The sequence below is a fragment of the Elephas maximus genome, chromosome 21 (genome assembly GCF_024166365.1).
Source record: "Elephas maximus indicus isolate mEleMax1 chromosome 21, mEleMax1 primary haplotype, whole genome shotgun sequence".
Classification (NCBI taxonomy): domain Eukaryota; kingdom Metazoa; phylum Chordata; class Mammalia; order Proboscidea; family Elephantidae; genus Elephas; species Elephas maximus.
The window spans coordinates 15,678,891-15,804,418 of record NC_064839.1 but is presented as its reverse complement, the minus strand read 5'-3'; the positions used below and the strand labels follow the sequence as shown (position 1 = coordinate 15,804,418).

Below are 125,528 nucleotides of genomic sequence, written 5' to 3'. Positions count from 1 at the left end.
CTTACACTGGATATAGATTTCCTTTCTTGCATGCAATGTTTCTGTCAAAACTACCATCTGTGGACTCATAGAATGCTTTTATCCACCCTCATGGTATCACACACAACATTGCCTTGGATCAAGGGACTCACTTCACAGCAAATGAAGTGCAACAGTGGTCCCATGCTCATGGAGTTCACTGGTCTTACCATGTTCCCCAACATCCTGAAGCAGCTGACTTGACAGAACAATGAAAAGGCCTTTTAAAGACACAATGACAGTGCCAGCTATGTGGCAATACCTTGCAGGGTTGGAGCAAATGTTCTCCAGGAGGCTGTATATGCTCTAAACCTGTGTTCAGTATATGGTGCTCTTTCTCCCAGGATTCATGAGTTCAGGAATCAAGGGGCTAGAAAAGGGAATGGCACCACTCACTATTACCCCTAGAGACTGATTTGCAAGATTTTTGCTTTTTGTCCCCAAGACCCTATGCTCTGCAAGTCTAGAGGTCTTAGTTCCAAAGAGAGGAATGCCCCACCTGGAAACACAACATCGATTGCATTGAACTGGAAGTTAAGTATGCCACCTGGCTACTTTGGTCTCCTCATGACTCTGGATCAACAGGCAAAGAAGGGAGATACCGTATTGGCTGGTGTGATTGATCCCGATTACCAAGGGGGAAATTGAATTAACATTACATAGTGGAGGTAAAGAATGTGTCTGAAATACAGGAGATTTCTTAGGATGTCTCTTAGTACTACCATGCCCTATGATTAAAGTCAATGGAAAACTACAGCAACCCAATTCTAACATGACTACTAACGGCCCAGACCCTTCAGGAATGAAAGTTTGGGTCACCCCACCAGGCAAAGAACCACAACCAGCTGAGGTGCCTGCTGAGGGGAAAGGGAATACAGAATGGGTGGTGGAAGAAAGTAGTTCTAAATACTGGCTACAATCATGTGACCAGTTTCAGAAATACACACACACATATATATAAATCCATTACCATGGAGTGAACGCCAATGCATATAAAAAAACATAGCAACCCATATATGTGTGTATGTGTACATCAAATATCTTTTTTTTCTTCCCTCCCTTATTTCATTACTTATTATGGAAATATAAGATGTAAACAGGGGTTAGTGAGTTTTTGGCTGTATACATGTTAGTTGTATTATATTACGTGCAAGTATTACTTTATAATTGTCTTTATTTAGAGATTATGCATGATTTAAGAAGATGTGTACTTGTGCCAAGTTGGCAAGGTGTAAACTATGATGATTAATGTTAGGTGTCAATTTGGCTAGGCCATAATTCTTAGTGGTTTGGTGAAAAAAAATTAGATATTATGTAATCATCCTTCATTTTGTCATCTAATGCGAGCACAAATCATTTGGAAGGGGAGTTTCCTTGGCGATGTGGCCTGCATCCAGTATATATGGATGTTCTGGCAAAGCTCGCTCTCTCAATCCTACATTCGTCTCATCATCCTCTGTTATGGATTGAATTGTGTCCCCCCAAAATATGCCAATTTAGCCAGGCCATGATTTCCAGTATTGTGTGGTTGTCGGCCATTTTGTGATCCGATGTAATTACCCTGTGCTGTAAATCCTAATCTCTATGATGTTAAAGAGGCAGGATTAGAGGCAGTTATGTTAATAAGGCAGGACTCAATCTACAGGATTAGGTTATAAATTGAGTCGGCCTCTTTTGAGACATAAAAGAGAGAATTGAGCAGAGAGGAGAGGGACCTCATGCACTACTATCTATTTTCAGATCTTTTTTTGTCATTATGAACTGGATCTCTATACCCATTAAACAATAACTCCCCATTACCTCCTACCCCTCAGCCCCTGCTAACCTCGATTCTAGTTTTTACCTGGATGAATTTGCTTATTCTAAATACCTTAACTAAGTGCAGTCATATAATATTTGTCCTTTCATGTCTGGTTTATTTCACTTAGCGTGTTTTACTAAGTGTTGTAGCATGTATCAGAACTTCATTTCTTTTATGGCTGAATAATATTCCATTGTAGGTATATTCTACATTTTGTTTATCCATTCATCTGTTGGTGAACATTTGGGTTATTTTCGCCTTTTAGCTGTTGTAAATAATACTGCTATGAACATTGGTGTACAAGTATATGTCTGAGTCCCTGCTTTCAAGTCTTTTGGGTACATACCTAGGAGTGGAATTGCTAGGTATCTTAGTTTCTTAGTGCTGCTGTAACAGAAATACCACAAGTTGGTGGCTTTAATGAACAGAAATTTATTTTCTCACAGTTTAGGAGGTTAGAAGTCTGAATTCAGGGCCCTGGCTCTAGGGGAAGGCCTTCTTTCTGTCTGCTCTGGGGGAAAATTCTTATCGCAGCTTCTCTAGTGTTCCTTGGTTCCTTGGTGATCTGCAAGTGGTATCTTTCCCCCATTTGTGCTTTTTTCCCCTGTGTCTAATCTACTCTTTTTATATCTCAAAAGTGATTAGGTTTAGGACACACCCTACACTGATTAGACCTTACAAACATATCAAAGAAAACACTATTCCAAATGGGATTATATCCACAGGTATAAGGGTTAGGGTTCCACATGTATTTTTTTTTTTTTTTTTGGCGGGGGGAGGGGGGCGGGCAGGAGAGGACACAATTTAAGCCATAACACTAACTTATAAGGTAGTTCTATGTTTAACTGAGGAACTTCCAGACTTTGTTTTGTAGCAATGGCACGGTTTTACATTCTCACCAGCAATGTACGAGCATTCCAATTTCTTCATATTTTCTTCAACACTTGTTATTTTATTTTTATAATAGCCATCCTAGTAGGTGTGAAGTGGTATATCATTGTGATTTTGATTTGCGTTTTTCTAATTACTGACATCTGTTAGTTTGTCATTCTGTGGCAGCTTCCATGTTGCTATGATGCTGGAAGCTATGCCATTGGTATTTCAGAATCCCCCATGGTGAGAAGATTCCAGTGGAATTTCCAGACTAAGACTGGCTAGGAAGAAGGGCCTGGTGATATACTTCTAAAATTTAGTCAATGAAAATCTTATGAATAACAATAGAATATTGTCTGATATAGTGCTGGAAGACAAACCCTTCAGGTTAGAAGGCACTCAGAATAATGATACAGTGGCTGCAACAGTGGGCTCAAACACACCAGCGATTGTGAGGATGGCACAGGGCCAAACGTTTCGTTCTTTTATATATAAGTTAGCTGTGAGTTGGAGCTGACTCAATGGCAACTAACAACTATAACGATGTTGAGTATCTTTTGTGTGCTTGCCGGTCATTTGTGTAACTTCTTTGCAGAAATGTCCATTCAGGTCCTTTGACCTTTTTTTTTTTTTTAATTTTCATTGTGTGTTAAGTGAAAATTTACAAATCAAGTCTGTCTCTCATACAAAAATTTATATACACCTTGATATACACTCCTAATTGCTCTCCCCTTAATGAGACAACACACTCCTTCTCTCCACTCTCTATTTTCATGTCCATTCAGCCAGCTTCTGACCCCCTCTGCCCCCTCATCTCCCCTCCAGACAGGAGCTGCCCACATAGTCTCATGTGTCTACTTGATCCAAGAAGCTCACTCATTACTATTATCATTTTCTATCCCATAGTCCAGTCCAATCCCTGTCTGAAGAGTTGGCTTTGGGAATGGTTCCTGTCTCGGGCTAACAGAAGGCCTGGGGACCATGACCCCCAGGGTCCTTCTAGTCTCAGTCAGGCCATTAAGTCTGGTCTTTTACGAGAATTTGAGGTCTGCATCCCACTGCTCTCCTGCTCCCTCAGGGGTTCTGTGATGTGTTCCCTGTCAGGGCAGTTATTGGTTGTAGCTGGGCACCATCTAGTTCTTCTGGTCTCAGGATGATGTAGCTCTGGTTTATGTAGCCCTTTCTGTCTCTTGCGCTCATGGTTACCTTGCATCTTTGGTGTTCTTCATTCTCCCTTGCTCCAGGTGGGTTGAAACCAATTGATGAATCTTAGATGGCCGCTTGCTAGTATTTAAGACCCCAGATGCCACTCTCCAAAGTGGGATGCAGAATGTTTTCTTAATAGATTTTATAACGCCAATTGACCTAGGTGTCCCCTGAAACCATGGCCTTTGACCATTTTTTAATTGGGTTGTTTGTTTTTTGTTGTTGTTGAGTTGTGTTATTTATATATTCTGGATTTTAGTCCCTTAACAGATTAATGATTTGAAAATATTTTCTACCCTTACGTGGGTTGTTTTTTACTCTCTTGATCATGTCCTTTGATGCACAAAAGTTATTAATTTTCATAAGGCCCAATTTATCTATTTTTTTCTATTATTGCCTGTGATTTTGGTGTCATACCCAAGAATCTGTTGCCACATCCAAGATCATGAAGCTTTCCCTCTGTGTTATCATGTAAGTGTTTCATAGCTTTAGCTTTTAGATTTAGATCTTTGATCCATTTTGGGTTAATTTTTGAGTATGGTGTAAGGTAAGAATTCAACTTCATTCTTTTTCTTGTGGATATTCAGTTTTCCTAGCACCATTTGTGGAAAAGACTATCCTTTCCCCATTGAATGGTCTTGGCACCATTGTCAATAACCAACTAACCATATAGGTAAGCGTCTATCTCTGGGCTTGCTATTCTATTCCATTGGTCTATATGTCTATCTTTGGGAGCACTGGTGGTGCAGTGGTTAAGAGCTCGGCTGCTAACCAAAAGGCTGGTGGTTTGAATCCACCAGTCACTCCTTGGAAACCCTATGGGGCAGTTCTGTTCTGTCCTATAGGATCGCTATGAGTCAGAACTGGCTCGACAGCAATGGGTTTGTTTTTGGTTTTGGTTTTACATGTCTATCTTTATAAGAGTACAACACTATTTTGATTTATGTAGCTTTGTGATAAGTTTTAAAATCCATAAGTGTGAGTCCTCCAACTTTGTTCTTCTTTTTCAATATTGTTTTGGCTATTTGAGGTCACTTTTAATTCCACAGTAATGGGTTTTTCTGTTTCTGAGAGAAAAGCTGTTGGGATTTTGATGGTATTGCATTGAATCTATATGTAGCTTTGGGTAATATTGTCATCTTAATAATATTATGTCTTCTAATCCATGAACACAGAATGTCTATTTATTTATCCTTTTTTCATTTCTTTCAGCAACATTTTATAGGGTACAGTGAATAAGTTTTGCATCTCCTTTGTTAAATTTGTTTTCAGTATTTTATTCTTTTTGATGCTGTTGTAAATGGAATTATTTTCTTAATTTCGCTTTTGCATTGATTATTGATAATGTATAGAAATATACCTGATTTTTGTGTTTTGATTTTGTACCCTGAAACTTTAAATTTGTTTATTAACTCTAACAGATTTTCATGGATTCTTTAGGATTCTAAAAGATGCTGTAAGATTATGTCATCTGTGAACAGAGATAATTTTACTGTTTTCTTTCAAATCTGGGTGTCTTCTATTTCTTCTTCTTGTTTAATTGCCCTGGCTAGCACTTCCTGTACTATGTTGAATAGAAGTGATGAAAGTGAGCATCCTTGTCTTGCTCCTGATCTTAGGGCAAACTCAGTCTTTCATTGTTGAGTATGGTGTTAGGTGTGGCTTTTTCATATATGGTCTTTATCGTGTTGAGGAAGTATCCTTCTATTCCTAATTTATCGAGTGTTGTTTTTTCTTTATCATGAAAGAGGCTTGGATTTTGTCAAGTGCTTTTTTGCATCAGTCAAGATGATTTTTTTTTTCATTTTATTAATGTGTTGTATTACATTAATTGATTCTAGTGTGTTGAATAACCCTTGCATTCCTGGATAAATTCCACTTGATCATGATATACAACCCTTTTAACATGCTGCTGAATTTGGTTTGCTAGTATTTTATTGGGGGTTTTTGCATCTATGTTCATGGCGATATTGACTTGTAGTTTCGTTGTTGTTGTCGTTGTTTTTCCCCTTGTCATGTCTTTGACTTTGGTATCAAGGTAATCCTGGCCTCATAGAACAAATTAGGAAGTGTCCTATTCTCTCAATTTTTGGAAGAGTTTGAGAAGGATTGATGTTAATTCTTTTTCAAATGTTTGGTAGAATTCACCAGTGAAGCTATCTGGTCCTGGGGTTTTCTTTTTTGGGAGATTTATTTGATTACCGATTTAATCTCCTTACTTGTTATATGTCTATTCAGATTTTGTATTTATTTTTGAGCCAGTGTTCGTAGTTTGTGTGTTAGTAGAAATTTATTCATTTAATTTAAGTTGTCCAGTTTGGTGGCATACAGTAATTTATAGTATTCTCTTACAATTCTTTTTTATTTCTGTAAAATCGGTAGTGAGGTCCCCACTTTCATTCTGATTTTGTAATTTGAATCTTATCTTTCTTTCTATGTCTCTCTTTCCTAGTCAGTTCTAGTTAGAGATTTGTCATTTTGTTGATCTTTTCAAAGAACCAACTTTTGATTTCATTGATATTCTTCATTGTTTTTCTATCCTCTAATTCATTTATCTCCATTTTGGCCTTTATTATTTCCTTTCTTCTGCTAGCTTTGAATTTAGTACTTTTTCTACTTCCTTACTCTGTAATGTTATGTTATGGATTCAGGTATTTATTTTTTTATTGTTATTTAAAAATATATGTAACACAACATTTGCCAATTGATCATTTTGCATGCAAACAATTCAATGATACCAATTACATCCATGATGTGCAACCATCACCAATATCCATTACCAAATTTCCTGTCACTATAAATAGAAACTCATTGCTTTCTAAACAATGACTACCCCTTTCCCCCTTTCTCCTGACCCTGGTGCCTTCTATTAAACTTTTATCTCTATTCATTGCTTATTCTAGCTATTTCATATAAGTGAGATCATACAATATTTGTCCAATATTTGTGATTGACTCACTTTACTCAGCATGTTTTAAAGGTTCATGCATGTTGTAGCATGTATCAGAACTTCATTGCTCTTTATAGCTGAGAAGTATTCCATTGTATGTATATACCACAATTTGTTTATCCATTCATTGTGAATAGTGCTGCAATGAACATTGGTGTACATGTGCATGTTTGTGTTGCTGTTTTCAAGTCTCTTGGGTATATATACCTAGGAGTGTAATTGCTGGGTCATATGATAGCTCTGTGCTCAGCTTTTAGCGCAACCACCAAACTATTTTCCATAGTGGCTGTACTATTATTTTTCATTCGCACCACCAATGGACAAGTGTTCCAGTTTCTTCACATTCTCGCCAACATTTCTTGTTTTCCATTTTTTAAATCTTAGCCTTCCTAGTGGGAATGAAGTGCTATCTTCTTTTGGTTTTGATTTGCGTCTCATTAATGGCTAACCAAGGAGCCCTGATGGGCACAGTGGTTAAGGGATCGGCTGCTAACCAAAAGGTCAGCGGTTTGAACCCACTAGCTGCTCCAGGGGAGAAAGGTGTGGCAATTTGCTTCTGTAAATATTACAGCCTTGGAAAGCCTATGGGGCAATTCTACTCTGTCTTACTGGGAGTCATAATCGACTTGACGGCAACAGAGTTTTTTTAGTGGCTAATGAAGTTGATACTCAAGGTCATACTTTGGCTTGTGTGGGCTTATTTTAATTTTCTTCAGCTTCAACTTGAGCTTGCATACAAGCAATTGATGGTGTTCTGTAGTTAGCCGCTGGCCTTGTTCTGACCGATGATAACAAAATTCTCTGCTGTCTCTTTCCACAGTCAATTTCATTCTTGCGTATTCCCTTTGGTGAGGTTCAGGTGTATAGTCACCATTTATGTTGTTGAAAAAAGGTATTTCCAGTGAACAAGTTGCTGATCTTGCAAAATTCTATCATGGGATCTCCCATGTTGTTTCTATCATCAAGGTCATATTTTTCAATTACTGATCCTTCTTCTTGCCTTTTCCAGCTTCTAGAGGCTACCTGTGTCCCTTGGCACATGACTCCCATCCATCTTCAAAGACTGCAATGGCTGGCCAAGTCTTTCTCATGCTGCACCACTCTGACAGTCTCCTGCCTCTCTCTTTCACCTATAAGAACACTTGTGGTTACCTTGGGCCTAGGCAGGTAACCCAGGGTAATCTCCTGATCTCAAGATCCTTAATTTAATTGCATCTGCAAAGCCCCTTTTATCATGTAAGGTAATATAGTCACAGGTTCCAGGAATAAGGACATGGACATCTTTGGGGAGCTATTTATCTACCATACATGTGTAGATCCATGTCAACCTATTGTTGATTTGAAGTGTACACTTTGCTCTGGAGAATGGCACCCCATCCTTGCAAAGTGTCACCTCTGAGTTGGCACTTTAGCTGTGTTTTCAACAGGCCCTTCAATTGCTTTATCAGACTGGCAGCTGCAGGGTGGTACAGAAGTGATATGACCAGTGCATCTTATGGTCATATGCTCCCCCCTCATCCCTCCTTTGCTGAAAGTGAGTCCCTTTATCTGACACGAAGTTACGTGGGATCCTGTGCCGGTGGTTCAAATACACTGCAACCTCTAGTGGTCTGGCTAAGACTCTGTGGACAGGAAACACAAACCCACATCCACGATATGCATTTATTTTGAAGAAATGAATCACTGCTCCTTCCAGGATGAAAGGGATCCAATGTGGCCAACTTGCCAGCAAGTGACTGGTTGACGTCCTCAAGAAATGGTACTGTATCTGGGGCTTAGGTTTGTCTTTGTTGCTAGAAGACTGGATATTTGGCAGCAGCATAAGCTAGAATGGACTTGGTCATAAAAGCTCCTGTCGTTGGACTTATTCATAACCTCCATCCCTACTGCCATGCCTACATCTTTCGTGTACTCTTTGTAGCAGCGAGTGAAGAGGTCAAAGACAAAAGCTGGTTGAAGCCTGCCTTAATTACCTAGTGCTACTGTAACAAAAATACCACAGGTGGATGGCTTTAAAGAACAAAAATTAATTTTTTCACAGGTCTAGAGGCTGAAAGTCCAAATTGGGTCTCAGATCCCTTCCTTGCTGGTCACTCCAGGTGTTCCTTGGTTCTGGGCAATCCTCTCATAGCATCTGTATTGCCCAGTATGTGCGTACAAATCTGTGCCTGATCTGCTCTTGTTACAACTCAGAAGTGATTAGATTTAGGACACATGTAACATTGTTATGGCCTCCTTAATATAACAAAGGTTACCCTACCTCTAAGCAGGAGTACATGCATAGGTACAGGAGTTAGGATTCCCACACATATTTTGGGGAGGACACAGTTCATCCATAACAATGTCACTTGGCCGAGTTCTCCATGGTTGTTTAGTACCTCTTCCATGATGGTTGATATCTGGTGGGTGTTAACATGCAATACAAATATCTTCATACTTTGTGTCAAGTCCCACCCGTATGTTCATCCATGTGCTTTCTCTAGACAGCCTTGTTCCCTATCTTCTAATTTTTCTCTGTCCAGGTCCCTCATGACCTGGCCAAGCCATTAGCCACTGCCCATGGGGCCATGTAGACTCTAACCTCGGGCTACTTCTCTTTCCACCAAAGTATATGACCAGGCACACTGCCCAAAGTTCCTCCCATTGGGAGGATTTCATTTCACTTTCATCTTTTAGGACCGTCCTTAAGTAGGCTGTAGTGAGACCACAGGCCATGTTTTACTTGCTTCAATATACCAAGCCTAACAACTGTGAACCACGCTCTGGCTTTTTCTTCTTTAATCAGCTAGTTGTATCCCACCCCTATCATGTGGCCATAGGTTAGTTGAGGAAGAGGCCTTGGTGCAACAGTGGTGGATAACAAGGGAGTCTAGGCTACCTACTCATGCATGTAGTTTTGCCCTCTCATTCTGCTCCTACTTGATCCTGAATGCACCACTTCTATCTTACAATGGATGGTGCTGGGTCTGCTTTGACATTTTGACTTGGTGGGTCTGATAAAAGCCAAATCATGATGGACAGTTGTGGCTGTATTAGGGGCATACGTATGTCCCATTATTATATATTCTGCCTCTACCAGGGCCTGGTAACATACAAGGATCTGGTTTTCAGATGGGATGGCCTTGTTTCAGATGCAGATAGCATGCCCTTGCTTCAGAACCCTGTTGTTGTGTGCCATTGAGTTGATTCTGACTTACAGCTATCCTATATGACAGTAGAACTGCCCCACAGGGCATCCTATACTGTAATCTTTATGGGAGCAGATTGTCAGGTCTTTTCTCCTGTGGAGTGGCTGATGGATTTGAACTGCCGACCTCTCGGTTAGGAGCCAAGCACTTAACCATTGTGCCACCAGGGCGCCTTTTCAGAACCCTAGGGGTCTGCATTGTGATTATCTCTTGGGGTTTGCCAAAAGTTCTACATAGTGTCTTTTCCCAATACTGATAGCTCTAATACCATGAGATCCTCTTGGTTATATGGTCCAAGAGTCAGTACCTCTTGCATCAGTTTGGACTTGCTGCAAACCCCTTTCCTGCTCTGGACTGACTCAAACCTGGCAGCTTTTCATACCTCCTGGTATGTGAGTTGGAGTAATATTCCTAGATGTAGAATATTACTGCCTCTAGAAAGAACCCAAAGTGGCCTACAAAGCATTGTGCTGCCTTCTTTGAGGTGGGAGGTACAGGATGCTATTGCTTGTCCTTTACTTTGGAGATGATGTCCTGGAATCCCCGAGACCGCTGGGATCTGTAAAATTTTTACTGATGTGGCAGGCCCCTGAAACCTCATTGGGTTTATCTTCCACTCTCTGGAGTGCACAAGATTACTAAGGCCTATGCTGTACTAGCCACTTCTTACCTGTTCATTCTGATTAGCATGAGATCATTGGTAAGGAGCCCTGGTAGAGCAATGGTTAAGTACTGGGCTGCTAACTGAAAGGTTGGCAGTTTGAACCCACCAGCCACTGTGCAGGAGAAAAGACTTGGTGATCTGCTCTCATAAAGATTACAGACTAGGAAACTTTCTGGGACAATTCTACTCCGTCATTTAGGGTCACTACAACTCAAAGGCACACAAAAAAAACACAACATTGATATGGCATACCAAAATGATATTCTCAGAATGCCTAGTCAGTCCAGGACTTTTTGGACTATGCTTTGACAGAAGGCTGGAGAGTTAACATATTTCTGGGGCAAGACCGTAAAAGCATACCGTTATCCACGCCAAGTGAATGCAAACTGTTTTTGATCATCTTTTCTGGTAGGGATGAAAAGTAACACATTTGCTGGATCAGTGGCCCAACTCCATGTACTGAGAGGATGATAATTTGTTCTAGCAAGGATACCACATTTGGCACACAGCTGTAATTTTCACGACTACTTGGCCGAGTTTGCAGTAGTCAACACTCATCTTCCAGTATGTGTCTGGTTTTTGCAGGGACCAAACTGGTCAATTCAATGGAGATATGATGAGGACCACTACCCTTGTACCTTTTAGGTATTTAAGGGTAGCACCAATTTCTGCCATATCCCCACCTCTACCCCAGAATGTGATATTTTTACTGTCTTGGAAGGGGTTGGAGGAAAGTTTTGGAGGCTTCCTCTTGGCCTTCCCCACTAGGAAACCTCTTATCCTACAGACCAAGGATTCAGTGTTGGGGTGGTACAAAACTACTAAATATGTCTGTCCTAATTATATATTGGGGGACTGGGAAAATGACCACTGGGTGGATATACAGATCCAGTGGACCCACTATAAACCACACCTGGGTCAGGATTCCATTTATTACCCGGCCCTCATATGCCCTACTCTTATGGAGGGCGATGATGATGCATCAGGTCTCAAGGCATCAATATTAACCCAGGCTGTGTTCAATAGTCCTAGATTTGTTTGGGCATTCCTCCTACCTCATGTGCAATTACCTGAGTAAAAGATTATGGGTCCTTTTGGAGAAGGACTGGGGGTGTCATTACTATGTGTATGTGCTTTGGTGTTATAGGATCCTTGGGGACTTGGCCTCTCCTTCAGTCACTGGGCCCCTGGTCTAAAAACTGGCTGAGGTTCAGAAACTTGACAAAGAATCATGACTTGCATACTGGGGTGATTGCCCTAGGCCCCTGGATATCCATTCTTGATTTCTTTTGATGGTAGAGATTGAATAGTACATTTGTTGATTTCCTATCTATTTTCCCCCAGCGAACACCATGTTCTATTACCCACCTTCATAACTCTCTGCAGGTCAGACCACCTTGGCTGTCACTCTGACCCTGCCACTCATTGCAATAATTGCATCTACCTGGTTTCTGATGGTTAGACGACACCGACACCTTTAAGCTTCTATTGTTTCAGGGTTCTCTGGTCCTCATTGCTATCAATGATCTAGGTTCCATGACATCATCCCTGGCCTACGAAGTGAAGCTGGAGCTCCATTCACCGGTGCATTCATTCTTTATTGCTTTGGTAAATGGTGTATCCTCCAGGCCTTCCTGTAGAACATAGTCCTCTGTTGGGTTTTTTGTTTTTTTTTTTTCTGGCCTTACATAGTATGTTCACTCCAGCATGCCCACTTCTGAGTCCTTTAATCTTTTTTTTCCACCATCTAACAGCAATGTTGTCATTTCTACCTCACTCAGTACGGGATATTGTTTTTCCCAGGAAAGTGTTCCCATATTGATAAACTGTCCAATCTATTCCAACTTTATGCTCCACCCCTCTGTGACCAAGGACCGTCAGAATCCAGGCCCACATACGTGCTCCTGGCTCCTGCCAGTGTGTGTTGGCTAGGCTCTGTAACTCCTTTGGGCTATAGCCTCTCTCCTTCCTTATCATGCCTGGCACTCCCTGGCCTGCTTATATTGTGACTTAATCCCTAATTATTTGCCTAATGGCTAGTAGGGGAGGTGGGGGCAGATCAGAACTCTGAAATGGGTTGGCAAGTCTTCATTCCTTCTGGAGGCTGTAGGAAAGAATCCATTTCCTTGTGTTTTTCTGCTTCTAGAGGCCGCCTGCATTCCTTGGCTTATGGCCCCTTCCTCACATCACTCCAAACTCTGTTTCCGCTATCCCATCTCCTTCTCTGACGCCCCTGCCTCTCTCTTGTAAGGACTCTTCTGCTTACATTGGGCCCATTTGGATAATGCAGGGTAACCTCCCTATCTCATGATCCTTAATTATATCAGCAAAGTCCCTTTGCCATGTAAGGTAACATATTCACAGGTTCCAGAGATTAGGATGTGGATATCTTTGGGAGGCCATTATTTTCTCTACTACAGATGCAATCTCAACAAAGGCTTCAACTGGTTGCTTGTGGCACTTTGAAGCTGGGATGATGTTTCAGAATTGTTTCCAGTTGTGGTGAGGGTGCTAGGCCTTTATACTTCCGTGACAGTCATTAGTGGTGGGCGTGATCTTGGGGAGCATCTGTCTTTAGCCCGGCAATCCCCTAAGAGGGTTGACTGTTGAGGGCTGTCTGCCAGCAGGCATCTGCACATTCTCTTCTCTTCCTCTCCCATTTGGCCTTGGATCTCAGCTCCATTGCTGCTTCCTCTGGGAAGCAGTCCTTGTTTTCTCTGGCAAGGCCATTTCTACCATAGCCCTTGTGAAGGACGTGATGCTATGTTTGCAGGTGTTACGATTTTATGAGAGTCAGACTCTCCCAGTAGACCAAGTCCTAAGGCAGAGATGGAGTTTGTTTTGTTCACTGTTGTGTCCTCTTCACTGAACCCAGTGGGTGAGCACTCAGAAAGTACTTGTTGAATAAACGAATGAAAGAGCCTACTGCTTTCTTTTTACTACATTGTATTTGGTAGCACAAATGATGGACCATATTTGTTCATCAATTTTCCTATTGATGGGTTCCTTAGGCTGCTCCCAGTCTTTCGACAGCTCATATAATGCTGCAGTGGACGTTTTCTACCCAGACTTTTGCCTCACTCCCTGCCGTTTCTGTAGGACAGATTTCTTGAGATGGAACTGCTGGGCCCATCAGAGTCTCCCTGGGACAGGGACTAGGAATGGAGAAGGGCTTTCTATGCAGGAGGGACCACGGCATGTCCCCTGAAAGAGTTTCTGGGCACAGCGCAGAGGAGCCAGGCCACAACGGGACAGAGAAGCATGAAGCAGCCAGCAGAGGGAGCTCTGGGAGAGAGTCCTGGTTCCAGAGTTCCCACGGTTCAGCCACGTGTTCTTGTCCTCAGCTTCCACAGGACACCCAGCTACCCCTCAGTGTGGCCCTTCTTTACCTGAAGTGGTGCACACAGGTTTCTTACATCAAAAGAGCCCAGCTGTTACAAGTTCCAGTTCTTGCCACCGTTGTCCAAATATGTGGCTTTTATATCCCTCCTTTGGAAACTTACTGAGATGTGTGTGTGTGTGTGCGTGGCATCACTAGGGGGCGCAGGAGGTGCAGACTGTACTCCCCGACACTGTCAGAGGGGGTGATAGCAAAATGAAGAGGGGCCACCAAGGCAGTGATATTACTAGGGTTGGTATCACCCAGTGTATAACTCATCACCACCCCCCCACCCCCACCCCCACCACCCGCCCAGTCAGGGTGCGGGCAGGTGGGCCACGGAACCAACCATCCCACAGAGAGGAGGGTCTCCGCCTTGGCCAATGGGAGAGGGGAGGAGCCGCAGGGGGTTGGGCTGGGAGGGGTGGTGGGGGGAGAGTGACACCATGAGTTACCGCACAGGGTGACACCAACCCTAGTGACGCCCCCCTGTGTGTGTGTGTATGATCTGTGATAAACTTTTGTATGTAGACCATGGATCCCTGAGAAGACATGCTAAATAGAGACATCACTCAGCCCACTTGTGGGCCCTAGCTGGGCCTGGCAGGGTCTCTGGGCCTGACTCTGACTCAGGCGTGGCTTCAGAGGGTGGAGTGGGTGAGGGAGTCCAGACCCTGTGTGCAGGGCGTTGGTGGACACAGCAGGCAGGAGTCCTAGCCAGCAGGGGTAGGGGTGGGAGTTGCTGCACAAAGGGGCCTGGGGAGGGGTTGGGAGGGAGCAGCTTCAGAGTCTGGAGAGTTGGTTCTGGAGAGTCTTGGGAGACCCCTGCCCCAACCAGTGCTCCTGCGGGAGCAGTGGAAGCTCCAGACGCTAGCTTGGGTGGGGGAGCGCTGTGTGGGGAATCCCGGCACCTTGCTGTGGTCCAGGATGCTGGGCCCTAGAGATTCCCTATGAGAAAGGAGGCCCAGGAAGGGAGCAAAAGTGTCCCATCACCACATGTCTGCTGTGCCTGTCACAACGCTTCACATGTGTGAGCAGTCGGCAAATGTCGAACTGGTGCTTGCTGACGGCCTCCCTGCCTCATCTTGACAATGTCACTCGCCTGTTCAAAGCCCTTTGTTTTCAGCACAAAATCTACAAGGCTGTGGTTGACCTGACATCTGTCCCCTCCCCCCGCCCTAAGTCCCTCCCTGCCCCAAGTGCCCCCCTGCACATACATGCTGCGGGCACCCATGCAGGGGCTCATACCTGCTCAAGCCCGTCCCTCCAACAGGGGTGGTCCTTCCTGCGCGGATGGAGCCAACCCTAAGGTCCACGCCCTCTCAGCTTTCAGGTACCCAGGTGGGGTCTAGAAGGCCCTGCCCCTGTGCTCCCCAAGCCAGGACCCCTCAGCCCCACCCTGAGCCCTGCCCCATGATCAGCATGCAGTCCCTGGGTTCACTCATCACCGACCGCATTAGGCCAGCAACCTCGGCTGCAATTCCCTGGAGAACCTACGCCCTGAAAAATGATGGCAAGCCCTTGTCCCCATGTCATTAATTCTCCTGTGAGGCCTCTCCCCCAAGGGGGCACAGGCCAGGGTGACTGATTGCACCTGCTTGGGCTCAGAGGACTTTTGTCGGTGGGAGGCGGTGACAGCCTTCCCGAGTGAAATGCCAGGTGGAGATGGATGAACCCAGATCTGTGGATTCTGGGTGCGCAAGACCTGAGTGAGGATGTGCTCTGGGCCTGCTAGGCCTGTGGGTGCCACCGCCACCCTGCTCCGCCCAGCCTCTTGGAAGAGCAGAGTGTTCCTTCTTTGCCAGCACCCAGGTTCCCGGGATCTCCCAGAAATGGTTGCCTCAGCTTCATGCCTGAATCCTCAAACACAAATAATTTTCAATTTGCCTGGGAGTTTCAATCGCACAATCCAATGTTAAATAATAGATTAGATGCCTCAGGGAGAGAAACAGGATTTAAGAAGAAGAAATAAATAAAAGGAAAAGTAAAATTCAGCACATTGGTTTGGAGAGCGAGAATGTAACTCTCCCTCCTCTCCCGGATTTGCCTGCCTTGGCCCATCCTGCCTGGTCTGGGTCTCTCTTTCAGGTCTGGAGGCACTGTCCTTCACAGGCCTTGGGCTCCCCAAGAGCAGGCTCCAGTGCTCTGCAGCCTGGGCTGGGCCTGGGCCTGGGCCTGGGGCGGGCTCCTTTCCAGCTGGTGCTGGCCAGCTTTGCTGGCTCCATGCCCCCCTGCTCCCTGGCTCTGCACTCCAGGGAGAGCCTGCTGACTTGTAGCCCTGCCAACCCCCACCCACACAAGCACACAGGCTGGCCCAGACAGGCCAATGCCCACAGGACAGACAGGTGGACACAGGCAGGCAGGTTAGTGGGCAGGTTAGCAGGCAGGTTAGTGGGTAGGTTAGCAGCCAGGTTAGGGGGCAGGTTAGAGGGCAGGTGACAGGCATAGCCTGATGAGGCCAGGTGAGGATGTGGGTGTAGGATGATGGCATCTTTAGGCCCCCGGAGGAGGCTGAAGAGAGTATGTCCCTGGTACATGACATGTCTACAAGCCCTGGAGCTGAGGTGATCTGCATCCAGAGACCTCCCTGCCCTCCCTGGCCGCCCCCTCCCCTGGCCACAGCCTGGCCTTGTCACCATGGGAAACTGCCATCTCCAAAGTCACAGATTCTCAACTGCCTTCTCACCTCCTCCACAGACCCCCATCACCTCTCTCTGCCCATCCGTCCATCCTGTCCTCATGCCCCTCCTCGCCCAGCCTAGATTCCTTGGGTCATTGTTTTCCTGTCCCCTTGCCTCCTTCCATTGCACATGCCCAGAGAAGCCCAGCTCCCCCCTTCCCTGTCCTGCACACAAGCCACCGTATGACATGTTGGCGTCCCCGTGCTTTCACCAAACCTTGCCCCAGTGGCCATTTAATTCCTCCTGTGAAAGCTGCCCCTGTGGAATCCCTACCCACTGGCACACCAGAGAGGCAGTAAGTATACTAGTGGGTAAGAACATGGGCACTGGGGCCAACCCACCAGAGTTTGAATCCTGGAACCTCCATTTCATAGCTGTGTGACCTTGGGCAAATTATTTAATATCTGTGTCTCCATTTCCTCATCTGTAAAAAATGGGGAAGATAATTATTGTATTTATCTCACAGGACCGTAGTGAAGATTAAATACTGAATGCTTAGAGCAGTACCTGGTAAACCAGAAAATACTATATGTTGTTAGCTGCCATTCAGCCAGCCCCTAACTCATGGCAACCCCATACCCTATGGAATATAATGCTGCCCAGTCATGCCCCATCCCCATGATCCGTTCCAAACCAGACAGTTGTGATCCATTAGGTTTTCATCGTCTGATTTCCAGAAGTAGATCACTAGGCCTTCTCTCCTAGTCTGTCTTAGTCCAGAAACCAAAAACAAAACCAAACCCACTGCTGTCAAGTCGATTCCGACTCATAGCGACCCTATAGGACAGGGTAGAACTGCCCCATTGAGTTTCTAAGGAGCGCCTGGTGAATTTGAACTGCTGACCTTTTGGTTAGCAGCCATAGCTCTTAACCACTATGCCACGAGGTTTCCCTTAGTCTGGAAGCTCTGTTAAAACCTGCTCAGCACCACAGCAATACGCAAGACTCTGCTGACAGACGGGCGACAGCTGCGCTGAGGTGCATTGGCTGGGGATAGAACCGAGGTCTCCCACGTGGAAGGTGAGAAGTCTACCACTGAACCACACCTGCGCCCCAAGTGTCATTATTCATCATCACTTAAGGAGCCCAGCTGGGAGATGGCTTAGATTAAGATGAAGGCGCTGGAGAGACAGAAGTAGATGGATTCAGGAAACACTTAAGGCAGAGCGGAAGGGAATTGCGTGTGCAAAATCCAGGGTGGACCCAAGAACCATAGGCTGAGATGGGAGGCCTGGAGAAGGAAAGACTGGGCTGGGAAAGAGGTGTGGCTGCAGGAGTCCAGAGGTCAGGACTGGAGGTGCAAATTCAGGAGTCATTAGCATGGTGGTATTTAGGGCCCCAGGCCCAGTGAGCTCATTCAGGGATGAGCTCACTTAGAGGAGAGTCAAAGACTGGGCCAAGGGGCTCCCCAACTTTCAGAGACAGGATAGAGGAGGAGGAATAAGTGAAGGAGACAGAGAAGGAAAGGCTGAGACCTCCTGGAGGAAAACCAGGGAAGTTGCTGTCTCTGTAATCAAGAGCAGAGAGCCACCAGAAAGAGGGGTGGCCAGTGGCAAATGAGGCTGAGAGGCCACGCAAGATGAGGCGGAGCAGCGTCTGTGGTACTCAGAACATGAGGTAGTCGAGGATGCTGGCGAGAACCTTTCTTTGGGTGGAGGGTTCAAGAATAAAAGGGAGATGAAGGAGTGGAGGCGGCGGGTAGGTTTGACTGGGAAGGAGAGAAGTGGGGCAACTGCTGGAGCGAGTGTGGGGCTAAGGGCTCTTTCATTCTTTAAGATGGGGTTTTACAGCTTGTTTTCTGCTGATGGGAAAACCCAGTGGCCCAAGAGAGAGGGGCAAGTGCATGACTGGAGTCTCTGAGAAGGAGACAAAGAGGCTGGGGTCCAGAGGAGGGCAGAGGGGAGAGGGATTACGGGGCTCAGGTGAAGGTGGGTGAATGTGCTGTGAGACAGCGGGGGACTTGCTGTCGGTCCTTCCCGTTTATCTCAGGGCAGTGAGAGGCCATGTCATTAGCTGTGGAGGTTCCTGGTATGTCTGTGTGAGTGTGTGGCTGTGTGTCTAGCTATCTGTCCAGGTATATCTGGGTCTGAGCCAGGAGTGGATGTGTGGACTTCTGAGTGGATGTGTATGTGTGAGGATGGGTATGTGTGTGTCTGTATGCATGTGTCTCTGTGTGTGTTTGTGTCTGTGTATTTGTGAGGCTGGGTATGTCAGTGTTTGTGAGTTTTTGTGTGTGTGTGTGTGTGTGTGTGAGAGAGGATGGGTATGTACATGTCTGTATGCATGTGTCTTTGTGTGTGTTTGTATCTGTATATTTGTGAGGCTGGGTACATCAGCATGTGTGTGTGTGTACGTGTGTGTGTGCACACACATGCATGCTGTGGTTGAGGTCAGAGAAGGCCTGACCTCACCCTCATGGACAGTAGAGGACGAGCCCCTGAGGTTGTTGATGCCCCTGTGAGCTTTGTGATGATCAGTCTAGAGAAAGCCCAGAGAGCCCTGCAGGTGCTCTGCAGTGCAGGGGGTTAGGCTGGGTGGCGCTGGGGGCAGGCGGGCTGGGGTTTGCCAGGGAATGAGACAGAAGGAGCAATGCCCAAGGTCATGAAAGAGATCAGGAGGCACGCAGTCTAAGCTTTCCAAAGGAGGGCTTGAAGCCAGTGGGGTGATAGCAGCCCCCCCCACCCCCAGTGACACTGACTGGCCTCTTCGTGGCTTGTGTCCTCCTTGCCCACCAGTTTGCACTTGCATGGGATCCCTGGGACCATCTGGCCCCTTTAGGCCGGTGTGAGAGGTGAGGGGTGCAGGGAATGTTTGGGGGCCAGGTGATAGCAGAGCCGGTGAGAACAGGTGGGTCTCCTGGAGCCAGCAGGTTCCAGAGTGAACCCCAGGGTCGGCCAGGGGACAGCTGGAGTCAGAGCCCTCGTGACCTCATGGCTGGGAGCGAGAGGGAGGGCAGAAGACTCGTAGGGTCGGGGAAGGGAGGGTCTCGCTGAGGCTGGGATGTATGGTCTCCTGTGGGTCTTCTAGAGGCGCCACCAACCTGGAGCTGCACCCAGTAGAGGTGTTGCTGCCACCTAGTGGCCCAACGGGGGATGCCTGAGCCGCTGCTCGGGAGCGAGGACTTACCGCCGCCTGGTGGCTGAAAGCAGTCTCTGCGCCTGTGGAGATCTGCCCACTCCCCCTCCCGCTAGCATGATTGACACAGATCCTGGAGTTGGGGGTGGCGGGACGACTGGCAGATGGCTCCCCAGGTGTCTGTTTATTCCTCATCCAGAGGTCATTGTACCCATCAGCCCAGGCCCCCAGAGATGGGGCAGCATTATTCGAGCCCTGGCTGGTCCCAGACCACCCCGCCCACAGCTCCTGGAGACCACCCTGGTGCTGGGCCTCCCTGTACTGTGTGGATGGGAGGTGTCAGGAAGAAACTCCCTCGATTGTTCATGGGTGTCCGCCAGAGAGTAAAGGACCAAGATGAGATGAGGGGGAGTGAGGGAAAGCCACTTAAGGACCTCAGAGTTCCAGGAGACCCACCTGTTCTCACCAACTCCCCTAATACCAGGCCCCAAATATTCCCTGCACCTCTCACCCCTCACATGGGCCTAATGGAGACCAGTCACCAGGGGTTGGGGTCCTGCCATCACCCCACTGGCTTCAAGCCCTTCTTTGGCAAGCTTAGGCTGAGTGCCTCCTGACCCCGGGCATTGCTCCTTCTGTTTCATTCCCTGGCAAACCCATGCAGTGCAGAGCATCCCGCGGGGCCACTGGGTTCTCTCTAGACTCATGATCACAGACCTCACAGAAGCATCAACAATCTCAGAGGCTCGTCCTCTACTGTCCATGAGGGTGACGCCAAGCCTTCTCTGACCTCAACCATAGCATGCCTACGTGCTTGCACGCACACACACACTCAAACTCACACAGGCACAAACACTGACATACCTAGCCTCACAGATACACAGACACAAACACACACAGAGACGCATACAGACACACACATACCCATCCTCACACACACACATCCACTCAGAAGTCCACACATCCACTCCTGGCTCAGACCCAGATACACTTGGACAGATAGCTAGACACACAGCCACACACTCACACAGACATACCAGGAACCTCCACAGCTAATGACATGGCCTCTCACTGCCCTGAGATAAACGGGAAGGACCGACAGCAAGTCCCCCGCTGTCTCACAGCACATTCACCCACCTTCACCTGAGCCCTGTAATCCCCTCACCAAGAGGGCTCACCCCTAAGGACCAAGTGGGGAAATAGGCCTTGCCTGGGAGGGCTGTCCCTTCATCCACCACCTGCCTGTGTCCTGGGCTCCTTAATGTAGACCCTGGCCTCATGGGACAGGGGGAGAGGGAGGGTTTGGCTGTGTCTGAGGCCAGAGGTGTCTGAATCCCATGCCTGACCTCTGCGTGGACCTCATGTTCCATCCCTCCAGGGAGCTCCAGGGCTTCTGGGGCTCACAGACCTGGAGAGGCCTAGACTTTGGGGGCATCATGTTCTCTTGGTCACTCAGAAAGCAGGGCATCTGGGGAGGTCTCAGCCACTCCCAGGGCAAAGGCCTGGCTAGGACTTTACTGGGGACTGCCCCAGAGAGGCCCTCATTTCAGAGACCAAGCAGGAGGAAGGGAACAGGGGTTGGGCTGTTATTCTCCCAACTCCGTGGCCTACTTGACCCCTGCCTGCAGTACCCCCTGCACACACAGAGACATACATGCAAATTTACACGCATATACACACACACATAGGCACTCCCCAGACACACAAGCACATGGAACCTACCACATCACATACACATGCATATGCAGACATATGCATAGACTCACACACTCACACCCACCGCTCCCACAGCTCAAACACCAGCACGGACACATGGACACACACACATGCACACTGTTTCCTGTGTTGGCAGTTCAAGCCACAGTCTGCTCCTCCTAGGCACTAGGGCTATATGAGGCTTGGGGCTGGGGTGGGGGCCAGAGGGGATTCAGGGTCGGGTCTTGGGGCTGGGCCTACTGCCTACAGTTGGAGGTCATGCTAGGGGCCATTGACTGATGACTGAGGTTATTTCCTGGAAGGCTCTCCCAGACGGTGATCTGTATAACATTTGCTGTGAGTTAGGAGTGGAGGTGGGGACAGGAGTCAGGGTATCCCTCCACTTGGCTCCCCCACCCCTAACCTCAACCCACTCATGTACAGCCAGGCCTGCAGACTATTTTACATAAAAAGCACGTTTTTATACAATGAGCCAGGACCCTTATCCAGTTGAAACAAAAGTGCCACGAGGCCTTTCTTATTGTTTCTACTAGTAAGGGATGCTGAATTCCTCCAACAAGCTCCAGTGTTCACACCCCCTGGGCCAGGTGGTGGAGGACCCAGGTCTGCTTCCCTCCCACCCTTGTTTACCGGATTTTGACTATCATAGCAAGAGGAACCCTGGACTTCCTGCCTTCCCTCAGGTGCACAGCACAGCACTGGGCTGGGTGGAAGCTCAGTGAAAATTCTTTAGGCAAGGGGCAAGCCTTGTGGCCTTGCTATTCTTGTCAGCACTGACCTTGCCTCCTGCCACCACCACCCAGAAGGGAAACCCTATTTGATGGGTATGTTGTGTCCACACTGGGAGATCTTCCAACTCAGGCAGTTGTCTCTGAAGAGGTAGCGCAAGCGAAGGTGTCTTTCTCTACCTCCATCTAATGCACATATATACACTGTCATGCACAAACACACACTCATATGTTCACACATGCACACACATGCATGCTCACACATATGCACATGCTCACACATGCACTCTGCTCACACCCTCATGTTCACACATGCACACACATGCACATGTTCACAACACGTTCACACACTCATGTTCACATGTGTACTCATACATGTTCACAAGTCATGTTCACACATGCTCACACACTCATGTTCATACATGCTCACACACTCATATTCACACACATGCACTGTCACACATGCTCACACGTTCACACACACTCATACACTCATGTTCACACATGCATTCACACACACAGTCGTGTTCACACACTCACACACATGCTGTCTTTCACACTCACAGATGCTCACACATACATTGTGGGAATGTCTCCCCAGGGCAATCCTGCTTGTCTCCAAGCGGCAGCAGCAATGGTGGTGGTGGAGGTAGGTAGAGCTGTCCTACAGGCTGCCCTAGCTGGGCTCCCAGGTGTCCACTTTGCTGAGCAGAGGACACTGTGACACTCTGCCTCAGGCTGCACCAGAAGTTCACGACCAGAGACACTTTTTCTGCATCGTGGACCCAGTCTCGCGCTGTGAGCACCAGAGCCCAGGGCAACTGCTTCTGGGTAATTGTCTGTCAGCCCCTCCTGCCTCCTTCACTGACATGGCCTGGCTGAGGCAGGGGTCAGCCTCTCTAGCCCTCCTGCCCTCCACCCATGAGTGCCTTTCCTCTCCCCCTCTGGGTTCCTTCTGTCAGATGGTCCAGGCCACGATCTAGGGAACCCAAGGGGAGGCCTCACACCCACTGAGTTCCTGGGTGCATGTGGCCCCAAGCAGGCAGGAGGCCCCCTTGGCTCTTTGTTCCCTCTTTAAAAGTGTCCAGAGCTTGGAGTGGAGGCAGGAAGGGAGGCGGAGCAGCTCACCACTGTGAGCCTGACCGGGGTTCAGCGGCGCATCCACTCAGGAACTAGCACCTCCCCTAACCTGTGGGAGCAGACACAAACCCATGGGCACATCCGCTCAGGAAGCAGCACCTCCCCTAACATGTGGGAGCAGACACAAACCCATGGACAGACCCACAGACAGATTCAGAGGGTATGCAGCAGGCTTCTGGCAGAGACAGAGACAGAGACACAGAAGCAGGCAGACAGACAGATGGACAGACAGACCCCCAGAAGCAGGCAGCAGTTCCCCATTCACACAAGAGCCGAGCGGAGCTGTAGTCACCCCCGCCCTCGAAGCTCCGCTGGATACTTCCTCTGAGAGCTTTCAACAGTCACCCTGGCTTTTGATAAGTTCGGTGTCAAAATGTGCGCTTCTGGAGAAAGAGCTTCCTCCGCAGCTTCTGCCGGGAGCTCTCAGGTGGCTTCATCAGGTAAATGGAGCCAGGGATGAAGGTCAGGGGATCTGCAGATGACAACTCGGGGTCAAAGCCTGGTTAGTCCAGAGGTTCAAAAAGCCGGGGCTGGCATTACTCCCTGCCTGGAAAGGCCATGCCCACTGAGACCCCTGGGGAGAGCCCCACTGACCCCAGTGGCAGGCCCAATTGGTGGCTTGCCCAGTGAGCTTGGCACTGCTCTGGCAGCCCTCAGGGGCCCCTACAGATTACATGGACAAGAAGGGACCCCAGGGGCCTCCATGTGGACAGATCTCTCTCTCCTTTGAGGGTGAATGTGTAGTACTGAGATGGGAGGGGCCAGACGACTGGGCCCTCAGGCAGCCTGACTGTGAGGTGGGCCTGCTTGTCCCTGAATGGGAGCCACTGGTCCTCTGCCCACCTCATACATGAGGCCACCAGCCCTGGGCTTCCCTACAGCAGGGCCTGTAGGACTTGGCTCAGGCTGCACTGGGGAGGGGACAGCCCCAGACGGCATGTGGAGAAATCAGGTGATCCCACACCACCAGACAGAGTGCAGACCCAGCTGCTCTGGAAACCATGTGCTTTATTTGAAACCTCATTTCAAGGGGAGTTCCCCCTGGATTGTAGAAAAGCGCAAACCACGTGGTTTGGTACAAGGCAATGGTTCAGGGACTGCAGGGCATCCCTCAAGGCTGGGGCCCTCATCCTCTGGGCCTCAGGCTTCCCTGGTCATTGTGAGACTTAGCTGAGCAGAGTGACACTCTAAGGTGTCTAGCCTACCCCCAAGGGCATCTCCTTCAGCCAAGAAGGGAGGGAAGGGGTCTCAGACAAGGGCCAGAGTCCCCATCCAAGGCCTGGGGCTTCTGTCCCCCACCTGCTTCACCTGCAGCCACAGCTCCTCATGTCCTTGGGGCCCTGTTGCTCAGGATACCCCTCAGCTGCTGGACTGGGGGCCGGTGGAGACAGGAGAGCAGGGTGCCTGCGGAGGGGGAGTGGCTGGAGCGGGCCCGCCCCTCAGTACAGGTCAGCGAAGGGCTTGGAGTAGTTGAACATCAGGTAGTCCATGTAGTAGAAGTCGTAGGTGCGCTGTCTCTGCAGGGTGGAGAGCTGGGAGAAGTACTGGTGTGTGATCCTGGCTGTGGTCCGCGCCTCCTGCGAGTGCCGGTCCTTGAACCGAGGGAAGGTCAGGTTTTGTGGTGCATGGATCAGGCTCAGGAAGAAGTTGGCATCGTCCTCCATGCTTTCAAACTTGCCCACAAAGTCGTAGTCGATGAGGCAGGGGCTGCAGAGGCGGCTGACGTGGTCCCAGTGGATGTCCATGCCCACGGGCCGGTGCACGTCCAGCAGGTACTGGACAAACTCGGGGAACCGCACACCGGAGCCTGTCCGCAGCGCCTCCCGCGAGGCGTTGGCCCGGTAGCGGGCCAGGATGGCCTTGCCGAAGACTGGGTGGTAGTAGCTATTGGGGTGCTCGAACTTGTCGCGGAAGGCGGAGACAAGCCTCTCGAAGGGCTCTCGGACGAAGAGCATCTTGGTGTAGGTGCTGAGGCGGTGGAGGATGCCCTGGCGGTCGAAGGTGTCCAGCCGCTTCAGGGCGCTGCCGTAGTGCACGGTGTTGTGCTGGATGTCGGCGGTGGACGAGGCCAGCCCGGCGAGCACCATCAGCACCCGCTTCCAGTTGGAGCAGCCGGCCTTGGGCACCTCGCAGTAGAGGACGCGGTGACGGTCCTCCACGAAGATGCGGGACACGTGGCGCGGCGTGACGGCCCTGCGGCTGCTGCTTGCCCGGTACTTGGCACACGCCTCTCGCATCAGCCTCTTGCGCTCCTGCTGGCTCTCTTGCAGGCTGACCCAGCGGCCGTTCGGGGCCCGGGGGCCCGGCCGTTCCAGGGTGCCGGCTGAGCTGTTGGCTGGGATGGCGGCGGCAGCAGGCATTTTCTTGATCAGCAGCCGCCGCCGCCGCTGCTGGAGTCGCGGGCGAGCCCCCATCTTTAGGTGGGGTCCTGGCTGGTCATGCACCAGAGGCCCCAGGCTGTCCCTCTGGGGGTTGAGGCCCCTGGGAGAGGGACTAAACCCGTCACGGGTGCCCTGCTCTGTGGGCACCTTCAAGTCACCATCCTGGGAACTTCCTAGTGAGAAAGCCTGGGGCAGGAAGAGAAATGGTTACCCGCGTGGGCAGGACAGCTGGACACAGGGTCACACAGGCCAGCCCCTCACCATGGCCAGGGTCCCTGGGTCCTCTGTTGCCTGAGTTCCGCCCTTGAGGGTGAAAGAGAGGGAGACAGTCTGGGCCTGCAGCATGTGACCTCTCTGCGCTGAGCCCTGGCCTGGCCCTCCCCTAGTGCCCTGCCCCCTCATTGCTGGCTAGCGGAAAAGCCTGTCCTCAGCCGGCCGTGGGCTTGCCAGAAGTGTGGGGGCTGAGGTGCACGTGTCCTCTCGGCCACAAGATGGCGCAGGCCTCCCAGGAACCTCTGCCTGGCAAGAGTGGGGCCTGGGGCTGGTGGCCTGCTGGGGGCTGCTTCAGATTTACTCCACCTGTTAGCATAGCCCAGAGCAGCCATCTACCAGGAAAGGGAAATTCATGGACCCAAAGCCCCGAGCTTTGTTCCTAAGGGTCCGAGGATGGGCTGGACACATTTTCTTTCCAAGAATGAATTCAGCCTGAGCTCCAAATTTGCTGCCTGCCCTCCCAAACTCTCCTCAGGCTGCACTGAGATTTATCCGACTCTCAGAACTCACATTGTGGGGCTGCTGCAGCCTGATGTTGAACTTCATTCCTGAAAAGCAAACATAGGAGAGTTAGCAATGAACAACCACAGGGCTCCCAGGGACCTGCTTACAGGCTCCAAGGGTTTCTGTCTGTAGGTGCCCAGCCTAGAGGGGGATTGGGTGGGCTCCGTGAAAAGGCAGCTCTTGGGGGCGAATGGGGGCCACAGCTCACATGGTAGTGCCACGCTAGTGTCATGCTAGGGCCACGCAGAAAATGGGCTGGAGCAGAGGGACAGTTCTATCGTCTCTGAGCTGATGGTCACCTTCTCAGTGTCCCACCTCCTGAAGTGACCTAGGTCCAGAAGAGTGGCCCCAGTCCAGGCGTGCCCACCCACTGCCCAGTGGAGTAGTCAGGACCTCACAGAATTCCACCCCCCACCCTGTCAGGACTTTCCAAAGTCACTGAGTCACAGGGGAAAGGACTCTTGAGAAAACTGTTACCATCTCTCCATACCCCCTTGGCCGTGCCCTCCCTGTTCTAGTCCATGTGGACTCTGCACCTGCAACAACTCACACACACACCTTCGCATGCACAGCACATAGCTTCCCCTCAGACCCGGGCTTCACCCCTTGCTGCAGGAAGTCCCCTGACCTGGCATTAACTTCAGGATTCTGGCCTTCTCAGCCAGCCTTGGGCATCTGGTGCTGAGCTGGGCACATCCTGCTCACCCTGGTCTCCTGAGCAGGGCTCAGGCACAAAATGACTATCCAGCAAGCCCTTCTTGGCTGACTGGGAAGATGGAGAGAGATCAGCACATCCCGGGCCACACTCTGCCCACTAAGGAGGCCCCTTGCCTGGGGGTGGGGTGGTGTTGGGCCACCCAGGATGACAAATTCAGGTGAGACAAACCTCTGGCCCAAGAAGAGAATTATTCCTTATACCTTGTTTGGTCTGTTTTGGAGGAAGGTGCTGCGGGGAGAAGGGGCTTTCCCTTTGGGAGACCTACTTAGGAGTCTGGGTCTCCTCCCCCAGCCCATCAGGCCACTGAGGTACCAGGGCTCTTCCTTCCCCTGTGCCAGGTGGTGGACATCTCTGCTCTGAGGGTTTGCCAAGAGCCGCGGTCACAATCAGATCCACTCACCCCTTAAACAAGCAGAGAGCTAGAACTTCCAACTGGTGTCGTGTGGCACCATGTCCGACCACACCAGACCGGGTGCTGGCTTCTGCCTGTGGCTGGGGGCTGGGTTCTAGAGCCCCAGCACTTCCTCTGCTATCTCTGGGCACCTGGCAGAGGTCCAGCAGCTCCTGCTGGGCACAGCAGGCTGAGGTAGGGCTGGCGCTCAGCTGGTGATGTGACATCCAGATCCCCACCATGGACTTGGAGAGTCCCCAGCTCCCTGTGAGGTCCAGGTTCAGCCCTGGCCTCATACTGAGGATGTGCCTACGCGGCTCCCTCCTTCATTAGTGAGCAAGGAGGGGGCGTGAGGTCACCCCTGAGCTGGAGCGCCTGCGTCTCCTGGGTTTGCTGTGTCCTTATTTGAGCCTCAAGGGACTTGGAGATGAAGACAGACGTGGGCTACCCTGAGTTCATGGACTCGGGCACTATGCCTTTTTCTTCTGCTGCAATGCCATTTTTTTGATCCCTTTGGGCTGGGGACAGGGCTATGTCCTTTCTTGGTCAAAGGGCAGAGTGCCTACCTCCCTGTGTATTCCCAAGTTTGTGTGTGTGTGTGTGTGTGCTTGTGTGCATATGCGGGAGCTCTGAAACAGGTTTCCCAGACTCTCCCACAGAGGATGAGGGGAAGCTCCAGTAAAGCTGGCCGCGCCCCTCAGGGTCACTGTCAACCACACAGCTTGTTTTCCTCCTCACCAGCCAGCCCTTCCTCTTCCCATCTTCACTGTACTGAGCTCCTTTCTTTCTGGCATGTGAGGGTTTTCTTCTGCAGCCAATGATTACAGGTCCCCTCACGAGAAAGGACCCGCTCTAGAGCTCAGTTTTCCTTTATACCGTTGGGTTTCCTTAATTATTTTCTTCTGGTGACAGCAGCTGGCTCTGCTAAATCAACTCTTCTCCTCAGAGTCTCAGATCCAGGAATTTACTCTGCTTGTCACCCCTGTCAACTTGTCAAGGTGTGACGGTGCTTATTTATATTCCTTTTCTGGAGCAAATAACTCATGCCAGGTTTGGCGAAAGTGGGACTGAGGAGCCACCTACAAAAGGCACTCAGCCGGCTGGTGAAGATGGAAGAGGATGTGCCTAAGGAAGTTGCAGCCCCTAAGGCTGTGTGTGACCCCCTACCAGCACTGTCCCCCAGCCTGGGAGGGTTGTGAGCTGTGAGACCTGAACAGACTGGACATAGGGGCACTGTCTCCTGGATCTCTGGGCTCTGAGTCTTAGGCAATGTTATAGATTGAACTGTGTCCCACAAAAAGATATGTTGAATTCCTAACCCCTAGTACCTGTGAGAAGCCCTGGTGGCATAGTGGTTAAGACCTCAGGCTGCAAACCAAAAAGTCAGCAGTTCGGATCCACCACCCACTCCTCGGAAACCCTATGGGGGAGTTCTTCTCTGTCCTATAGGGTTGCTATGAGTCAGAATCGACTTGATGGCAACGCGTTTGGTTTTTGGTTTTTTAAACCCATTGCCAAGGAGTGGCTGGTGGATTTGAACTGCTGACTTTTTTGGTTAGCAGCCTGAGCTCTTAACCACTGTGCCACCAGCCCGTGAAAGTGATCTTGTTTGGAAATAGTACCTTTGAAGATGTTATCAGTTAAGTTAGCATGAGATCATACCAGAGTAGGATGGGTCCTAATCCCATCTGAGTGTTGTCCTTATATTATAAAAGAGGAAAGCAGACACACACATGGGGGAGACAGACAGGTGAAGACTCATTTACAAGCCAAGGAAGGCCAACAAAACCCAGAGCTAGAAGAGACAAGGATGGTTCTTCCCTTAGAGTGGACAGAGAACAAGGTCCGGCTAATGCCCTGAATCCAGACTTCTTCAGAACTGTGAGACAATAAATTTCTGTTATAAGCCATCCAATTTGTATTATGGCAGCCCTAGGAAACCAATATGGGTCATCTCCAAGGTTGGCCCAGTCTAAGGATGGCCAGGCCAGAGCCCTTAGCATGGGACAGGAAAGTTGGTAATGGGGAACCCAAGGTTGAGAAGGGGAGAGTGTTGACATGTTGTGCAGTTGGCAACCAATGTCACAAAATAATATGTGTACTAATTGTTTAATGAGAAACTAATTTGCTCTGTAAACCTTCATCTAAAGCACACACACAAAAAAAGTTATCTGCTCTCTCTTCTCAATATAATGCTAAAAATCTGTAAGGGAGCTCTATTCCCCCGCCTCCCCCCTGCCCCAACACACACGTGAAGAAATAAACCACCACTCTCTCTTTTGGGACAGATGACATTTGTAGAGCAGCTGAAACACACGTCATGCGATAAGAGTGAGCGTGGCTGAGAGTAAACAGGGCGTGAGTTATTGCGGCTGCCAAATGCGTTCCACCCAGTGAACTCCTCATTGGCTGAAGTTTTTCTTCTGAGTGTTTGACTCATGAGCGTCCTTGCTACCCACTAAGGGGAGGCACAGACTGAGGAGCCCGTGTGAGGTCAGTTTCTTAGTAATGAAGCCGAGCAGCTGGGTCTGGAGCAAAGCAGGGAAGAAGACTTCACCGGCCTGTGGGCTGTCAGAGACGGGTCCCTTGTCCGCTTCTCTCCGGCATTGCAGGCGGGCCATCTGCTGGGTACAGCACAAAACTCCAATCCTCGATGCCCAGGATGCAATGGGAGGGGTTGGGGGACCAGCCTTTTGGTCAGGTCATGTAGACAGGCGATGCCAATCCGGGTCAAAATGGGGCTCAAGAGCCTAGAAAGGGCAGGAAGTGCCTCATGAGCCTTTGACCTCCCCCAGCCCCAGGCTGATGATGCCTGAGGGGGACTGCGGCTGAGGCTGCTCAAATCCCAGCCCCAGGCGCTGATGGGGGAGGGTCCTGCCACCCCAAAACTGTGGCCTGGGGGAAGGGCCCCCAAGAGGACAGTGATGGGAACTGAGGGGGGCCAGGAGAGGCCGGGAGGGGACATGGGCTTGGGTCTGAAGTCCCTGCCTCAAGAGGAACTTCAGACTCTTGTGTGGTCCTTGGATCTCCTGGTCCTGGGGTTTCCTGCATCAAGCTCTTTGCTTGGAAACTTTTCAATGTCCTGGATCTTCTGGTGGCTGGACTTCATGCCAGGCTGTCCCACCCCCATCTGCAATGTCCTCTCACATGTCTACTATGCTGCCATCACACTGGCCCTAGCAGGGAGACCACTGAAGGCAGCAGCTCTGAGTTCTGGTCCCCCCGACAAGTGCGGAATCCTGAGCAAGCATCAGCCCCGCCCGATCCCTGGGCAGCAGCGACTGGTGGGAACCGAGCGTGGTTGCCCTGGTTACCTCAGGCCACTGTCCTCTACTCTGCCACCCCACATCTGACTTAGAGAAGAGCTCTGGCACCTAGGGCGTATGCCGCTAGAAAGACTTCTGGCCTGGGGTTGCTGCCCATCCCTGGGCATCTCTGGGTTCCAGTCCTCAGGCCCGCCTAGCTGTGGCCCAGGTCACATTGTGCCCCTGACCTCACAGAGCAGTGCCCAGCCAGACAGTGGCTGCCCAGATGCAGCGACGTCAGCAGGAGAAAATGCAGCCTGGGTGGATGTGCTACCCACCGGGGTCATGGAGAAGGCCCTTAAGGGAAGTTCCAGACCCCACCCCACAGGAGACACTAAGGCTTCTGAAGGAGGGAGTGATGTGTTTTTAGGGGGCTTTAAGAAGTCTCTGGAGATGGGGCGGGGCAGCCTGGAGGAGGGAGGCAATGTTGTGCCTGCTGGGATGGGTGTCCAATCAGGAGCGATGGGCTGTGTACATCTGCTCCCTGTACCTGGGGGAGGGAACATATCTTCTTCATCAGTGTCTGAGTCTGACACAGTGCCTGGTACACAGCAGGAGCTCAACAAATGCTTATAGAAGTGCTGATGCTGCCCAGACAGAACTGGCCCTAGAGGTAGGAGTGGACACTGGGCTACTTCCCAAAGAGCACAGGCCCCCCCACGGTTCTGGCTGGGGCCCACCAAGCTTTCGCAGGGGCATCTCCAGCTCAGCCTTATACCCCGGGAAGGGTCTGCATGTTGGTGGCCACAGGTGCCAGCCCAAGTGGCCAGAAACAGACAGAAGCAGCTGCGGTTATGGGGATCTGTGTGGTCTGCCTGTGAACAGGGTGCACTAAGTCACTTCCCCAGCTCCAACTCCGCTCTGCTGAACTATGGGATGCCTAGCTGGCTGCCCCCCATTTACAGCACCCCAGGCCAAGGGTCTGCTCCCAGGGGGCTGGGGCCTCCCAGTGGGCACACCTCCTCCAGCTCTTCTACCAGCTCAGGATCTGCCCTTTAGAGGTCTCGGCTGGACCATGGGTGCGGGCAAATCACCCCCATCAGCAGGAATTCAATTCCCACTGCCTCTTAGAGAGCTGCTACCTTCCCCTGGGGCAGATTGCTAATTCATGCAGATTAGATGCAAAACCGAAGTTTAAACACACTCAGCAATTAGAGGGCAGCCTGGGCCAGAGACATACAATGCAGACGTCAGACACCTCACTGAAGCACCTGAGGTCACAGGGAAGGTCAACGTACAGGTAGATAGTCCCTGACTTATGGCAGGATTCTGTTGTGACGACTCCTCTTAAATCGATTCTGACGTAAATCAAATATCTCATTTTTTTTTAAAAGCTTTCATTATTGTGGCCTTTTATTGTCAATATGTTTATAAATCCTATCTTTGTCTTTTGGGGTTGGAAACATTACATATAAACTTACAGTTATGTTTTAATTACTAACAATAAGATGCGCACACATACACACACAAAGACGGTCGTAAGCGTGGTTCGTCATAACTTGAATACGTTGTAAGTCAGGGACTGAAACAAACAAAAAAAAAACCTGTTGCCATGGAGTCGATTCCGACTCATAGCAACCCTACAGGACAGAGCAGAACTGCCCCATAGGGTTTCCAAGGACTGGCTGCGGGATTCAAACTGCTGATCTTTTTTTGGTTAGCAGCTGAGCTCTTAACGACTGTGCCCCGAGGGCCCCAGTTGGGGACTACCTGTATTACATTCTCTGCCAAGGGCCAGCCTCTGTCTTAGCCGTGCCCACCCCCGCTGCCCCCGGGGCTTAGCAGCAGGGCTGCCTGGGATACAAGTGCTGGCAGCTCCAGGGCCTGGGAGGTGGCTCTGTGGCTAAGGCCTGGAAGGTGGCTCTGTGGCCAGGGCCTGGGAGGTGGTTCTGTGGCCAGGGCTGAGTGTGGACCTTGGTTGGTCCAGCCAGCCCCGAGCAGTGCACTGGCTGCCACTGCACAGGGCCTGTCCTCTCAGCCTCAGCAGCCTTCCTCCATTTGCTCTCAGACAGCCAAACTTGGCAATGGCCCTGCACTGGCCACGCAGTGACCCTGGCCTTTGGCCCAGACCAGAGAAGAGGCTTCCTCTCCGTGCCAAGCCATAGAATGGAAAGGGCAACACATTTAAAGGAAAAAAAAAAAAAAATATATATATATATATATATATACATAGCATTGCTACATGACCTTGGACAAGTCCCTCGACCTCATGAAAACTTAGTCTCCTCAGCTGTAAAATGGGGTTAAGAATACCCATCCTGCCCGCTAACAAGTGCAAATGAGCCGATGCAATGCCTGCACAGTGCACGCTCGCTGGATTCAAGCTTCCGGGCTTCTGGCGTTGCTATCTCCTGGTAACCCCAGCAGCTGAGGTTCCCAGAGTACAGCTCCTGAGGGCTGGCCCTGCACCCAGGGCAAGGGCTCTGGGACCTGCCTGCAGGGGAGGGAAGCAAGGATCTTCCTGTCTCAGCCGATGGGCACCTGACGGCTCTGAATGCCACAGTTTTGTTTGCCGATCCCATTCCCTCACCTTGTGATTAGCATCCGTGATTCAACTGGGTAGTTCCCTGTCAGCCCAGCCCTGGTGAATTCCCTGGGAGCTGTCAACTAGGCGAGGATCTGTGCTGCCTGTCAGTCAACCAGCCAGCTGATTAGCCTGACTGTGAACCCAACAGCTGCCCCGCCCCCACCTGCCAATCACTCTGTGGGGAAGGGGCATCCTGAGCCCCCACCCCTCCAGTGTGCCCTCCTGGGAGACTGCCCCCATATTTGTGCCCCCAGGAAGCTCTAATTGGTGCAGAAGCCCAGTCCATGCTGGCCACAGCTCTGTAAACGGGGAACTGGCCTGCTTGTGCACAAGGGAGGGGACCTCAGCTCCTTCTTCACAGCTCTCCTGACAGTCTGCAGGGGTGCGTGTGCTGCCCAAACACCCATGCCATGACTGTATCACACTGCGCATGTGTGGATTTGTGCCTGAACTTGGTATGTTTTCTGTGTTATACCATGCATGCTGAGCGGTGCATCCCATGGCGTGTCTGCTCCATGTATGCACGCTTCCCTGCTCAGTGGGGACGGTGGCTTAGAGCCACCTGTGCCTTTTCTTTCCCTCATGTGTTCTTCCAACACAGCTGGGCCAGAGGGCTGGGCAGGAGCTAGTGAACGCCACAGCAGTTGAGAAAGAACCGTCTTCATGATACTCACTGGTCCCTGGCTCCCCCCATCGCTGGCTCTCCTGCAGTTCTTCAGTGACAGCGAGATCAGTCGGCTATCCCTCCTCCACCTGTGGCACACCATGGCAGAACTCAACCATGCTGCCTGCTACCATCTGTCCATTCACTCAACATTGATTGAGCCAGGCAGTGTTTTAGGGACTGGTGACTGTTAGTCCTGAATAGGACAGTGGTGGTCCCTGCCCTCGGGGAGCTTTTATCCTAGCAGGGAAGCCAGGAGCTGAACAAGCAATTTCATATGTGACAGCAACAATAGAAGACATTGCTGGCAATGTGTGAGGGAGGATGTCAGCAAGCCCAGGGCATCAGAAGGTCTTGCTAAGGTTGTGACAATTCATTGGCACCTGAGGGTAGTGGCATATTCCTGGCAGAGCTTGGTAGCCCTGCATCATGACAGAAGGGCTCATGGGATGACAGGATTGAACATCAGTGAGGCTAGGACTTGGAGACTGAAGGGCGTCAAAAGACAGGAGCACAGTGGCTGGCTATTGTCGTTATTAGGTACCGTCAAGTTGGTTCCAACACATAGCAACCCTACGTACAAAAGAACAAAACAGTGCCTGGTCCTGTACCATCCTTACAATCATTGCTATGTTGGAGCCCATTGTTGCAGCCACTGTGTCAGTCCATCTCATTGGGGGTTGTCCTCTTTTTCGCTGACCCTCTACTTTACCAACCATGACGTCCTTCTCCAGGGACTGGTCCCTCCTGATAACATTTCCAAAGTATATAAGATGGAGTCTCACCATCCTCGCTTCTGAGGAGCATTGTGGTTGTACTTCTTCCAAGACAGATTTGTTCGTGGCTGGCAAGGGCCGGCAAACAAAGGGCCCACGGTCTGGCAAAGGACTGGTAAGGACTAGGGGAAACCTAGAAGGGCTGTGAGCTATGGAGAATTAGTCTGCATTTAAGGACCATTCTGGGATGAAAAGCCAAGTACGGAGCAGAAAGGCTGGTTCAGGGGACGCTGCCATTGTCTGGGCGTGTTCTGTCAGGGGCCTGGACCCAGAAGGTAGAGGGAGAAAGGAAGGGAGATGTGTAGGGTATTTCAGGAGGAGTGATCACAGTCATGTGGTGGGGAACGTTTAACAATGGGCTCTCTGGATGGGCGGGAGGAAAGCCCTGATTCACAGTGTCTCCCAGTTGCCACCATTTATGGTCAATACTCCCACCACAGCAGATTTCACACCACTGATGCAAACTCGAGTTGGGAAGAGATGTGCATGACTGGCTCTTGTGAGCCAGTGCAAATCTGTTCCAGCACAAAACAGCAGCAGCTGGACCTGGGGACTGACCAGGAGCAGAGTGAGGAGGGGTCCGGTTGTCTGGTGGACATTGTTGCCATCTCCTGGGAAGGGGGACAGATACTTGTGGAGTCTGAGATGACTGTGGATCCCTCAAGTGTTGATGTCCAGAGCTGGAGGCAGCGGAGTGACACTGGGCAGCGGCTGGTCAGAGAAGCGCGGCAGATGTGTGTGCACAGGAGCACAGTCCACCTCCTCTGGTCCTCCAGGACCAGGTGAGAGGCCAGCGCTTCTCAGAAGAGGAAAGACAGGGCTGAGGCAGCCGCTTCCTGAAGCCCGAGGGCAGTGGGTCTGGGCAAGTCCTGCCCTTTCCCCATGGTTCCCGGGGAGCAACACCAGTGCTCATCGGGTTAAACTGGACGGACGTAACGACACTTCTGCTTGGTTAACAGGGCACCTGGCGGACTGCTCTCTAGCCAGCTCTGCAGGAAGGAGCCTGCCTAATTTGGCCTAAAAATTGATAAATGTCTGCAGTATGGTGACTAGGAAAGAAAAATGAGTGATTCATGCTGGAGCCTCAGGCTAAGGTGGTTCCGCTGAGGGGCTGCCTGTATGCATGAAAAATGCCAACAAAACCAAGAAAACCAACTGCCCAGCTCCACGGCCAGTACGGCAAGGAGGGGGACAGGGTGGTGCGTCCTTCTTCACTGGCACGGAAGCCAGGCTACCGGAGGAGACAGGCGGCCTCGTTAACGCCATGGCTGGGCACAAATAATGATCTGTCCAGTTCTGCCGGCCCCGGATGTGCCGTTCCAGCTGCAGTGCCCATTACTGAGGGGCCTGTGGCTGGCAGACCCACCGCAGCTGCCGCCTGTGACACCCTTAGCAGCAAATCCATTCCAGGGGATGCTTCCTTGAGGTGACTCTGCTGTGAGGACTGCTCTGTCCTAAGAAAGGCACTCAGGCCCCTGGGGAAGCCCTCCTGGGCCCCCAGGGTGATTGGGCTCCCCAGGCCCAAGGTCACACAAGATCTCACTTCCTGCAGGTGAGACTAAACAGGGCTGCCCAGGGACGGGTGTACTGACCCTCAGAAGAGCTCCCCAGGTGGCCGTGTAATGGTGGCCTGCATTATCCAGGAATGGTATGCAGAGCAGCCCCCAGGTTGGGTGGCAGCCCCTCCCGGCTGGTCACTGGAGCTAGCACCACGGATGGGCAGCTCCAGCTCCAGGCCCTTCCATCTCCAGTATCTCCTTTAGCATCACAGAGAACACGGAGGGGCAGCTGCATTTCCAGGGTCATTTTGTGTAGCCCCAAGAGAACAAAGCCTCTGACATCTCACAGGTCCCCAGAGGCAAAGCCAAGGGCTGCTGGAGCCCTGGGCTGGGGCCCTGGTGGTCAGTCTCACTGTCCTCTGCCTCAGGCGTGCAGAGTTGCTTTGCTGTCCACACCTGAGAGGGCAGGTGAATCTCCCAAGGGCAGGGTCTTTAGCCTGGAGTTGGGTGCAGTCCAGGAAGGCTCTGAGCGCAATATCAATCATGGCCTGGACAGGGGCTGAGTGTGGGGATGCCACCTTACCTGAATACCTGGCCAAGAGCCCACTTCCACTCCCTTTGGCTCTGCCCAGCCCAGCACCCTGTAGGAAGCAGCTGACCCCACTGGGCTGTGTAAGCTAACCACAGCAGCCCCAGGCCACAATAGGGGGCAGACAGGAGCCAGGATCTACAGGCAACATCCTACCCTCCACAGCCACATCACAGCTATACTGGCCCTGGGCACCACAGCCTCAGGTAACTTCAGAGCCTGGCACAGCCCTTGGCTCTTAAAAGGTGGCCAATCCTTAGGTTCTGGCCGCATGGATGGAAAAAGGCAGAAGTGGGAGGAAGGCCCAGCTGGCTGCATGTTCAAAGGTCATTCTGGGGGCAACTGAGAAATGGCCTGGAGAAGAGTGAGGTGTAGAAATTAAGATTCTTATGTCATAATGTTGAGGACTGAGCCGTGCCTGACCCAAGCCAGGGTATCTTCAATTGCCTCATATGCATGCAAAAACTGGACAATGTATAAGGAAAACCAAAGAAGAATTGATGTCTTTGAATTACGGTATTGGCTAAAAAAATATTGAATATACCATGGGCTGCCAGAATGAACAAATCTGTCTTGGAAGAAGTACCGCCAGAGTGCTCCTTGGAAGCGAGGATGGTGAGACTTCGTCTCATGTACTTTGGACATGTTATCAGGAGGGACCAGTCCCTGGAAAAGGACATCATGCTTGGTAAAGTCGAGGGTCAGTGAAAGAGAGGAAGACCCTCAATGAGATGGACTGACACAGTGGCTGCAACAATTGGCTCCAACATAGCAATGATTGTGAGGGTGGCACAGGATGGGGCAGTGTATTGTTCTTTTGTACACAGCGTCACTATGAGTCAGAACTGACTTGAGGGTACCTAACAACAACATGTCATAATGTACCTGAGGAGTGGAGAGGCCTGAAGGCAGGCAGGGGAGCTGGAGGGAGGGTAGATTTGGGAAAAGCAAGTGGGAGAGGGCCGGAGGGCTTGGTGAGCCATGGGTATGAGGGTGAGGGTGAGGGAAACATCTGGGGTAGCCCCCATTCATGCCGTTGGAACCCTTTACACAGGGAGGTCTGGGGGAAGAGGGGAGCCAGTAGGCGAGAGGATTCTGACCCTGAGTTTGGCCATCCTGAACCAGACACATAAGACTTAAGTAGTGCCTCCAGGTAGAAGCTCTCAGCTGGAACACCGTATGCAGTTTGGGTAAAATCACCAGCCATTAGCCAGCAGAAAGCTGGGGGCTTCCTTCCCTCTGGTCCTCTGTCTTTGGAGGCAGCACAGACACAAAGCACCCAGCTCAGCCCTGCAGCTTCCAACATCCTCAAAACACGCAGCTTCCCTCGTTAGCTCCGAGCACAAGAATATTAAGTAGAACCAAAAACTGGAATGTCATCTGGAATTTTCACAACTGTCACGTGTACTTAGAAATGCCAACGTCTTCTAAAGCAATCCCTTGGCTAAGATCCCTGGTCCTCGTCCCTCTCCAGCATTTTTGGGTATCTCCTTCATCCATGAGACGTGCCATTTGCAAAGAGCTCTTGGCGGTGTTTGCCTGGGGGAGGAAGGCTCTGAGGTCCCAGGATATTCCTTTCAAGGCTAACAGGGCTCTTCTTGGCCTCTGCCTGCACATCTGCAGACCTGCCAGCTTTGCGAACAGAATACGCTCCCATGTAATGGCTGCTCAAAGGGTGGCTGGGGTGACCGTGAAAGGAGAGCTAAGAAAGATGTTGTGAGCTGTTTTCCTGTTTCCTTTGAAGTCCAACCAGCACAGTGGCCGTCAGCACCAAGAGAGCAGATCACAGGCAGCCATACCCAGCTGCATGCATCTCCTGTGGTGTTAACGCTCCAGTCTGGAGTATCAGACCTGGGTTTGGGGCACCCCTCTGCAGTAAGGAATATGCTACTCCAAGAAGCAAAAGCAGCCTGGCTTGGGCCTTCAGCCTTCCACGCCTGTGTGTGGTGGAGATGAAGGGCTGCCTACATTGCAGGGTAGCAACCTCTCTAGAATTAATGATTGGCTAGCTGGGTGAGAGCCACACAGCCCACCACGGCATCTTCTGTAGGATTAAACATCGTTCCTTCTAATGACCTGATTTATGTTGGGAGGTTTACAGCTCCAAACAAAATATTGTGATGATGGCAATAAATCACCCAGGGATGTTTACAATGGTGACTAACATGCTTCCTGTTCATTCAGGAGGTGATTACAGAGCGAGGGGCTGCCATGAACAACTGCGCAGGGCATGACGAGACCAAGACAAGTGGTGTCAGGTGGGGGCAGGCTGACCAGGTGTGTCAGAAGGGCTTCAGATGCTTGAAGCTTTTCTGAGACTCTGCCATTGGAGATGGCAGGGGTTTCAGAAGAGCCAGGATGCCACAGGAAGGCACCATCCTGTGCTGGGGCAGTGGTGGGTGTGGTGGGCGTCCTGAGGATGTCATTTCCAGCTTTCAGCCACTGTCTGCCCTGCTTCGTTCCCAAGAAAAAGCAGGAGCCAGCTAAGGCCAGGGCCAGGAGTCCACATTTGACTCCTTGAGGACAGGTTCCAGCACATACCAGGGCCACTTTCCAGTCTGCAGCCCAGCCCTGGGTGAGGAGAGAGAGCCACAGGTGGGCCAGGCAAGACTGCTGTACAGGGGTGAGTCCCTTGGGAGAATGAGCACCAGGCTGCAGACAGGCACCCCCTGGGCTGGGATCTCCCACTCAGATAGTTAGCATAAAGTGATCCGTTTCCACCGAGACCTTGTCCTGCAGAGCAAGATTTCAGAGGAATTCAAGTCAGCCTTCTACCACCCATCTATCCCTTTGTAGGACCTCAGTAGCTTGCGTGTTGCTGTGACGCTGGAAGTTAAGCCCGCAGTATTTTAAATACCAGGAGTTTTCAGCAGAGCTTCCAGACTAAGATTAGGAAGAAAGACCTGGCACCAATGAAAACCTTACAGATCACAACAGGACACTGACTCACTTGCTTTGGGCATGTCATCAAGAGATCACTTGCTGGAGGAGGACAACATGTTTGGTGAAGTAGAGGGCCAGCAAAGGTGTGGGCAGCCCTTGGTGAGATGGATTGGCACAAAAGCTGCAACAATGAACTCAAAAACGTCGTCAACTGAGGGGATGATGTAGGAGCGGGCAGTGTTTCGTTTCGTTGTACATAAGGTCGCCATGAGTCAGAGTCGACTCGACAGCAGCTATCTATCTCTATCTATCTAAAGTCAACCTCAAGGCTCACCTCCACAACAGACTGAGATTGGACCCCAACGGGGCTCAGGAAGAAAGTGGCAGTCTTGCCTTCCTAGCAACCATGCTCAGCTGAAGTTCTATCAGAGATGCTGTCACCGACTCCAACCTCTGGGACCAGCTGTCACCATTAGACAAGGTAGAGGCTGGGGGTGTCATGCAGGACAGGTGAACACCCAAGGGGCTGCCACAGAGCAGCCTGGACCGCCCCAGTGAATGCTTCCTTTTGGCCAGAAGTCTACAAGCAAATGAGCCTCCTCGATGGCAAAGTGAATCCTACTCCTGACACCAAAACAGAAGGAAAGGAGATGGAGCAAGGAAAGGTCTGCTCATCCAGGGAAAATGCAGTGGCTCATCCCAGCTGGCCCTTGGCCTCGGTGTCTCCTCAGGGCCCAGCCAGTGGCTTCAGCCCTGGTCCAGACACAGGAGGTGTATCTGGATTCACACAAGCTTGCTGTTTAGATCTTCTGTTGGCATACCCATGTTACCATGCAGAGAGCATAGGCACCATGCGTGGTAGAGGCCACGAGCACACAGCCAGCTTCCAGCCCGAGAAGAGAGCTGCCACATGGCACCAGCGCCTCTGGCCCCCTCCTCGGGTGGGTACCCTGAGGAGTGCTGCTTGTATGGTTGCTTTAAAAGCCAGAGACTCAGCTGTTACATGGAGATCTCCTGGGCAAAAGCTGAGGAGGAAGAGGCTGTATGTTTGAATGAGTTTGGAAAGAAGACACAAATGTTTGAGGGGCTCCTCTGTATCAGCCGCTAGCTGATGACACACCACCCATGTGCCACCATGCTCCACCCATGTGCCATTCACCCTCCTTCCATATACCATCCCACCTGTGATCCATGTGCCACCTACATGCTCTCACAAATCATCTATGTGACATCCCACACACCATCCACATGCCATCCACTCACCATCCGACAACTATCGATGTACCATCCACATCTCATCCCACCCACCATTCCACCCACTATTCACATGCCACCCACGTGCCATCTAACCACCATTCATGTGCCATCATCTGACCTGGAAGACACCATTTGTACAGCACAAACTCTCCCCATCCTGATTCTCTCTGCCACACCTCCCATTTAAGTATGCCATGAGCAGGGCCTGGGGCCACATCCCTGGTAACAGTGGCTTTCCCCTAGTGCCTGGCTTCCCAGAGTTACCCTGTGCCATGACCTCTTATGAGCAAGCTGTCTTTGATACAGCATTTTGAGGCCTCAGGGCTCTTCCAAGAATACATCTCTCTGTCCCAGAAAGAGAGCGTCTCGGTCATGAATCAAAACTCAGCTTCCTGCAGGCCATGGGGAGGAATGGGTAGGGGCTTGGTCTTGGGATGGGGTGAGGCTTGTAAGCAGATGAGGTGAGAGTAGGAGAGTAGCGGGCGAGCGTGAGGGCTCAGGAACTGAGTTTAGGAATGGAGGTCAGGGAAGGGCTGGGGGCAGACAGGTAGGTAGTTGGAGGGGAGATGGCCTGGACCAGAGGCCTGGACCAGGGAGGTCAAGCTACTCGGCCATCAGCAGGCTCCAGCTTGCTCCGTTGGCTGAAGGCGCAGTGCCGCCTCTCGTGCCTTCCTACAGACAAGATGACAGCTCCCTGACCTTCTCTGGCTTCCCTGACGCTCAGCCCAGGTGACAGCGATGGTGGCGGCTCCAAGTCAAAGATAAACAAAGGGGCCCTCAGTGACCCTCTTGAGACTTTACTGTTCAATCCTGGCTGCTAAGAAAGACGCTGCTTCCTCCCACCAAACGCTGAAAGCAATCTCCTATATCAGAAGACAAAAGGCTCTGTCCATCTTTGAATACAACAAAGGCAAAAAAAAAAAAAAAAAATTTTTTTTGTTTGTTTTGTAAAGTCTGGCAGATTTTGATAATGAAATCTTTAGAACATATAATACCAAAACTTTTCTAATTTCAGACAGATAAGGAATAATGGTAGCAGTATTTCAACTTCAGAAGCAAAAAATGACCTTTCATCACCTAATGTAACAATGTTACTGGAAAAATGTGTTAGGAGAATGTAAAATACTATTTAAATGATAAAATGCGCTGTCTTGGATGGCAAGGATTTTAATTGTCACAATCAGAGTCTAAACACACTCCTGTCCCAGCTCAGCAGATGCTCCTAATGACAGGGCGTCCGTATCAAGGAGCAGCGGTAAGGGTCAGCGGTAGCTCCTGCTGCCTCCCCTGAGACCTTCCAAACCCTGACAGCTGCCCTGGTTCTATCTTCCACCGTGCTCATCAGCGTCTTTGCCTCGTGAAGTATGAATCCGTTCAGATATTAATACTAATTGGCCAACGCATTAATATTAATCAGTTAATATATACTTGCCATGACAACAAGAGATAAACCGATCTTATTATGTGGTGGATTAGGGAACACGAGTGTCTAAGTGATTTCCGTAGCATAAAGAAGGCTAAGCCTCTTAGGCGTATCCTCTCTGCAGAGAAAGAAGCCAGGGCTCATGTGTGGGCAAAGTGACAAGCAGAAGCCTCACGGGGTGAATTCCTCTCCATGCCGTTGGTGAGCAGGTTGGTGGGATGCCGGTGGCATGGACGCTGGCATAGCCTCCCTTCTGGGCTCACCATGCCCACGCTCCTGAGAAGAAGGTCTCGAGGCCACTGCATGAAACCTATCCCCAAGCCCCAGAAAGCAGATGAATGGCCAGGCTGGGGCCCCTCAGCCCTGCCTGGAGGACATGAAGACTGCCTCTGGCCCTGGCGGTGGTGGCGGAGGGGCATTGCTTCTGTATTTACTCATTTGGGACCTGCTGGGTGCGGGTTCTGTGCTGAGGACACAGAGTTGACAAAGGAGTGGCCCCGGCTCTCATGGCACTTCAGTAGGTAGATTTTATTACCCTGTTTTGCACGAGAGGAATGAGTCTCAGAAAAGTATCTTTCCCTTGTCCACACTGCTGGTCAGGGTCTAGGCCTAACCAGTACATAGCACTGCCTGCCAGTGCCTGGAGTGGGTGCGAACCCTTTGCCCCACCGTCCCTGACAGGTCAGGGATTGGGCAGGTGGGCAGGAGGTCATGTGGGCCTCCCATTGACAGAACGGGCACCAGGGCTTTGGCCTCCGGCTGCCTACGCTGGGGCTCCTGGGAGGCCAGCCTGCTTGGTGGTGGCAGGAGCGGGGTATGGGGACAGATATGTCTTCAAGTTCCCTCTGCAGAGGATGAAATACGTGTAAGCTCGCTTGCAGACAGCCTCCACAGGCAAAGGCACATCTGAGCACAATTAACATTTTAAGCACTAATTATTTTACTTGGGTGTCTAAGTCTGAGGATCCTTCAACTTCAGTTTAATTGGAGAAAAACGGTCATCAGCTATTGAACAGCGGGCGGGCGGCTCTCTGCTTCCCCAACACCAAGCCGAGCCGTGAATCATCTGAGCAGATGGGTTGCCGCTGTAGCCCAGGGCAGCCGTGCCAGGCAAGGGCGTGGGGTGTGGGCCCAGGGCACCCTGCCGCACCATCCCGACATCTGCTGGGAAGGCTTTTCGGCCGACTTAATCACTCGTCTTTTTTATGTCTTCCATTTTGTTCCGTTTTCTGCAACAGCATCTGTTGCAAACAAACCAACTGCAGGAGGAAATGGGATTCGTTGTGAAAGGAGAGCTTACAATGCCCCCATCACTCCCCCTTGAACTTGATAATAATCTCAGCTCCTGAGGAAATCCTCAAGCCCTCACCAGCCAGGCTGGGAGGTCTGGGAGGTCCGCCGAGGAGTGTGTCTGGGGCTGCTGAGGGACCCAGGGTGCTGTTGTAGAGGGGAGCTCAGACCGAGGGGGACTGACGCTTTGGCCGAGGGGCTCAGGCCTGTGCCCACCACTGCCTCTCCTTGCCCTTGGGTGGGTAGGAGGCTTTGGCTCTCATGCTCATGGAAAACTAAGTGGATTTAAAAAAAAAATTTTATTGTGCTTTAAGTGAAAGTTTACAAATCAAGTCAAGCCTCTCATACAAAAATTTATTCACACCTTTCTATATACTCCTAGTTGCTCTCCCCCTAATGAGACAGCACACTCCTTCCCTCCACTTCTATTTTTGTGTCCATTTGGTCAGCTTCTGACCCCCTCTGCCCTTTCATCTCCCCTCCAGATAGGACCTGCCCACGTAGTTTCACGTGTTTACTTGATCCAAGAAGCTCACTCCTCACCAGTATCACTAAATGAATGTTTTACTTTACTTCCACTATGAGTCTGAATCGACCCAAAGGCAATAGATTTGGTTTTTGGGTATGGGCAATCAGGAGCCCTGGAGGCCCAGTGGTTAAGAGCTCAGCTGCTAACCTAAAGGTCAGCAGTTTGAATCCACCAGCCTCTCCTTGGAAACCCTATAGGGCAGTTCTACTCTGTCCTATAGGGCCACTGTGAGTTGGAACGGACTCGGCAAAGGGTTTGGTTTGGATGGGTTTGGATGGGCAATCAATTAAGAGAATCACAAGCTCTGGACCGAAGACAAGGAGGCTGGGAAGGTGGGTCCCTGGAAGCCTGGCCACTGCTGGATGTGAGGTTGTGGGTCTGTCCTCCGCGGCCCCTAGAGATGGCCTGGCCTGAGGCTTGGGGGTAGGAGGTGGAAAAGGGGTGACCCAGGGCACAGGGAGGCAGCACATGGTGGTGCTAACTCTGGCCTCTTTCTCCTGCCCTTTCTGGTGGCTTTTTCTCAGGAGTGGGCCCCCAGGCCCAGGCCCAGGTCCTGGGGTCCTAGGGGTAAACCCTGGAGAGGAGTAAACAAGAAACTCAGGAAAAAGGTCTCTCTCAAAGAGCTGGCTTTGGGCAAGTGGTCCTCGGTGGGAGGGGGCATCAGACAGGGAACTCTCCATCCACAGGGACCAGGCTCCTCCTCTCCCAGCATCTGCTAGAAGTGTGAATCTGTTAGAAGTGTGAACTTTGCAATCATACCTAGCAGGCAGGTGCCTGCATAGCCAGCCTTCGAGCTGCTTCTGCAGTCTCCCCAAAAAGCCATGCCACATATGTGTCAGTGAATACAACTTTAAAGCTTAAAAGGCTTCCTTAGAATTGAGTTTGTCATGAAACATTTTATTCATGAAAAAGAAAATATATAACATATAATATATACAGTATATGTTGTTGTTGTCCGTAGTGGTTGCTAACTAAGAGGTCAGCAGTTCGAATCCACGAGGCACTCCTTGGAACTCTATGGAGCAGTTCTACTCTGTCCTATAGGGTTGCTATGAGACGGAATTGACTCGATGGCAGTGGCTTTGGTTTTTGGGTGGGTGCTTGTTGGGTGCTGGTGAGTCAGCATCTGGCTCGTGGTGATCCCAGGCACGATGGAACAAAATGACGTCTGGTCCTCCGCCATCCCCATGATTAGCTGTGGGTTAGACCTTTGTGATCCATAGGGTTTTTATTGGCTCCTTTTTGGAAGTAGGTAGCCAGGCCTTTCTTCCTAATTCACCTTAGTCTGGAAGCTCTACTAAAACCTATTCAGCATCATAGCAACACCCGAGCCTCCACTGACAGACATGAAGTGCACTGGCTGAGAATTGAACTCAGGTCTTCTGTACACGAGGTGAGAATTCTACCACGGAACCACCGTTGCCTCTATACACAGTATGCCATTGCTGTCAAGGCCATTCCGACTCATAGCGACCTTATAGGCCAGAGTAGAACTGCCCCATAGGGTTTCCAAGGGGCAGCTGATGCATTTGAACTGCCAAACTTCTGGTTAGCAGCTGAGCTCTTAACCACCACTGCACCACCAGGGCTCCATATACAGTATAAAGAACAATAAAACAAACACCCAGGTTTCCAGCACCCAGTTTTAGAAACAGAGTTTTATCAATGGCACTGAAGCTCCCTTTGTGTTCCTCTCAGACATCCCCCTGCCAGGGGTAACCACTATATTGAAGTCTGTGTTTATCATTCTCTTGCCTTTTAAAGTGCGTTTACTGCATATGTTTATATCCTTAAGCAACTTAGCATTTATTTTTGCACGGTAGCTTGGGATTAGCCACAGTAGAAGTGTTTACACCACAGAAATCAGCAAATGCTATAAATCAGGTCTTTAGGTGTTTTTTTTTTTTTTTTGCTGGTTACCTCCAGGGTCAAGCTGTCACCTTTCAGGAGACGAAGCTCCTCTCAGCTGAGGGCAAATCTCTGGTTGAGGATGTAGGTGTGAGCCATTAGCAACCCACGCTCATGGCAGCCGGGAATGGATGTACCCACCTAGTAAAGCTGGTCTGGGTGGGGTACCTACATCATCTACTACAAGTTATAGCAAGGTCCAGGCTAGAAGCGACCCCACAAATCTGTCCCCTCGTTTTTTATTTCATGGCTCACAGTATTTACAGGCTATCCCCCAGAGTCAAACACTTCCCAGAGCTCTTCCCAACCTGAAATTATTTATGACTTGGCATTCAGGGAGGAAAAGCAATTTTCTCAAAATGTCTCATGTTATGATATATAGTCTGTTTGACATGCATGTGCCAAAACCACTCCTCTGCAGGCCTGCCCCTCAATTACTGTGATCCTGAATTAAAAAGCAGAATTAATACTGCCTGGCAGGCTGCTAACTAAAGCAGCGTTCAAAGAAAATGACCACAGCACCTTCTGGAAAAATACACACCTTGGAAGAAATAACAAAACGCACTATTATTTGGCCAGATTGTTGCTTCCTAGGGGTCTTTTATTAAGCGATGCTGGAGTGAAGTAAACCCCAGTTCATGGAGCCCTCCTCCTACTGACAGCCTCCTGGCTGCATGGCTGGCACACGCCACGTCTCTGCCTGAGCTTCACTTAGGGCCACATGGTCTGTGTCCAATAAACTAAAATAACACATCCATCAACAATTTGTAGATAAACCACTTGTAGTATATCCACACAATGGAACACTACTTGTCAATAAAGGCAAATGGACTACCAATACATAAGAGCATGGACGAATCTCATAAATGTTGTTGGCTGCCATCTGTCGAGTTGGCCCCCGACTCATGGTGACCCCATGTACAATGGGATTAGACTGTTGTGATCCATAGGGTTTTCGTTGGCTGATTTCCAGAAGGAGATCACCAGGCCTTTCTTCCTAGTCCATCTTAGTCCGGAAGCTCCACCGAAACTTGTTCAGCATCACAGCAACATGTAAGCCTCTACTGACAGATAGGCGGTGGCTGCGTGTGAGGTGCACTGGCCAGGAACGGAACCCAGGTCTCCCATGTGGAAGGCGAGAATCCTATCACTGAACCACCACTAACTTCATAGTCAGCCTACAACTCATAACCACCCCATGCACAACGAGATTGGACCATTGTGATTCATAGGGCTTTCAGTGGCTCAATTTTGGCTACAGATCACCAGGCTTTTCTTCCTAGTCTGCCTTAGTCTGGACGCTGCACAGAAACCTGTTCAGCATCACAACAACACAAAAGCCTCTACTGACAGACGAGTGGTAGCTGTGCATGAGATGCACTGGCAGGGAATCAAACCTGTGTCTCCTGCACAGAAAGCGAGAATTCTACCACTGAACCACCAACGCCCCCCTACAAACATTATGCTGAGCAAAATAAGCCAGAGATAACAGAGTACATGCTGTAGGAATATATAAAATTCTAGAAGAGGTAAAACTGATCTCCACTTGGAAACAAGCTTAGGGGTTGCCTGGGGCACAGGTCGCGGTGGGAGGTAAGTGAGCAGAGGCCTGAGGGAATGCTCTGGGGTGATGGAAATGTTGTATATCTTGATTGGAGGTGCGCATTTGTCAAAGCTCACAGTGAATATGTTTTCTTGTATATAATTTATACCCCAATTAAGTTGACAAAAAAAAATTGTGTGAACATATTTTAGAACTCTAAAGTGCCATATTGAAAAAAAAAATGCTATTTTGGTTTGCAGAGATCTTGCTTGTATCTCAGAAGGTAAATAGCAATACCTGGAAGGAAAAGGCTCTTATAAAACTGAAAAAGAAGCTCATTAAATAACATCAGCTGCAGTTAATTTTCAGTCATCCCCAAGTAAGCAAAGCAATTTGGAAAAACTGTCCCCACAAAGGAGGCCTTAGACACTCTTTGTCACATGTGGAATGATGGGGCCAGGTGTGTGTGTGGGGGTGGTGTGAGACGGAGGTGAAGGCTGCAGGGAGGGTGGGCTCAGGTAAGATTCTGAGCATGGCAAACTGTGAAGGGGACGCTGTGGAAACACCGTGACTGACAGCTCACAGTTGAGTCTCCTTCCAGAGCTCACTGTCAGCTGAAGAAAGTTGCCTCATCCAATGTCACACCTCCTTCTCTGGGGCTGCCTGCATCCAGCAACTGGTTGATGCAGGGTATAAAGGCCCGGTCCCCTCGCCCCAGTTCAGAACAACTCTGCAGGGCCATCCTAGCACCAGAGCTCCCTGGAGCACTGGCTGATTAAATCCCAGCATGACTTGTCCCTCCGCCCACTCCTGCTTGCTTCCCTTCTCCCTCAAGGGTTGACTCCAGGGCACCCTAATGCACTTAGAGTCTGCTGCCTGGGCAACCTGTTGGTGCCAGTGGTCCGGAAAGCAGACGCTAAGATGAAAATTCAGAGTTTAATCACCTGCAGACCAGATGGCAATGAGGCCCCCAGAACTGGTGGTAGGTGGAGCACAGAGAGCCCCTGGAAAGAGGTAGCAGTTGTTAGAATGGTTACTTGTGGTGAATTAGAACGCCATCCTCGTGGAAAGAAACACACTGATGGGCCCAAAAAGGTATCAAAAGGTTGAGAAGTATGAGGTAAATAGCAATTTAGGGACACTGGAATTGATTGGCTGTTGTCTCTTAGGCAGCATATGAGGACTCTCATCTTGTGCAGCGAGAGGACCAGTCCCTGGGCTTAATCATAAGAGTAGCAGAGCTTCAGAGAGGTTAAAGGCTCAGCAATGGCAGACACCTAACTGAGAAGGAATGGAACCTTGGGAAATGGAACGGGGACAACTGGGTGGATATAGGTAAAAATCTCAAATCTCACATTCCCCTGAGTCCCACCCACTCCTCCATATTAAAGGCTGATGCTCCTCTTTTAATTGATTACAGAGGTCTCTGTCTTGTAAGACTACACACGCCATCCTCAGGATCTACCCCTACCTCTTCTCCACTAGGCCAGTAACTAGGGTTAAGTCACAACATGACCTACCTGGGCATGTGCTGGATTTGCTAAGGGAGGAAAAGGACTCTACCCTGAAGAAGGTGAAGGACCTAGCAAACAGGGACTGGCAGGAGCAGGAGGGTACATACCGGACTTGATCCCAAGAGTGCCAGGTCATGAGGACAGAACATAAAGTGGGAAAATGAGAAGTAATTGACAGGGAATGCTCTCCTGGCAGGATTTAACAGTATGGCAAGGACCCCAGAAGATGATGTTAACATGCTGCTAGGGTGGTTCTTAGGAACTTGGAGAAAACAATGGTCAGCACCAGATGAAGCAGAAATGACAGAACTGCTGTGGCAGGTAGTAATGGCAGAGATCAAAAGGCTCAAAAGGGTGGTCATGCTGGACTGGATATACCACGTAAGGCGGGAAAATCCACCAGATGACTATGTGTTGTGGAAGAACACGGAGTATGCTAATTCTGTAAAGCAATATAGAATACACTGATGAAAGCAGCACCAGTATCAGTGAGAAACTCGCTTGTGGCTCTCCTCTGTAGGGCAGGGCTGAGGGCAGAACTGGGCCATTGCAGAACTAGACTCCCTGATGTCAATGGGGATGACAAAAACCAAAAACCAAGCCCGCTGCCATCGAGTCAATTCTGACTCATAGCAATGCTATAGGGCATAGTAGAATTGCCCCATAGGACTTCCAAGCAGTGGCTGGTGGATTCGAACTGCCAACCTTTTGGTTAGCAGCCAAGTTCTTAACCACTGTGCCACCTGGGCACCAACGGGGATGATCAAACCTAAAAAAACCAAATCCATTGCTGTTGATTCCAACTCGTACCGAGGCGCATGGAGTACAACTACCTCACAGGGTTTCCAAGGAGTGACTGGTGGTTTCAAACTGCCAACTTTTTGGTTAGCAGCTGAGCTGTTAACCACTGTGCCACTATTATTTCAGGATGCTATCATCATCATCATCATCACCATCATCATCACGGGGATGAGAGGATCCTGAAGTAGTAGAAACCATGTGCCAGTGCTTAACCATCACTAATAGTGTGTGCACAATTATCCTAATGAGCTGCATTGTCAGTGTGGTGGCCAAGAGGGGCTGACCTGCAGAAAGTTAAGGAGACGGTTAACACAGGGAGCACCCCTAAGGGCAAGAAAGATGGGTAGCCAAGGGTATTAACCAACACACATAAGAAAAATAAATCAAGGATGGATGATCAGGAGGCTGAGGGCAGCTGTTCCAATAAAAAGCCTCAATCCTTTTGGACAGTTTTCAGATTCAAAACTTAATGAGAGGACAGGTCCCCAGGAGGAAGAGCCGCACACCATCATGGCAAGTATATACAGTAATGTTTCCCCAGCCTTTCCCCCAAAAGTGATCTATGGCCATTTCCTTGGATAAGTGTATACTGGAATACAAACATTTTTAGGTTTTTGTCCAAGTTGACATTTACACCTCGACACCTGGGGACCTAAAGTGTCACCACAGCCCCCCTGTTAGAATGAGGGCATATGGGGGTAATAATTGGCCCAAGTCTGGCTCACTCTGGGCTCGCAGACCCATCTGATGATCATTTTTCCCCAGTCCCTGGAGGTGTAATTGGAATGGACATACATGATAGCTGGCAGAAGCCTCATGTCCTTGACCTTTGAGATAAGAGCTATCGTAGTGGAAGCCATTGAAAGTGACCCTGTCCTCTGAGTCAAATATTAAATCAAAAGCAAAATTTTTTTCCTGGGGGGATGGCAGAGATTAGTGCAGCCTTTAAAGACCTAAAGAATGTAGTGGTGGTCATCACCATCAAACCTCCATTTAATTCACCAGCCTAATCCCTACAAAAGTCAAATGAGTCCTGGAGGACCGAGAGCATGTTACTGCGACTCTGTACGTTGTAGCCCCAATTGCAACCACTGTGTCAGATGTGACATCTTTGCTACAGAAGATTTCCGTGGCCTCAGATACATGATATGTGACCACTGGTCTGACAAATACGATCTTTTCCATCCCTGTCAAAGAGGAATATCAGAAACAGTTCACACTGGCTTGGAATGGACAACAGTGTACATTTACAGTTTATCTAAAGTTATTTTAACTCCTCCTTCTCTGTCATAATATAATCCCAATAAACTTCCTACACACATATCTCTCTCTGCTTTCCCAGGGAGCCCAACATCTAAGAGGCGGAGACAGAAATGCAGTTTTCCAGCCAGAGGCCAGCTCTGGCGTGGGGGCTGTCAGGACTGAGGCTCCAGGCAGAGCTGATTCAGTCAAGGTCACGCCAGGGACTCACAGCATGATTGCCCTGAGTCATGTGGGGTTGTCTGGTTTTCTAATGGCCAAATTCTGGCTGAGGTCTAAGTTGGACCAAGAGGCAGAGCAATTAGCAATTAGGTCATCAAAACCAGATCGAGGCCTAGAACCACAGACACCTCAGTGACGGCAGTTCAGCCAGTGGAAACGGGAAGCAAGGCTGTTTTCAGGACCACGAACAGCTCTCAGTGCCATCGCTCCCCAGCTCCCCACCCTTAGCTCCCAGTGTTAAGGGCTGGATAGGTTGTTAGCTGCCACGGAGTTGGCCCCAGCTCATGGCGACTCCATGCACAGCAGAACAAAACGCTGCCCAGGCCTGCATCACTCCCATGATCCGTTGCAGATTGAATGGCTGTATTCCATAGGGTTTTTGTTGTTGAGAATATACACATACAGCAATTCGATTGTTTCTATATGTACAATTCAGTGACACTGATTACCTTCTTTGAATTGTGTAACCGTTCTCACTCTCCTTTTCTGAGTTGTTCCTCCCCCATTAACATGAACTCACTGCCCCCTAAGGTTCCCATCTAATCCTACCAGTTGGTCAACATGTAATGGTCTTTAAGGGTCCTTGAACCTCCTGATATGGTGAGCTCTGTGTGTGTGTGTGTGTGTGTGTGTGTGTGTGTGTGTGTGTGTGTGTGGAAAAGAAGGAGATCCCCAAAATGTTCAAGACATTAAGAGCAACTCCTCTGGACCTTCGGCTGAAACTCCTTGCTGTGTTTTAACTTGCAGCAGTCTAAGGGTCTACCTTAAATTCTTACTCTGGCTCTATTTCAAAGTGATTTTCCTCTCTCTGGGGGGAAAGAATTGATGATGGCCAGGGAAGGTATTCCCGCTAATTCTCTGAAGTCACCCAATTCAACAAGGTATCTCTCCCCCAGACTCAATCTCTCATGCCCCATGGCCACTGTTACAGATTGAATTGTGTCCCCAAAGAGATATGCTGAAATTCTATTCCCTGTCCCTATGAATGTGACCTCGTTTGGGAAGATACTACCAGTTAAGTCATACCAGAGTAGGGTGGGTCCTAGTTCTAACCCCCTCTGAGTGGTGTCTTATAAAAGGGGAGAACAAGCACAGAGAGGACCACACAGAAGTGGGAAGATGGCACCTGAAGATACATCTACAAGCCAAGGAACACCAAGAAATGCTCGGGGCTACCAGAAGCTGAAAGACACAAGAAAGGATCTTCCCCTAGAGATGGCAGAGAGAGAACATACCCTGTCAATGTCCTGAATTTGGATTTGTAGTTTCTAGAACGGTAAGACAATAGATTCCTGTTCTTTAAAGCCACCCACTTTGTGGTTATTTTGTTATGAGAGCAATACGAGACAGCCGCATGGGCTACAAGGCCACAAGGTTACAAGGAAACCTGAGGGCCTTCTCAGCCTGACAGGTACTCAAGACTTTGAACTTAGTATGGCACGTGGTTTGCACAAGATACCCAGAGCCCCGAGGAAGGTCTCTGAGGTCAGTGGAGAGGTCCCCTCACCCTCAGGGATTGAGAATTTCCAGCAAGGCATCCCAGAGCCCTTTGTGAGTACCCGCAAGTACTCACATGAGTACTCATGTGAGTACTGCATGAAGTATAGCCCTATGAACCCATTCAGGGCTTTGACAGGTTACTGAATGGTTCCAGCACAGGCTCACAACTGCATTGAATTCTAGGACAAGTTACAGACATCTTTTACAATTTGACTTAGTTAATATTTTAAAATACATACTTTGTTTTTAAAAGTAGTATAAAAGGAATCATAAGGAAAGTGACCTTCATCCCTGGGTCTGAGAGTTGATCTCCTCTAGCCACCCCAGGGAAAACCTGGTGGTGCAGTGGTTAAGAGTTCAGCTGCTAACCAAATGATTGGCAGCTCTGCTCTATCCTGTAGGGTTGCTATGAGTCAGAATCAATTTGATGGCAATGGTTTTTTTGAGGGGGGGGGTAGCCACCCCAGACTAGAGCATTGCAGGAAATGGGGTCATCTTGGTCTGGCTCTCTGGGGCATGCCTTGTTTGTTGGCCTCATCAGGCCCTTTGACCTTCTATTTCCAAGAGATGCCGGAGCCTGCTGTCTGAGGAGAGACATCTCGCTTTGAACTCCTGCCTAAGCATTCAGGGAATACTAGAAGAAATCAATTGTGTTTTTCTGAAAAAAAAAAAAAAAGACGAATATGTATGAACTCCTGGGAATGTCTTGGGGCTGATGGGATGAGTCTTGAATTCCATTTAACACACAAGCAGATACACAGTTACACACCCATGCAGTCACAAATCTGAGTACTGCTTCAGTCTCTCGCCGTGAGTTCAAGCAAAAAGTAAAGAAATGACTTAATTTCTATTTATTAACCAGCTCTGAACACACAGGATAAAAGAAGAATGTCATTTGCGTTGAACAACTGCAAACACATTCTGGGTGCCTCAGGATGATCATACCCTCCATCGGGGAGGAAGACAATTGGTCACCCAGCCCGAATGGAAGGGGAAGGAGGAAGGGAGGGAGTCCTGCTTCAATGACTTCCAGGGGGTGGGTGAAGCCTGCTTGTTAGTGCGCCATCTTGAAGGACTGGGGAAAGGGTCAGGTCAGGCTGGTTACAGTCCGGGCTGGGAGTGGGTGCAGAAGAGATTAGGTGGTTGGAACTAATAGTTAAAATGAGACTGAATCTCCATGAACTCACATTTTCCTTGCTCTCTCTTTCTGCAGGTGGAAAGGGAGGGAGCAAAGTCAACAAATCCTGTAATGTTAAGTGGTAAATGGATCTCTGAAGAAAGGCAGGGTTGGGTGGGGTGTTTTGCCCAGTCTCCTTGGACACGGCTCACACGAGGGAGCCCTTTTGGAAGGCAGAAGAGTCAGGGTGCTCATTGCCTTCGCCAATCCTGGTGATTTCCTCTTCTCCCAGTGCCTCCGTCTCCAGCCAGGGAGTAGTCTGTGCACTCGCCACAGAACGTCTGCCCCCTCTCCAGATGTCAGGAGAAAACTATTCTTTACCGCAGAATTATAGCACAAGGTTCCTGGCTGCCTTTCTGATTCATTTGGACTCTGCGTCTGTGAGGACTGGAGCTTTGAAGTAACGCGGGGATGTGTTTAATGAATCCTGTTCTCCCTGCAGCCAACAGGTGGGCGGCCTTTTGCCAAAAGCCCAGGGAGGGGGGCTCCGAATGACTGCAAGATTCCTTACAAAGGACAAGGGTCCTCCTGCTTCTGCAGTTAGTTCCGTTTTCCCAATTAATAATACGGTGAAGGGCGGAAATCAAATTCTGCACAGATTTTCCAAGCAAACATTTCCAGGGCTGTTTAGCTTGGCCAGTCTATGACCCTGTCCTTATATACAGGCTAATGCGGGGGCGGGGGGTAGGGGTACACAGAATCCCAAAACCAGCCCTGGGAAGTTTTGAGCAGTCAGAGAATATGACATATTTATCTAGCAGAATGTTCTTTAGCTGCATGTCATAGCCTCATCAAGGATAGGAAAAGGGTAATTGGATTTAAATGTCAAGATGTTCCCACTGTAGGGTGGAAGTCACAGATCTATTTTCTCAGCCACAGTTCGGTTTTCTTTTTTTGGTCTTATGACAATGAGAACTGCAACTACTTGTTGCTGAAGATGACAGGAGAAAATTTCCCAGGACTTTGAGATAAATGCTGAGTCACATCCTGGGGGCCAGGTGTGTGGCTATCAGATGCAGAGAGAAAACAACAAGCAGTCAGGCGGAGAGTGAGACGCCCAGGCGTAGGCGTAAGGAGACAGCAGGCAGAGAACAAACGGGAGAAAGTCCAGGGGGAGCCCAAAAGGAGATGGGCTGGGGTGCTCATCCTGGGGAAATAGCTGCCCTTGAGAGCAGAGTTTGACAAGCCCAGGGACGCCCTGGGGACAATTCCCCCTCCCTGGAGTTATGTCCTTGGGCCTTTTCCTGGATTTTGAAAAGCTGACTGTTAGAGTCTAACAGCTTGGGGGTGAGAGGGTGGAAGGATGAACTGTCTCCTTCATTTGTCTCAGCTCTAATCATGGCCACAAAGAACCCTTATCTCTGGCCACCAGAGCAGCCAATTTCCATGCTTGGGATGGCTCCCACATGTCCTCAGCTCTGCCCCTGAGTCTGGAAGGCCAAGGATACAGCCACACAGTCTTTGTTTTATATATGTGGGATGGGGGCAGGTCTGTGGGCTGCATCCTACACGACCACAGACCCCCAACTTCTGCTGTATGCAGGAGGGAGGCAGTGCGTGGCGGCCTCTGTATCTGCTGCTTCAAGGCAACCTCTTCAAGTACAGGAAGGGAATCTGGACAGGACATTTCTTGGCAGCCCCAAGGACATGGGACCCCTCAGGACCCCACATCCCCAAAGCTGCCTTCACACACCAACTGCTACCCATCCCAGTTGACCTGGAATGGGCTGGACTAATCTCTTCTGAGCTCCAACAGACACCCCAGTGCCTAAGAAGGGGGCTCAGAGAGCTCCTTCTCTGTAAAATCAGGCCACAGTTCCGTGGGGAGGGCAGGGCTAGTCCAAGGAAACAGCCTGGGGAGGGGGAGGCGGGCAAGTGGCTTGACCAGAACCAACTGGGAGCTATTCTAAATGCTCACAGGAAGCCGACCCACCCCACCCCTCAATTCTGATTAGGAGGGTCTGGGTGATCTTGATGGGCCTCCAAGGTTGAGGCCCGTGGTTGGACCACAACCTCCTCTTCCCCATTCGTGTTCTTAGGTAATGAAGAAAGGCAGACGGCCCTCAGGTGTTGGGGTCAAATGGGAAAAGCTGGGAGCAGGGAGTCCCTGAGGGCACCTGTGGGAAGCCAAGTAGAAAGCCATGTCCCTGTTGAGTCTTGCTTAATCAATTCCTGGCTAGGTCTCTACTGCCAGCTTCCAGAAAACACCTCAACTGTGGCGTGCTCTAGTCTGTCCCCAAGACTCCTTTCTTGCCTTTCAAGGAGCCAATTCTCAGTTCAGTAAGCAAAACTGACAGTTGCAAGGATGCGAGCAAATCACTCAGCCTAGGAGCAGGGTTTGGGGCGCTGCTGGGCTCCCCAACCTCAGCACAGGGCCTCCTGAGATGGTCCCAGGCTGAGTCCGTAACAGGTGAGTGAGGCAAGAAACCTTTCCTATAGAGGGCTGGGGCTCTGAATCTCAGCTGCTCCCTCCCCCACCCCTCTTTGTCACCACAAATTCTTGGCTGTGTTGGGCTGAGGTCACTCACCCATGGCCCTCAGAGATGCAGTTTCCTTTGTAAGGATGTTGCCAGGTGGAGGAATGGTGCCTTAGAAAACAAGGCATCCTCTAATAGAAACACATGGAGAGAACGCTGAATTCCAGTTACAGGTGTGAGTGATCCTTCTGGTAGGAGGAGGAGCTGGTTTTCAGAATAATATGATTTTCTATGACTGGTGTGAAGAGTGAAGTGTGTGTGTCAGAGATAGAAAGCTCGCAAGAGAGACAGCGCTAGAGCAGACCCCATGCTCTGGCTGCCTTGGGGTGGGAGGCAGAAGGCAGGGGGAGTGCTTGGCTGCAGGCATTGTCCTCCTCACATTCTTAAGCTGCCAGTGGCACATCTGATGCCTTTCCCCATCAATCTGTGAATTCTCTCACTCAACAGCTTACTCTGTCTGGGAGGTGTTGTAAGCCTTGTCTGGATGTGCCCCCTTCACTCCCCACTGAGAAGCAAGGTCAGGACTCAGTGGGTGGGATGCTGCGTGCCAGTGGGAGGAGCTGAAGATGTCCCCACCCCTCCTCTTTCATCTCTCCCTAGTCAGGCTATTTCCAGGGATTGTCTTTGTCTCTGCCAAAGGGTAGGATTTTCTGATCAAAACCCAGGGCTCGCATAGCTGCCTGCCAACAAGCACATGCCTTTAAAGGGTGTCATCCTCTCTGCTGGGCTGGGAGCTTCCCTGTCTGACATTTCTACAGCCTCTGTGCTGGAATGGAAGACCCTCGGACAGAGACCCTGGTCAGCCTCTGCTCAGCTTGATGCCAATGTTTCTGAGGCCAATTTGAGGAGTATGCGCGGCTGTCAACAGACCTCATCCTCAGTTCACCCTGCAGGTCTCCAGCCCCAGGCAGGGAAGGTCCTCAAGGAAGTTAAGTCAGTTCTCTCCGAGCTGTGTGCTGGCAATGGTGGGGAATCAGGAGCTGCTCCGTGACCACCCCACCTGAGAGCAGCACCTCCATGTCTGCTCACAGAGAAAAGGGCTTCACCTTGGAGATTACACAAGGTCAGGGACAGAGCTGACAGAGCGCTCCCTTTACAGCAGGCTGCGGGTATGGAAGCGGGGCCTTGAGAACATGCTCCCGCATGTCAGGTGGGCTGCATAGGGGAACTTTTGGCTGTTACGTTACACTTTCTTTCAGGGCTGGAGCTGCAATGAGTGATCACTTACTTATCAATGCTCTATCCAGAGAGGGTTTAGAAAGGCACACAAGAACACAATAGCATAAATTAAAAGTGAAGATGACAGAAGAAGGGAAAATTAGCTAATGAAAAGTCTATGGAGCACAGAATATTGTCCGACTTGCACACTCTGAATGCATCATCAAGAGGGACCGATTGTTGGAGAAGGACATCATGTTTGGTCAAGTGGAGTGCCAGGAAAGACTAAGGAAACCCTCAATGAGATGGACTGACACAATAGCTGCGACAAGGGACTTAAACATGCCAATGATCGATCAGGAAGATAGCACAGAACCAGGCAATGCTTCATTCTGTTCTACGTGGTGTTGCCATGAATTGGAGACAACTCAGTAGCAACTAACAACAATGACAATCCTCGCACATCTACCTCCTGTTTCCCTGAGGCTGAAATACACTTCAGGTGGAAATGGGGTGCTGGCCATCCTCCTACCTTGCCTTCTGCCCTGGCTCTTCTCAGGTCCCCAGGGAAAAGAACTTGAAACTTGTCTCCAGTCACTGTTCACAGATGCGTATACATATACAGATACAGTCAGTGAATCGGGGAGGGGTATCAACAGACACCAGGCCACAAGGAGAGGCAACAGCACCTCTGAAGGAAAAAAGACCATGCACCTACCTGGTCCATGCCGAGCCCGGTCTCTGTATTTGTTGTTGTTGTTAGTGCTGTTGAGTCAGCCCCTGACCCACGGCGACCCCAGGTACAAAAGAATGAAATGCTGCTCTTCCTCTGATAGGCTGTGGATTGGACCATTGTGATCCACTGGCTGATTTTCAGCAGTAGATCACCAGGCCATTCTTCCTAGTCTGTCTTACTCTGGAAGCTCCACTGAAACCTGTTCGGCGTCATAGGAGGTAAGCCTCCACTGACAGATGGGTTGTAGTCGCGCATGAGGTGCGCTGAACAGGAATCGAACCACCACCGCCCCCATGGTCCCTGTATGACCTCATTTAATTCTCACACTGTTCTATGAGTTAGATACTATTATCCACCCCACCTCATAATGAAGCTACTCTCAGTGAAATAAAAATTTTCCCAATTGGTCTCCTTGCTTCACTCTTACCCACCCCTAGCTATTTCTCCATACATCAGCCACAACAATTCTTTTACATTGTCAGTCAGATCATGTCACTTCCCTATGAAAGCATCTCAGTGGTGTCCCCTCTGTGGTCTTTAGGCAGTCTCCAAGATGGCCCCCGGTGATCCCCACTGCCTGCTTTCACTCCCTTGTATCCCCCTCTTCATGACTGTAGGCTGGACCTAGTGACTAAAAAAAAAATGGCAAAAATGACGGGATGTCACTGGTGAGATAAGTCACAGGCTCTGTGGCTTCTGCCTAGCTTGCCTTGCCCGCTCACTGTGAGAGAGCCCAGCTCCCATGATGTGGGCTGTCCTATGGACGGGTCCATGTGGTGAGGAACTGAAGAAGGCTCTGGCCACAGCATGCGAGGAACTGAACTCTGTCAGTAGGCACCTGGCTGGGCTTGGAAGCAGATCTTCCCTCAGTCAAACTTTCAGATAGACTGCAGCCTCAACCATGCCTGGATTGCAGCATGTGAGAGACCCTGAGCTGGAGGACCCAGCTAAGCTGACCCACAGAAACTGTGAGATAACCAATGTCTGTGTTCTAAAATTTGGAGCAATTTGTTACGCAGCCATAGATAACTAACAGACCATCCCGTTTAGGGAAACAACACCCTGACTTCACAATAGGGCCTATAAGGGATTACATGAACCAGTCCCTGCCAACCTCTTCAATGCCTGCTTGCAGCCAGCTCCCATCGCCTTCTCTCACTTGGCTCCAGCCACATGGCCTTCTCTGATTTTCAAGTGTATCAGTATCCTCCTCCAGATCCCTGCTCATCTCAACTTAGATCAAACGAAGCAAATGTGCACCTTCCCCACTACTCTCTACCATTCAGACCTGCTGATGTCCTTCGTAGCACATATCTTGTCTACTTCCATTCACTTATTTGCTGCTGGCTCCTCCACCACCAGCCCTCTCCCCCACCAGAGAATGTAAGCTTTCAGGGGTGCAGACTTTGTCTTGTACTCACTGCCTCTGGTGGCAGCACATGTCTTCCTGGCTTCAAAGTCCATCTGGCACCCAGGTGCTGACGCTCGGGCACCCCTGCCTCACTCGCACCCTGAGGTAGCCCCTGGTTTGGCCAGAGAGACAGACAGACAGGCAGATGCACTCAAGATGGAGTGAAGAGTGAGGAGTCTGCTAGAGGCTGGCCTGTGGGGGAGGCTGTGAGGTCTGGTGGATGTTGGCCGGGCTGGGACAGGGCAGGGTCTCAGGGAGACTGCAGAGAGAACTGAAGGACTGGAGGTGGTGGCTAGACAGTGGGGCATCAGAGTTGGAGAGTCTGCAGTGGAAGAAGGCTGGGGCACGGCCCCAGGTGTGGGTCGGCTGAGCGCAAGGAAGTGGAAGCTGTGCAGGGGGGTGGCCTTCAGCCTGGGGGTTGCAGAACGGTGCAGGTTTTTCTTCTGAAGTTCTAGGTGAAAGAGCAGCTGCAGAACAGCCCCCATACTGATAAATGTCACAGAGAGAGGCAATAATGCTCTGGCCCTGTTCCAGTCACCACAACAAAGCCAGCGGGGGTGGAGATGAGGAATTGGGTGGGCAGAGAGATGCACAAGCTCAGTCCAGCCACCCTGCCCCTGCCCACCTGCCTCCCTAAAGCTAACAGGATCACTGGACCTGCCAACAGAAATCCCAGCTCAGGATGCTGTGTGGCTCAAGGAAGCAGGTGTACAAACGGAGACAATGAAGAAACAAAGTAGAAATGACACTTGAGAAGTGAACTTGTCTACCATCAGAGCTAGGTAAAGGGGGTGTGTCCTCAGGAGACACGGCCTAGGCCTCCTCACATAGAGATGGATTTCTCTGAGCTTCACCTCACCCTCAGGTAGCAGCCAGGAGGACCTGAAAGCCTGGCTTCTCTCTTCAGGGGAGGCTAGGAGAGCCTCACTGCCCTCTGCAGGGGGGATGGGGGTGCTGCACTCCTTAGTGGGGACAGTACTAGGGACATTTATCTCTTCCTCCCAGTCCCTGGGAACCCAGGGCTCTGCCCACATATGGACACGGGGTGGACATCTGTGGCATGTGCTACCTAGCTTCTATTTAAAATGCACCCTAGAGGTCCCCTCGAAAACCACCCCTTCCCACTCTTGGGCCCCTGCTTCAGGAGTGGCTGACTCTACCCTCGCCTGCAGGGACAAGCCTGTAACTTGGAACAAGCCTTGCCAATCAGAACCTTATGCCCTCCCTGGCCACCATGACCCATCCGGTGACAGAAACAGGACCCACTCAGAACCAAACAGACAGAACAAGCCTGTATGAGAGCAAGCAGGCCCAGCGGGCTACAGGTCATCTCTAGCCAGGGACCATATCCTGCTCACAGCTTACAAGGCCTCCCTCCCTCCCTTGCCTGCTCTGTGCTCCTCCACTGGGGGTCCGTACCTCTCTCTTCTGAGGGTGTCTTAGGCTGGATTCTCTAGAGAAGCAAAATCAGTGAAGCGTGTATATATATAGACAGAAAGAGAAAGAGAGAGATTTATCCCATGGAAATGGCTCATGCAATTGTAGAGTCTGGAAAGTCTCAAGTCCGTGGGTAAGGCCAGAGGCTTCTCCTGACTCACGTAGCTGCAGGGGCTGGCAAACCCCAGATCGGCAGGTCAGACAGCAGACCTCTGGCTCACAGGCTGCAGAGGCTGACGAATCCCAAGATTGGCAGGTAAGCTGCCAGTTCAAGTCCCAAGAACTGGAGGCCAGGCGATGAGCCAGCTGCAGGATCCAGAGTGAGCAAAAGCCCATGAACTTTGCCAGAAAGTCCACCTACATTGGATGCAGACCACACCCCCAAAGAAAATCCCTTTCAACTGACTGGCTGCTCATCACGGAGGTAATTACATTCTATCAGATCTCATTATGGAGGTGATTATATCACCATATAGATGCCAAATTACATCATAACTTCCAAACCACTTAGAATCATGGCCCAGCCAAGTTGACACAACCTTAACCATCACAGAGGTGGTGCCCATCTGGGTGCCCATGGCTCAGGATGCCCATAGGAGAGGCTGGTGATACCAACCCCAAGTGTCAGGGATATACCAAGTTCTCTCCCTGCTGTATGAGGGCTGTAGGGTGTGGCTGTGTGTGGTTCTGCCTGAATGTGCTCCTTTTCTACCCTGGGCACCAGCTGGCGCCACGTCTGGCAGCTAACCTGAACGGCGTCATGGTGTGGAGTCCTGGGCAAAGCCGAAGGGAGAGACACAGCCACCCAGAAGCTGCAGGGCACCACCCCTGCCACTGGAGCTGCCCAGGAGCAGCATCATGCCACCAGAGGCCACCCCTCACCCCAGGCCTGAGCCAGGAGAGAATCTGAACTGGATAAGGCCATGTTAGTTATCTTGAGTTTGTCCAAGAAATCATGAGTTGGACTGAATTTACTCGAAAGAGTCTAGTTAGGACGTCTGACAGGAAGCAGACTGGGGGTCTAGAATTAAAAAAATTCAAATCCATCCCAGAAATGAAGACAGTTCCACCTGCTGTCCAGGGGTGGTGTGGACTGGCAGGAGCGTGCTGGTGAGCCTCGTGGGAGCTAGTGCACTTGCTGGGGCCCGGCACCTGACACCCTTCCCTTGGCCCCCACCCACAGATGGTGCCGTCTGTCTAGCTCAGGGCTCAGCCACGTAGCGGGGGCTAGGACAGGGGGACTCTGGAAGGAAAGATGCGAAGGTTAGTGCCGGCAGCACACAGAGGCTGGCCTGGAGCACAGCCACCAGCCCAAGACTGCAGGAGTCTTCCCCCAGAAGCAGATTCACTTGGCACCCGGTCACGGTAATTACTGCTGAACTTTAAAACCTAACGCAGCAAAACTGCAAATATTTAACGTGCGCTCCTCCTCCCGGGGGGCCCGGAGGAAAGGGGAGCAAACGGCAGGATTCGCAACACGAACTCCCGAGTCTGCTCATAACACAGATTAATAAAGAAGCCAGGCGATGAGATGCACATTCTGAGCAAGCAATGCACACAGCCTCCATACTGCTGGCAGCTCCTTGGGCTGCAGCCCGCACTAGGATGCCGGGGCGCAGACATGGGCTCACTCCGGGGCAAGTACCTACAGGCCTTCAGGGCCCTGAGAGCACACCCACATCCCTGGACCACACGTGGCAGGAACTCCATGGGGAGCATTGAGTCCTGGCACGGGGAGCCTAGCTCCAGCTTCTTGGGCTCCCATGAGTATGTGGTCCTGCCCAGCCTATCCACCCCTGGCCCTGTGGAAGGAGGACTTCGGGGGGGAGATGCCCAAAGTACCACTTTCCCTCTGCCCCAGGAACACAGGGTCAGGAAATGCATGGTTTTGAAAAGAAGGAAGTGGTGTGGCAGGTCACATCTTGTAGGGTCATCTTGCAGCTTTTGAGTTAACTGACCTGGGGAGGTGTCAGTGGCACCTGCATGATTCTGATGAAGCTTATCTTTGGCACAGAAGGGGTCGAACCAACTTTGACAGGAATAGGGCCCTTGAGGGAGAAGTCAGCGCAGGATCAAGCAAGAGGGAGGATGGCAGTGGACAGCTGGGTCTGGACGAGTGGGTGGAGGAAACAGGATGTGAGTGCTAGAAGGGGGTCTGTGGGTCAGGAGCAACCAGGGAGGCAGTAGGCTGGCGGGGGGCTTGTGGGGGGAGGCTGAGGCTGAGCATACTGGAGGGCCCCAATGCCAGGCCTGCTGTCATGTACTTTCCCAGGGCTCCCTTTCCTCACAAATCCCAGCCCGCGTTTCCTAGTCCCCTGCCAGCAGGAGCTCGTTTTATCAAAGCAGTCAGAATGAAGAAGCACACCCCAAAAGGGCCTTTGTCATGTTCTGGGCTTGGTGCCTGTGTCCAGAGGCAGCATATCTGGTTGGTGCTCTCCACGCCTGGGAAACCAACTGAGCTGCATCCTGTGCCATTTTCCACCCAGAGGGGCTGCAGCCTCTCTTCTCACCCCGAAGTCTAATGCCTCATGCTTAAATGGCCCAATGCCAGATCCCGGGGTGGCCAGTCCCATGTTGATCAGGCGGGTAGCTGGCTCTGTCACCTGCCCTGCCCACCATCACACCTTCCACTCTTTCCAGCTAGGCAGCACAGACATCTCGGGAAATCTGTGGCTCAAGGGCCCTCTGCTCAGCTCCACAGAGGCCTCAGGGCAGTCCCTGGACAATGCCACATCCCAGTCAACTGTCCTCTTCCATGTCCAGAGAGGGAGCAAGAGGAAGAGTTCACCCTGCCCCAGTGGACAATGATGACCTTCATGCCCCATTCTGGCTGCTCCTCTTGGCTACAGTGCCCAGGACCACCTCCAGGTAAAAGCCCTGAGTGACCCCATTCTCAGTGCCCCAGGTGGACAAATCCATCCCAGCCCAGAGCATCAGCCACTCAGACCCTGTGGCCAGGCCTCCAGCCCCAGCTAATCTTACCTGAGGCTCCACAAAGCATCTACCACCACCAGACAAGCAGACACAAGGGGAAAGGGGATTCCAGGGCCAGAGATGAGGGGGCAAGAGGCTGGAGGGACCAGTCTTGCTCTCTGGGTCACCCACATACCACCTCCCTATCCCTTTTCTCCTCACCTCTATGCTGAGGGCTCCAGGTCCCAGTCTGGTGAGGACCAGGGAAAGCCCACGGCAAACCAAAACACCTGTTGTCATTGAATCAATTCCAACACATAGTGACCCTACAGGACAGAGTAGAACTGCCCCATGGGGTTTCCTAGGCTGTAATCTTTACAGGGGCAGATTGCCAGGGTTCAAACCGCCAACCTTTGGGTTAGCAGCTGAGCACTTAACCACTGTACCACCAAGGCTTCTTAAAGCCCATGATTGCTGTTGTTAGTGCCCTTGAGTCAGTTCCGACTCATAGCGACCCTACGTACAACAGAACGAAAGGTTGCCTGGTCCTGTGCCATCCTCACAACACAGTAGTCCCCGTTATCTGCAGGTGATACGTTCCAAGACACCCCCCTGGATGCCTGAAACTTCGGATAGTACCGAACCCTATATATACTATGTTTTGTTCTATATATACACACCTGTGATAAAGTTTAATTTATAAATTAGGCACAATAAGAGATTAACATCAATAACTAATAATAAAATAGAACAACTATTAACAATAACCTGTAATAAAAGTTATGTGACTGTGGTCCCGGCCAAGATGAAGCAGGATGGTGTGCGATTTCATCACACTACTTATTTCACATTTTCTGACCTTGGCTGACCGTGGGTAATGGAAACCTTGGGAACTGAAACCGTGGATAAGTGAGGACTACCTATATAGTAGGTATGTTTCAGCCCATTGTTGCAGCCACTGTGTCAATCACACCACCCTATGGAGGGGGGGTGTAAATAGTACCTTATGTTTGTGTGGCATTTTGAACAGATGAGAAGGTGAAGGCAGAACTAGCCAACCATTTTTACTAACAAGGACGCTAAGGCTCACTCAGGAGAGGAGTAGGAGCTACGGTGGAGGGTCCCATAGCGGAGGGCCCCACGCGAGGACACAGCAGGTCCCTGAGCTAGTGCAGCCACAAACCAATTGTGGTCATTGAGTTTTAATTCTCACCTTTCACAAATTTAATTACCATTTCAGGTTTAGAATATTAAGACTTCAGGCTCAAGTCTAAGCATGAGGTTCCAGGAGGAGCCTCCACGTGGGATTTGCCTATTCGGACAAGCCCAGGCACGGGAAGCCCTGGGGGTGCTCCCTGGGGCTCTGGGTGTGTCAGTCCTGGGGCCCAGGGAGATGCTCTTCCGGGATGCTCTTAGTCTTGAAAGAGTCTCTGTGACAGGCAGAGCCATAGATACAGTTATGTCATGTTCCCACAACCACAGACACAAACACACACCTGCCCACACATCCTACACAGTACTGAACACACGCGTGTCCTTCATGACAACATCCTCCTCTCTTACATCTCTCTCCTGATAGGAACTGACTCTCTCTCACACACCCACACCCACACCCACAGCCCGGTCCTCTCCTGATAGAAGCTGAGCTCTGCCCGCCCGGGAATGGCTCCCTGGAGTTCTGGGCCATCACCACCTCTGGCTCTTCCCCCTCCAGGGATATGCCCCGGCCCGGTCTCCAGCTGGGGTCTGCTGATATGGCCTCTCTCTGGGCCCAGCATGCATCTGGAGCAGGCCCTTCAGAGCCCAGGGGACAGGTGCAGAGAGGAGGGGCTGCTGGGGGGTCCCAACATCAATCCTCACCAGGCCCAAAGGCAGCCTTCCTGCCGCCAGCTCTGCTACACTTGCACCTGCAGCAGGCCCTCTGCTGAGCCCTTCCAGAGTCCGGGGCTCTGCAGGTAGGGAGGAAACGGGAGGTGGGGTAGGAGAGGAGGGTCCGCGAGTGGGACAGGGGTCAGGGCCTGGAAGGGCTGGTCTGGGTCTGTCCCTGGCAGATGGGGCCCACCCAGCAGCATTTCCTGGGCTCCTGCTGGCTTGCGGTGGGGGAAGGGCATCCTGCAGGCTGCAGGCACATCTTAAAAAAAAAAAAAAGCTGTCTTCAATTATTCATGGAGACTTGGAGAAGCTGCTGCCTGCCTGGAGCAGCCCTGCAGCCGCGCTTCACAGAAGGGCGCCTGGAGGGTCCTCTGTCTGCGCCTCCTGAGAGGCCCTGGTCTTCTTATCATGGGGGGACCACCAGGGAAGGCAAGCCCCACCCCCAGCTGTAGCTGGCCCCTGGTGGGTGCCTGGCCCCTCCACCTTCTCCTGCTTTTGAGATGCAGCACAGGGCTAGGGGACAGTAGAGATGCCAGCCCCACACCCATGGCATGATGAAGCAGGTCTGCTGGAAAGGGGGGTGGGCAACAGGAGGAGATGGGCTGGGCCTGGCCGGGAGTAGGACTGGGTGTTGAGGCAGGAGCCAGCTCACGGCCTGGGGAGCTGATACAAGAGGAGCTTGGTCAACAGGCACGTGGCCAGAGGCCAGCGTGGTCCCAAGCCTGAAGCCAGAGTGAGTACATCCAGTCAGAGGCTGGATGGTGGTGGCTGGCTGTGCCCCCATGCTGCCTGTGGGACTGGGGCACTGAGAAGCCAGGATCAGTGCCCTTTAGGCTGTGCCTGGGACATGAGACCACATCCGAGAGAGGAATGTAGCCTTGTGCCTGGAGTTCCCATCCACTGCTCTGCCCACCCAGCATCCCCATTCCCTTCCGTGCCAGCACCTGTGTTTCCTCCAGGAAGCCACCTCTCCCTACTCTCAGCTTCTGTGGTTTGGATGAGGTGACCCCCCACACACCAGGGAGGGGCATGGGATCCAGCTGGACTAGCTCAGTCTGTCCCTAGCCATGAGAACTGGCTCAAGGGTGGTTAGGTGGTCAAGCGAGGGTGATAAGGGAGGCCCAGAGAAGCCAGGGCCACTCTGGGGAGCAGGGTAGCCTGGGGGTGAAGCCACCTGGGGAAGGCAGAGGTGAGGAGCGAAGAAGCAGAGCTCCGACGGCACCCAGACAGTGCCTAAATGCAGCCCTACCTGACGGCGCCACTTATAACTGAATGATCTGTCCAACCCAGGATCCTTCTCCCTCCATGCTACCCTCCTTCCTCTGGCACCTCTTTATCCGGCAGAAAGGGGGACAGTGCCCGAGCACAGGACCACCACTCCTCCCTCCCAGGCACTGGCCCAAGGGGTGGGAGGGCTCAGGGTAGGATCCTGGTTGGAGGACTTGGAGGTCTCCAAGTGGGCTGCAGCCTCTGGCATGTACGCCTTTATGGAGGCACACACATGCACACGCACGGACAGGGGGACACGTTCACAGATGCCTGTGTGTGAACACACTCACAGGGACACCCAGGATATGCACGGACGTGCACACATGGACGTGCACACAGACATCCATACGGGTATGGGCATTACATTCTCAAACACATACTCCAGATGTGCACACACTGACAGATGTGCCCCCGGGCCTGCACCCACACCCTCCGGGCCTGCACACACCCTCCTGCTCGCACTCACAGCCACACGTGCATGCACGTGTCCTGGGAACACACACACTCACCTGCTCACACTCACAGGTATGTGCTCATGCACCCTGGGCATGCACACGCCCACCTGCTCACACTCACAGCCATGCATGTGCTCACGTGCCATGGGCTTGCACGCACATCTACAGAGCCCCAACGCTTGCTGCTGGATCACATGTTGGGAGTGGAAACGAGGTTTCCTTCAGGCCTCTGGGCCGAGCTGTGCTTATCTCTGGCAGGGTGAATGGCAGGTGAAAAATGATTACCTGTCACTCATGGCTTGATTGATGCAGATCCCTCCTCCCCTCGCTCTTAGCGGAGAGCTGACAAGTTATCGATCCACTTAGTGCACTCAGATCAGCAGCCAGGGCCAGGACCAGCTCAGGAGCGAAAAAGGCTGTGTGAAGCTGGGCCGCTGGGCCAGCAAACACTTATTTCTCCCCAGAAACCTTGCAGGTTTGTGTCACCGACTGTGAATGCCCAGCCCAAGTTGAAGAGGGAAGAGGTGTAGCCAGGGAACAAGGAGGTGACCTGATGACCAGACCACAGCAATGCTGGCTGTGGGGCTGCATTTGAGCTCTTTTCCTGGAGATTTTGCTCAGCTTTCCCTGTTCCCTGAGAGAGCTGAATCTCCCAGGGATATGGCCTCAGTCTACCAGCACGCCTTTGCTGAGCCTCCTCTGGCACATCCTCCCTTCTCATCATACATTTGCCTACCCACTCAGCAGTCCATCTGTCCACCTGTCCACCCATGCATCCAATTCATTAAGCACCTAGCATTTCGCATGTGTCAGGCTCTGCACCCATTATGGTGATGGAGGTGGGAAGACTTCTGGGGGTGGACAGACACAGGAACAGACTGGGCCCTGTCCTGGGGGTGTCCAGTCTCTGAGGATCAAAGACAGAGGAGTACAGAGGGCAGACTAGGTGCCATGAGCTGGCTCATTGCGCTCTCTGCTGGTGGCAAGGAAAATGCACGCCTGTGGAGCCATCACCTACAGTGTCACTACAAGTCGACGGCAATGGGTTGGGTTGGGAGCCATCACTGGCTCTGGGGACCTTGGAACCAGGCTCCCAGCACCTAAGGTCAGATAGAGCCTTCGCCATCTCTGGGTGGGCCAGGCCTGAACCCTATTCCTCCCTGCTTCCAGGTCGGGCCCAAGAACAGTGCTGGCTGCCACTGTTTTCAGCAACCATGGCTATTCCTGGTGTGGGGCCTCCCTCCCTCCATGCCCCAGGCCCCCAGGCCAGGCTGACTGCTGCAGAGGGAAAGAAACCGAGGGGACGGCCTTTGATAGAGGACTGAGTTCAGCCCATGGAAGCTTCTGACACCGCATACCCTTGCCTGCCCACTCCAGCAGCCTTATGGCCTTGGAGCAGAGAAATCACCCAGCTCTCATCAGTGTGGTTTGTTGCAGTCACCATGGGAGACACAGGTGAAAGGACTGAAATAACGGTAGAATCCTCTCTTTGGTCCTTTGCTGCCCCCTCCACAGTGAGCAGATGCCAGGCTTGGCAAAGGAGTTGCAGTTGGGCGTGACTTTGGTTGGTGAGTTGCTGCCAATGGGACTGGGAGGGGAGGCGCACATCATAGGGCCCAAATAGTCCCTCCCCGCCCCCAAGGTACCAGGAACCCGTTGGCCTCCTCCCTCCTTTGACGGTGGGGTCTCCAGCTGTGGAAGCCCGGCCACGAATTCCCAGCCTCCACGTGCAGGACATGAGCAAGAATTCCCCTGCCTCCAAACACTGTCATGCGGTGAGCACACAGCAGCTGAGGCTGCCATCGCGGGAAGCCGGAGCCCAAGTGTCTTCTCTGTGGCTACAGCCTTTCCATCCAGCCCCTGACACGGTGGGTGTGTGACCACTGCAGTGGCTCTGCCACCAGCCAGACCAGCGTCCCTGGTCAGCTGGGAGCTGCTTGCCTGATCGTTGCCCACTATGCTGGAGCGCAGAGCCCAGGCTGGCCTTGAGCCGCTCCCAGTTGTACTCCACAGGTTTCTGAACGATTTCTAACTCACAGGACACTGCTCCTGGCCCCCATCCTGCCGAGGGGAGTCAGGCTCAGGTACTTTGGGCCCCTCCCCCTCTCTCAAGTCCTGTGAAGCTCCCCGACCTTTGGCCCTGCTTGGTCATTTCAGGCAGGTGGATTGTCCAACCCTGAGGCTGCAGTTCAGCCTCCCCAGGTGTTCCCTACAGTCTTGTCCCCAGAGGTCCTGCCATCTCTGTGGGCCTGCCATGTGCTCCCCAGGGAACCCCAAACACCGACCTCTTCCCAGCTTTAGACAAACTCCTTTTCCTCTCAGCTTTGATATTCTATATCTGCCCCAACTCCTTCAGAGACACCCGCCTCCATCGAGTCTCTCTAGAACATTCCTCGGTGAGCTTAGGCTTTTTGAAAACGGAAGCCAGACGCTTCCCCAACAAGAAAACAGAGGCCTCAGAAGGAAAAAGTCAGGCAGAACTAAACACAAATGACTGTCAACATAGATTATTTTGCAACAGCTACTCAGCCCCTTTCTGCCTGCCCCACAGGTCCCCCTCCCTCTTACAGACACCGCAGCCTGGAGGGACATGACTCAGCCCCATCCTCCACACACCCCGGGGCCTGGGGCTCCCCCCAGGCTTCCTTTTGGCCCTTGGGAGAATCAAGGCGAAGGAGTGCCATGACCCTGCTTCCCCAGGCCCTCGGCTCCCCACCCGACCCACCCCCGGCTGACAGAAGGTATTTGCTTTATATCAAGAGAAGTGTAAACGTTTTAAAAAAAAACATTTTAGCAGCTTCAACAACAGTTTGGAAAACATGTTTTATTTTGGAGGTGGCAGACGGCATGCCATGTCTCTGGCTCTGGGGTGTCACACCCTAAGACATCACTGTAGAACAAGGAGCTGGCAGGCAGGGCAGGTTCCTGGTCCTGTGAACCTGGGTCTGGGGTAGACACCATCCTGTGAACTGACACCTCTCCAGAATCCAGAGACCACGGCCACGCACAGCAAGACCTGGGGAGCCTCCTTTCCTCTCCCTGAGTAACAAGAGGGATTCAGGGCACCCTCAAAGGGTGGAGCCACAATACCCCACTTACAGCCTGTCTCTCTTCCTCCTAAGCCAGAGGTGGCTATAACCTCCCCTTACCTCAACCCCAACCCAACAGGGCCTAGAGAACTCACAGCCAAGCCTGAGCTGCTTCTGTACCCCTGTGGCTTCCACCTCTGCTTGGAGAGAAGACAAGAGGCTTCTGGGTAAGCACAGCGGACTGAACATATACCTTTACCTCATCTCCCTCCAAAGATCCCAGTGGAAATGACAGCAAAGGAGTAAAACTGATAGAGGTCCACAAGAACAAAGAGAACTGGAGAGAGGATGGCAGCAGATGACAGATTCCAACAAATTTTTGGAAGACAAAGCAGATGGAGTATGGTAACAGATTCCAAGGGATGAGGAAGTCACGTTCAAAGAGCCTGCTGAGGCTGGTGTGGACCAGTGATTTGCCCCACAGAATCCAGAGAAGCTCAGGACGTGGGGGTACTAGAGCGGCAGAGGACAGGGAGAAGTGTGGGGGTAAAAATCTAACAGCCTGGCAACTGGGGGGTCCCCTACACCTGCCACTGGCAAGAGGTAGAAGATTTTTACATGCTGATGGGACTACCAACTACTCAGACTCCAGGCTGGGAGCGGAAGGGCAGGGTAGCACTGAAGTAAGAGAATTGATTGGAAGCCTACAGATGGAATGGCCAGAGCTCCTGGCTCACTCCCCATCCTGCACACACCAGGGGTCTCCTCCAGGGGCTACAGATTCCAAGTATCTCCCTTGCAACTGTCCAACAAAAAGGTTGACTCCTCAAGCAAACTCCCTGAAGTAAAGCCCTGCCTACTACTTTATGTCAAACTATCAGGTGTTTCATGCCCACTCTCAACTGTGAATTATAGCCAAGAGTCACTAAGCATCTGAGGATAGTTTTCAATGTGAAAGAGACCAAAAGGAGCAAACAGAAAAAGATGACCCCAGAGGAAAGAGAAATAATTTATGGAATAGCCAAAAACCGGAAACAGCTTCAACATCAATTAGTAGGGACCTGGCTAAATAAATAAATAACGCACCCTTACAATGAAAACCACAAAGCTGTTAAAAGGAATTAGAAAAAACAAACAAACAAACAAACTATATGTACTGACATGGAAACAGGTCCAGCATGCAGTGTTAGGTGAAAGAAAGCAGATTAGAGTATCTGGAGTGTGATTATATTTATGCAAATTATATGTATATAAGAAGGGTCTGGCAGAAGGCGGGAAGACAGACTCAAAATATGTATGTCAAGAATAACTTCTAAATGGGCCCACACATGTGCCAGGTGAAAAATCTGTGCCCTTCCTGACCCCCATGCTTTCCCAGGTGCCGCAGGATCCACAGAGTCATTCTTGTTTGACTCGGAGGGCCAGGAACTCATAGAACTCATGACTGATAGAGCTGGGCCCACAGTACGTGCTCAGAGCTGCTTATTGGACAAACCACCTGTTGCTGTCAAGTGGATTCTGACTCATAATGACCCAACAGAACAGAGTAGAACTGCCCCATCGGGTTTCCAAGGAGCAGCTGGTAGATTCAAATTGCCGGTCTTTATGTTAGCAGCTCAGCTCTTAACCGCTGTGCCACCAGGGCTCCACTGGATAAACAGAGGGATGTATATTTGGATTGGTGGGAGAACGGTAGTGTGGGTGGTGGCTGAACATGATCATATAACCTGGCCAGTGAACCTCACTTTCAGCAAGGAGGTGAAGACCATCCTGGGCTCCAAGTTGCCAGCCCACAGAAGAGCTACATACCCCCAGGGGTCCTGTCACCTCCTGCCTGAGCAGACACCAATGCCCAGAAGAGAAATTTAAACTGTTGAGTTGCCAAGGCAACCAGAAGCATACAGGGATGCAGAGCTGCCAGTCCCAGGGAAGTCTTGTCTTCCATTGCCTAAATCACAGTCCTATCAGCTCTCCCTCAGGGCCTGTTCCCATCAGTTCAGAAACTGGTCACAAACAGTGAAGCCTAGTCAGCCACTGGCCCACTGTGTCAGCGTTTTCTACCCTTTATTCCAGCTTACAGGAGGAGCTGCAGCAGCCCAGTCAAGACCCCAATGTCACCTACACACAGGAATGCAGGAATGTGGGCTGAGGTCTGAGCTCCAGTGGGGGCTCAGATCACACTGCGGCAGCAGGACAAAGCAGCTGACCTGTAGATTGGGAGCTCAGGCCATTCACAGCACATCCGTGGTCTTAACCAAACAGCAGCTGCAGGTGAACAGGAGTTGGGGGCCAGGACTAGGATGAAGAAGTGATTTTCGAGGGCAGGGCTGGAGCTCTTTACAGTCCTTCAAAACAAGAATTTTTCTTCAAGGACCAAGAGCTTCTGGCAATGATGTAGCCAGCACTAGCTGCTCAACCCAAGTGGTGAGACAAGTAGGGTGGACATAGTTACCTAAACTTGACAGGCAAGGAAACTGAGACACAAAGCAGTCAGTGGCTTGCCAAGACCAGATGCAACCCTGTGGCAGGACTGGAACCCAAGATTCCTACCTCCAAGATCAGGGCTCTGTTCTTGTGAGGTTGTAGTGGTTGGGAAGAGAGTTCACACAAGAGGAAGCAACTGAATGAAGGCCCAAGGCCGTGGCTGGGGAAGGTGGGGCAGCTCAAAGGGCAGCAGGGCAAACATGAAACAGAGTAAGGATGAGTCATCCAGAGAAACAAAGCTGAGTGGAAGAAGATGACAGTGGCCTTGATGCTGCGGAGGGAGGAGCCAGGGAGGCAGAGAGGAATTGGCTGGATCTGTACGGGTGGGGAGGAGTGGGGATATGAAGTGTTTTGAGAAATAGTGACCCGGTGGTCAGTAGGTTGGGTCATTCTCCTCCTTGGGTCTAAGTCTCAGAAAGTCTGAGCCAAAGTTCAGCAGACTTGGGGCAGTGTGGAAGACCAGCCCTGGACTTCAGGATCCCACAACAGGATGGGATGAGGAAGGAGGCAGCTGAAGTTGAGCCTTGGAGACAGACAGAGTCACAGCTTCCAGAGTAGACAACCCAAAAGAGAAGAGACAGGAGGAGCAGACACACAGCTATCAGAAGGTGGAAGGACCCAAGTCAGGCTTTGTCATCTGACCAAGGAGAGATGTCCACCTGTGACCCCTAACAGGACCCAGAAATCAACCGCCATCTCTCAGCCTTAATGGGGTACTAAAGTCTTCTAACCAGTATTTCTCAGACTTCAGAAGGTCTTCAAACCACCTGGGAATCTTGTCAAAATGCAGATTCTAATTCAGCGGGTGTGGGGTCAGCCCCAAAGGTCTGCATTTTTAAGACGCTTCCAGTGATGCTGGTGCTGCTGGTCTACTCATGAAACGTTCAGTAAAAAAGGGTTCTAATCTGTCTGTTAGAAATGCAGAATCTTGGGCCCCACCCAGACCTACTGAATCAGAATCTGAATTTTAACAAAATTCCCCAGTGATTTGTTGTTGTTTTTAGGTGTCGTCCAGTCGGTTCCAACTCACAGTGACCCTATTAACAACAGAACGAAACATTGCCAGGTCCTGCACCATCTTCACAATCAACGCTATGCTTGAGCTCATCGTTGTAGCTACTGTGTCAATCCATCTCGTTGAGGGTCTTCCTCTCTTTTGGTGACCTGTTACTTTACCAAGTGTGATGCTCTTCTCTAGGTACTCGTTCTTCCTGGTAACATGTCCAAAGTGTGGGAGCATTCGAGCAGTGCTTCTCCCAAGACAGATTTGTTTGTTCTTCTGGCAGTTCATGGTATATTCAATATTCTTCACCAATACCATAATTCAAAGGCATCAATTCTTCTTCAGTTGTCCTTATTCATTGTACAGCTTTTGCAAGCATATGAAGCAAATAAAAATACCATAGCTTGGGTCACATGTTAAGGTGGACTACACCTTAACATAAAGAAACCAGAAATCTTCACAACTGGACCAATAAACAACATCATGATAAACAGAAAATATTGAAGTTGCCAAGGACTTCATTTTACTTGGATCCACAACCAACACCCATGGAAGCAGCCTTCAAGAGATCAAACGACATATATTGTATCTGGCAAACCTGCAAAAGATCTCTTTAAAGTGTCACTTTGAGGATTAAGGTGCACCTGACCCAAGCCATGGTATTTTTATTTGCCTCATATGCTTTTTTTTTTTTTTTTCATATGCTTGCAAAAGCTGTACAATGAATAAGGACAACTGAAGAATTGATGCCTTTGAATTATGGTATTGGTGAAGAATACTGAATATACCATGAACTGCCAGAAGAACAAACAAATCTGTCTTGGGAGAAGCACTGCTGGAATGCTCCCGCACTGTGGACATGTTACCAGGAAGAACGAGTCCCTAGAGAAGAGCGTGTAGTTTGATCTTCATCAGTAAGTGCTTCACTTTCAGCAAGCAAGGTTGTGTCATCTGCATATCACGGGTTGTTAATAAGCCTTCCTCCAATCCTGATGGCGCATTCTTCCTCATATAGTCCAGCTTCTCAGATTATTTGCTCAGCATACAGATTGAATAAGTATGGTGAAGGGATACAACCCTGCTCATACAATGGAATCACCTAGGGAGCTTTGAAATCTACTGATGGCTCAGTCCCGCCCTAGAGATTCTGATTTGATTGGTCTGGGATGTAGCCAGGACACTGGGATTCTACACGCAGACCAAGTTGAGAGCTGTTATTCTAGCTAGTGCCTACCCCTCCTGGTGCTGGGTGGGAGCTGTGGCATTCGAGCCGCTCTTGCTCAGACCCACATTCCACAGCCAGGCTCTGAAAAGCTCTTTCAAAACCCTGATCGCAGCCTCTCCTGTGATAACAACACAAGATGCTCAGGCTGGGGAGCTGGCGTCATTGTCCCTGGGGAGAAGAGTGATGCCTGGCTGCTGGTCAGAGGGTGAGGACCCACAACATTTTTGAAGGATTCACAAACTAAGCTATGTGGCTGTGAGTTTTTACAGCACGTCGCTGCAAGTGAGAATGGACAGATGGTGGAAAGAGAGGTGGACATAGAAACAGACAGGGTAGGAGGGCAGAAAATGACCAGAGCAGGTGCCAAGCAGGGTTGTAGCACCCTTAGTGGGTGGGGGAAGGGAGTCCTTAGGCTGCGGCAAAAAGCCACCTCTGGCTCAGGGCTGCCGCTCTCAAGGTGAGGCGTTTGCATCATCAGACTCATGTGAAAGTCTGCCACCCACCTCTAGGAGTGAGCTATGCTGAAAGGGGTCAGTGTAGAGGCTCAGAAGTTATACATTATACTTTCAGTGGTTGGCCTTATTTTTAAATAATGTCCAAAGTTTATTACTATCTGAATTTTCTGCCCTCAAAACATAAAGATCCCCATCTAAACTTCCCTGTTATTAATATCCTAGAATCCCTATAAAATTAGTTTATTATTATTTTAAAATAAATATTTTTAACATTTATTTGTATGCTTACAATGTATTTCCTCACCACTATTTCTTTTTTTTTCTTTTTCTCTTATTTCTTACATCCCATTCTTACCAGCTAGTTTTTCATCTTACGGTAATCTACATAATGCCCATATCATTTTACCATCAAAACCAAGCCATTTCTGAAATTGTGCTTTAAGTGAACGTTTACAAATCAGGTGAGTCTCTCATACAAACACTTATATACACCTTGCTATGTACTCCTAGTTGCTGCCCCCCAATGAGACAGCACACTCCTCCTCTCCACCCTGTATTCCCGTGTGTCCATTCAGCCAGCTCCTGTCCCCTTCTGCCTTCTCATCTCGCCTCCAGACAGGAGCTGCCCACATACTCTCATGTGTCTACTTGAACCAAGAAGCTTACTCCTCACCAGTATCATTCTCTGTCTTATAGTCCAGTCCAATCCCTGTCTGAAGAGCTGGCTTTGGGAACAGTTCCAGCCTTGGAGTAACAGAAGGTCTGCGGACCATGGTCTCTGGGGTCCTTCTAGTCTTAGTCAGACCATTAAGTCTGGCCTTTTACGAGAATTTGAGGTCTGCATCCCACTGTTCTCCTGCTCCTTCAGGGATTCTCTGATGTGTTCCCTGTCAGGGCAGTCATGGGTTGTAGCCAGGCACCATCTAGTTCTTCTGGTCTCAGGCTGATGTAGTTTCTGGTTTATGTGGGTGTTTCTGTCTCTTGGGCTCATACTTACCTTGTGTCTTTGGTGTTCTTCATTCTCCTTTGCTCCAGGTGGGTTGAGACCAACTGATGCATCTCAGATGGCTGCTTGCTAGCATTTAAGACCCCAGATGCCACTCACCAAAGTGGGATGCAGAATGTTTTCTTTATACATTGAAACAAAGCCACTTTTGATAGTGAGGGGACACTGATAATTACAGCAGACTACAGGAGTAAAATGAGATTGTCTTAGGCAAACTGGACCAAGAGGCAGAGGTTTTGATGCCTTCTTAGAGCACTATTTACAGAGCAGTTGTATTTGCAACTCAGCCAGAGACTTCACTTCCTGTCTCTGTGGGCATCAAGACCCCAGTCCTGGAGGCAGTACCCCTGGAATGGCTGAATGAGAAGCACAGCAAATTTTCTCCCCAAAAAGAAATGGCAAAATGAGTCTATCTAGTCAATCAATCGACCTAATGTTTTTAGAGTTTCTGTTGTACCTCCTAGTTCAGTAAATAGTGCCCAGGGTCTTAAAAGCTTCACAGTGGCCCCCAAAGATACAATTGGTCTCTATTCACCTGGAACAGCAGAGGAAGAAGGAGACACAAGAATCGGAGAAGGAAGTAGACTGAAGATCTAATTGCCTCCATAAACTACTACCTCCATTACCATGAGACCAGAAGAAACGGATGGTGCCCAGCCACCATTATTGAACATGCTGGTCAAGAACCCAATAGATGAATCCTGATCAAAAGGAGAGAAAGCATGGAACAGAACTTCAAACTCATATGGAAACCAGACTTACTGGATCTATTGAGACGGGGGGAATCCCTAAATCTAAAGCCTGGAAATAATCCTTTTTTTTTTTTTTTTTTTACTCTGCCTGCTTCATCTATTTTTTTTTAAATAATTTTTGTTGTGCTTTAAGTGAAAGTTTACAAATCAAGTCAGTCTGTCACATATAAGCTTATATACACCTTACTCCATACTCCCACTTACTCTCCCCCTAATGAGTCAGCCCGCTCCCTCCTTCCAGTCTCTCCTTTCGTGACGATTTTGCCAGTTTCTAACCCTCTCTACCCTCCCATCTCCCCTCCAGACAGGAGATGCCAACACAGTCTCAAGTGTCCACCTGATACGAGTAGCTCCCTCTTCATCATGGAAATAATCTTTAAACCAGTGCTTTGAACTAGTTTCTGTTTGAACCTCTGCTGAGAATTTGCATTTCCGCCCCAGATATACTGAATCAGAACCAACATTTTAACAAGATCCCCAGGTGATTCTTATGTATAAGAAATTTTGAGAATCATGAATCTACTAGTGGTTCTCAGAACTGGTCCCTAACCAGCAGTATTAGCATCCTCAGGGAACTTGTTAGAAATGCAAATTCTCAGCGAGAGTTCAAACCTGAGCAAACTGGTTCAAAGCTCTGCTGTAAACCTTGAACCAAAACTATCCCATGAAGCCACCATTAAACTACAGTTTAGCCCAATTAATAATGTTTGCCTCAAGCACAGCACTCTTATAAAGAATTATCTATATGAGTATTAACTGACAATAGTTAATCGCTTCTATTTTACTCAGATGGGTGAACACATCAGCTGTCTGCCACACTGTTGGGATTGGCCACACTACCAGCATTTGCTTTCATGGGATTCTGGCATTATCCGTCCAAGTCTGGCAGCTCCCCAAGGAGACCTATGCTTTCCCCTAAGTGAGGCAAGGAAACCCTGGTGGTGCAGTGGTTAAGAGCTACAGCTGCTAACCAAAAGGTCGGCAGTTTGAATCCACCAGGTGCTCCTTGGAAACTCTATGGGGCAGTTCTACTCCGTCCTATAGGGTCGCTATGAGTCAGGACAGAGAGCCTAAATTAATGGTGATGAAATAATACGAATCGTGGCACAATGTGAATTAGGAAATCAACGTTATTGAACTGTTTATCTAGGAATTGCAAATGGGTGTATGTTTGGTTGTGTATATTGCCAACAAAAAAGAAAGAAAGAAATGACAAAATAGGAAAAACTGTCAAAAACAAACATTTAAGAGCTCTGGAAATCAACCAAAGGCATACAACAAATTAAGAAAAATTCATTCACAAAGCTACTGAACCTCAGAAAGAACAGTGTTTTAGTCTGGAGCTGATTTCATTACCCCCACCTAGTTCCCTGCTGGCCGAAGTTCTAAGGTGGAGCACGTCATGAAGACTGATTTGGAAAATTCCATGCCCAGGAGTGTTGTTGAAAATGACAGCCATGTCGGTTGCAAAATCCTCAGCTAGCCTGAGCCCATGATAGTTGCTGAAGGAAGTAAAGACCAGTAGCCCAAACAAAAACCAAACCCCTTGCCATATAGAGTTTATTCCAACTCATAGCAACCCTACCGTACAAAGTAGAACTGCCTCATTGGGTTTCAAGGACAAAGCAGAACCGCCTCATTGGGTTTCCAAGGCCATAATCTTTACTGAAGCAGACTGTCACAACTTTCTCACATGAAGCAGTTGGTGGATTTGAACCACAGACCTTTCAGTTAGCAGCTGAGTGCTTAACGACTGCACCACCAGGGTTCCTTATAAATCAGTAGACTAGATAGAAATTTAATAGAGAGATTTGGGGAAACAAACAGCTAAAGTGGACCTTGATGTGATCCTACTTATCCCTGGTGGTCTGGAGGTCTGTACACATGTTCAAGGCTGCCCTCACAACCAGGAGGGAACAGAGAGGGTCCTAGCAAGCTACTCATCCGTGGCTGAACATGAGATCTTACAGATACAGAAAGTAAAAATTGGGCTGGCTTATAATTGTTCTAAACTTTGAAAGCATTCTCTAAGCTATGCACAGATTCATTGACAAAGCTTGGAAGCCTTACTACCTCAAGATATTTAAGTACAACCTCTGGCCAATCATTGGCTGACAACAAGACTACGCTGACCCGGGGTGACTTCTTGGAAACCAGGCTTAAAAATAAAAACAAGAGTTAAAGTAAAAAAATGGAGTAGAAACCTCAGTAGCCACACAATGTGGGGAAGACAGATTCTATAGAATTAAACCAGGCAAGTCACTAAACAAATAAACCAACCAACCAACCAACAAACAGCAACAACCACGAGGGGGTGGGTGGGTCAGAATCCAGGGTTGCAACAACATATTACCTAAAGTGTTCAGTTTTTAACAAAAAATTAGAAAACATGCAAAGAAACAGAAAAAAGTGACCCATACACGGGAAAAAAGCAATCCACAGACCATTTTAACTGACAAAGATTTCAAAGCAACAAGTATAACACTGTATTGTTGGAATTATAATGTATATAGATGTAACACATAAAAAAAAAAAAAACCCAAAAGGGGAAGAAGTGGGGATAAAGCTACATTGAAGCACGGTCTCTATATTTTACTAGAATTAGATTAGTATGAATCTAGAGTAGATTGCAATAAATTAAGATGTATAATACAATCTCTAGAATAACCACCAAGTAAATAACTAAAAAATACAGTTTTAAAAATGAATAAAGAATTTAAAAGGTAGACTATACCTATTTAATAGAAAAGAAAGTAGTACAGAAGCAGCAGAGGAAAAAACAAGACATGAGACATCTAGAACACAAATAGCAACATTTTTTTTTTATAGGTGCCAGTAAATCCAATTATATCAATGATGACATTAAAAAGAAATGGATTAAAAGCTCCACTCAAATGTCAGAAGTTGTTAGAATGGATTAAAAACAAAACAAAGGCCAACTACATGCTATCTACAAGAGGCATATTTTAGATTCAATGGCACAAATAGGTTGAAAGTAAAAAGATAAAAAATGTATGCCATGCAAACACTAGCCAAGATAGCTGGAGTGGTTGTGTTAATATCAGACAAACTTTTAAAACTTTTCATTTAGAAATAATTTTAGATCCACAGGAAGTTGCAAAGTAGTCCAGAGGGGTCCTGCATATCCTTTACCTAGTTCCCCAAATGGTCACAGCTCACATAAATACAGCATTATATCAAAACCGGGAAGCTGACATTGTTACGATGTGTGTATATAGTTCTTTGTCATTTTATTACATATGTAGATTCATGTAACCACCACTATAACTATTCCATCACCACAAAGATCTCCCTAATGCTATTCCTCTACAGTCATACCCACCCCCTCCTTCAACATCCCTAACCCTTTCTCCATCCAGTTCTCCATTTCTATAATTTTATAATTTCAAGAATGTTATAAAAAATTTTTTCAAAAGAATGTTATACAAATGGAATCATAGGGTATGTGACCTTTTGAGAGCAAAATGCACTTTAAGACACAAAATGTAACTAAAGACAAAAAAAAGATACTTTACAATGAAAAAAGGTAAATTCATCTGGAAGATATAACAATTATAAACACACACACATCTAACAACAAAGCCCCAAAATATAGAAAGCAAAAACTGACAGAATTCAAGGGAAAAAGTGACCACTCAACAATAATAGCTGGAGGTTTCAATACCCCACTCACGATACTGTACAGAACAATGGGACTAAAAATCAGCAAGAATATCAAAGACTTGGAAGACACTATCAACCAAGTTGACATCTTCCACCCAAAACCAGCAGCTGAATATGTATTCTTCTCAAGCGCACGTGGAACATTCTCCAGAATAGTCCATATATTAGGCTATAAAACAAGTCTCAATAAATTTAAAATGATTAAATCATATAAAGTATGCTTTTGAATCCCAATAGAATATAATTAGAAATTAATAAAAGAAAATTTGGGAAATTCACAAGTACTTGGAAATTAAACAGAGTACTTCTAAATAACCCATGGGTCATAAAAGAAATCACAAGAGAAATTAGAAAATACTCTGACCCAAATGAAAACAAAAACACAGCATATCAAAATTTATGGAATACATCTACAGAAGTGCTGAGAGGGAAATTCTTAGCTGTAAAAATCTATATTAGAAAAGATGAAGGCTCTCAGATCAGTAACCTAAGCACCCACTTTAAGAAATTAGGAAAAGGAGAACAAACAAAGACCAAAACAAGCAAAAGGAAGGAAATAATAAAGATTAGAGTGGGCATCAAGGAAACAGAAATTTTTAAAAGATAGACGAAAGCAATGAAACTGAAAGCCGATTCTTTAAAGAGATCAGCAAAATTGACAAAATTTTAGTTAGTTTTTACAAAGGAAAAAAAAAAGAATTACTAAATTCAGGAATGGAAGAGGGGACATCACTATTGATCATTCAGAAATTAAATGGATTAAAGGCAACCCCCAGATTATGAACAAGTTCCATTCCTAAATCTCTTTTTAAGTCAAATTTGTACATAAATTGGAACAGTTAGGTACGGTTTGTACCTAATGTCTGTTAGTCAAATGTTTGTCTTAGTCTATAGTATACAGTGTACTTTTCTATGCATAAAAAACATTAAAGAAACATTTCCAGATACACTAAAACATCCTTAACATAATAATACAGTAATGATAATAATAATGTCTTGACGCACGTCACAAAGTAGCACCTGTTTGTTATTATGAACAACTGTATATACTTTGAATTTTTAATATAATAGGCTTTATGGGGGTTGGTTCATAACTACAGGCTGTACGTAAGTTGGACATTGGTAACCTGGGGACTGCCTTTGTAAGGGAATACTATAAACATCTTTATGTTAACAAGTTAAACAACATGAAGGAAATGAATAAAGTCCTAGAAAGACAGAAATTATAGAAACAGACTCAAGAAGAAATAGAAACTCTGAATAATTCTTGTTATAGATTGAGTTGTGTTCCCCTAAAAATGTGTGTCAATTTGGCTAGTCCGTGATTCCCAGTATTATATGATTGTCCACCATTTTCTCATCTGATGTGATTTTCCTCTGTTGTAAATCCTGCCTCTATGATGTTAATGACATAAGATTACAGGCAGTTATGTGGACAAAGGCCTTATGAGCAAAAAGGGAGGTTTCCCAAGGGAGTACTCTGCCTCCGGACTATAAGTAGACATCTTGTCAGAATTCCTCTGGTTTTCCCACCACCTGACCTATGACCTCTGAGACACAAGACTGCAGGAATTTCCAGTCTGTCGCCTGACCTACGTATTTTGGACTTGCCAGCCCACACAGTCAAGTGAGCCAATTCCTCAAAAATCAATCAATCTCTCCCCGTAGATATAGATACAGATACACCTTACTGGTTCTATTTTTCTAGAGAACTCTGACAAAGACAAAACCACACAATCATCTCCATAGCTGTAGAGCATGCATTAGACAAAATCCAACACCCATTCAGAGGAAAAACTTTCAACAAACTATGAAACTTTTCTTAACTTTCATAAACTAATAAAATTTTTTTTTTACAGCTGCCATCATACTTACTGGTGAAAGACTGAATGATTCCCGCCTAAGATCAGGGCAAATTCCTCACTCTGACCATCTCTATTTCATATTGTACTAGAGGTTCTAGCCAGTGCAATCAGGAAAGAAGAAAAAATAAAAAGCATCTAAATTAGAAATGAAGAATTAAAACTCTCTTTATTCACAGATAACATGGAATGTGGTAGAAAATTCCGTATGTAGAAAAACATGTAGAAAATCCTAAGGAATTCACACACAAAAACAACCTAGTAGAACTAATCAACAAATGGCAGGTTATAAGACTAATATACAAAAATCAATGTATTTACATACACTAGCGAGGAACAATTCAGAAATGAAACTAAGAAAACAATTTCATTCATGACAACATCAAAAAGAATAAAATATTTAGGAATAAATTTAACAAAATAAAGGTAAAACTTGTACACTGAAAGCTACAAAATATTGCTAAGAGAAATTAAAGCTTATCTAAATGGAGAGACATTCCATATTCATGGACTGGAAGACTCAATATTGTTTAGGATGGCAATTCTCTCCAAATGGATCATTGGATTCAATGCAATCCCTATCGAAATCCAGCTATGTTTTTTTTAAATTTTGTTTTGCAGGAATTGACAAGCTGATCCTAAAATTTACATGGAAATGCAAAAGACCCAAAATAGACCAAAAAAAAAAAAAAAAAGCTGGAGGACTTACACTTTCTGATTTTAAAACTTACTACCCTAATCAAGACATTGTAGTATTGGAGTAAGAACAGACATATAGATCATGGAATAGAATTGAGGCTCCAGAAATAAACCCTTACATTTATAGTCAATTTTTTTTTTTACCAAGATGCCAAGATAAGATAGTCTTCAACAAGCAGTACTGGGATAATCAGATATTCACATACAAAAAGATAAGTTTAAACCATTGCCTTACACAATACATGAAAATTACCCCAATATAGATCAGTATGTTGAAAAGCACCTTAAAGACTAAGGTGCAACTGACCCAAGCCATGGTGTTCTCAATCGCCCCATATGCATGCAAAAGCTGGATGACGAATAAGAAAGACCAAAGAAGAATCGACACCTTTGAATTGTGGTGTTGGCAAAGAATATTGAATATATCATGGACTGCCAAAAGAACACACAAACCTGTCTTGGGACGGGTACAGTCAGAATGGTCCTTGGAAGCAAAGATGGTGAGACTATGTCTCATATACTTTGGACATATTATCAGGAGAGATCAGTCTCTGGAAAAGGACATCATGCTTGGTAAAGTAGAGGGCCAGCGAAAAAGAGGAAAACCCTCAACCAGATGGATTGACACAGTGGCTACAACAATGGGCTCAAGCATTAACAATGATTGTGAGGATGGCATGGGGGAAACCCTGGTGGTGTAATGGTTAAGTGCTACAGCTGCTAACCAAAGGGTCAGCAGTTTGAATCCACCAGGCGCTCCTTGGAAACTCTATCCACCAGGCGCTCCTTGGAAACTCTACGGGGCAGTTCTACTCTGTCCTATAGGGTTGCTATGAGTCAGAATCGACTCGACGGCACTGGGTTTGGTTTTTTGGTTTTTGATGAGGATGGCACAGGACCGGGCAGTGTTTTGTTCTGCTGTACACAGGGTCACTATGAGTTGGAACTGACTTGACAGCGCCTAACAACAACAACATGGATCAGAGACACAGATGTAAAAACAAAAACTATAAAACTTTTAGAAGAAAACATAGGAGAAAATCTTCACAAACTTAGGTTAGGCAAAGATCGCTTAGATACACCAAAACACAATCTATAAATGAAAAAATTATATTTCAGAATGTAAAACTTTTGCACTTAAAAGACAACATTAAAGAAAATGAAGGGACAAGCCACAGATGGGGAGAAATATTTGCAAATCTGACAAAGAATTTGTATCTAGAAAAAGAAAGAATTTTTACAACTCAATAAGAAGATGTATAACCCATTTTTGAAACTGGCCAAAAGATCCAAATAAGTATTTCACCAAAGAAGATACTCGAACAGTTAATGAGCACATGAAAATATACTCAACATAATTAATCATTACAGAAATGCAAGTTAAAACCACAATGAGATATCATTTCACACTCACTAGAATGGCTATCATTAAAAAGAAATAATAACTAAGTGTTGATGAGGATGGGGAGGAACTGGAACCCTCAGATACTACTGGTGGGAATGTAAAATGGTGCAGCCACTTTGTAAACAGCTTGGCAGTTTCTTAAAAAATTCAATGTAAATTTACTGTGCAACCCAGCAGTTCTACTCCTCGGTGTCTTACTCGAGAGAAATGAAAATACATGTTCTTACAAAGACTTACACATGAACGTTCATAGCAGCATTAATCCAAATGTCCATTAACTAGTGAATGGCTAAACAAACGAAACCCTGGTGGTGTAGTGGTTAAGTGCTCCGGCTGCTAACCAAAGGGTTTGCAGTTCAAATCCACCAGGTGCTCCTTGGAAACTCTATGAGGCAGTTCTACTCTGTCCTATAGGGTCGCTATGAGTTGGAATCGACGCGACGGCACTGGGTTTTTTTTTTTTTTGGCTGAACGAAAAACTCCATATAACGGAATACTATTCAGCAATAAAGAGGCATGAACTTATGATAAGCTACAACACGATGACCCTCAGATGGATTACGTCAAGTGAAAGAAGCCAGGTAAAAAGACCACATACTGTATGATTACATTGATATCAACTGTCCAGAAAAGGCAAATCTGGAGACAGAAAGTAGATTACTGTTTGTCTGGGGCTGAGATTGGGAACGAGAACAACTACAAATGGTCACGAGGGATCTGGGTGGGGCAAAATACGGAAATATTCTAAAATTGGATTGTGGTGGCAGTTGTACAACTCTATAAATTAACTCACAATCGTACACTAAAAATAGGTGAATTTTATGGCATAGAAATGATACCTCAATAAAGCTGTTTTTAAAAGTTTTGGCAGGTGTCCCCTGGAGCTCACTCAAGGTTTGCTTCTCTTTCCTTTTCTGGCTCCTGAGATTGCTTCTTCAGTTTTAAAGAGGTGTTCGGTTCTATTTTACCCAGATGGGTGAACACATCGGCTGTCTGCCACGCTGCCGGGATTGGCCACGCTACCAGCATTTGCTTTCATGGGATTCTGGCATTATCCATCCAAGTTTGGGAGCTCCTTGCAGAGGGCTATGCCTTCCCCTAAGTGAGGCAAGGAAACCCTGGTGGCATAGTGGTTAAGAGCTACAGCTGCTAACCAAAAGGTCGGCAGTTCGAATCCACCAGGTGCTTCTTGGAAACTCTATGGGGGCAATTCTACTCTGTCCTATAGGGTCACTATGAGTCGGAATCCACTCGACAGCAGTGGGTTTTTTTTTTTAAGTGAGGCAAAGAGAAATCAGAAACTGCCTTGGTGGAGGGATGTCCTGGCCTGGGTGTGAAGGGAAGCCCCATCTTGACCCCTCCTGCTGTTAAGCCTGGCTCCCCTGCCCCTCTCTAGCAGATGAGGACTGGTGAGATGTGAACCAAGCCATGCTAATGGCTCTTCCTTTCTCTTTCTCTGACCATTGGAAAGTCCCAGCACAGGCGCAGGCTCAGATCAAATTCATGGGCCCCAAAGTGGAAGACAAGGCAGTTCCAGGAATGCCCGCTACTCCTGGAAATTCTGCTGCAATGCCTGCTTGGAAAGGAGACAGGATGGAAACCAGGAATTCTTGGCAGCCTACTCATTGTGAGTTCCATGGAACAGGGACCTTGGGGTCCGGTTCTTCACTGAATCCCAGTGCCTGTCCCAGGCGGGTGCTCAATAAATGTTTCTAAAATAAATGAGTGCAAGTGGCAAGGTGCCTCCAGCAGTGAGAACCAGCCTCCTTCTTGCCCATGGTCTTTCTGCTCTTGCTAACTGTCCTCCCCTAGCCCCAGGGAAGGGATGAAACACAGGTGAATTTTGTGAACTCTGTACACCATACATTCTTCACGAGCAGACTTGCTTTAAGCTCAGGAAATCCTTTAATTACCACCATTACTTCTGGCTGGGTTCTGGGGGGGGAACTAATTCAAGCAGTGATCATTCGACCTGAAATATTATGAACGTAATTTCATTATTTGGTCTGTTCGGGTGGAAGGCAGGGGTTATAATATCCGATTTTGCTGAGTTCCTGCTGGAATGGCAATGCCTCACTCACTTCCATGGCTGGCAACCGACAGACGACGCAGCTTTTGGTGCCGAAGTCACCTGTCCCCACTTGGGCCATCATGGTATGTGTCCTAGGCTTGCTGATCCCCCATGAAAATGTCATCGTGGCCCAGAGCAGCCAGCACACTTCACTCTGTGCGTGAAGTGTCTCCCATGGGGGCTGTGAGCCAGAGGCAGGCACACATCTCATGATTGTGCGCTAACACAGAGGTGAGCACACACACTTGCACATGTCCACAATCGTGGAGAAGCCAGGCAAGTTCACATGTTCACAGAGGCCCACATCTCTCGCCAGCACACACACGTGCATACCTGGACCGGAAGAAAGTGTCTGCAACACACCAGAATGAATACACCCCGGACATCAGCGTGGCAGTGCTGTGCAGGGCCCCACAGCTGGCCGTCCTCACTGTGGTCTCAGAGTTCGGTCTTTACAGCTCTGAGTGGTTGTTGGGGTCACCAATAAGATGCTATGTCTTTGGGGTGAAAAGATCCGGGCTCTGGTTTAGGCACTGTCACTGGCAGCGTGTTCCTGGGCAAGTGGCTTCACCTCTCTGTGCACCGGTTTGTGAGGAGTCAGAGAGGGTGTATTTGGAAAGCATGTGCAGCACAGCGCCAGGAGCACAGCAGGTGCTCCACACCTTCAGGTGCCGCCTCCTTGAGGCTGTCTGGGACTCTCCAGTCCCACTTACAACCTCATGACATCGCCCCGATGGAGAGCCAGCAGAGAAGGAAGAATCTGCAAAGTGCCCTGTGCTGGACCAGGCCTGGCCCCTCTCCCAGCACCCTTGGCAAGTGTGACAGCCATGGGAGGTATCCTAGATGGGGAAGAAATGAAGCCAGTGGAGCCGTCCCTCTACCCCCCCACTGTGGGAGAAATCCTTTCCCATCTAAACCCAATCCCACCCCACAGGGCACCCACGGCCTCCCCTCCCGCTGCTCCCTTGCGGGAAAGTTTCTTGAGAAAAGATTTTTCATTTATTCACGGCAATGGAAGCTCGCTGGTGGGTGCAAATGTTTCCACACGAGTAACTGTGTGCAAATGAGGGACAGTTTTAATTATGTGCTCCTCCTCAGAACCCCGACTCCTGATTCTGGCCTCCCCCACAGCTCTGCTGACCACCTTCTGGGCCCCCAGGCCCCCCGTCTGAAAAGTGAACAAGTATCTGAGGCTCCTGGCCCCAAGACCCAGACAGGCGTTCCTCAGGACTCTGTGGGGCCGCTGTCAGTCAGCAGGCACCTGGAGGAGCTCTGCCTGTGACCCATTTGGGGTGGGCTAGATGGGAGTCCAGCCAAGGCTGGAAAAAGTCAGCGGAGTTCCCCTCCCCATCAGAGAGACCTACAGCCTCTGTAGTCCCAGTGGGCACAGGGAGGCTGAGTGTTGAGTCAGTGATGGCCGCAGGGGCCAGGCCTCCCTTAGGAGGGCAGGTTTGGGATATTGCACAGAACCGCTCCATCCAGCCCATCCAATCCAACCAATAGAAGGTGCCAAACGGGACCAATCATCCAACTCTGAAAAACACCTTCTAAAATTTGAGCTGCTATCTAAAAATCAGTCAGACTCACATATGTATACAGATTCCTGACTTCTCTCCACCACCTGCCTGTCAGTTTGTTGTACTGTGGTGGCTTGCGAGGTGACAGAATGCCAGAAGCTATCTACGCCACTGGTATTTCAAATTCCAGCAGGGCCACCCACCGTGAACAGGTTCAGCAGAGCTTCCAGACTAAGACAGACTAGGAATAAGGCCTGGCGGTCTACTTTGGAAAATTAGCCAATGAAAACCTTACAGATCACAACAACACTGTCCATTCTAATGCTGGATGATGGGCCCCCTAGGTTGGAAGGCACTCAAAATACAGTGGCCACAACAACCGACTCAAGCATACCAGAGGTCATGAAGGTGGCACAGGACTGGGCTAAATTTCATTCTGTTATACATGGGGCCACTATGAGTCGGAAATGACTGGATGGCAAATAAGCTTTCCTTTAACAAAAAAAAAAGGGGGGGGGAGATCTGTCCATGCTGGGTCTGCATTCTCACACAGAACTCAGGTGGGGGCTGAGCACCTTTCCTTACCCCCACGACACCATGGTCTCTCCCTCCCTGGCAGTTCAGATACTTTCTGATAGACCCCAATGGTCCCACAGGGTTGTCAGTGACATCCTTTCATGCCTTTTTCTTCCCATTTCCTTCCACCAGGGCAGGTCCAGGCCCCCAGGGCAAAAGTCAAATGCCCTCATAAACGGTTGTAGCCTTTTGAGGAAGTCAAAGGACTCCTTCCTGTGTTGTCATGAGGAGGGAGTGGGGCCATAGGACTGTTTCCAGGATTTGATGACCACCTGCTCGGCCTTCCCAGGACGACGCACATTCAGACACACAACCAAAATTTGGTGAGGGGTCCACAGACCATCCCCTCAATCCAACCCAACCTTAAGACCACCTGAATTGAGAACCACTGACCAGGAACTGGATGGGGCCAGCCCACTCTGTAAGTGGTCTTCAGGCCTCTGAGGGAGTGCCAAGAAATGCCGTGACCAGGTCTCAGGGCAAGGGGAGAGGTACCCCCGACCTCCCGCTCAGACCCCAGTGAACCGGAGCACCCCCAGGTGCTCTTCCAGTTTCATCAGGTGCTAGCAGCCTCAGTGCAGGGCTCCTGAGTTGCAGAGGTCTGGGGCAACTGAGTCAAATTAACCTGAGCTTTTTTCCTCACATAAATAAAATTTAAAGATGAGAGAACTCATCCACTGAGTTCCACCATGATTCGAGTTAAAACTGCAGGCCCACATAGCCTGGGAAATGAGCTTTATCAGGAAAGTATCAGCAGAGAGGTGACGGGTAAACCCCATCAGCCCGGCAATTCCCAACTTCCTGCTAATGTGAGGAGGAGGGGGAGAGGGGCCGCTGCCCCAGAGCCACACTAATGGTGTCACCATAACCAGGAGCTGCAGAACCTTGGGGAAGGCAGGTGGCGCTCAACTAGCTGAGCTTAACACAGGCTTTGCCCCAGGCCACAGGCCTCGGCCCACTCCCGGGCATTCTTGAGAAGGCTGTGCCCTTGATCTGCCTCGAGAACCAGCCCTCCAGCGCTTCCGTTGTCATAACTACCACCCTGACCTTTTCAGGGTTTTAAAAAAACAACCACCTGGTGGCCGTGGAGAACGCCACACCGTAGCAGCAGCCCTGCTCTTGAGCATGTGGTGGGCATAGATCCGTTTCCCCTGCTGCCCATGGCGGAATCGAGGGTTCTTGGAGAATACCAGGAAGGTTGGGGGAAGGGGTCTGGCTAGACACGTGTTTGGACCCCACGGGTCCATTCCCCATGCTGGCAGTGGTGTTGTGTTCGGATTCACTGTGTGTTCTGACCCTGGTCCCCACCACGCCCCCGTGACTCCTGGCCAAGTAAGGCTGAAGGAGGCGGCGGGCCATGCAGCAGGGGCCACCCTGGAGCCTGTGCCACTTTGAGGCTAGAATCTCTCCTGCCTTCCCCCTCTTCTAGGCAGATCTCCTGGGCTGAGAGGTTGGATAATGGGAGTGAGGGTTGGCTCTGATGTCAGGTGACCCCACTGAAGGTGCCTGGTCAGTGAGTGGGGATGGGGCGAGGGGAGGATGGGGTGCAGGTCGGGGAGAGGAAATTCAGCACCATGTGGAAACCTCCCTAATACCCAGGCTAGAGTCCTGCTTGGGCTGAACACCTGGCCTGGGTGCAATACAGCCTTCCAGGCCAGATGTAAACTGGGGACATCTCAGACATGGATCTTGACCTCCTCCTCCTCTTCCTCCCTTTCCCTCCCCCCCGCCAATTCATTCCAGCCAGGCAGAGTGGGAAAGGGATCAGTGCACACCTGAGACCCATGCTGGGCCCCTAAGCCGTGACTCACACGGCAGGTGAACAGAGCCTGATTCACCCCTGTGGGGGCCCCAAGGGAAACAACCGGCTGCTGCAGAGGCACAACCTGAAACCACGGCTTCCTGGGGATGGGGGTGCCTTCAGAAGCGCCCAGGCTGGCACACAATGGGAGACCCAGTTTTCCAGAGGCCTGTAATTTCAGAAGGTGTCTTTGTTGTAACTTTATTAACCACAACAGCTCAGGAGTTTTGGAGCTGGATTCAGGGAGGCCGGCTGCAGCAGAAATCTGCTGAGTGCCGGCAAGAAATGCTGCCTTTTGAAAATAAAGAAATACAGACCATGGCATTAAAAAGTAGCAACAGGCAAGGAGGACAGAGTGGGCTGAGCATGGACACTGGAATCTGAAGGTGTAGGTTCGAATCCTGGCTTAGTCACTCTTCCTGCAGAAGTCTGGGCAACCGACTTAGGCCCAGTGCGTCTGTAAATGGAGGTGATAGTGCCCGCCTCTGAGGGCAGAGGGAGATGAAAGGAAAGCACTTAGGATAGTGCCTGGCACCCAATAAACAATAACTATTACTATGTTTCATGCCCACTGAAGCTTAATTCCATTGTCTTCTTTTTTAAATTATCACCATACACGTGTGTGGAGCTCTGTGGTGTTCACAGCCATTTATGTCTGTTACTTCATTAGACCCACCCAACTATCCTGTTTCTATTTTTAGCATTTTAGTTGAGTTCACTTAAAACCTAAGTCTTGCTCTTATTGGATCTGACTGTCCCAATTTTCCATTCTGCTCTCCTTTTTAATTTCCCCACCCTGAGGAGCCTTTAACTTAACAATTCTGGGACCATTTTCTATTAATATCAATTTTCAGATTACAGCAATATGATGACCGTTTCCTAATTTAATTAGGTGATTCCTGTTATTAGTTCCTATATGCTCGTTATTTTTCATTTAGCATCTCGTGACGCACCAAAGGACAGTGAGGCTCTATCTAGCTGAAGCATCTTCTGCAGGAAGGAGTGAAACATTTCCTCCACGTCCAGGCAGGAACCCAGGAAGTCAGGGCCACACCAGATGCCATATGCAGATGCCAGAGTCATGGGTGGGGCTGCCACAAGGAATGGGGTGGGGGTAGATGAATGCTTTCTGCAGAGATGGGGCCCACAGTGGGCACCCCTGAGATCAGGGTCTCCCAGGGAGAGGGTCCTTTAAGACCCTCCCCCTTCCCCACACACAGGAGATCCAGTGGAGGTTCCAAGCCAGTATCACCAGAGGCCACCAAATCCCTGGGCTCAGGGTGCCCAGACTGGAGGGCTGTGTCCTCTGACCCTCACTTCTGGCACTTGTTGGCCTGTTGACATGTGGGGGCTCCATGCTCTGCCCCTCCATCAGTACTGGCACTTTGTACAACTACGGGGAGCACCATTCACACCCGAGTCTAAGTGAGCCCTGGCCCAGAATTAGCAGAGCACAGCATGACTGGTGCCCTCCCTTCCTGGGTGTTTGTGCAATACAGCAGGCCCTGCTTTGATGCTCCTGCCACGTTATGGCACGGCTCAGCCATCTGTGCCCCTGGACTCTGGACACCTGCCTGGTCCTCCGGTCTCCAATCTTCCATTGTCCACACTGACCCCACTGGCTTCCTTCCCTCCACCTGCACAGCGATGATGCAGCTCGCTGCCCACCCCACAGTACAGAGAGAACTCCCACAAAGACTCTGGAGTTTACAAGGAAAGGTGGGCAGGAAGATAAGGGTCATGCTTGGAAGGAGTGATTTTCCAAGCATGCCCCCATCTCAGCGCTGACTTTGAGAACCTGGGCATTTTCTGATGAGTCTGAAAACCTGGTGGGTAGTTTTTCCCTGGGTCAAAATTTCTTTGCTGTGGACCCAAAAAGGGGAGGCATGGAAGGGTCAGGAGCCCTCGAGAGCCTTCGGTGGGTGGGGTTTGGTAAGAGAGTTTGAAGTTGCTGCACGTGCATTGTTTAGCAACACTGGGTTCTGAGAGTCCCAGCCCTGCTGATTTCGCAATGATACATTGCCAGCTACTTAACAGGATGGATCACTGCAATTACATGTCACTTCTGATATTCACAGTCACAACGAGGATGTGTCAGCCTCGAAAGGTTTGTAGGAAACATATATGATATTCTGCAATGCTGTTAGAAATGGTTTCAGGAAATAGACTCCAGGGGATTCCAATAAAACCCACCTGCCTGGGGAAAGCAAACAGCTCCATGCAAACCCAGGGGCTGCTCCCCAGCCTGGGAAGGAGCGTGGACTGCGACACCGTAGGTGGGTACTTCTCTGAGGCCAGCCTGGCCCGGCTGCCCAGAGGGTGGAGGAAGGAGGACCACACAATTCCACCTACTCAACACCCTCACACCCCTGAGCTGTGAGCCTCTCAGCAGTTTCCCTGTGGCCCTAGCCCTCCCAGAGCTCTTGCCTGGTGGTGTGATCACAGTGCTCCAGGAGGACACACCCGGACAGAGACAATCACTTGGGGAACAAGACAAACTTCCGGCATGGCAGTGGGGCTGCTGGCACCAGCTGGTGAGTGTCCTTGGTGACTCTGGAATGGAGGGTGAGGGCCACACTTTCTCTGGTTGACACAGCCCTGGCTGACCCAGGCCTATCAGATGCCGGTGGGTCTGGATTTTGGCTGTGTCAGCTTCCAGCTGTGAGGTCTTGGGCAAGCCACTCAGCAGTGTACACTAGAGAGACCTCAGGCTCCCAAGAAGCTTCATCCAGGCCCTCTTCAGTGCTGATGCTGCAGGTTAGCCCCACAGCTTGCCTCCTGATCACCTCTTGCATGCTAGAGAAGACAAACAAGCAGCCCACAGCTCCCCTCCTCCAGGAAGCCCTCCCGACTCCTCCAGCTCTCACTGGGAGTTCCTTTCTCAACACTGCAGCAGCTCTCAAGCCTGAGTTCACAGCCTGCCTTGCTCTCTGTCTCCTGCTTGAGTTTTGTTTCCCTCCCCAAGAGCCCCTCCAAGGTAGGGCCAAGTCTCCTCTCCACGGCCCCCAGATTGGAACCCTTAAGGGAAAGACCTGGGTAACCTCCTTCTCTGACCCCACAGATGGTGAGCTCCTGAGAGCTGAGCCCGTCTCTTCCCTGCACTTTCGTTCTTCCTCTGCACCCCGCCTCCGGTATAGCTGAGAGGGCTGGGCTCACACGGGTCTGCACAGATGCGAGAGACCCTGCCCTGGGTCTGTGGTGGGCTTACAGCACGCGTGTGTGCACAGGAAGCAGGGGGCAGGAAGGTGGATTCACAAAGGTGCCATCCAGCCCAACAGGGAGTGCAGGGCGCCATGCAAGGAAGCTTCCTGGTCTGGAAGCATGGAGCAGACACAAGTCTACAGACAACGGCCCCTCACAGGGATGGCTCTCCCAGCCAGGATGGTCCCAGACAGCAGCCCTTTCCTCCCTGTGTGTCTCAGAGGGTCAGCTAAGTGCGCTGCCCAAGGCCCAGCCCTGGTGTACAAGAGTGAAGGAGTGTATGCACCTGTGAGCAGGGGAGGTAGGGCTTCCTGCTTCTCTCATCTGGTCCTGGGGCCTGTGGTTGGTGGAGGAGCTATAGGGCAACTCCACACATCCTGACAAGCATCTCAGGTACCAAGAGCCCAAAGCGGAATGCTTATCTCCCACGCCCTCCCCAAGGCCACTCCCCCTCTGGCATGTATGCCTGGTGAATGGCGCCCCTGGCCTCCATCTGCTGAGCCTGAAACCCCAGAGTTATCCTGTATGGAGACCGCTGCCCTCCTCCACCTCCCCACCCTCTCATCTACCCACATGGTCACCAAGTCTTCACCTGACTTCTGACTTCTTGGATGTCCCTGAATTCCCCCCACCTGCCTATCTGCCCCAGTCCTTGCCACCATTCCTTGGATCACTCAACACCCTCCCAGCTGGTCTCCTTGAGCTTGTCATGTCTCCTCCCCTGCTCCCTGCCCGCAGCTCCAGACGTCTAGCCACTACAGCGAGCTTTCTAGGGAGCCACACCTCCCCTCTGCCTGGGCCAGAGGTTCTTCTGCAATGCTCCGAGGGCTTGCTGGGCCCTGGTTCCAGGTCCCACCCCAGCCCCTTAACACATAGAGCTCTCCACACGCCACTCTCTCATGCCTCCAAACCTTTATCCATGCTGTTCTCTCTGCCCAAGCTCTGCTCCGGGCCCAGACCAGGGAATACACGGTGTCCCAGCTGTTGGGAAGGTAGTACGGTACAGTGGTCAGCCAGCCTGCCAAGGGCAAATCCCAGCTCTGAAGCTGAGAAGTTGTGTGGCCTGGGGCACACCTCTTAACCTCTCTGTACCTCAGTAGTCTCATCTGTGAAATGGTGCAATGACACGTAACTCACAGGGTTTTTAATGTACAAACAAGTATTAAGCACATGCAAGCTGCTTGTGATGATGCCTGGCACGGAATGAGGGCTCTGAAAACATTACCATGATCACTGTTGTTAATGCTGTTCACGTATCCTCCCCAGTGAGTGCCTGGCACCTCATTTTCAAACTGGGGGTGATCATAGTAGTTGCCTATTATGGTTATTATTATTAGAATTATATGTATTAAAATACATAAAGTGCTTAGCCCAGGGCCTGGCCCATGAAATGTTCGATGTTTGCTGTTATTATTATTACCGACTCGATGGCAATGGATTTTTTTTATTATTGTTATTATGGAGCTCTGGTGGCACAATGGTTAAGTGCTCAGCTACTAACTGAAAGGGCAGTGGTTCAAATCCACTAGCGGCTCTGCTGGAGAAAGACCTGGTAATCTGCTCCCGTAAAGATTACAGCCGAGGAAACCCGAAGGGGTAGTTCTACTCTGTCACGTGGGGTCACTACGAGTCGGAATCAACTTGACAGCACATAACAACAATATTGTTATTATCACTGAATGCCCCTGTGCCCGCAAGGCCCCCTGGAAGGCTAGAGACCAAAAATCATCAGGGGCTGTCCACCAGTCCCTTTGTCTGCACTATGGGGTTCCCTGAGAGGGAACTCTGCCGTCAGCCGTGGCTGCCTTCCCCCTTGTCATCCCAGCCCTGGTTCGCAGCACCACCATCCACAACCCCATGACTCCAGGCAAGAGCAAAGACCTAACTTCAGCTCGAACATGAGTGGCCCTACTCCAGAAAACTCACTCTGTAAAAGCCAAAGCTGAAAAAGCAAAAAAAACCATTTACAATGTGCTAACGACAAAATCATATTTTTTATATATTAACAAATAAGCCAATCAATATAAAAATATGACCAAACAAGGTCATATGTTTTTATATATTAATGAATAAACCAATCAATCCACCATTCAGCTTCGTGGGTTACTAACCACAACTCCCCTTGCCCCACTGAAACAAAGTCCATTCCACTTAAAAAAGTGAAGAAGGAATAATAAAATTAGAACATTGCCATTGCGTCACCCCTAATGAGTGTATGGATCTAGGCATGATCATTGGTGGCTAGCGACATCACCAAAAGAGAGCTCAGTGGGTGACACCCTCCAGATGAAGAATATAGCACCCCGCAGGGGGAGTCTTACAAATAAAACAATCTATCTGTCTGTCTATCTATCTATCTATATATCAACTTTTATCTGATCAAGCTGCTACAATTAATTTTCAGGGAATACAGAGACCAGAGGACAAATTAAACTACACCAAAGGGGCACGATCAGCAAATCTCACCAGTGGAAACCTCTACAGGGATAATAACCTGGTTTCTTTAAATAAATTGTTGTCAGCTGCCATCAAGTCAGCCTCTGACTCATGGTGACCCCAAGAGTTGAGATTCCATCCCGTTGTGATCCACAGGGTTTTCAATGGCTGATTTTTCAGAAGTAGAATCATCAGGCCTTTCTTTCTAGTCTGTCTTAGTCTGCAAGCTTTGCTGAAACTTGTTCAGCATCATAGCAACTCACAAGTGTCCACTGACAGACCAGCAGTGGCTGCACATGAGGGGCTTTGGCTGGGAATTGAACCGGGGTCTCCTGTATGGAAGGCAAGAATTCTTCAAACAAATTGCAAGAGAAAAATAAAGATGGAGAGGGAGCCTCTCGTGGGTTGATTTGGGCTCCCCCAAAAGATACGTTGAAGTCTTAGCCACTAGTACCTGTGAAGGTGACCTTATTCAAAAATAGCATCTTTCCAGGTGTAATTGGTTAACATAAGATCATACTAGAATAGGGTGGGCCCAACTCCAATATGCCTGATGTCCTTATAAAAGAGACACAGAGAGACACATAAGGAAGAAGGCCACATGAAGATGGAGGTAGAAGCTGGAGCTGTGTTGCCACAAGCCAAGGAATGCCTAGGACCACCAGAAGCTAGAAACAACAAGAAAGGATTCCTCTCATCGAGCCTTCAGGGAAAGCATGGCCCATTGACACCTTGATTTTGGACTTCTAGCCTCCAGAACTGTGAAGAGATAAATTTCTGTTGTTTCAAGTCACCCAGTTTGTCAGACTTTGGTCTGGCAGCCCTCAGAAACTAAGACAGAACCTATAGATTAACAGACTCATCAACCAGCTGCAATGCGTGGATAGGTTAACAGACTCATCAACCAGCTGCAATGCGTGGATCTTATTTGGATAAAACGAACTGGGGGAAAATATAATATTGTGACGTGATGGATCGTTTTCGTGTGGCCTTTCTTGCCATGGTCTTGTAACTCCCACGTAAGTGATTGGGTGGGATTGTGCAAATAAGGTAATTGTGGCCCACCAAGGTGACTGCTACTTTTGCCATCCCACGAGGCTTAAAATTCCAGAGCAGAGAGAGGATCCCATCACCACCAAGGAAGAACAGCCAGGAAGGGGGCACGACCTTTGGACACAGAAGCTCTGTCCTGGGTGGCTCCTGGACCCAGGAGACGAGAGAGAGAGGGAAAGAGAGAGCTGTGGCACTGAAGACAGCAAGAAGCTGTGGCAGAGAAATGGCGGCAGGAGAGACCAGCAGGAGACGACAAAGTGAGCTTCTAAGTCCTCAGAGCGAGAAAGCTGAGTGCCTTTGGGCAGGAGGCTTGCTGGTGGAATAGGGTGCCTCTGGGCACTTATTGGCAAAGCTAAAAGCTTTTTAACATTTGCCCGAGCAGGAGCAGGCAGAGGGCCAGAGAGGTGTGCCTGTGAGCACAGCTGAGAAGAGGCTGTCTTGATGGAAGAACCACATCCTAAGCATTCCTGAACCTCAACTGTAATAAACCCCATAATTGTGCGTATTGTCCGTGAGTTCTGTGCGGCCACTGCAATGAATTATTGAACCCAGCAGAGAGTGCCGTGGGAGGGACGGTTGGTGTCAGAATTGGTAAAGATGGCCGAGAGAGGAGGCATGTCTGACCTCTGCCTCACAAACCAGCCTTGGGCTGTTGATCTTGATTCTCCTTCCCCTTTGTGAAGTCAGAGGAGGTCAGACACCACCCCCATGCCATTTTTACAAATATTTATGAGACAATTAGAAATTTGATCACTGGTTGTGCATTTAATGATATTAAGGAATTCTTGTTTTTTAGGTTTGATGATAGTATAGCAGTTATGCTAAAAAAAAAAAAAAGGGAGTTCTTTAGGATGAGAAATATATCAAAATGTTTATGGATGGATTGATATGATATCTGGTATATGCTTCAAAATTATACAGAAGGAGGGAGGTGGTGGGGGCCAGCCTAAAGACATTGGGAGTGCTGGGTGACAGGTATGTGGGGTTCACTATACCCTTCTATTCTACTTCTGCATGTCTAAAACTCTGCATACTAAAACATTCATAAAGAAAGTCAGCTCATAAAAGTGCAGCTTGCCCAACCACAGGAAGCCCGCCTTCTGCACCCATCAGAGCCAGCACATTGGGGTTTTTTATTCCCACCTTGAGCCTGGCCTCCAAATCTTCCACCTGGGGAAGGGACAAGTCTCCTGGGCCAAGGAGTGAGCTTCCTGAGGGCAGAAGCCCTGACCTCGGGCAATACTGGGGACTGAGAAATAATTGTAACTGGATAAGAGAACTCTCTGGTGCACAGGAACGTCTAATTTTAGAATGCAGGTAGGTGGTGGTTGTTGTTAGCGGCTGTCAAGTCAGACTCCAACTCATGGTGACCCCATGCACAACGGGATCGGATTGTTGTGGTCAATAGGGTCTTTTCGTTATTGTTGTTTTGTTTTGGTGAAAATATACATAACAAAACATATGCCACCTCAACAGTTTCTACATGTACAATTCAGTGACATTGATTTACATTCTTTAAGTCATGCAACTATTCTCGCTATCCTTTCCCAAATCATTCTGCCACCATTAACAGAAAACTCAATGCCCCCGAGCAAAAAGATCCCCTTTCCCTTCCCTCACACCCCAGGTAACCACCGATAATCTCTGATTTCTATATATTTCATGTAAGTGAGATCATGCAATATTTGTCCTTTTGCGATTGACTGATTTCACTCGGCCTAATGTTTTCAAGCTTCTTCCATGCAGCCCCATGCATCAGAACTTCACTTCTTTTTATGGCTGAGTAGTATTCCATTGTGTGTATATACCACATTTTGTTTATCCATTCATCTAGTGACGGACACATTGGGGATACATAGGGCTTTCACGGGCTGATTTTTTGGAAGGAGATGACCAGGTCTTTCTTTTTAGTCTGTCTTAGTCCAGAAGCTCTGCCGAAACCTACTCGGCATCATAGCAACGCCAAAGGCTCCACTGACAGATAGCTGGTGGCTGCACATGAGGCGCATTGGCAGGGAATCAAACCTGGGTCTCCGTCATGGAAGGCAAGAATTCTACCACTGAACCACCACTACTCCCACAGGTAAATTAATAGGTAGCTGTTTAGGTTTCAGAAAGTTTAATTTAATATTGCGAAACTTTTTGAAAACATGGCTTGATTTACAAAACTGGGCAATCTCATAAGATTCCATTTAATGAGTGAAGCCAGGTGAGGTTTGCTGACTGGCCCATTGTATATGCAGGTGCTGCTGCTTCCTGTTAACACCTGGTGGTGCACGGGAGAAATATAAAATATAAATAATATAAAATATAAAAGTCCAGACCCCAAGGGATCGATCACAAGCATCTAAGAACTCCCACCTGCCCTCTCAAGCCGGTCCTCGCTCATCCGGCCTGCATCAGTAACACCAGCAGCAGAGCCCAGGGAACTTGGTTCCCAGGAAATTTTCCACCACAGTGAAAGCCAGAGTGGCCCATGCGGAGTTTCCTCTGCAGGCCAGGGCCCCTGACAGGCCTTTCCTGACCCAGATGGCAGGGAAGACTTCCGTGTCTGCCCCTCCCACGGCAAAAATCCACCGGGACAAGGCTTGTCAGGGGCCCTGGGGGCCACCCAGCCGTGCAACTGGACACGTATACTTTGTAAGCATTGGTTACCAACAGATAAATGTAATCAAGGTTTATATGCTCAGAGAAGCCAACAGGATGGGATTGTTTCACTTGAAAGATCTGAAGAAAATTGTAACTAATGTTGTGGAAAATTACTTTGATATTGCTTTCTTGGTACCGAATCACAATTAGGCTGCTGCTAGAAGTACAGGGGCAGGATAAATGAATAGTAACAAATCAACACAAACAGCCTGTGTCAGGAGTACTTTGCTGAGGGAGAGTAACGTAAGCATTACTTAAAGTTTTATGGCCATGGTTTGATGTGACTTACAGAGAACATGGAGGTCTGCCCATCACCTGGCACAAGCTGAGGGCAGTCCAGCACCACTCACAGCCACAGGGTGTGGCTCAGGACCCAAGTGTGCTCCTCACCTGGTTCTGCAAGGCTGGTGCCACCCTGCTGCAGAGGGTGGTCACCTCAGCTTTAGGCCATCCCAGACACTTGCCCCACCAGAGGCTCCTGACCTCTCCAAGCACGGTGCTCCCCTCAGGAATCCCAGTAATGGGGAGAGAGGTGGGCACAGGTGTGCATTCAGAGATGCTAGCCATTGTGAGGGGCGGGATCCCTCTACCTGCAGAAGGAGGGGCCAATGCTCTGCTTGGCCAGCTGGCTGCAGTGCACCAAGACACTCTCTCTCACCCAGGAATGTCCCGCCTGCACCTGGCGTGCACTGCAGATGGGCGCATGGTCCCCATACTAGGGGGCACCACAGACACACCCCTCCTTCTCTCCCAGGTTTCCACAGTAGACACTGACGCTAACATCAATGCATGTGGCCCCTCTGCCCATGTGTCCCCAGCACCACCCAAACCTCACGCTCAGGCACGCACCTAGGGCACACAGACCCCAGCACCACTCAAACCTCACACTCATGCAGGCACCTAGGACACACAGACCCCCAGCACCACCCAAACCTCGCACTCAGGCACGTACCTAGGGCACACAGACCCCAGCACCACTCAAACCTCACACTCAGGCACGCACCTAGGGCACACAGACCCCCAGCACCACCCAAACCTCGCACTCAGGCACGCACCTAGGGCACTCAGACCCCCAGCACCACCCAAACCTCACACTCATGCAGGCACCTAGGGCACACAGACCCCCAGCACCACCCAAACCTCGCACTCAGGCACGTACCTAGGGCACTCAGACCCCCAGCACCACCCAAACCTCACACTCAGGCACGCACCTAGGGCACACAGACCCCAGCACCACTCAAACCTCACACTCAGGCACGCACCTAGGGCACTCAGACCCCCAGCACCACCCAAACCTCGCGCTCAGGCAGGCACCTAGGGCACACAAACCCCCAGAACCACCCAAACCTCGCGCTCAGGCACACACCTGGGGCACACAAACCCCCAGCACCATCCAAACCTCGCGCTCAGGCACGCACCTAGGGCACACAGACCCCCAGCACCACTCAAACCTCGCGCTCAGGCAGGCACCTAGGGCACACAGACCCCCAGCACCACCCAAACCTCGCGCTCAGGCACGTACCTAGGGCACTCAGACCCCCAGCACCATCCAAACCTCACACTCAGGCACGCACCTAGGGCACACAGCCCCCAGCACCATCCAAACCTCACACTCAGGCACGCACCTAGGGCACACAGCCCCCAGCACCATCCAAACCTCACACTCAGGCACGCACCTAGGGCACACAGACCCCAGCACCATCCAAACCTCACACTCAGGCACGCACCTAGGGCACACAGCCCCCAGCACCACTCAAACCTCGCGCTCAGGCAGGCACCTAGGGCACACAGACCCCCAGCACCACCCAAACCTCGCGCTCAGGCACGTACCTAGGGCACTCAGACCCCCAGCACCATCCAAACCTCACACTCAGGCATGCACCTAGGGCACACAGCCCCCAGCACCATCCAAACCTCACACTCAGGCACGCACCTAGGGCACACAGCCCCCAGCACCATCCAAACCTCACACTCAGGCATGCACCTAGGGCACACAGACCCCAGCACCATCCAAACCTCACACTCAGGCACGCACCTAGGGCACACAGCCCCCAGCACCATCCAAACCTCACACTCAGGCACGCACCTAGGGCACACAGCCCCCAGCACCATCCAAACTTCACACTCAGGCACGCACCTAGGGCACACAGCCCCCAGCACCATCCAAACTTCACACTCAGGCACGCACCTAGGGCACACAGCCCCCAGCACCATCCAAACCTCGCGCTCAGGCACGCACCTAGGGCACACAGACACCATTTGTCCCAGCAGTGTTTAAGCACCACTTTTCTGGAGTTTGCTTTAGTGCAGCTAACACACAACCAGCTCTCTCCTCCACCCTGATGGCGCTGCCCTGTGGGGCTTGGGGGTCAGCAGTGCTGGTTCTGCTGACACAGTGGATGTCGTTGGCTACTCCAGGGGCCTGGCAGGAGGCTGCAGAGTCCCCGCACAGTAGCCAGCTCGGTCATGCGTGCTGGCTTCTTCAGAAGCCTGGGGAGCAGACAGACCCACTTCTGACAGCTATAACTTGAGAGGGTTCGGCCCAGACGTGAATCAGCAGTGATGACTCGCCCGCAGTCCCCTGGGGGTCGCCTGGCTGCCTTGGCTGCCTCTGACCCATTCTCTGTGATGAAAGCATCAACTCATTGGCCTCGCCCACACAGGGCCTGTGGTGGCAGCTGCCAGGCCCAGGAGCGGGGGAAGGGGAGCCCTGTTTCTGGCTTCCTGGTGTTCCTTCTGCCTTCCCTCCTGTGCATCTGGGCCCCTGATCTGTACTAGGGCCACACAGCACGCCTCTGGGCCCCTGATCTGCATCAGGGCCACACAGCATGGGCAAGTACACCTCTTTGCAGCAGCAAAACAATCGGGAGCAGAGACAGGGGGCAGCACCACGGGGTGAGTGGGTAAGAGCTGAGGGCACAGTTGGAGGGAGCCTGCAGGCCAGCGTACCTGCCACAGATTGTCCCCAGGTATTTATGTTGAAGTCCTAACACCTGGCGCTTGTGCACATGATTTGTGAACATGGTCTCTGGAGATTGTTCTCAGTTAATATCAGGCCTTAATAAGTCCTAATCCAATCTGAGTGATGCCTTTGTCAGATAGAAGAGACACAGAGAAGACGGCCACGTGTCTATGGAGTTACGGTGCAGCTGCAAGCCAAGGACACCATGGCTACTGGAAGCTGGGAGAGACAAGAAAGGACTTTCCCCTAGAGCCTCCCAAGAGAACATGACCCTGCTAACACCCTGCTTTGGACTCCTAGCCTCCAAAACTGTGAGACAACACATTTTGGTGCTTCTAAGCCATCCGATTTGAGGAACCTTTTGACAACTGTTGTTGTTGTTAGCTGTCGTCGAGTTGATTCTGACTAGTGGTGACTTGATGTGTACAGAGTAGAACTGCTCCATAGGATTTTCCAGGCTGCAACCTTTCAGAAGCAGATCACTCAGGCCTGCTTCTGAGGAGCCTCTGGGTGGGCTCAAACCACGAACCTTTCGGCTAGTAGTCGAGCACTTAACCATGTGTGCTGCCCAGGAGCCTTCAGTTACAGCAGCCCTGGGAAACAGGACGGGCCACATGCCCATGTGGTGCCCACCATCCTGTGCTGCGTGAGGCAGGCAGGACAGCCCAGGAATCCCCAGGCCTGCACCTCTGGTCTCTGCTGCCCTTTTCTAGCTGCGCTGGCTCATAGCACTGAGCAAGAGTGTGTGTGTGTGTATGTGTGTGCATGCGCGCACACATCCCTGGGGAGAAGGGCGCCTCCAGGGATGCGCAAGCATATCCGTGAAATGGAGCACATGGGCTGTAAGCAGGTATCTTCAAGGACCACAACAAGGTCCACAGGGCTACTGCTGAAAGACACTGCCACTCTGGCCTGGGAATGATCCTTTTCCCACTCTTCAAAGCAGAGTGATCCTTGGCCTTGGCCCCATGCCTGCTGACCTCCAACCCTACCATACTCGGAGGGGGCTGTGTGCCAGCAGTGTCAGCGGGTGCCTCAGGGCAGGAAGCTTGCCCGAGCCCCCTCTCCATATTTCATCTGCCCCAAGGCAACAGAACCGCCCATTCAGCCTTCACTTCCCTGCACTCCCAGCAAACCCATCTGCCCCCAGCCGACTGCAGCCTCTGTGAAGGAACGGAAGGAGAGGTAAGCAGGTGTGGGACAAGCAGGAGCGGCTCTCGGCCTCACAGAGCCAGGAGGACCCCAATCCCTTTGCCCTGGCTGGAAGTGCTGAACGCAAGGGATCCTCAGGGCTGGGCAGGAAAATTAAGTCACATGGTGTCATGGATTGAATTGTGTCCCCCTAGAAGTGTGTGTCAGCTTGGCTAGCCCATGATTCCCGATATTGTGTGATTGTCCACCATTTTGTCATCTGATATGATTTTCCCATGTGTTATAAATCCTACTTATGATGTTAATGAGGCAGGATTAGAGGCACTTTGTTAATGAGGCAGGACTCAATCTACAATATTAGGTTGTGTCTTCAGTCAATCTCTTTTGAGATATAAAAAAGAGAAGCAAGCAGAGAGAGAGGGGACCTCATACCACCAAGAAAGTAGTGCCAGGAGCAGAGCAAGTCCTTTGGACCCATGATCCCTGCACTGAGAAGCTCCTAGACCAGGGCAGGACTGATGACAAGGACCTTCTTCCAGAGCTAACTGAGAGAGAAAGACTTCCCCTGGAGTTGGCACCCTGAATTTGGGATTCTAGCCTCCTAGCCTGTGAGGGAATAAATTTCTCTTTGTTAAAGCCATCCACTTGTGGTATTTGTTATAGCAGCCTTAGATGACTAAGACACTTGGGAATCGTGGGCTCAGGGAGATGTTCCAGACAATGCAGAACAGGTCTTAAGAGGTGGCATGATCCTCCTTAAATCTGAGTTCCACCAAAGGGGAGCAACTGCTGAGCAGACAGTCAGGCTCCCCATCAAATAGCACTCCCAAGAGGGGCTGTCCTGTTGCAACATGCCCATTGGAGGTCACAGGCCCGAGCCCAGAGGCTGGTGGTCTGGCTTCAGACACATCATTGCCACCCTGAGGCTGAAGCCTCCCAGTCGGAGGCCAAGACCTCTCCTCTGCATGCTAGGGGTCTTGGCACACACTTGGCCTTGTGTCCTCCACCTGGAGGGTCTGTGCTCAGCTTGCCAGTCTGCACCCTCTTGGGGAAGGTAGGGCTCACCTGGCACCTGCTGGGGGGCGAGCTCTGTGGGGTCCTGCAGGCTGATGAAGAGAAGGAGGCCTGCAGCTCCAAACAGGAGGATGGAGGAGAACATGCAGGCCAGGCGCATGGTTCTGGGTCGCAAGGGCATCCAGGGCTCGCTCCAGGGTCACCTCTGGGGTGTGGGAGGCATGTTCTTCCCTCATCGTCCACACCAGGCGTCCATCAGGCCACGTCTACAGAAGAAGGGGAGAAAGACTGTCCATCACCAAGTTACAGGGCACCCCCAGGGCTCCATCACGTCACGCGATCCCCCTGGAGGCTTCTCGGGTGTGTTCCTTCCAGCTTTTCAAGCCCAGGAAGAGGCAGAGGGAAGTCTTGTCACCACCTGTGCCAGAAAACCAGCTGCCTGCCAGGGACTCCTGTATCTGCACTCCCAGAAAACCACAGAGGGGGACACTCTCCAGATCCTCCTGGGGGAAGCCAAGCGTGGGGCCCTGAGGACCACAGCCAGTTGACCAGTGGCCGCTTTCACACTTGCCCAGGCTCTCTGAGCCTCCAGATAAGCATGAGTGCTCCTGGTACAGGGTCTACGGCACAGGCAGGAATTTGGCCCTTAGCCTTCAAAATGGCCTTGTGGATACAGAGGCCCTTGGATCTCTCTCTGCTGTGACTCTTTCCTGGGAATGCTGGGGACCAGGGTCTCCATGGAGCAGGAGGCCTTGAGAATGAGCCTCCCAGCCCCAGAGGATGTTCAGGGACAGACTGACTCTCCCCACCCCAGTCACTCTCCCCACACCAGCCAGAGCTGTCATTACTGACAGGCCAACGGGCTGGCGGATGGAAGCCCCACCGGAGGCTGGGTGTGATGTTCAGCCGTAGTGTTGGGCCCTGATGCTGCGGCCACTGCAGACCCAGGGAGCCTGCTCTCCCGGATTCCTCCTAAAGGGCTGAGCAAGAAATTCCAAATACCAACCAAACCGCCCAAAGAACAAACCCATTGCTGTCAAATTGATTCCGACTCATGATGACCCCATGTGTGTCAGAGTAGATCTGTGCTCCATACAGTTTTCAAGGTTGTGATCTTTCAAAAGCAGATCACAAGGCCTGTCTTCCAAGGTGCATCTGGGTGGATTTGAACCACCAACCTTTGGTTAGCAGCCTAGCACTTAACCATTAGCTCCACCTAAATGCCAACCAAAACAAACAAACAAACAAAAAAAACCCATTATCATCGAGTCAATTCTGATTTGTAGTGACCCTACAGGACAAAGTAGAACGGCCTCATAGAGTTTCTAAGGAGCAGATGGTGGATTCCAACTGCCAACTTTTTGGTTAGCAGCCGAACTCTTAACCACTGCACCACCAGGGTCCAAATACCAACCAGTGACCCCCATTTGGGCCAGGCTGTGGGTCAAGAAAGGGGTCCTTAAAGCCATTTGCCCAAGGAAGGACAGGCGTTTCTGCTGTGGGTGGTGTGTGGAGTAGCAGGGGTGAGCTGCTGAGGAGGAGTGTGCGTGGGAAGCCTGTGCTGGACAGGCAGCAGGTACCCAAGGGACCTCCCCTTTGAGAGACAGCCACTCTGTTCCCTTACCTTTATCCAGCCCTACTAGCCCAGGTCCAGGGACACCACCCTCTTTCCACCCAAGGAACCCTTGTGAAGGCCCCCCAAGCTGACACAGGCAGTGCCCAAGAGAGGCTGAGGCCAGGTGGCAGCTCCCAGCAGCTTCTGTGACTGCATACCTCCGGTCCAGGTGTGCTGCTCTAAATGAGAACGCAGAAGCTTGGCCAGGGGCCTGTCCCTGACCTGCCACCCGGACACTGAGGTAGGACACCCCAGCTACCGGCCCAGTGCCTCTAGCGTTCAGGGCAGGAAGTGATGAAGAGAGAAGCCCCTCCCTCCCTGGCCCAGAAAAAATTTCGAGGACTAGCTTGCTTCTCAGAAAAGCTCAGGGGCTGAGAAGTGTTAAATTGCAGGTTTGGGTTTCTCCCCTCTGCAGTCTCTGTAATTATTTTTTCACTCAGTTAACTTTAATTAGTCTGCCCCAGGCCTCTACGCACGGGGATGTGACTGAACGTGGGCTCTCTGGGCTGTGCTGAGCAGGTGGTTCCCATGACCTCCAGCGTTGCTGTGAGAAGTGGCACGGAGCCAGCCTCGGTGTCGTCTGAAACTGGCTCAGAGTTCAGGGCTGGCACAGAACTCACTGCCATGGCCCTGGCCCCAGAGAAGGGCTTACCAGGGCTGTGGGACCACAAAGGACACCTGTGCCCTGGGATGGCTAATGGATGACAATGTGTGGCCACATGTCCCCAAACGCTCAGACCTTGAAGCCCCTTTCTCCATGGCTACTCTGGAAGGGACTGTCCTGGGGGCCTGGCTCACTGTCCTCAGAAGACACGGATGCAGTGCAGGTCCCGGGCCCCACTGGAGGACCCGGATGCTCTCAATGCTGCCCAGAGATGGTGTCCTGGTCTCCCCAGCACTGCTGAGTGCCAACAGGCCCTGCACCCAGAGACCCTGCTGGGCCCACAGGTGCCAGCTCTGAGCTCCTGCGGTCCTGGGGAGGAGTGAGTGACTGATGCAGAGGTGGGCTGTCCACCCACGGCAGTTGGCTTTACCCCTTCCCAGGCAGGCATGGGAAGGAGTTAGGAGAGTAGGAATGGCATTACACCCCAAGGCAGTGGGGGCAAGGCTCTGGATGAGGGAGTCCAGGATTTTCTGCAGCAGTTGCTGCTGCGTGGACATGGTCACACATGCACGCACATGTACACACGGGCCTGGTGCACAGTGGCAGGTGCCTACACGCTCACGCCACTGGGGGTCTTGGCAAGGACCCCAGCTGTAAAGACGCCTTCGTGAGCCCCTATTCATGCTGGCCATGGTGCAGCCACACCCACCTCCTGAGGCAGAGGCCAGAAGGCCAGTATGATCCAGGGTGGCCTCTAACACCAAGACATCCCATAAGGAGGGACAAAACGTGGGAGAGGAGAGAAGAAAGGATGACAATTCTGTGGCTAGAGCATATCGCTGCCTGGTAAAATGGCCAATAAAATGCCACCAAAGAAAGGCCCAAAGCATCTTCATGGACCAACAAAGGAGACTCAAGCAGCTGTGATCGTGGTGTTGTTTACACAGAAGCTGGTGCTGCAGAAGTGACTACAGAAGGGTGGGTGGTCCCTTCTCCTCCCCTTTTTGCCTCGACTGTCCCCGCCCCAGCCAACTCAGACCTCGTCCGTCAAAGAGTCAACCACCCTGCAGCCACGCCCGTCCTTACCTGCTTCTGCCCAAACCAAGCCCACAAAGACACCAGCAGGCTCTAGTTGACCATGTACCTGGCAGCCAGGGACCACACTCTGGCCCCAAATCTGATGGAGAGAACACAGCCACAGGGCTGTACCTTCCTGGTGCCAGGAACTTCAGTCTCCCAACCTGATGCCAAGAGCTGTTTCTTTTTTCAGAGATCCACCTCCCTTTGTTGGTCCCTGAGAGAATACAAGGCCCTCTCCCATGTCCAAGGAAGCTGGCTTTAGAGCCATGCCTGCTTTCCCTCGCCCACCCTGAAGCACCAGACCCCAGTCTTTGCCTGTGGGACCCTCCTCTCAGTTTTTGCTTCCGCTAGAGACAGAGTCCACCTGATCAGCTAACTTTCTATTCTACACAAATGGGCATCAAAAGGCTCACCTACCTCCCCTCCGGGGTAACTGGTTACAGTCTGGCTGGGTCTGCAACACCCCAGGACGGGGCTCACATCACAGGGTCCGGAGGAACCTCCTTTCCCCAAAGATGGAGGTGAATAAGAGATCGCCAACAGGCCACCAGACACACTCCAGTGTGTGTACATCGGGGGCCCTATTGTTCCCACAAGGGTCCTTTTCATCAGGTCATACACTATTTTCAAGGAAAATAGGGGAGATGCTGGTCCAAGGGCTGTGTGTCTCCCTCTCCTGGGAGTGGAGCTGCTGCCCGGGGAGTGGACACCATGACCTGTCATAGGCCAGGGCCTGGCTGCCCAGGGCCCGGAAAACAAATGCAGAGGCCTCCCCACCCGGGACCACCCGACCTGGGACCATCCCAGTCTCATCACCTGCAGCATCACGCTCAGCTCCAAAGACAAGTGCAAAGCCCTCCCCTCCCGCATCCTTCCCAAGATGGACAGGTAAGAAGAAAATTCAAATTACTGGGGTGCAGAAGGGGGTGAGGGTTAAAGCAAGAAAAACAAACAGCCCGCTGAGTTTTCAGAAGGCCCTGCTCTCCTCACAACCCCTGGTCCTCCCAGCGGCTTCTCTCCCTGAGGCCTGAATGGCGTCACCAATTTTTACTTTGGAAAAAAAAAAATCCAATTAATCTTGTCAACACCCCCTGGGACACAGGGCAGGGCCAAGAATTCATCCCATTTTATTTATATAATTTAAAAATCCATCTCTGGGATATTCACTTCAGGGCATAGGCAAGGGTTTGGGAATTCAGCCAAAACACACGCACCTCCGGAGACGATGGGCCAGCAGGCGGGCGGACGGACAGCTCCAAGGACACACTGGGCTGCAGCTGGTCCAGGGCCTGGATTCTCCCCCAAATCACCCAGAGGACCCCTCTGGCTCTGGGGACTTGCCCCCGTGCCCCGTTTGAGGCAACAAGAGGCTTCCGGCTCTGTGCCCATGGAAGCACCCACTGGGTCTCTGCTGCCAGGGCCCAGGCAAGTTGTCCGTCCAGTCAGTCCCCTTCTTGTACAGGCAGGAGTGAAACAATGACGTCCCTCCCGGCTAAGGGCTCCAGGAGAAGCTGTTCATCGGAAGAGAGGCTGCTATGGCAACTTGAGAATGGAGCCAGGCACTGCCGTCACCTTGAATCTGGCACCATGCATTGTCACGGCAGTGAGGGGCTGCAGGCCTCCATCTCTCCCTGCGCCGCGGACGGCGGCTGGCGTCTGACCTCCAGCTTCCCTCCTCAGCCTCCTGGCCTCAGCAACTAATCTGCTTCTCACTGAAACGGAGCTCACAGCCCAGTCCCCCGAGAATACCACCTCCATCTGTTTTGCCAGACTCCTTCTTACGTGTGTGCAGCTCCCGCTTACTTCTGAGATGGGGCTCTTCTTGATTTCAGCTCATTAAAATCCTGCAGCTAATTAAAACAGTTTAATGGCAGCAGCGGCAGCAGCAGCAAACTCTGGGACGAGTCCCTCCAGTTTCTATGCGTTGGCATAAAGTTGCAATGCTTGGTGAGGATGACAAATGGCCGCAAGTGCTCAGACTCAAGACTTGAGGCCAGGCTCAGGATTGCTCCTGCCCTGACCGCTGAGACCCCAGGACGCTGACCTGGGTCCTGAAGTTCCAGGACCCAGTCCTGACACATCCAGGTCCATGCAGCCACAGCCCACCCCTGGGGAAAGCAACTTGCCTGCTATCCACTCCCCTCTTACAACGCAGGGATCTTTCCAATTCCCATGCCCCCCGTGGAGGAGGGGAAGAAGGGCCCCCCCAGGCGGAGACCAAGGCGTAAATCAGGTTCAAACGGCCCCACTAGAACATCTCAGCCCAGCCTCCACCGCTGCATCCATAGAGAAGGGCTGTGGCGGGGCGCGGGGGGGGGGGAGTGCTGAGAAGCCTGCAAACACATAGCTGCAGCGAGGGGCTCACTGGCCACAAGGCCCTTCATTGCTGTTAGGCATAGGACCACCCCACAGATACCAGCTGGGCCCAGAACTTACATTTTGGGGGCATCTTATGCCAACGATGCAGGATGCTGTTGTTGTTAGGTGCCAGGGAGTCAATTTCAATTCAGAGCTACCCACGTGTCAGAGTGGAACTGCCCCATAGGGTTTTCTAGGCTGTAATCTTTACAAGAGCAGATCACCAGGCCTTTTTCCTGCTGAGCACTTAACCATTGAGCTACCAGGGCTTCTTAATGAGGCAGGGTAAAGGGGAGTAATTTTGCAGGTGGAGAAACTGAGTACCTCCCCACCCTGCCCTGGCAGAGTCCAGAACGCCAAATCTGTGAACATGTGAACCTCCCTATAGCCCTTTTTCCATAACGTGGAGTGTTAACGTGCCCGTCTCCAGCTTTCAGGGCCTTAGAAGCAGTGTCATGTCCCCATTTTTGTATTCCCAGCACTTAGCACAGTGCCTGGCACAGGGAAGAGGATCAATACACTTGGCTGCATACTGAACAAGCCCAAGTTAATAGGTGGATGTATTGGGGGCCATCTGGAGAAAGGCACTCTATGAACCTGGAATTTTAAAAAGGTCATTTATGTTTCAGGGAGCAGTGAGTTTGTTTTTGATGAAGTCTCAGTTAGAATCAGGTCCAAAGAGAAGCCCTATCCTTCGAGAGCAGGAAAGGCAAGGAAGTAAAGCTCCATCAGGGAACAGAAAGGAGCCAGTCAGCTCACAAATACTCAGGTGCAGTCACCACTGGGCAGCACTTGTGTATCATCATGTTGGTATGACAGACTTCAGATCACGGGGCTTGAGGACTAATATACTTCTGTAGGAAAATGTCCTATCCCAACCTACCCCAGTGTATAGACATATACAAACAAAATGTGGAATATATCATAAAGAGAAATGGGAGCCCTGGTGGCACAGTGGTTAAGAGCTCAGGCTTCTGATCAAAAGGCTGGCAGTTCGAATCCACCAGCTGCTCCTTGGAAACCCTATGGGGCAGTTCTACTCTGTCCTATAGAGTCACTATGAGTTGGATTCAACTTGACAGCAGTGTTTTTTTTGTTTGTTTGCTTTTGTTGTTTTAAGAGAAATGAAGCTCTGATACATGCCATCCAATGAATGAGCCTGGAAAATATGCTCAGTGAAATAAGCCAGATAAAAAAGTGGGATACTGCATGATCCCACTTATATGAAATATCTACGAACTTATACAAAATATCTCGAACAGGCAAATGCATAGAGACAAAAGTTTATTCGTGGTTACCAGGAACGGGTGGGCGACAGAAAAGAGGGCATTGCTTAAGGGACACTGAGTTTCTGTTGAGAGAGATGAGAAACATTTGGAAACGGATCGTGGTGATGGTGGCACACCACGGTGAATGTAATTAATGTCACTGCATCATATACGTGAAAATAGTTGAAATGCCAAATTTTTTGCTTTACATATTTTACCACAATAAAAAAATTATATACATGTATGTTAATACGTATAATACATACACAAATACACAAGTCATTATGTCACCAAGCCCCCAAAAAATCAAACCCAGTGCCGTCGAGTCGATTCCGACTCACAGCGACCCTATCGGACAGAGTAGAACTGCCCCATAGTTTCCAAGGAGCACCTAGCACATTCGAACTGCCGACCCTTTGGTTAGGAGCTGTAGCACTTAACCACTACACCATCGGGGTTTCCATTTAAGTCACCAGATCTTTGAAATGTAACATGATGCTAGGACACCCTGAAATAAAATTGTTTCAAATGTGTTGATTAAAAATCAAAGAAAGCAAACTTTAAAAGTATTTATTAAAGATTGATATTGAACAGAAATCACTTCCCACCTATTAGTTTCATCCATCTCCCATATGACCAGATGTGGCACCCTGTGCAATAAAGGGCCCCTGAACCAACGAAGACCAGAGCTGTCAACTCCATGCCCATGTGAAACATGACTAGCGAACAGAAGAACTGGGTTTGTAACCCCAGGCAGACAAGTGTTGTGGGATGGATACCAGGCTCAGAATGGGGAGCCCAGGGTTTGGGCCTGACTTCTCCTCATTTTCTCCTCCAATCAGCTGTGTGACCCTCAGGAGTCAATTTTTCTTACTCAGAATCATCCCCCACCCAAAATATCTACTGTGGATGAGTCCTGAACTTCCTAGCAGTTCTAGTGTGAGACAAATGTCCTGGAGAAAAGAAAGGTATCTTGTGAATTTCATTTGCATAAGGTCACACCTACGTGGCCCTCTGGTGAGGGCGTCCCTGACCCATACCTGCCACCTGCCCCTTGCCACAGATCTGGGGCACTGCCAAGCCTCAGCCTCAGGGAAGCTGCCTCCCACCAGTGTAAGACTCAGAGTTCTACACCCTTGGCAGTGATTTCTGGAGATAGCTGGGCCCCTATGAACCAAACAAGCCCTGCCAAACTATTTCCCTTCCAGACAACTCTGACTGTCCTTGTTCGATGGATCAAAGCCTCTCCATAGCCAAGTGTCAAACTGGAAATTGTTTTCTTGGGGTTTTCCTAATCTGTAAAACCATGCTCCCCTGAGGCCTTCCTGGCTGGCTGAAGGGAGTCCCACCTGAAAGCACTTACTACCTGGTGACCACTATTCTGTATTTGAGCCTGTGATGAAATGAGCTCCTTTAAGTGGCCTTTTGCCTGGGTTCTTTGGAAAAACAGCTTGATTTTTCCCCGTAAGGCCTAAGGAGTTACCTTTACCCTAGTTTTCTACCCCAGAGGGTTTGTTACTTTTGTCCAGGTTGACTGACATTTCCTGGGCAAGTTGTAAATAACTTGGTTTGATACATTTTATCTGGTTCTGGCCCACAGCCTGCCCTGTAATTGGTATGCACCTTTCAGGGATTGGTCAATAGACTATGAAGAAGAGGTGCGTTGTATCCTATATGCAAATGAAGTGTCTGTGGCCTGTCGAGAGGGGACTGGTCAGTTCATGGTCCTGGTGGGAGTGCCATGCTTTGAAATTGTTGTGGAGTTGGATATTTAAGTCAGCCAGCCCCACAGAGGTTTTTCAGACAGAAAGAAGCAGGAAGAGAAAAGAAAGAGCCAGAAAGAAAAGAGGCAAGGAATCTCCTACAAAAAGCTATAACTCAGGTCAACTGAAGATGGTGACAGGCTTAGAAGGGGCCCAGTGGCAGAGTTGGCAGCAACAGATAGCAGAGCGAAGAGTTAATCTATTCTCAGGGGGTCAAGAGGAGGCTTGCATAGCTGAGAGAGCTGTCCTGCACTGAAGAAGGGAGGCTTTGCCTCCATGCTTCCTGACCCTGAGTTGTACCCTGTTACTTTGTTAATAAACTACTTAACTGTAAGTATGGTTTGTGAGTTCTGTGTGGTCACTGCAATGGATTATCAAACCCAGTAGAGAAGTAGAGAGTGCTAAGGGGAGGGTGGCCGGTGTCAGAATTGGTAAAAAGGTTGGAGTGGAGGTATATTTGACTTGCACCTCCTAGGGATCAGCCTTGGGCTGATCTTAACTTGCTGTATTCACCCTGAAGTAAGACAGGTCCTGACTGTGGTGTTACTACAATTATTACTCCACCATTTTAAAGAACCCCTGCACTGAGCCCACCTGGGATGGCTCCCCATTTAATGATAAAAGATTATTTCAAGACAGAAAGCTAAACAGGGATAGTAATGGGGATCCCCCTGTATCTATAGTCACCTTTTTCATTTAAAAATCAAAACTTAAAAAGGCAACATGAGGGCTCCTTGTGGTGATGAAAATGTTCTATATCTTGACTGTATCAGTGTCAATATCCTAGTTGTAGTATTTTCCTAGAGTTTTGTAAGATGTTACCTTTGGGAAAAAAGTATAAAAGGGTACAGAGAATCTCTCTCTACTGTTTCTTAAAACTGCATATGAATCTATAATTATTGCAAAATAAAGTTTAATTTTAAAATTGAGAACTTAAAAAATAAAAGTTACTGGCCTTTGAGCCTTTCAGTCAGTATAAGGGAAGCAAATTCTCATTTTGTGCATGTAGATAATAGAAAACCATTTTAATGGATCAGCACCATCCCCTTTTCTATAAGAAACATTTTAACGTTAGGGGACTATGCCTTTAATAAGAAAACTTGATGTGTTGGCAACTACTGGTTGATCTTTGTGCATTTTTCAATTGTACTTTAAAAATGCAAACAATTATTAATATTGATGTGGACTAAAACAATATTGAATTCCAATATATTTCCAGGTCTTTTATGAATTACCCTGTAGATATGGGGTGATTATGATAAAAGAATATTTGCATGCTCAATTTCTTTTCAGTGAGGAACCTTGAAGAGGGCTGACATGCTCCATAGAAAATGAACTTCACAGGGACAAGTCTGGCCCCAGAGTCCTTGGCCAAGACCTCAGACTTAGCAGCTGGCACAGACTTTCCGTTCCACTTTGCTTGCTGTGCTTTATTCAAACTGAGATTGTACAGCACAGGTATGAACACCTGCTCAAGGTCTGGAATGGGATTTTTTAGGGGGAGGGAAAAAAAAAGGAACAGATATTTATCATGCTTTTTTTAATGTTGTGTTGTAAGCACTATGTAGGGTACTATATAAACATCCCATTTAACTTTCCACAACACTCTCTGGAAATCAGGGCTCTGAATCAGTTTGAATTGGTTCAGTCATGTCCAGTGAAGCAAAGCTGGAGCAGATTTCGAGTTTTAAAAACTTGGGTGATCTGGAATGATAACCAGAATGGGAAAAAGTACTGGTCTAAGCCCTGGAATGGGAGACTCAGAAGAGGCATAATGAGCCCCTCTTGAGGAGCCTGATGCATTAGATTGAATTACTGGCAGGACTGTGAAGAGCGACACACGTTTAAAGCGGCATGGTCAGCTGCCATCTTTGAGCGGGGCACCTCCGTTTCCAATTCTGCCAGGCAGGAGATTTAGTTGCTATGCAACACATATGCTGCCCTTGTTTTCTAAGAGGGAGATTAGGTTTCTAACAGGGCTTTGATCCATAATTTTTCCCGTTGCAGTTATTGTTCTGATTCACCCAAATTTTAAAAAATTTTAAAATTTTGGTCTGTTCCAGTTTTACTTCCTTGGCCATGACTGAACCAGTAAGAACTGGTTTGAACCCCTACCAGAAATAAATATCATTGTCCCTTTTTGTCCCAGGCTTGATGCTCTGAAAGCAGATACTGAGATGAGGCTTGAGGTGCAAGATGCTTGTTAAGGATCTATACCTGTGAAGGGAAGAAGGCAGAAAGCAGAACCAGTCAGAGAAGTTGAACAGTGATGCGGACCCAGCCATTCCTCGATGGGGAGCTCTGGCATGGGCCTAGCGTGCCAGAGCGCCCTGCAGCAGGCTGAGATGACTGGACCTCAATACCTCCACCTTACTCAGGAATGTGGGTTACCAAGGAAGGGAGTGACCTCAGATAGGGCAGTGTGCTGTAGCTGGAAGAGCTGACAGCTGGAGGCTGACTGCCTACCACGTGCCCTGTGGCTAATCAGCAAGTCCATACTTGAAGGGGCATCTTGGCAGCCTATCTCCATGTCCACCTCCTTATTTTACAGTTGATGAAGTTTAGATCCAGAGAGACTAACTATGGCCAAGGTTACACAGTAAATAAAAATCTTCTTCCATCTCTGAGTCAAATCCTGCCTCTCCTCACCTTATTCGTACTTTCTCCCACATAAAAGCTTAGATCAGATGTTCTGACCTTCAGTTACTGAGACAGGAAGGTTTGAAAAGCTCCAGAGGAACGTATAGAAAGTAAGTGTAAATACACTCACCTTACCTCCTCTAGTGGCATCCCTGCAAAACACAAACACTCAAACACATGCACGCACACACACTCACTTACACAACACCTTTTTGGCAATCATCTGCCTGCTAATGGAGGACAGGGGCAAGGATTATTTGGGTTAAAGGTTACCCTGATGGTACAGCCTGGAGAGTGACTTCCCCAGCATAGCCACTGGATCTCGCCAAAGAACAGCAGAGAATGTGTGAAAACGTGTGAGGCTGCACAGCCTTGGTTTACTTTTAGAAAACACTGAGCTGTTCACATTTTCCAGCTGCTCTGACATCCACAGCAGGGAAAATTACAGGAAGGAAAAAATTGCATATTTACTACTCAAAACTGAAAGTTGGAGTATAATACGGACAGAGAGGAGTGTGTAAGTAAACCCAGAATGCCCTGGCCCCTGGCAGGGTGCAGCTGCTTCCAAGCTGAAAACAGCAATCTAGATCCTAGAGGAAAGAATAGTAAGGTTTGGCTTCCTTCCAGGGAATCCCTCTCCCTCTGGCTGGCACGAGGAGGCCCCAGTGGATTTGCCTTTGTGCTCCCAGCTGCCAACAGTGCCTGGCACAGAGTAGATGCTCAGGCAATGTGCAGTGAGCAAAGGGGGAATCACAGGAGGAGTGAGGAGGGGAAGGGATGCTTGCACAAGAGGGCCAGTCGGGCCCTTTGGGTTAAGGTCACGTGGAGCCCAGCAGGTGTGCCCTGAGGTGTGGACAGGACACATGTACCACCATCCCTGTTGGGTGCAGACTAGCCTAAGTTGCCTGCAAGAATGACCACCACATTCTTGACCCCCACTAGTCCAGCATGATTTTCCTTGGAGCCATCCACAGAACAAGGTGGTCTCTTCCAATCTAAGGACTCACAGGCTAAGAATATGGCTGTACAGTCGAGTCTGTTGGCCCTATCTTTTTTGCTATATGGAGAATCAGGTCTCCCTCAGGCTACCCTGGGGGCAGAGCTGTGAACAGTCTGGAAGTTCTAATGCGCAGCTGTGCGCCTTACAGGAGCCTCCCTCCTCTGTGAGCCTCTGCCCCACGTCTCCTTCCAGCTGATATCCTGTGCCTCAAGTCTTCTCTATTCCACTGGCCCCACAGTGCCTCCTCCCTCTTTCCCCACAAGGTGTTGGGAAGACAGAAATTTGAGCCACCCCTCACCCTTTCTGCTCTTTCATCCCATACCCAACCTGCAGACTTGGCTCCTGTCTAGCTTTTCCAGTTCCTTTGTGCTGCTCTGATTCAGCACTGTTGCCTGGACAGCTCCTCACCCCTGCACTGGTGTCTTCAGTGTATTTGCGGTCATTTCCCTGCTCTAACCATCCGAGGGTCCCTCACTGCCCAGTGGCCCATGTCCAAATGTCTCTGCATGACTCACAAGGGTCCTGAGGACAGTCCCTGCCAGCCCCACCCCCAGCCTCATCTCACCATTCTCTGACAGCTCCCAGGCCAAATGAGGGACCCTTGTCTGTCTTCCCAGAGCTCCTGGGCTTTCCTCCAGCGTAGGTAATAGAGGCTAGTGTAGTCCCTGGGTGGTAAAAAGTGGTACAAGGTTTTAATACACTTGACTGTTAACTAAAGGCTGGAGGTTCAAGCTCACCCAGAGCCCCCTCAGAAGAAAGACTTGGCAATCTACTTCTGAAAAATCAGCCACCGAAAACCCTATGGAGCACAGTTGTACTCTGACATACATGGGGTGGCCATGAGTTGGAGTCAAATTGGCGGCACCTGATTTGGTTTAATGTAGAGGAAAGAGCACTGGGCCCGAGCCTACTTCCTCCTTTTACATCTCTGAGCTTTAGTTTTCCCAACCAGTATGCAGGCCCCTGGGGGACTGATACCACAGGACTGTGTGTGCAGGTGCCTGCTATGATGAGACTTCGTCCTGGAGGGAAGGGAAGTGCTCAGGGGGGCCAGGTGGTGGTCCTTTTCCTGCAGGGTGTGTGCTTTTCCAGTTGGTCTTTTTCTCTTTCCAAATGTCTTTGCTGAGTTTCTACTTAGCTTGAACGAAACACACAGCGACCTGGTTTCTCTCTCTTAGCCTCGAGGACACAGGCAGAAAAGCTGCTAAACCTTGAGGATCCCTGGACATGGCGCTCCACAGCATCTGCTAGCCAGCCTAGGGTGGTGGGCCAAGGATGTAGGCAGCACTCCGTGGACTGGGAGATTCACTGAATGGCACACACCGGCCCCATGCTGTGCTGCCCTGCCTGCTGACCCTGCTAAGGATCACTTACGCCCTGAATTCTTACATGACTGCAGAAAAGAGGAAGACACCGGTGGAAATATGCATTTTTATGATGGGACCCAAAGCGGTCTTCAGTGACCACTTGTTTGAAGCAGCCCATTTTCTCAATAACCATGTTACTTTTATAATGAAAATTATTTTGTAAATGACACATCCACTGACCCTCGGTAGCAGACCCAGACCTTCAAATCTTCTGATTTGCAAATCTGGGTATTAACTGGAAATTTCTTGACTCTTAAATTGGCAAGCAATGTACATTTTAAAAACTTCCTTAGACAAAACAAAGCTTGTATTGGAACTGGATTTGGCTCGTGGTTCACCAGTCACTACCCCTGCCATGGAAAGTGCAGCCTGGGTTGGGAAAAGTGACACCTAGAGTAAAATGATGCCCAAAGGTTCGGGGAGTTTTGTGCAAAATCAGCAGAGGGGAGAAGCCTGTGCGGTGAGGCTGCCGCAGCCTCGCTGGCCACGAGCGATTCCTACAGCTCTGTAAGCAGATGGAATTCTCAGCCACACGGTCTCCCAGTGCAGGGCACCTGCCTTGGCCTGGAGGACAGTCACGGCAGGCAGGGGAGCAGCAGCACAGGATGTAGAGTGTCCCGCCCAGCACTGCCCCCCCCCCCCCCGCAGCAGGCCATGCCCAACATGCACCCAGATGCACCTGTGGCAGGGGTGCTTCACCCTGACCAGCAGGGCAGCTGCATCAGTGGGATGGGCGGGGGCTGGGGTATTGCCAGGAGATAGGCTCTTGCCCAGTTCAATGCCTGCCATCAGCTGTGTGCAGACAGTGTCAGGTCAAACATTTGACATGAACCCTGTGACAACCAGCATGCTTGGAGGTAACAGAAAACCCAACTCAGTGGGAATTCTGTGCCTCAACGGTGTCACTGGGGACCCAGATTCTTCCCAGGAAGGGCCTCACCCTAAGATGGTTCCTTCCATGGTTATAGGACGGCCGCCAGCCATGGTCCAGACTGCAGCCATCCTCGTTATGTCCAGAGGAGAAAGGGAGCCCCATCCCCAACCATGGAACAAAACACCTGGACTCTGAGTCAATGGAACCTCCCTGGGCCAGCGCCTGGTGCGAGGGTTGTGCCCTGTGCTGGCAGATATAGGTCTAGATTACTGGAACCAATCATGGGCCGCATGGGAAGGAAGTGCCCTCTGGGAGCTGAGAGGTGGGCCAGCCCGTCCCAAGCTCAGCAAGTAGGACAACGGAGGGGGAGGGCGGGAAGCAGGGCTGGGGGGAATGACATGGAGTTGGCCACTGTGTCCACTAGGCATTCTCTTTTATGTTTCATACAAAAGCCACACGAACAACTATAAAACCCATTTTAAAGATGAGAAGACAGGCTCAGAGAGGCTGAGTAGCCTGCCCAAGGTTGCACAGCTACTAAGTGGTCAAGCAGAGATTTGGGTTCAGGTCTAATTCAGGATTTCAACTGCTCCCCTTGCTGAGTCACAGCATTAACCTGTGGGAGCTACAGAAGTGCGGCCTGTGATGGAAGAAGCCACAGCCTGGCACATGTCAACACAGACCTGGGGTCAGCTGTGTCAGTCGGCAGGAGGTGGCTGGGCCCTGGTGCCCGGCCGCTCCTAGAACCCCTCTTAGCTCACACTCTGCGGCCTGCAGCACTGACCCACAGGCTCCCAAGTGGACACCGGTCTCAGTGAGAGCTTGCAGGACAGAAGGTCCGGAGAGGGTTCTGCGCTCACATGTGACACGCCTATCAGTCTGCACACAGGGTGTGGGAGCACACAGACATGCCTCTGGCTTGTCCTGTGGATTGAGTGGGTGAAGGCCCCTGGTTCTATATGCCTGAGAGCATGTGTGTGAACGGATCTGTGTGCACACAGGTATGCACACATGTGTTTCAGAACCTCCCCGCCCCCTGCCCTGTGGCCACCAGCTGGGAGCAGTCCAGCCACAGCCCAGGCCATTTCCACCCAGCCCCTGGCCCCCAAAAGAATGACCCCGTGCAGCCCTTACCCCCAGCTCAGCAGTGCTTGCTCCCCTGTCGCTGCCTGGGGTCTGGCCTCCTTCCTGGCAGAGGAGAGCCAGTCTCCTTTCTCCACATTTGCCTGGGGCGGGGGGAGCTGGGGAGGCCTAGGAAGCAGGCCATCTTCCACCTGGGCCTCTCGCTCCACTTCCCCCTGCGTCCCCTCTCTGCCTCAGGGTGCATCACTCTGGCGACACCCGGGAATTGGAAGCTAATTTTCCACGATCATTAGTGATGGAAAGACCTCAGGTTCTGCCTTTAATTAAAGTCAAGCATGGGGCTGAGGAGAAGCCACACGCAGCCATTTCTTCTTACTTGTAGAAGCCGTATGCAAATCATTAAGCGAGGCATAGAAGCCATAATTAAAAATTTCACAGACCCCCTCATTAGTGGAGCAGCCTCACAGGAAAGCGGGATCGCGCCCCTCCCCCAGGCCGATGGCAGCTCCTGCAGATAGCTAATTGGGGCTGGGGGAGAGGCTGGCCACCTGGAAGGACAGTGCGCCTCACGACGGGCTGGCAGGGCTCCTGGCCTCCCTGGTCTCCAGCAATGACCTCCCACCTCCATCCAGGACACCTCTTGCCAGGGTCCAGGGCCCCCAGGGTACCAGGTGGGTGGGGAGGCGGGGAGGTGAATGTATCCATCCATTCATTCATTCATCTTAGGGCAAGGAGGTCTCACAACACAAGGTCCCGTTCCCAAATTTCATAGCCTCCCACAGCCCCATCCCCCACTTGTGCATAGCTGCAATGTGCTGACAGAAGTGGGGTGAAGGGTCTCAGCTAGAGACTCTTCCTGCCAGACATCCTTAGCGCCCTTGGGAAAGCCAAGAGGGAGAGGCAGCCCTCTACTGAGGCAGCTCCGCAGACATCTTCGCTTTTCCAGCAATGGCCTCCTCTGTGCACAGATTCCCCCAGGCCTGGGACGACATGAAGACAAAGGGCCCTGGATTCATGCCCACAGAAAGGTACCTCCATGCTCCATAAACACACTCTCTCAGCCCCAGCTCCAGCCAGTATCTGGAGAACTGGGAAGAGACCTAGGAGTCTCAAACTCAGGGGCTTCCAGCTGAGGGCAGCCTGGCAGGGGAACTGTCTGACCTCACTTCCCACACGCCCTCTAGCTCCCCATCCCAGGCCCGATCCAGGCTCCCTGGCTTGTGTTCTTAGCGCCTGTAGTTGTCTGGTTCATGTCCTGAATCGATCCTCTCGGCCAGTCACCACAGGCATAATCTCCACTGTCTCACTGACATTTCCTAATGAATATTCACTTGTCCCACTCACAGCCACTTGTTTTCTGTCTGGCCTGATCAATGGCACTCCTCTGAAGGAATCGCGCTCACCAGAGGCATTGATCGACATCCATGAAGCTGCCCAGCGTGGCGGGGGTGGAGGTGGGGTGAGATGTGTCCTCCCAGCCACGAGGCCCGGACACTGGCCAGCTCAGCTCACCACAGGCCACTCGGCCTTGGGCTCAACCAGAGTGCCCACACATGGCTGAGACCCTTGTTCTCTGCTGATAAAAGTAAAAATCTCCCACCCTCCTTCAGTTGCTTTATATATAAGCTAAATGTGATTAAAATCAAATTCAAACACGGATCTCCTTTTAAGGGTTTGGGGGCAAATCAGTCTTAGAAGAAAGACAACCAAAATGCTCCTTAGAAGCAAGGATGGCCAGACTTTGGCTGCTTATTTCGAACATGTCATCAGGGATGACTGCTCACTACAGAAGGACATGATGGCTGGTAAAGTGGAAGGTCAGCAAAAATGAGGGAAACCTCAATGAGATGGATTGACCCAACAGCCACAACAATGAACTCAAACATCTTAACGATCATGAAGATGGCACAGGACCAGGCGACGTTTTGTTCTGCTGTACACAAGGCTGATGATATCCACTAACAACAACACGGAGCCACAGGGCACCTAAGAAGAAAGGCCTGGTGATCTCCTTCTGAAAAATCAGCTGTTGAAAACCCTGTGGAGCACAGTTCTACTCTGACACACAGGGGTCACCATGAGCTGGGGCCAACCCGACAGCAAGTGGTATCTTTCCCCAACACGATTTGAGAGTCTGCTGGGAGGCCCCCTCATACCTTCCACTTCTCCACTCACGGAAGCCAAGCTGTCCTAGTGGTCACAGCCCCTACTGAGCTTTCACTTCCTGTCCCTCCACATCACCTGGTTACACATGCATCTGCATAAGAACCTGGGCTTCCAGCCACTGTCACAAGATAGTACGCTAACAAGAAACACATGTTACATACGGCCTGATGGGAAAGGGGATTATCCCACTTATGCAAGCCATGCATAAAAGCTATTTTACTTTTTGATTGACTTTTTTATTCATTATGAAACATTTCAGATATTAAAGGACAACTAGTGCACCCACTACCCAACCTAAGGAATAAAGCAGTTAGCAATATTTGGGGTCCCCTTTTTTTTGTAGCCCCCCTTCCTATGGCTCTGCCCTCCCCCCTCCAGAAGTAACCACTCATTTAGTAAATATTTAATAAACACCGACTACGTGCCTGACACTCTTCCAGGCAATTGGGATCCATCAGGGAGCAAAACAGACAAAGATCCTATCCTCGTGGAATTACATTCCAGCCGAGAGAGATAGACAGTACAATAAACGTAACAAATCAGTAAAGTATATGTGATGTTATACTACGGTGGGGGACAAAAATACAGAGCAGGGCAGGGGACTGGGAGCCTGGAGGGTAGAGGCAGGTGGCAGGATCTAAAAGTGTGAGAGAGTGACATTTGAGCCACGTGGTATCTAGGGAATAGTCTGTGCAAAGGCCCTGGGGAAGGGACATTCCTGATGCTCAGGGAGACAGGAGCGTGAAGGAGAGTGAGAGGTGATGAGGTACGAGAGGCAGTGGGGCCCGTGGTCGCCGCAGGAACTCAGCTTTTTGCTCTGAGTGAGGCAGGCACAGAGTAGGACATGATCTGACTTGGGTTTCAACTGGACGCCCCTGGCCATGTGGGTAGGCAAGGGTGGAAGCAGGGAGGCCAGTGAAGAGGTGTCCCACAACAGTACAGGTGAGAAATCTCGGCCGCGACACAGAATTTGGGGTCTGCTATTCTCATGTGAGACGTGGCACTTTTAGAAGAGCACTTTATTTCAACGTTGAAAATTGCATGCTTTGACTTTGACGCTGTGAGATCAATGGGTGCCTTGGGTCCACTTGTTGGCCATAAGCTTTTCTGAGATGGGAATTATGGATACCAGAAAAAAATTGTTAAGCTTCTCTCCTCACCAAGACTGGCCCTCCCAGCTTGTTTTCATACCCTGAAGTGCAGGACATCTGGCTGATCAATCCGTGTTTAAGATGGCCCTGGGATAATGAGATACACAGTGATGGCTCAAAGCAGGATCCTGCATCCGGCTGCCTGGGCCCAAGCCCCAACTCCACCATTTAATAGCTGTGTCACCCTGGGTGTGTTACTGCACCATTCCGTGCCTCAGTTTTCTCATCTGCAAAATGGGAGAATTGCAGCTAACTCTCAGAGTCATTATAAGGACTAAGTGGCAATAAAGGTGACACTGTTGGAGCAGTGCCTGGCACACAGGGAGTACTCGATCACATCAGTGACTCCCCAAAGTGCTTTTCTCTCAGGCAATTCCATCAGCCTCGAGTACAATGCCAGAGAGAGACGGGAGCTGTGGAAGCTTCCAACAAGGGTGTCCAG

General features: G+C 50.1%; 1 protein-coding gene across 1 annotated transcript; it reads right to left on the bottom strand.

The window, feature by feature from the left end:
• Positions 1 to 24,858: 24,858 nt before the first annotated feature.
• CHST8 (carbohydrate sulfotransferase 8) lies at positions 24,859 to 106,376 on the bottom strand. Its single transcript, XM_049863720.1, has 3 exons — positions 106,169 to 106,376; positions 26,584 to 26,621; positions 24,859 to 25,986 (listed from the first exon to the last, which is right to left on the bottom strand). Exons 1-3 carry the CDS (start codon positions 106,296 to 106,298, stop codon positions 24,859 to 24,861), a joined length of 1,296 nt encoding a protein of 431 aa, XP_049719677.1. The 5' UTR covers positions 106,299 to 106,376.
• Positions 106,377 to 125,528: the final 19,152 nt, after the last annotated feature.

Bases quoted from the DNA above. Each gene is read 5' to 3' on its own strand.
- CHST8 (XM_049863720.1), bottom strand. From the start codon at position 106,298: ATGCCCTTGCGACCCAGAACCATGCGCCTGGCCTGCATGTTCTCCTCC. The intron at 26,622-106,168 runs GTGAGCCCTACC...TTTGCTTTTCAG, and splicing joins CGCCCCCCAGCAGGTGCCAG to GAATGAAGTTCAACATCAGG. The intron at 25,987-26,583 runs GTGAGTTCTGAG...TTCCTGCCCCAG, and splicing joins GGCTGCAGCAGCCCCACAAT to GCTTTCTCACTAGGAAGTTC.